The sequence below is a fragment of the Chlorocebus sabaeus genome, chromosome 15, assembly GCF_047675955.1.
Source record: "Chlorocebus sabaeus isolate Y175 chromosome 15, mChlSab1.0.hap1, whole genome shotgun sequence".
NCBI classification, from domain to species: domain Eukaryota; kingdom Metazoa; phylum Chordata; class Mammalia; order Primates; family Cercopithecidae; genus Chlorocebus; species Chlorocebus sabaeus.
In genome coordinates, this window is record NC_132918.1 from 85,383,064 (window position 1) to 85,527,242 (window position 144,179).

Sequence of the window (144,179 nt, forward strand, 5' to 3'; positions counted from 1 at the left end):
TTCTTTTGCTTCTTCATCTTCTTGACTTGAATAAGGTGATAAGAGTGAAAGTAGAGTAACCTTCCTAGAACCAAAATAACCATGAGAACGGAAGCCATACACTAAGAATGACAAAGAGAGAAGATGACTGAGCAATGATTTTACAAATTTATCAAATCATCTGTCTACTAGCTACCTTGGGACAACTTGGTCTGTGAGAAAACCAAAGCTCTATTGGCTAATTCTCTGTACTTTCATGTGACATTCAGGAGGTATGCTGCTCTTCAAGTAAGAATCTTTCATGGAGTGGGAATGGAGGGGGCGGGGTGGTGGGCAGTTTGCTAACAGCTTTTCGCTGCAGTGCTGTTGGCAGCTGCTACAACTTTCTAGTTAAAGTCACACTTTTAACAGCTCACAGATAATGAGTAAGTACAGTGGGGGTATTACGAAGTGACCATTGCTGCCCAATACAGGACTACCTTATGGACATCCTTTCAAGAACTCCTCATGGGCTGGCCACAAGGCTTTATAAGGACACTCAACAGCCTGAAGTTTTTCTGACACAATTATCCTGCTTTCCTATTATCCATTCACAGGTGTCAGACCAGGCTGTATTTGTTAACTATAGCCCATAGGCTAAATCTGGTCCACAGCCTTTTTTTTGTGTGTGTGGCCCACAAACTAAGAATTATTTACATATTTCAAAGAATGATACAAGTGGCAAAATATTAGGAATATATTATAGACAATTTATATGACCCACAAAGCCTGAAATATTTGCTATCTGGTCATTTACAGAAAAAAGTTGGCTCATCCCTCTGATCCCTGGCAAAGATTTTCCTATCTACTCCTGCTGTCTTTTCCTATCTTTTTTTTTTTCTCCACAGGCATTAGCCATCATGCTTTTGCAAGTCTAACTCTGACTTGGCATCCTCCTTCCCAGAACACTTAAACTGACACGTTTGGTTTCTATCACATTAAATTACAAAGATGCAATTATTAAAAGGGCAGATTCAGGATCAGAATCCAGGGCTGGTCTGTGACCCTAACACACCAGATTTCTTTGATGATACTCTCACAGAGAAAAAAAGAATGAAAAATTTGGGAGATAATAAAAGATGGATTCAGTAATGAGAAAAATAAATTTGGTTTCTCCCGTTATTAACCAGCTAGCCTAGTGATACGTAACAATCAATCTAAATATCCAAAGACTGGAGCATATTTTCAACTTGACTCAATCCTTTGAAACTGATGTTTTGTTACTCTCTTCTCTTGAAATCCTTTTCTCCATTCTAGTTCTTCACATGCCTCTGTTTTTCTACTGCTTACTGTACATCTTTACTTGGATGTGCAATAAGGCATGTTAAGATTATCATGTCCAGGTTGGGCGCGGCAACTCATGCCTGTAATCCCGGCACTTTGGGAGACTGAGGTGGACGGATCACCTGAGGTCAGGAGTTCGAGACCAGCCTGACCAACATGGTGAATCCCAGTCTCTACTAAAAATACAAAAATTAGCTGAGTGTGGTGGCTTGTACCTGTCGTCCCAGCTACTCCAGAGGCTGAGGTGGGAGAATCTCTTGAACCTGGGAGGTGGAGGTTGCAGTGAGCTGAGATCACACCACTGCACTCCAGCCTGGATGACAGAACGAGACTCTGTCTCAAAAAAAAAAAAAAAGAAGAAGAAGAAGGAAGAAGGAAAAAGAAGGAAGAAGAAGGAAGAAGGAAGAAGAAGAAGGAAGAGGAAGAAGAAGAAAGAAGAAGAAGACAGAAGAAGAAGGAAGAAGAAGACAGAAGAAGAAGAAGGAAGAAGGGGAGGAGGAGGAGGAAGAGGAAGAAGAGGAAGAAGAAGAGGAAGAGAAAGAAGGAGGAGGAGGAGGAGGAGGAGGAAGAAGAAGAAGAAGAAGAAGAAGGAGAAGGAGAAGGAGGAGGAGAAGAAGGAGGAGGAGGAGGAGGAAGAAGAAGAAAAAGAAGAAGGAAGAAGGAGGAAGAAGAAGAAAAAGAAGAAGGAAGAAGAAGAAAGAAGAAGAGGAGGAGGAGGAAGAGGAAGAAGAAGAGGAAGAAGAGGAAGAGGAAGAGGAAGAAGGAGGAGGAGGAAGAAGAAGGAAGAAGAAGAAGAAAGAAGAAGAAGGAGAAGAAGAAGAAGGCGAGGAAGAGGAAGAAGAAGGAGAAGGAGAAGAAGAAATTATTACCATGTCCAAAATGAAATTTCTGACTTTCTTTTTCAAACCTGCTCTCTCTCAGTCTTTCCACTTTTGGTTTACGTCTGCTCTATCCTTCAATTTCTTAGGCAAAAAGCTTTGCAATCATTTTTGACTAGTCTTTTACTTTCATACCTCACATTTAGTCAATCAGCAAAACCAGTTGGCTCTACTTTAAAATAATATCCAGATTCTAACCACTTCCTCCTATGACAGACTGCAATCACCAAGCCATCTCTTGCCTGGATTATTGTAATAACCTTCTATATGAACTCATTGCTTCTCTCCTTATCCACTTATGGTCTATTTTTCAATACAACAGGAAGAATAATCCTACTAAGTCTCAATTTAGATCTATGTTTCCTTTGATCAAAACTTAACAATATCTTTTGCTTTCATTCAAAGTAAAAGATAAAGTCTTTATAATGGTCTGTCATATCCTATACATTTTAAATCTCTTACCCTTTATGCTTTCATTTTAAAATACTCTCTTCCTAGCTTACTTCACTGCAGCTGCACTGGCCCCTTTGCTCTTTTTTGAACATTTTGTACGTGATTCTACCTTAGGGAACTTGCACGTGCTATTTCCGGAATACTTTCCTACCAGGTACCGCTTGATTTGCTTCATCTCTTAAATTATTTCTTAAACTTCACCTTCTCATTGAGGACTTCCATTGCCACATTATTTTAAACTGTTACCGTCCTCCAACCTTCTCAATATTTTTGACTATTTAGTTTAGGTTTATCACTGTTTAATAAGCTATATAATTAGTATATCCATTTTATTCTCTGCATTCCTTACCTATAATGTAACTTCCTGGATGAAAGGGATTTTTGTCTATTTTATTCGTGGCTCCTGGGTTGCACAACTCCAGAGGCACCATTTCCATTATTTCAGAAAACACATGGAAAATGTTAGATTCTTAAAAAATATTATGTGAGGCCAGTGTGGTGGCTCACACCTGTAATCCTGCACTTTGGGAGGCTGAGGTGGGTGATCACTTGAGCTCAAGAGTTTGAGACCAGCCTAGGAAATATGGAGAAACCCCATCTCTACGAAAAATACAAAAATTAGCTGGGCGTGGTGGCATGTGTGGGTAGTCACAGCTACTTGAGAAGCTTAGGCAGGAGAATTGCTTGTGCCTGGGAGGGGGAGGTTGCAGTGAAACGAAATGATGTCACTGCACTCCAGCCTGAGCAACAGGAGTGAAACCCTGTCTGGAAAAAAAAAAAAAGAAAAAAAAATATGTATATATATGTATGAATCAATCAGTCTGTGTTTAGAAAGTATATCTGGTGAGAGTATATTACCATATACTTAAATGGAAAATAAAGCACAAATCAAAATTATTTTTACATGATGCTATGTAAAATAATAAAAAATAAGAATAAACCCCAAATCCTGTCTCTGGGAAAGGAAAAAGGGCTAGAGAAATTACATCAAATTCTTAGAAAGTTCTACCTTTGGGTAATATGACTATTATATTATTTAAAATAATTATTTCCAATTTTCTGTATTTTTCTGCTCTCTTCATTAATAAGTTTTAATTTTATTATCAAATAAATAAATATTGTGGTAAAAATTATCACAAAAAATCATTTTAAAACCACTGCCCTTGCTGTATTGAAGCTCATATCTCTTTGCTGTATTTCATTTTCATCTTCCAACAAGTATTCTCTGCTATTCCTCACCCTTGATCTAGATATCTGCTTGACTCAGATCACCTAGAGGCTGCTGGATTTTTTAAATAGAGTCAAGAAGCAGCAATAGACACTTAGAAAAAGCACAGCATTAATAGAAACAGGAAATTTAACTGACAAAAATTATTTCCAAAAACAAGTAAAAGCCTCTTCAGCATAGCAATGTATTCTATCCCAGGTCAGCTCAGTTAAGAGATCTGAGCAGTTTTCAAACTTTATCTTTCCTAAATTGGTGTGTGTGGGAGTGTGGGTGTGTGTTCACTTTTTTTTTTCTATCTTGGAAAAGGGGAACAAAGCAATAAATTACAAAAATAATGAAATAAGTGAACTAAAATCACAGAAATGCTATTCAATTAAAAACAAACGAAGCAAGCTTAAGGTTTAGCTAAGGACTCTCCTGAAAATTGCACATTAAAGAGAATAACTCAGGCTCCACTTTATAAGTAACCACTTATCCTCTTGAACTCACATTGTTTGTTAAAAAGAAGCCTGTTCTTTTAAACAGTATTTACTTTGTATTATTGACTATTCTTTGGAAGTAAATTAAAAATAGTAGAGAATGGCAAGAAAGAACATTATTTGCCAAAGAAACGTGACAAAAGCATCTAAAGGACCACCTGCTTTTAATTCCTCCTTTTCCCCACAAAACACAAACAAAAAACCCCAATCCTGAACCAGAAAATAAAGCAATAACATTAGAGAAAAGGTGAACTGACAGCAAATCTATTAAGTGCCTGGATGTGTGTTACTCAAAAGATGTTTGGGACAAGGTTGGTCCTGATGGATGACATAGGCCAGTGGTTTGCAATCCACACAGTATGTTGAAATCCTTTGGGAAGCTCCTGCTGGGACTGTCCTCTCAGAGGTTCTGATTCCTTTGATTTGGGTGGGGCCTTGGAATCGGGAAGTTTCAAAAGCTCCCAGGTGATTCTAACATGCTGTTATGGCTAAGAGCCACTGCACGGGTCTAACGCCTTCATTTTATGAATGAAGAATCAGTGGGTGGAGATCTCCATGGCTCACCTGGCTCATCAGTGGCAGAACCAGTGTTATGTTTCAAGCTTACTTCTCTTTCCACCCAATATCCTTTATACTGCTTCAGCCCAGGACAATGTCTTATTCATTTCATAGCTACTTTACCCTGCCTGCATTTAATGAGGCTGACCCTGTGATAGGTATTCAGTAAATATTAATTAAATAAATTCATATCTAGTTTTCAATTGCTGATAATGACCATATTGGAAAACTTATCAGTAGAAGTGGAGTGTGCAAACTGCCAAGCGATCTCCAGAGGTTCAGCATTGAGAAACTCTCTGATTGCCTATTTTTAGTACTCAACAAGCCATCCCCACATAACCCTAGAAGCTGCAATGACTTCTATCAAAGTTGCATGGTACCAATTAAATGAAGAGATTTTAGGGTAGGCTGGGGATCGTGGGGTTTGTGGGAAATAAGGAAAGAAGGAAATTCAGAGATGTTACTCCTGAGCCACATGTAAAATGAAGGAAATATACACAACCAGATCATACTAGAAATAATGACAGGCTGAAAAAGGTGGGAATATGGGGACAAAGTGAAGTTTTCCCTTGATCTGGGCAAATACAGAAAGTGCTAAACAAGAGGAAGAAAGGCTTGAAGAACAATGGCATTCAGATAAGGATGAGCGCACACAGACGTGATATCTACTTGGTGTGATTCGCAATCCAAGCTTTCCTTTAGTTCTTTTCAGGAGCACTAAGGTATTTTATTGCCTTTCAAACTTCTGCTGGCCTTGGCCTTATCTTCAGATATTTATTTATTTTATTTTATTTTATTTTATTTTTTGATACAGAGTCTCGCTCTGTCGCCCAGGCTGGAGTGCAGTGCCCGGATCTCAGTTCACTGCAAGCTCCGCCTCCCGGGTTCACGCCATTCTCCTGCCTCAGCCTCCTGAGTAGCTGGGACTACAGGCGTCCGCCACCTCGCCCGGCTGATTTTTTGTATTCTTAGTAGAGACGGGGTTTCACTGTGTTAACCAGGATGGTCTGGATCTCCTGACCTCGTGATCCACCCGTCTCGGCCTCCCAAAGTGCTGGGATTACAGGCTTGAGCCACTGCGCCAGGCCTATCTTCAGATATTTAAATTCTGTAGAAACAGAGTGAGAATTCTGATGCATCTGCTTAATTTAAGGAGAATTCAAGTCAAACTGACTGGCAATGATCTTTGCACCTCACCCATCATGCTGATGTCTAAGACTCCACATTAGAGCTGCAAGCCTTTACTTACAAGCCTGGTCTCAACATGAACATTGTCCAGGAACAGGCCACACATTAAGGTTGTGTCAGTTATTGATACTTTAAGATAATGAGTGAATGAGTTCCAGCATATCCTTAAGGGGTAGTTTTGATCATCATCATTACAGAGACAACAATGGGTTTCCAATGGCTGTCTTTCACTCTTCCACCTTTGTGAGGAACCAAGCCACTTCAGTTTGCACGGTGCTTTACAGTTCACAAAATATCTTCATATCTTATGATTTATCATTTATTATTGTATGTCCCCTTTTTATAGATGAGAAAAAGTATTAAGTAACATCTCCTGGCATCCTCGTCTATTACCACCCTTGGTGAGGAACTCAATTTGAGAGAAATAGGGCATTCTAGTGGGTGGAACCACTCAAATTTGATAGATGGGCCAGAGGCATCATAGTTCTTTCCCAGGAACATGGTGAGTCAGATCCTATCCCAAGCCACCTCCTCTACCAAGAATGGCAATCTTACAATAAATGATTAGAAAACAAGCCAATAATCCTTTTTTTAAATTAAAAAACAATTTATTGTAAAAGAGTAATGCTTTATACAAATTCCCATTATAAAACCCCAAAATATCTACTGGTCTGTTTCCAGGTGTGGTAGAAGAATATAAAAATATTGAAATTGGATGAATTCTATTATAACAATTTTTTTGGTCATTTTGGGCCATAAAATTTTTTTTGTAATGTTGAGTAATGGATATCCACATGGAATTACACTCACACATCATGAAGATCTATGTATGTGGCAAAGCCATTTAAATTTTAACTTCCAGAAGCATATATTCTCAGGTTTGGAAGGCACATTAAAATGTATTAGGTCCAATTCCTCGTAAGACACGGTGGCTGACTTCCCTTGTGTAGTTGATTGTGAAGTACCATCCTAGCAGCGCCAGCTGCCAGCTAACAGCAAGAGCTCTGAGGGCATCACTTAACAGATAGCACCTTAGGAGTTATTATGATTCAAAAATCTCCCTTGCTGTTGGATTTACCAACACTTAGGCTTTTATTTCTTCCCATTACATCTGCTTAGCCACAGAAAGCATTGGGCCATCCTCACTGTAGAAGATAAAACTTCCTTAGAATCTTATTGGCTTAGTGCACTCAATTTTACTTCACTGTCTCATCACTTGAGAGACTGGTTAAGGCAAGAAACCCATTTCTTATTTTTTTTTTTTTCTTTTCAAACATTTGAAAAGCAACACCAAAATATATCCAGTTAATTCCTCAATTCTTTCCCTTAGTGTAGCACTTTTTAAATTACAAAACCACACTTACATGTATTCTATCTCACTGGATCCCCACAATATCACTGTGAGGTGGGCAGATCGGGAATTACAAACCACCTCTTACAGATGAAGCAATAAGCGTACAGCAGCCAAATGCCTTGCTCAAACACAGACAGTGATTGATAGCACGAAGACTCAAATCCAGGTCTCCAGACACCAGTGCCAACACCCTTTCCATTACATCATCTTGCTCGAGTGAAATAGCATTCTGTACGGACTGGAAAAGTAAGAGCAGTTGTTAAAGTGGCACAGAGCACAAACAACATGTCAGACACAGCTGAAAGAATGGAAATAGACTGGTAGAGAGAGGAAGGTGCTGAACCACATGAAGGTGTGTGTGTAGGTTTTGTTCAGTGACTTCTACACAGCCAACTGAGCAAATAAAAACACAACATAGGCATAGTTCATGTTCAAAGAATGAGAGTAATATAAACTGATATTCACACTACCTCTTCTAACTGGTTAAATCATTCTCTCAATTTGGCAGATAGAAAAAAGAGGTAGAAAGATTAAGTGACTTGCTTACAGCTGCAGAGAGAATATTTGTCACCAGCTTATCACTCCAGAAAGTCTAGCATTTTGTTCAGACAAACAGACCACACCTTATTAGGAAGATATAAACTACATGATAATTACATGTGGGAAAACAATGCAATTAAGGAAGGGGAACAAAAAGGTAGTTTAGGTGGGATATATAAGTATGAATAAGTAGCTTCATAATTCAATCAATAAAATTGTGTTACAACACCTGGGTGAACAGCATGCAGCTACTCAGTTGGACAAATATTTTCAAAGCAAACAAGAATGCTATGGGTCAGAGTACGAGGACTGTGTGGGAAGGTCAACAGGAATTTATCACTTTGGTCATGCAGAAAGATTTGCCTCCAAAGTTCTGATTTGTAATAAATTCTTATTGGCTTTAGAAACTAAAATGTAGACTATGAAATGTGTTAGCTTCAGGAGATAGAGACCAATGAAACACAAAACAAATAAGGGCTTAATAACGATGCAAGTGCTATAAGATTATGGTAAAAAATAAGTATATGAAAAGGGCACGCATGAAGAATTGAAAGAATTCATTCTTGGTAGATTAGGCTAGGTCTTATGGCAAAGACACTAAAAGCTAATGAAGAAGAGTAAATGATATTTGACTACTATATATGTATACATAAACAAAAAAGAAAAATATACCAATAAACATTTTCATCAATTTGGAATTAAATACATTTACCTGTTTTTAGAGATATTTTAAGTATGCTAATATCAACATAATGAGAAGAGTATTTTACTGTCTATTTTTAATAGAAAAACATGTATATATACATATCTATATATATTTAAGGAGCACCCCCTTCCCCCATTTGAGTATGATTACTCAATGGGAAGCAGTAATACAAATGGAAAAATCTTCCCTCCTGTATTGAGGAAAGAAGATAAAATAAGACTAAGCCATGTTTGGCAATGGGTATTTTTAACACATGGGTTTCTTTGTTTGTTTGCTTGTTTTGTAATATCATACTTCAGATTGCAATACTCAAAAGTCTAAGGTCCTAATGTTAATGATAGTATCTCAATGTCCATTTTCAGTTTGTTCCAACATGATTGTCTCCTTTTGCCTCTGTGTCACACGTAGTCTTTCCCACTGGAAGGTGCAGGTTTTGGATACGGCCGTGGTGTGGGGTATGAGGTTGCTTTTCGGGGACAGGAACAGCAAAGTAGGGCACCTCCCAGAAGGCAGAGAGAAGCAGCAGCCCAGCCAGTGAAGAGAGCCTGACCAAATTCGTACCTAAAAGGAAAAACCCACGTGCTTGTTAATCAGTGAATTATTGGCAACTTTTCTAATACAATAAAGGAAAAAAATCAATACTCATTATATTTTTTTCATTGAAAATAAGCCCTCAATATCCCTTGGGAAGTACTTTAAGATTTGTGAACATATACACAAAAGAATGTTTACATTGCAATTGTTGACAATTTGCAATAGTAGGTCAGGAAATAACACATGTAATGCCAGTACACAAATAATTCCAAAGACTTTTCCATATGTAGGATACTTGTAAAGCATGTTTATGTGTTTCAGAAGTAGGGTTTGGATCATGGTTCCTAGGCTGAAACTTAGCAAAGGAAGCTATATCACTAAGTAGTAATCATATTCTATAAATAAACTGATAGAGCATAATGGAGATAATCAGAGTTTTGAACAGATGATCTGTTGATCCCAGGCACCTATGTAATCTAAAATCCAAATTTTATGGTTTTGTAAAGAAAAGTTCTAAGCAGCCCATGAACCATTCTGGATTAAGCTGATCCAGGCAGATGTATTAAAGCAGACATTTAGGGTGGGGTATCTGTGAGTGACTATGGACAGTATGGAAGAGTAGAGAAGGGTTGGTTCTATTAGTTATAAGGCCAAGTCTGAATCCTGATGCCAACTCTCAACTGCTGCAATTCGGGGAGAGCAACTTCACCTCTCAGCCTCAGTTTCTCCTCCTCTCAAAGCAGGATAATCCCACCTGCCTCAATAGACTGCTTTTAGGATCACATGTAGTCATGTAAATAATAATTGTAAAATGACTGGCAATTTATAAAGTGCTTTCCTGCGCATTACTGGTATTATGTGAAATTTTAGACTACTGACCTCTAGCAGTTTCTGTTCTTACATTGTAAATCTTATGGGATGGGCTCCAACACAATCATTGGAGTACGTGTTCTCCCATATGTGGGTGATTATATAAAAAGAAAAACACATCTTATCTCTCCAAACACTGAGGTTTTTCATCCATTCATCCAAGCACTCAACAAACAATAATTATATTTTAACATCCTGACTGAATGTAGTTATTAGGCATTAAAGATGTGAAGACAGTGAGATGAAGAGCCTCGTCTCTGATTAAAGAATGTTGTCACATGAGAGCTAAGAATCAGCTCGACTTGCACAACTTGCAGTATTAAGAAAGATGACCTTTGTAAAGCCAATTTTATAGTTGTGAAAGAACAAAAAATTTCAAGGTGGTGTCTGAACATACTAAAAACATATATCATAGCTTTACATGTAAAAATGAACTGTTGGGAATGAAGTATTATTCATTAAGCCCTAGAGTAGTACAATTTTTCTCAATCAATCATAAATTGTGCATTAGTTACAATGCACAATTGTAGGTGCTGTAAACATCAGAATACACTTCAAAAAGGAAATTTCAAATATATTAACATCTTTAGTAATACCTGAAAAAAAGGGGAAAAAAACAGAGTCCAGTATACAGTTGAAAAGTTTAAGACTTGAAACTGTTCTACTTTGGAAGGTATTTTGTCATCAATTCAGGCTGTTAAAGCAATTATCAAACTCATTTTAACATAAGTCACAGATCATTTAAATTGTTTGTAGGTTTGACATAAAATTCTTGAAAGCAAATCTGGGAAATGGCACTAGAAGGACTTTGTAGAACATAAAAAGGGTGTTTTCTCAGAAAACAAACTATTTTACGCATGACTAGCATTACCTGGCATTGACTGGGGTCATGGGGTCATAGAATTCTTGAACAATCCTATTGCCATACCATGCTGTGGCAACTAAAATAGCCAGACCTACAGAAATTCAGAACAAAAGACTGTTAATCACCATGGAACACTGAGCCTAAATACACAAGCTGTTAAACCAAAACATATTTTGCAAGAATTAAATCTCATCAACAGTGTTGACATTTTTATTTTGGTATTAGGGAGATTAGAAGTCCAGATATGATTTATTCCAAGTACCTATTAAAATATAAAAAATACTAGGTTGGAGTTAGACAAAATTTATACTTTTTATGACATCTTGGCACAAATAATGCTTTTTTGGAAACCATTAGTCAGGTGTATGCTGTACAAAATCTCTTTTGAATATACTGTTATACATTAGGGTACTAAACTACATTTGATAAAACTATTGTCATTATTAATACAGATGGAATTACTTGCAAAAGAGGAAGATGAAAACTCTTCTATGTTCTTGATCAAACTCAAAATTTACATTTCTCCAGAATCAAAAGGAATGCAAGCAGCTAGACAGCAGTGAGATTAGGACATGTCTCAGAATGGACCAGAATACCTGCATTACTACTGCCCCATTGGCCAAGGGAATACCTGGCATAGGTATAGATTGACCTGAGATTTGTTGAGGGTGCCACATTAGATCAATTTATGCAACCCAATCTCAATTTCCCATGGCATTTTATATTCAATGATAGCAGATAAATAATTTAGTCAAAATCATTCACTTAATCATTTATAAGATGTATAAAATACCTCATTTTTTCTTATCAAAAAAGTTAAATAACTTTTTTCTAGTAATTTTAAGCATTAATCAATATAGACAGATTAGACGTTTCTATGCTACTCTCTCTCCCCAACCAAAAACATAGTCCAGTGTAATTGCCTCTAGACATGACAGAAAACACTATTGCTTTTGGCTGCTCAAATAGGCCCTGTGAATGGTCTTGAACTTGTGACCCTTACTTCTAAGAGAAGTCCCTGAAACTGGAATAGGAGTGATGCAGTCACCTGTGGGAGTTACAAGAAGGCAAGCCAAAGAAGAATGCAGTGCACTCCATCCTCATCGTCTTCCAAGCACTTCATACACCTCATGCCAACGATGGCCACAAAGATGACTATTCACAGCCTTTGATATAAGATTAAATTATTGGGAATAAAACACTATCCATGCCTGTTCAGACAGGAGACAATTTCTATTTGGGTAAACTGAGAGACTGGTCGTTTTAAAATGACCATATCTTTAGCAAAGCCACAGATACTCTTCCTCAATTACTGGTTAAACTGATATATTATACTGGAGCAAAAGCCCCTACAAGTCTTCTGTCAAAAATAAAACAAGAAAATAAAGTCTATTCTAGTTTTTCCTATTAGTAGATTTATATCATTAATTATATCTGTTATTTAAAAAAATAATATACTACATATATAATATATGCATATAATACCTAATATAGAGAACATATAGTAATCTATGATAGCTGTATAATATATACAGAGATTATATATATAATACAGTGTACAGATATAAAAAACATACACACACAGAGATTATATATATGTATATATACACATACATAATATACATACACTATAATTTTTTAAATAAGCATTATTATAAAGCTTTGAAATAATGCTGTCCATGTTTTCTGACTTTGATTTTCTGAAATGACACATAATGTAACTTATCAATCAACACTTGATTTAAAAAACAGATATTTTCCTTCCTTTTTTTTTTTTTTGGAGACAGAGTCTTTTGTTGCTTAGGCTGGAGTGCAGTGGCGTGATCTTGGCTCCCTAGTTGAGGTGATTCTCATGCCTCAGCCTCTGGAGTATATGGAATTGCAGGCATGCAACACCACACCCAGCTAATTTTTGTATTTTTAGTAGAGATGGGGTTTCACCATGTTGGCCAGGCTGGTCTCAAACTTCCGACCTCAGGTGATACGCCCTCCTCAGCCTCCGAAAGTGCTGGGAGTACAGGCATGAACCACCATACCTGGCCTAAAAAACACGTGTTTATTTTCAATGGAAAATATAATATCATTATTTTACCAAAAAAATTTGAAAGTATTTCTGTATTTTTTTTTTTCCTGCCTTAAACTGACCATTCCAACAGGCCACCTCTACTTCAGTTGGTCTTTCTTTTCACTGGTCTATGGGTACATCCTGTTTATTCTCGAATTCGATCTGCCGAGCTGGAATGCTATCCTTATTTTTCTCCAACAAACTCAATCCTTCCATCCCTCACAGACCTGAAGGGTTCACATATTCTTGTGTTTTCTCTCACTATTCCCCATCTTTTCCACATAGTATCTGTGGAGACAACATAGGAATTTTCTGAATTACATGAACTGCCTCCTTAGCGTTTGCTAAATAGTGAACAACTTTCTTCACTGTAAGAGACTGGTTCTAACAAACCAGTTGCCACTTGAAACTTCAACCAACAGACCTGTCAGATGTGAGTAGAGCTCTCAAATTTTCATTTGGTTCGTGTTTGAGAACATGAAAGTCAACTGGACTTCAGGTCTATGTTTGCAGTTTGCCTTAGAGACTGAAATCAAGTGTAATGAATCCAACGTAATAGATTTCAAATCATACTAGGAACAGATTAGTAAGGTGAAAGCAAGGCACAGCCTCTATTACCTGCAAGAAGAAATATCACGCCCCCAATGACAGCCATCCTCATCTTCTGTACTTCATCGTCTTCCAAGCACTTCATACACTTCATGCCAACGGTGGCCACAAAGATTGCTATCACTCCCAGGAGGATGCCAACCACCATCAAGGCACGGGTTGCTTGCAATGTGCCTGGCAGAAAACATTTTAAAACATGTGAAATATGCTTGGACCAACAAGAGAAAAATGGAAGAAGACCAAGTATATGTCACTGTTGTATGGAAGAGAGAAAACTGGACTAGGAATCTAGAGATGCCAGTCATACTGGTATTTCCACTGGTAACCCAACATACACTATCTTCTCCAGAAAAACAAATGCTGGACTGGATGATGAAAAAGAGATCCCTCCACTCCAACATTTTATGTTTTCAACATTAAATTCAAAATCAACTGGAAAAATAATTAATGATCTAATTGAATAGGGTTAGCTGGACTAATACATACTTATTTTTTACTAAGGGATTTTAATCCTTGCTAAGATAATTTTAATTTTAAGTAGCAATCATATATACGATCCTGGATGTTAACTATTTGTAATCAAAATGGTTTTCAGTATATCTTTGATATTAGTTACCAGCTCTACACCCCAATCAGCAAGCTTCAGAAAAACTGGGTGAATTGGAGGATAAAAAATAAATGTTTTATAGATTATCATGACTGGATAAGCAATATTCATATCTCCAGTGATGTGAATAGGAGGAGTAGGGGAGAATATAGAAGTCATTTTCTTAAAACAAAACAAAATAATCTTTGAGATGTTACCTTGAAACATAGTAGTAGATTCTTATTCAGAGACATCACCAGTTTTTAAAGCTATTTAAGCTGTGATGTTGTAAAATAACACACGCAATAATTCAATGTAGTGTTTCTCAGGATTCCGTTTTTTTCTCATTCCCCATTATTATTTTTGGTGCACTAACTCATGAGCAAATAAACAGGGTCAAGTTTGCGAGATTATCAATATGTTTCTTAAAGAGGAAAAGCTTGATTCATTGTGTCATAAAGGCACGGGCTTTTAAATATGAACTGAAACTGTGCTGGTTAGAAGATGTTGTTTAAATTGTAGATTTATGTCCTCTTTTAATTAAAGATCACTATATCATTGACAGTGATAATATGTGACAAGTACTTTTTGCATATATAAGTATTTTTCAGCTTTAACGAACTATGCTATCTTGAGCAAGAAACTTAGTATTGTTTGGAATAATATTTCAATTATATAGTAAAATGTAAATTATATCTTTATCCAGTGGATTGGAACAATTGACTCCTTGATGGTCTTTAAAAGTGACTGAGATGTTGGAAAGGTTTTGTATCTCAATGTCTAATTAGGCCTAGGCTTAGCCTTAATATCATCAAGATTGAGAACTTAGGTTACCAATCATAACTGAAGCTAAATATTTCTAAAACTTCATTAAATCTTGATTTACTGATTATCCATCTTTGCTATAACCAGAAAATCTATGATAAAATTACAGTAATCTCTTTCTTTTTCTTTTTTTCCTTTTTTTTTGAGACAGGGTCTCACTCTGTTGCCCAGGCTGGAGTGCAGTGGTTCAATCTCAGCTCACTGCAAACTCCACCTCCGGGGCTCAAGCGATTCTCATCCCACAGCCTCCTGAGTAGCTGGGACTACAGGCAGGAGCCACCATGCCGGGCCAATTTTTTTTTTTTTTTTTTTTTTTTGGTATTTCAGTAGAGATGGGTTTCACCATGTTGCCCAGGATGGTCTCGAACTCCTGAGGTCAGGTGGTCCACCCACCTCGGCCTCCTAAAGTTCTGGGATGACCAGCATGAGCCACTGCGCCTGGCCAAAATCTCTTTCTAGAAGTATCAAAGGTATTGTTTACAGTATTTGAGAGATATTTTGGAAGCCAAGGTAAAGTTTTACTTGATTTCATTTAAAAATAAAAAAGAGACTTCCTGATTCCCCTCACACACTGACCTCCTCATAAGCATGTGTGGGCGCACATGCACACTGACCCACACACTTATATCAAGACTCCAGGTGGCAGAGGGACTGCTGGATCAAAACACATGTTCCATGGACCACAGATTTACCAGGAAGGAACTGAAGCTGCTTGTAAGGTTATTACACAACTGTTTGCTTGGAATCACAAGCCGTACTGTGGTATGAAGAGGAAAGTACCAAGGACTCCATGGTTGAGGTATTTCCTCTTTCTGAGGGATGGTTTTTGCAAAGGCTATCATTATTGGAAAATAACAAATAAAATAACTCAACCCATACATAACACAGATTCCAGATGTGATCCTAAGATTACACGTGGAAGGAAAATATTTCAGGCAGAGATATGCTGGAAGAAGAGATGCTGAAAGTAACAAAGATGATCCCTGTCTGGAGGATAGGGAAACCACATATCTCAGTTTGCCTGGAACAATCCTAGCTCTAAAGTTGAAAGTCTTACATCCTTAGAAGGTCCTCAGTCCTGGACAAATTGGGAGAGCTTGTCACCCTAATGTAGGATGATAGGATGTGTAAAGTAAAACGAAGTTTAGCAAGGTGGGCAGAAGGCATATGTCATGCAGAGCTTTGCAAATTAGGGTAAGAAGTTTGGATTCTATTCTAAGTGTAATCAGAAGTCATATGATTGTCTTGAGAAAGGGGCGACATGATTTTTACTGTCAGTATAGAGATCACACAATCAATAAATATTATTTCTATGATAGCCCTTCCAGCATCCAGCATCTTATATTTCACAGCCTCCTCCATTTTATTTTTTCATAAGTACTCTTTTTCAACCTTTTATTAATCATTTTCGGTGTTTTTTCTGATCTTGCTCCAAGTTTTTCTCTTTGTTCAGGTTGTGGGGCTGCAAACTGGACCCAGTTTATATAATAATCACACTGGTCTTTTCTTCAAGTAAAAACAGAAGGTCCCTCGTCCAGCAGGTCTGAGCACTTAGATCACAGGGTAGTCTTCAAGAGAAGTCTAACCGGGCATCAATCTCATGAGTCAGACTGTGTAAAACTACTGATCTCCCAGGCAAGGAACACATGTGCATAAACTACTCCAGGGCCCTTACTGCACCCACCTGGAATATCTAATATTCACAGTTTTAATCTCTAAGTTTTTGCCCATTAAGTTCTCAAAGAAAACACATTTGATGCATGTCAAATCTATCTTGCCACTTCATCTACAAACTGTTCTTTCCAAGGGGCTGGGGACTAATATTCTGTTCTGTGATTGCTAATAAACCTACCAGGTTTCCTTTCTCCATAGAATAATATCTTATTTGCATAATACACAAAAAGTAATGGAGAGAATGGAAAACACAGTATTTAAAAATTGCATAAACCATAGAAATGAGATCCTGTTTTGTTTTTTAAAATGTCATTTTGCAAAGTAATATTTTCACTTACATCCTGTCAACCATTGACTTATAAAATTTATTTGTATGTTCCAATACTAGATTTGCATCAAACCCAAAATCTTACTTTACTTCATTGGAGACATTTGGATAAATTCTTAAGTATAGTGATATGTGAGGAAAATGCAAAAATAATATACACATGCAGTCACGCACAAAAAGCTGAGAATTAAAACAGCACGAAAACTCACAAGCAAGGCATAGGTAATGATAGATTACAAGTCAAAGTGAAGCAACTATTGTGTTACAAGTTATAAGTGTTTTATGTGCAGATCAAATCTAAATTGCACAGTTTTAAGCTGGAACCAGATGAATACCTTCACATCACAGAAGTGTTTTAAATCAGAGTTGTAAAGTATGTAATTGTGAACTCCTGGATGATTTGAATCAGATATTTATTCCTATTTCCATCTAAAGCACCAAGCACAGTACTGGAAAAGTCACATGGATTTATCAAATTTCAATAAATTTAAATTAGAACATGTCTTTATGCTTTAAAAACTGTACCAATATGATAGGTAAAAATACTTATTCTCTTTTGTTTAGCTTAATTTTTGAAATAATGCTGAGAAACACCTCCCCTGAGAGCCTGGTATGCTAAAATCTTGCTACCAAAAGCCAGACTTAGCTTAGGTCACTAAAAACTAGAAACTCATGCAGATAATACAAATTGTACTTTTTGCTTAGTTTGATCTATTTTTTAAAGTATGTGTCTAACGAGCTTCAAAGCTGAAGTTTTGTTTTGTTTTTCCCTAATGGAATGATGAGTGGCAGAGCAGAGAAGTTAAGAGGGATGTTTGAAAGCTATAAAACAGCATTTTGGATGAGATAGATGCAGTATAGCCTTGCAATATTAACTTTGAATTGGTTTGATTAGAGCAAACCTGTGAACAAACATATTCCTTTTCTCACCTCTTAAATTTGCAGCTAACTCTGCAATATTATGACCAATGACTAAAGTTGTCTATGGAGAACTTGGTTAGCAAACATTAAAAAAATTACACTATTTTTTCTCATCATTATTCAGCAGTAAACAGAGAAGGCAGTCTTTTAATTATATTTAGCTAGACTGATAATCTTGAGATTAAAGACCCCCTAAGGAGTTCTCATCATTTTCAACCTGAAAGTATAATTAAAAGTAAATATGAAGATCTCTACTTACGAGACAAGAAGTGAGTTGGAAGTTACTGATCTGCTACAGTTAGGTTAATCAACAAATGTGTAGAAAGACATATATGGAATTTTTCTAAAGCTTTAAAGTCTTGCTATACAAGCAGTAGAATCTACTGTCAATACCGGACATTGTTTATGTTATTTTCTAGCCATATTACCTTAGGTTCTATATGTCATAAACAAAATACAGTCATCTCTTGGTATACAAGGATGATTGGTTCCAGGACCACCCACAGGTAACTAAGTCTGCACATGCTCGAGTCCTACAGTTGATCCTGTGGAAGTCTTGTATACAGAAAGTCAACCGTCCCTACATGCAGGCTTTGGACCCTCAGATACTGTATTCTTGATCGGTATTGGTTGAAAGAAATCCACCTATAAGTGAACCCTTGCCGTTCAAACCTGTGTTGTTCAAATGTTGACTGCAGATTCCAATTCTACCTCATTCCCACGTCGTCTCTCTTTGCATCTGTAGTTGCTTAATTAGTACTAAGTGAATAAATGAACTGATGATTGGGTGACTAGAACAAAAACACTGTACTTTCTTCTCCCCTGCAATTAAGTGAGCTCAACACAGACCGTCACAGAAGTGTACTCCCCTGGCTTTTTTCCACATTAAATCTTTTACTCTTACTGAAGTTCAACGTTTCATAAAAGTCCTAATCGTTAGCATTTCCTGCTTATTGGTGCGTGAGGTGGTGGTCACCAGATGTGGCCTCAGAACATCAGCAAAATCAGGGGTGAAAATGATCCTGGATGAGGCAGGATGTACCACTTTTCAGGATGTCCTCAGAAGTTTTGCTACCTTTCTCGTTTGTTTCTTCGAGAAATTTTCTCAGAATTAAGTTGATGCTTCTATATTACCTCCACTATACTTCCTTAATCACTCCAATTAAGGAAACCTAAGCTATGTGACTTGTCTCTTCCTCTTCAATCACTGAAGTAATAACAAAGAATGCTGGCACTGGAAGGCATCTTAGAACTCAGCTGCACCATCCTTAGCTGCAAGAATAGGGCCTGGCTTGCATCTGTTGAATGGATAAATGAATCATAGATTCATCTCCCCATTCCTCCCACTCTGCCCTATTTTATAAGTGGGGTAACTACTTGAAACCAGGGAGATCACGTGGTTCACCATTATACACCTGGCTACTTAGTGCCAAACCACAGTAAGAATAGAGGATTTCTGATCTCAAGCCTGGATTTTTGTTTCAACTTCCATTATTCTAAGAGTCAGAACTGATTTATGAAGTATATCTGAACACCAATGGTCCTTTGAGTACCCTCGGTTCAGCAGGCATAAAGCGTCTGGAGAAGCATAAATAGGTGCCCTCCTCTCCACTTAGGCTTCAAAGACTGTCCAAGTCAGTGATTTTGTTTCTCTGATTGAGCCTGACATCATGGTGAGAGTGCTGGGAAACCTCACAGCCACCAATACTCATTAAGCACACCTACACACATGTGGATTCATGCAAAGCAAGTTAAACAGGCTAGAGGAGCTTATAAACAAATTACAGAATCTCAGGGTTCGCTGAGATTGAGAGAGAGTCTAGCCTAACCTCCCATTTGTCTGGTGCTTGGATCTTCCCTACAACATTCCTTCAAAATGCTTATTTATTCTCTGCTTGCACACCTCCCACCGCACAGCCTCCTACAGCTACCCAGTCTTTGGACAGCTCTAGCTATTAAAGTCAACTAAGAAGAAACAATTAACCAAGCACATAAAATTGGTGCTAGCTTCCTAAAAGTTTGAGAATTAGATGAAAACAAGCAAGAGGTACAGGTGACTCAAGAAACGTCTACTGCAACTGTATCTGGCATTTTTTGTATATTCCAACTTTCAGCTACAAGAATGCCCAGGGTCAATAAAATCTCATACTTTGGATGAAATGGAAATTGTATCAGCCATTGTAAAACTACAATACACAACGTGACATTTGTTTCCCCCAGAAAGTTCCTCAGTTACATTTTCATAAACTGCGTGGCAAAAACTACCTAAAAGAAGAAGACTTGCTGTATCTCATTTTGTATTTACTGTATACACTATTAGCACACTGTATTCCTTCAGCTACTTTATGAAGGTCATATGCTTTTTACAACCTACCCTACATAAGCCAGGGAAACAAGAGATTTTAATACCTCCAGTGCTAAAGCCTTGGCAAAGCCGTGCATCTGGGCTCGAAGACAAGTGTTCTCTACTGGGAAAGACAGCAAGGTACAATTTCAGGAAACCCACAGCTAAACTTTTCACCTAAACACGCTTAATTAAATGCAGCTTTTTTATGAGGGATACTGCTTAAATATACACACATAACCCTTTTCATCTCTACATGTAACAAAACTATCCCAAAACCAGCCAATGAATCACCATCTCAGATCTCTACAGCTGGTGGGCGTAAACACCACTGCTCAGGCAGAGAAATGGAGTAAGGTTTCCTGGACTCCATCCAAAAGCATCCTGTGAGTCATGGCAGGTTAGAAGAGAAAACCTGTGAGTCCAGGGTCCCTCTTCTGAGAATGGGTTTTGAGAGAAAGGTGTAAGCCACACCTTGGATAAACTATGACTTTAAGTAAAACAAAAGTGGATTCTGATCTGGAGCTTAAAAAAAATCTAAGAAGACATCTCTAAAGTGTATGTGTGGGAATAGGTATTTAGTCCTTTCACCACAGTTTTAAAAACTGTAATAACTACATTAACCAAAAAATGAAAGTAAAACATTTTAACACATTATCATGTGTAAGGATGATCCCTTTGAGTTTTTACAACATGGATCAATCTGATTTCATTTGGTCATTTCAGGAAAGTTAAAAGAAAACCTATTTAAAGATGTTGAAAAGGAACTATTTTGATCAGAGGAACAAAACTGACAGTGAGGCCTCTCTGGAATTGTCCTTAGAAACCTCCGTCTGCCAATTCCTTAACGTGCTACCTAAAATGCCTGACACCGTTTCCTTAAATATATCTATCTTTCCATGGAGAAATTCAATAATTATTACCTAATTTTTCACCTTATAAGCACAAATATAACCCATGAGGGCAATGAGCAACACATAATTACTAAACTTAGAGATTGGTTTTGGTGTAAAGAAGTCCTAACATGGGAACCTTCAGAAGCTGAAATCATAACACTCAAAACGACCATGCACATTGACTGAGCCAATGCCACAGGTATTCAAGGTGTTTAAACAGATGTGGAACAGGTTTAATAGCTCTAAACTATATGGCTTTTGATATACACTATTAAAAGTTGTCCATTGATAGGAGGTAGACAAAACAAGTTAAGTAAACTTGAACAATGCCAACACTTTCCACCCTTAGCACACAATGGGGGCTAGTGGGCAGTCACGTTTATCTGGGCAAAGACTAAGGGACCTTTTCTTCAAGTGAGTTAAAGGGCATAACAGACACATGATATAAGACAAGTAATGTGATTTCTCAAGGAAGATACTCAGCCATGAATCATTATTACCTAAGTAAACGGGAATTTAATGATTTTTCTGACAAGGCACTCAAAACCTTTAATTTAAAAAAGAAATTATCCTATTATCCTTCTCCCCACCATCCTTCGAAATATGTCTCTCTATACAATCTTTTCCAACGTGACAAGGGGTCACTGAACATCCATTACACAGAAATTCCTTTGTGGAAGATGGAAACCTAAGGAAGACCCACCTCTTTCTCTCTCACTGCCTTCCACTCCCAGCTGACCTCTGATTTCATCAGCTATGACTAGTTTGCTGCATTTCCCTTCAGTGCCTTTACTTTTCCCTTTAATTATGTTGGGCAGGTTATTTAGAACCTTTGTTGTCAGCCTTCTCCCACCTGCCACCAACCTTCCCTTTCCAAGATAGAACTACACCATCAGCCTCCACGGAAGACCTTGGGTCTAAAACTTCAAACTTTGGGGGAATCTCAAGCAGCTTCTCCAAAGAGTCTTGCAAGGGGCCTCCCTGCACTAACTAGATCTTACACATTAAAAGAATCATCCTCAAGTATGAGCAGAAGACACTTGGGACATTTCAAGTAGGAATGTAAATTTTACTATGCAAAATCATAGTAAAGGTTACAAAAATTATATCTCATACTTGAGGATTATTTATTTAAGCTTGCATACTTGAGAAGTTACCAGGCTCCAAACTTTTTAAGCCATCCCATTTTCTTGTCTGAACCCTACCAATCCTCAATTTACCCCAGATCTCAGAATGCCTAGGAGAGGTCTCAGAGCTCAAGTTCAAGTTTAGCCTTCACTCCCTCAGTCTCGACCCCCCCGCATAGGAATTTAGGATGAAGCCACACCTAGAGTGGCAGAAAAGTGTCACCCAGGGAGTTTTAGGCAAAACTAGAGCTTACGCCTGGGCGTCCCTTTTCTCAAACCAGGATTCTCTTCATTTCCTTATGACAGAGCACATGATCAGAAGACTTGATCAACTGAAGCCTGATAACCATGGAATCACACGACAGAATGAGACGGTAAGGGGGCTACAGGGGAACTGGGGCCTCTGGATGGCGGCTGGGAGGTGGGGTGCACTCACTGCTCAGATTCAGCAAGGAGTCAAAGACTTTGCACTGGATCTGCCCGGTGCTCTGCGACACGCAGGACATCCACAGCCCCTCGTACATGGCCTGGGCGGTCACGATGTTGTCGCCGGCATAGGAGTAAATCCTCCACTGGGGCAGGGCAGTGCTGACGATGGCGCCGATCCATCCCAGGAAGGCGAGAATGAAGCCCAAAAGCTGCAGCCCCGCGTTGGCCATGGCTCGCTCGGCCGCCCGCGCTGGCTCAGGGGTGGCAGGTGCAGAAGGCGGAGAGTTTGCAGGTGCGCAACGCGGGCTCCCGAAGGTAGCTGGACCCCGCGGAGGAAGTTAAAGCGGGGAGCCCTGCTCGCTGCGCCGCCGCTGGTGAAGCTCTGGGTCCAGGTTGGGGTCCGGGGCCGGGGCGGCGCTGGAGTCTGGACACTAGAAACTGCGGTTGCTCCCAGGCTCAGGAACTGAGACGCCAAACCGCTGGGCGCCGCGATTTAAAGCAGCTCCGCCTGCCTCAGCCCCGGCAGCCGGGGAGCGCCCCCTGGCGGTTTCAGGGCGGCTCACCGAGAGGGCGCCGGGAGCGCCGGGTTCGGGGGACACGCGGCTGGCGGCGTGGGGACCACCCCGCAGGGCCAGGCACTAGAGCTGCGTCCCTGCTCGTTTTCTCTGGTGGATCTTCCCGCTCCTCTCAGGCGTTTCACGCTTTTCATCCATTTACTCCAATTATCCAAAAATTACTATGCACTGTACCTGTAAATTCTAAAAGCAAAGATGAAAAAATGAGCCCTCAAGAGCTGCAGTTTTAGGTTTAATACCTTTTTCCTAATATCTTATTAAAAGGCATTTCCACCCAACTCCGCATCTCCTCCCCCATCACACACATTTCTCTCTCCTTTACTTGGCTTCCTCCCCCTTCTCCTTTCATCTCTCTGCTCCCTTCTGTCAAGGTCGTTCCATCACTTGTCTCTGCAAGGGAGAGATCTTTACACTCTACAGACTGGGAAACAGACCCAGAGAGCAACATGATTCACACACACACACACACACACACATACACACACACACACACACACAGCATATCCAGTACTTGACTCCCCTCCTAATCTGCTTTCCACTACATATCAAGTTGACCCAAAAATATCCCCTTTGATCTATGATTGTCCTTTTTGATGTATTATTGTCCTTACGAAAATGCAGCCTAGCCCTCCCCCGCCAAACACCAACCTCCTCCCCACAGCAGTTAGGCAGCAATTCATTATCAGAGAGACCTGGTCGGTGCCCCGCTCTCCCTGAAAGGTGTTAATTTTGTGAGTTATCACATACTGTTCATCACAAGTGAGGGCATGTAAACAGCGTTTGCCCAGTGGAAAAAGGACTGGGCTGGAGTTGAGGAAGTCTGGGCTCTGGTTCCAGCTTTTCCTGTGACTGGCTATGTCACCCCTCTGGTTTCAGTCTCGCTGGGACTGTAGTTTCCCTCTATGCTTCTCTAAAGCTTCCTTCTTTGTAGTTAGTCAGAAGTGCTGTTGTGGTTAGGAATAATTTAAGTGTTTTCCCACTGCTTTTTGTGCGTGGTGCGAGTGTGGTGGGAGGGGAAGCTTCTATGGTTTTAGTAAAAACAGAAGCACCTTGGAAGCAGAAATAAACATATTAAGGAGAAAACAAGATATACCCTTATATACCATGGCAACTGCTAGTGGGCGACAGAGAAGGAAAGGTGCCAATGCTCAAGGTGGGAATGGGAGGAAAGGCCAAGCCCCACCACCTTCATTTCCACCTGGCTCTCCCTGGATGCCTTTCATGTAGGCTTACAACTAAAGGACTTGGCTGTGCTAGGATTTGGGGACACGCACCGAAGAATGTAAAACAGGAGTTAGATGAAGACATTTAATGTGGACTAAGATTAACACAGTGAATGCTGTCTTTCTCCTATCAGCTGTTTAGGGCAAGACCATGTCCCTGTTGTATCCCAGGGTTTGGCCTGCAGTCAGTACTTCTTGCTAGGTCTCGGTGGATGTTCTGTGGGTGCCTGTCAGTGTGGATGAAGATGCATCAATCACATTTGATTTTGTAAAAATTCCCTGATCAGAGAAGGCACTAGAATTTGCTGTAGGACTAGAGCAGTACCAGGTGAATCACGTAATCTCATTTTCCTTTTTTTGTTCCAAACATTTAAGAATTAAAACTGTTATTAAACAAAACCCAGGCACGGTGGCTCAGGCCAGGCGCAGTGGCTCACGCCTGTAATCCCAACACTTTGGGAGGCTGAGGCAAGCGAATCACTTGAGATCAGGAGTTCGAGATCAGCCTGGCCAACATGGTGAACCCCGTCTCTACTAACAATGTAAAAATTAGCCGGGCATCATGGTGGGCGCCTGTAATTCCAGCTACTTGGGAGGCTGAGGCAGGAGAATTGCTTGAACCCTGGAGGCGGGCGGAGGTGGCAGTGAGTCGAGATCGTGCCACTGCACTCCAGCCTGGGCAACAGACCAAGACCCCATCTTGATAAATAAATAAATAAACAAACAAATAAAGGACATTATCTGAGTCCAGTAAATATATTTGTGCACAGGCCCTTTTAATCTCCCTTAGGACTTGCTTCTATCAACCTACAATTAGCAGGGAATTGGAGGGATGAGTTCTGTGGTCAGCAGGGCCCTGTGTTTTTGTTTTGTATTTCGGGTCTGTGTGAGACGGATTATTTCACTGCCCTCAACCATGTTTGTGAGGCTGAGGTGAATCCTGTTTGCTTCACTGTGATTCAGGCCCATCTCTAGGCAGCCTTAATCCTGTCTAGTTTTCTGCTCCTGGCTTCAGTGTAGATGACAGGTGAGATAATGGCTCAGCATAAATCTATCAACTCAACAGGGAAACAGCTTACAAACACTAGCCTTTCGTGTATGCAACATAAACACTAAAGGCAGCACTGAGAGCCAGAAGGCTCTAGAAAGGCTGGCAATGGTATGGTAAGTGTCTTAGCCTGTTGAGTAGTAAAATCTGCTATGTACCCTCAGACAAATTACTTATTTTCTTCCTCAGTTTCCCTACCAATAAAAGTTATGGGGTTAATTTCTGAAAGTCACCCAGGTCTGAAGCTTTATGACTCTAAGTAATGACAGCTGGCACTTGTTGCTGTATATTTTCATCAGTGTTGAGGTCAGAGTTTTCTATGTTATCTCTACGTGCAGGTAACAGACACAGAGAGGTCAGGTTGCTTATCCAGAGTCATATTGACTATGACAGTGCTGGAATTCCAAACTGTATAATTCGACCCTGGTGCCCATGCCTTTAACTGCTCTCCTATAGTATTTATTTCTCTGTGTTCTGACCCTGGTGCCCATGCCTTTAACTGCTCTCCTATAGTATTTCTCTGTGTGACCCAAATCAATTGAGGACAATTTTTTTTTTCTTCTTTGGAAGAGCTTAGATATACTTATGTGTTTCTTGCTCCAGGCAGTGGCAAGATATTTTACTCGGTGACTGTTTCTTCTCAATTATCTGTTGCAGCCCACTGAGAATTTATACCCTGGGGATTTAGAATCATGTAGCAGAAAGTTGTTGCTGTTGAGGAGGAAGATATGTGTAAAAACAGCAAATAGCCTACTGGTTTATTCCATGTGCTTGTGATGCTTGGGCTTCGCCATGATCTCGAGAACCAGTAATAAGTAGAAGAGATACATGCAGAAAAGATAGAAGCAAAGGTAAGCCTACAAGTGTCAGAAGAGAGTGTAGACATAGAAGCAAGCCTCTAAGAGGCAGCATGGCAGACTCTCAGAAATGGTGGATGATGACAGTAAGAAAGACATTAGGATGTAAATTTTTTTGCTTAGTGTTATGTATATGTTAATGTTGACTTTTCAGAGCTTCGTAAGTGGTAAAAGCAGAACCAATGAACACATTACTAGGTGAGCAATCTGCTGTATAATTATTTAGGGCTTGAGAAAAGGCTCAGAGAACAAATATTGTAAAAATTTGACATGAATTTTGGTATTAAAACATACAGGTTACTAAATACACATTGCTGTGTGACTGACACAACCTTTTAAATGGCCCTTTGAAAGTCGTTGGAGTCTTTGAGAGGGTAGTGAGGCGTAGTGGTCAAAAGCACAAACCTTTTGAATCCTATTTCTGCCACTTAAAGTAACCTTGAGAAATTTGCATAACATTCTTCTTGTGACTCACAATGTTTCCTCTTTTGAATGGCTCAGACCCTAGTGCTGTTATGAACATTAAACAAGTTCATACATATACATTATTTAGAATAGTAGCTGGTATATAGCAAGCATACATGAAACAGTATTTATTATTTCAGGCAGATCAGATACATTTAGTTTCTAATCCTGCCATTTGCAAATGATCCTCATGTTTGTTCAGAAGGACTCTTTCATGCTTCAATGGTTACAATCTCACTTAATGTCATAGTTAAATCTAGCGAAAAGATATGCAGTTTCTCTAGAATGAAGACACAATGTTGTGTTCAGAAAAAGAAAAGGCAGCAATGGCATAGATATGAGCTTCCAATGAGATTTCTGGGTCCCCTCTCCAAGCCTGGCAACGTTTTCCCTCCGAGCCCTGGATGGTTTTCCTGGTTAGGACTAATGCCTGAAGGGTTCTCCTGAGGAGGGGTTGGTCAAGAGGAAGAATGGCGATGTGATGTCAAATGACTCTCACAGGCCTGCGAGAATCTTTAGAGGGTAATGAGAGAAAAACAAACAAAACCTCAGTTTGATATTTTTATCATCAAGTATCTCCCCTGTTTTCATGGAACATAAAACTTCTCCCATAGGTTCCCCCCTTAACTCCTAGCCTAGCAGGTCCATCTCTTCAGAGAATTTGGGAGGGGATGACATTTTAACCATCAAATCTTCTATTTCAGTCATAAAAGGTTACTTTGAAACAAGTTAGTGAAGAACTATTCCTTTTATTCCTTTACTTGTGCCATTTGGGGAAGATCTTTTTTATCTTAAAGATGCTAGAAACATTCAACTTATTTGAACAAGAGTCAAGGTCAAATTGGTAATATTTTACTTGAAATCTCTTTATTAGTGAGGGTTCTCCAACGAATAGACTATATATGTGTATTTGTGTGTTTGTGGAGAGAGAGGAGAGAGAGAGAGAGAGAGAAAGGGAGAGACAGAGATTTATTATAAGAAACTGGCTCATTCAATTGTGGGAGCTGCCAAATTCAACATTCATAGAGCGTTCCAGCAGGCTGAAGACTTGAATAGGAGTTGATTTCGCAGTCTAGAGTCTGAAATTTTTTAGTCTTCAGGAGAATTCCTGCTTTTCTGGGAAACCTCAGTATTTCCTTGATTGAATTAAGCCCATCAAATTACAGAGGGTAATCCATTTTATTCACAGTCTACTGATTTAAATGTTAATCACAACTAAAGAATACAGTCACATCTGGGCTGGTGTTAACCTAACATGTGGACGTCATAGCCAAGTGGACACATAAAATCAATCATCATACTCACTAACACTCACTGATCATTTAGATTCTAAGGGCTTGTATAAACTTACTTAGTGCTCAAAAAAGTCACTGAATTAGGTAACTATCAATACAGATGAGAGAAGTGGGGTGTGAGTAAGTAAAGTAGTTTATCCCAAGTTACACAGGTAGCAAAAAGCAGGCTTGGCCTCCAAACTCAGTTGTTCTGGCTCTTGATCCAGAAAGCTTATGCGGTGCACTGTCCTACACCCGAAGCAAATGTTTATCGTTTACCTCCTTTGTAACTCTCCAAGGTTACAACTGCCTAGTACAGTGATACCCAAAGACTGCATCCTCACCAAGCCTCCAAATCAGAGTCATATCAGAGTGAATAGGAAGCACTCAGTAAGTGAGGGGTAACTAATTGAATTAGTGAATAGATGGATGAACTGATAGAGGAAGAATCGCTCATCTTTATTATAATCCAAGGCGCTAGGAACACTGTAGTGAGTGAAAACAGTTTTGACTCTCAAGGAGATCTTCCTTGTTTTTTTTTGTGTGGAGAACATATCAAAGCAGAAATAAGTAGCAATACAATGAAGATCATAATTTTTTGGACAGGTGTGGTGGCTCATCCCTATAAACCCAACAGCTTGGGAGGCCGAGGTGAGAGAATTACTTGATCGCTGGAGCTCGAGACCAGCCTGGGCAACATAGTGAGATTCCATCTCTACCAAAAAAAAAAAAAAAAAAAAATAGCTAGACATGGGTGGCATGAACCTATAGTCCCAGCAACTCGGGAGGCTGAGGTGGGAAAATCACTTTGGCTCGAGAGATGGAGGCTGTAGTGAGCTGTGATCATGCCACCGCACTCCAGCCTGGGTGACAGAGTGAGACTTGCACACATGCAAAAATGATCTTAATTTTTAATACCTTGATCTTTGAGATAAGACAGAATCTAGGATATGATACTACTTTCTCTCTCTATTAGACATGATGTTAGACAAGTTAATCTTTCTATGCCTCATTTTCTCCATCTGTAAAAGAAAATAAATATGTGTATCTCACAGTGTTGTGAGAAGTAAATAAAATTGATTGAGGTAACTTATGGATAATGCTAAATCCTGTATCTGGAACTTGGAAAGTGTTTGATAAATGATAGCAGTACTTTGAGAACCTGGGTGAGGATTCCATTTCCAAGGAGTAGAATGTAGGTAAGCTGACTGTGACTTGATCATGCTGAGCAAAATATTTGAACTAAACTCCCAGCTACATAAGGGAGAGAACATTCTAGGTTAAAAAACACATGTATACATATAAATAGAGAGCAGTGTTACAAACCAGTGAAATGAATCTCAAGTTTGACCTGAATATGCATTTTGTTTGAAGTGCTCAGTAATTTTCCAAAAACTAAATTAGCTTTTAACTTTGAAAAATTGAAAGATTTCCCTAAAAATCTAGATTCTCTTTTGTTTAGAATAATCAAAAGAGATGGCAATACTATGCAGCTCTATGGTTTCTGATTTCTCCATAGTATCTGCTATTTCTACTTTGTTCATTTATGATACTTCTCTGGGCCCTGTAGGCATTTGGTGCAATATATGCATAGGTAGCGCACAACATAAATGGTTTAATTTACAGGATTAGCATGCCAAGCTAAGTGTGGACTTTATCACATTAGTGGTCAATAAGGAGCAATCACAGAATTTTCAGAAGACACTTGAGCAAATTTGTTATTTTTTTGGGAGGCAGAAGGAAGAGATAGAAGTGAATTTAATGAACAGGCTGAATAGTTTAGGGATGGGTTGGTGAGAGGCTTTGAACTATGCCAAAGGCGGGACATTGCAGATAGAGAGATGAGTGCACCTACCAGAGACGGGTGAAAGTGAATATTTATACCTTCATGTGATTTCATATTTATTCTGAGCTAAGAGCCATGACAATTTCAAAAGCTTCTGGGGATTTTAGCCAGTCAACACAGGACAAGACATTACTTGTGTTCCTAAACGAGAACAAACATTGGCTAGGAAGAATGACTCTTATTCCCTCTCTCAGTTTTAGCCATTTCAGAGATGAAGGAGAAGCTCGACCTTTTGGACTTATACAGTATGTCAATCTTTATTATGGCTCTTTCCTGAGGGATTTTCAAGAACAATGATATTATGCATGATTTTAGCCTGTAAGATGCAATTTGGCTGTATTGTCTTAGAAGGAATAATAAGACTTAGAACCAGAAAGATTGATGAGGAAGACTGGGTATTAGACATTAGTTTTAATTAATATGTTCATGCAAATGATTAACTTAACCTGTAGTCATTTAAATTTTTTCTCAAGAGAATAGAAAGACATTCAATGGCTTAAAGGAGGAACAATACCTGATAAGACTTGCATTTTAACATTACTCTGAAGAGAGAAGAATGGTTTGGCGAGAGGGATGGATCTTGGAGAGGTATAGCAGTATATTCCAGTTAGAAGGATGTTAGTATTATCTAGGTGAGGAATGGAGTTCGGGACTGAAGTCTGAATCGAAAGAAAAACAGGAAAAGAAACAGTTGAAAAAGTATGATGGGATTGGATTCTTAGTGTACGGAGACCAGTTAGCTGTCTAATTTGGGGACTGTTGAAATATTATAGAAGAAGTATCTCAACCTTTCCCCCCAGCATCACTTAATCATATACATGACCAAATACAAGATTATATGCAATTTCAAGTTCGCTAGCTAGAAATGTTTCCAAAATTGAGAATATAGTACCTAATATTTGCTGAGTTTCAACTGTGTGCTCACTGTTCTAAATGTGCTGCCTGAGATTTTAGAGACAGAAACTTGAATTACCTTTTGTATACTGGAAAACTATTGTTTCACTGTGAAATGTCGGTTCTAAGGAATAAACTATTAAAATACTAAATTATGCTGTTTTGTAATAATAGTAACTAATTGTAATCCATGTTCTAACTGAAGCTCCCTCTCTGTGTGTCATAATGAAGTTGTTTAAGTCAATATGGTAAAAATAGCAAGAAGCATGACTTGTAGCTTCAGACTGATGCATTCCAATCTTGGCTTTGCTGGTTGCTCGCTGTGTAATGTTAGGTAAGTTACTTATCCTCTGGATGCTTTGTTGTTGTTTTTTTTTTAATTTGCAAAATAAGAATACTAGTACTACTTTCATCACCTGGTGGTGGTAAAAGGTGGGTTATTACACATAACTTATTTAGCAAAAAAACCCAGCACATGTTAGCTGCTCAATAAATCTTATCTCTTATAATAACTGTTATAGGAGAACGATGTGAGAATCTGAACCAGTACATGACCGTAAGGATAGAGTATGGGATGAAGTGAGAGATTTTACAATGGAACAAGCTGCCTTATTGTGTCATAAGATGAATTATAAATAATTATAAATAACATGCCATAACCATTAGAAAAATAATCAAAAGTAAAATTAATTTTCCAAAGGCATGCATGTGTCTATGTAATTTTTAACCTTCAAATTTAAAACTAAAGTCTTAAAATAAAATCTGCTACTCTTTCAGCCCTGTACCTCATCCTGTTTTCTCTCCTCTAAGATAGCCTCAGAAACAACTGCTTATTCTGTGACAGTTGCACAAGGTAGAGGTTAAACCAGGTAGAACCAGAATCAATGAGTAAACGTGAGAAATAGAAAGAGGACAGAGTGCAACATTGCAAAAGTCCCACAGTTAAGAATGAATTTGAAACGGATTTGCTGTTACTCTGACCTTTGCTACCATACCTATGCGAGGTTAGGGTCAATAGATGAGCGTGATCTGCTGTCTGATTATGCCTGCCCTTCGTGCTGCAGAGACCATCCTGGCTGGAATTTGACTGCAAACAGTGGATGTCTTCTCCCAAGCAACTTTCTTCCTCTACCGTTGACGTTAATGGTGGCTGCTACCATATTCCCACAAGCTTTATCAAATATTTACTGAGTACACAGTTTACTAAACACAGCTCCAGGATTTAGAACAGCCAAAGGCTTATTTATTGTTTGCTATAGTAATCGTTTGTAAAAATTGTCTTTGGAATCCTAGGCAGGATATAAGAAGAAGCATTTAGTTATAATCTAGGCACTAACTGTGTTGTCCAACTTGATAGCCACTAGTCACACATAGCTATTTAAATTTTAATTAATGAAAATAAAAAATTCAGTTCCTCTGTAGTACTTGACAATTTCAAGTAACTACATACTGGCAATGCAGATATAGAGCATTCTGCCACCTCATATACTTATGTTGTTCATCACTACTAGAGTGCTCTTGTCACAGTCCTAAAATGGATTTGACTACACGGATAGTCTCTGTTGAAATTTTTAAAATATCTCTCTAAAAGTAGTCTATTAGTTTTCGGTGGTTACTGTAATGAATTACCACAAATTTAGTGGCTTAAAACAGCAAATGTATTATTTGCAGTTCCGTAGTTGAGAAAACTGAAAGGGATCTCACTGGACTGTAATTAAAGTGTTCACGAGCCTACGTACTTTTCTGGAGGCTCCACTCCTTGTCCCGATACGTTCTAGAGGGATCTATATCCCTTGGCTTATGGCCATCTTCCTCCATCTTCAAAGCCAGCAAGTATGGGCCAAATGCTTTTCACAAAGCCAGTTCTCTGGTTGACTCTCTTTACCTCCTTCTGACATTTTTAAGGACTCTTGTGATAACATTGTGCTCATTCAGATAATCTAAGATAATCCCCACATCTCAAGATCAATTGATGAGCAATCTTAATTCTCATCGTGCCACGTAATATAACCTATTTCTAAGTCTGAAGAATAAAGACATGGATATCTTTGGCAGAGGGAGGTTATTATTCTACCTCCCATGATGAGTAAATATTTTATAAAGTACATTGATTTTCCTTGTAGAAAGGGGCTATGTAAATATATTGCAGGTAATTATTCACATAATTCTGAATTTAACAAAAGTTCTGATTATATATAATGAAATCAATTGACAAAAATAAGATATTAATAGTTTACTTAATATGCACCAGACAGTAAGGGCTGAGATTTTAAGAGCTTATATGCATGAATTCATGATGAAGTAAAGAGAGACATTAATAACACCTTAAGTAGTAGTGTGGGATAAATGAAGACATGGAATCTTAATCGGGAAAATGGGGTTCTTTTCCTGGCATAGCCACTTACTCACCTGTGTAATTTCTATGGATTTAAATTTTTCAGGTAGATAAAAGGAGGAGAACAGATTAAAATGATCTCTAAGGTCTCATCCAACACTTAATTTTTCCACTATTAATTAAGTTAGCAGAAAGATAAGATTATGCAAAAGCACAATATTGAGTAATACAGAATTGCTGTGTATTAGTGGAAAATTAAACAAGATAATATGTCTTGGAAGATAAAGAAAGATTATTTAATCAGGTATAGCAGAGCATGATTTTATTTTTTTGGTTACAAGACACTTTGCTTTATTAAGAATTGAGATTGAAGGAGGAACACTAAGGGAACGTTGTATTCCCAGTTGGGCTAGACTGACATTAATTATTAGTCATATGCATGATTAAGCAACTTTTTATCCCCCTGCTTTATTGTAGCCAGGTGTTTAGGGAAAAAGGAGAATATTACTGCCATTAGAAGACCTACATCTCTGTCAAAAGCTATTGGCTCACATATAAATAAACCTTTACACCCAACAAGGTTGATAAACAACTGAGACTCTTTTTGTTGTAGACATTAGCATATGTGTTACGCAGTAAGTCAAAGAGTGAGACAAAGGCATTTTCTCCATAAAATTAGGCAAGTAGAAGCTTTCTAAATGAAACAGACCTCAGGTTTAGGAACTCTGAGGATCCACAACTTTCAGATCAAGGTGTGTTAAAACAATTTATTTTCCCTAAAAGGGTATTAATTATTCAGATTCTTAGAAATATCTGGGCCAATGGCACTCTAAGTATGTTAACAAATTACCCATGTTGACTGCCTTAAAGTACTTTAAGTATATACACTATTACTCAAAAACTATGGATAAAATTTTATATAATACCAGTAGGACATTTTCCCTTATAGGGATTGAACACTATGTAGCTAAAACAATTATCATCAATCTATCATCCATCTATCTATCTATCTATCTATCTATCTATCTATCTATCTATCATCTATCTATCATCTTTCTATAAATCTGCTGATCTTTCATCTTTCTATGATATTCTGCCTAATGTTCAGCAGCCCATTGTGCATGCCACACTTACTAAAATCTTATCATAATTTGGAGTGCTTTCTCTGATAATGAAAAAGAAAAGTATGCTGTCCCTCCTTGAAATTCTATGGTTTTTCACTCTCTATTACACACATTTACTCATTCAATCATTTATTAATCTTTCATATTCTTCAAAGATGTATTGTTTGCAAGGCACTGGAAATAGTGTGATAAAAGGCACATACTTCAGTGGGGTGAGGGGTAAAATGCAGCTGACAGAAGCACTGTCACAGAACCATGTAAATTTTATGAAAATTTTAGGTAAAGAGTATTATGGAATCAAGGTAGGGTGGCACCTAAAATTTGAGACAAGGAGGAGGGGCTAGAGTTGCCATTAAAAAGATGTTGCTTAAAATGGAATCTTGAAGGACATGAATGAATCATTCATTATTTCTTCCATTCATTCATTTATTGCTACTCTGCCAAAATGATGCAAAAACAAAGCCATTCCTGTGCTCAAGTAATTAAAAATCTATTTGAGAAATAACTTATAACAAACTAGAGTACACAGTGATTGCTGTAAGGATAAAACTATACGTGTGTGTTTGGCACAATGAGGGAAGTTGTAGTGGGCTAGCAGAAGGCTGTATTCAGATTAGGGAGAGGAATATCAGGTAAGAGGAAAAGTGAGAAGTAGAAGGATAAGAAATTTGACGGGAGTATATGCTATATCAGGTAGGGGGCCTGGAATTTGAAGCTGCAAAATGGAATAAAGAGACTGAGAAGGGCCCACTATGCTAAAGACTTTGTGCTTTCTCTCTTAGGTTATGTGCTAAGAATGATTGATTTATCATTGAATGATTTTCAATGATTTTCAATGATAAATGAATTGATTTATCATTGAATGAATTTATCATTGAATGATTTATATACAAGCAATGGGCAATTTTGTGTGTGTGCCCCTCTACGTCCATTCTGCAGTCTTTTCCACTCAGTCTGTTCCCAGCAAGTGAATCTTTCTACTTGCATTCATAGTCTCTCTTGCTCTCTGACTTTGGCCAAAGAGAAGCACCTTTAGAAAGTCAGAGCACAGGAGAAAAGTGAAGCTAGAATGGTAGATTTTGTTGGTAACCACCACTTCATCTTCTTTGTTAGGAGGATAACCCATCTCCCAGGTGCTACAGGTATTGGCTACTAACAAATTACATTATTAGCAGCAATGAGGAAAGCCCTTCGCTAGTGAGAGCCATCTCACTTAGAGATGCCTGGGAAGATATGCAGCTCTCCTCTTCACCAGTGGCTGGTAACCAGTGGTTGACCTATGCGATGGTGTAACGGCCTTGTCCCCTTGCATCTAGGGGGTACAACCTCTGTAAACAATTTACACTCCAGAGCTCTTGGCGGGTTCAGTCTAAAGATGAATTCTTTTCTTTTTCTGTTTTTCTTTCTTTTTTTTTTTTTTCTTCTCTTTTCTTTCTTTCTTTTTTTTTTTTTTTGAGATGGAATTTTGCTCTGTTGCCCAGGCTGGAGTGCAGTGGCACTATCTTGGCTCACTGTAACCTCTGGCTCGCAGGTTCAAGCGATTCTCCTGCCACAGCCTCCCTAGTAGCTGGGATTACAGGCGCCCACCACCATGCCCGGCTAATTTTTGTATTTTTAGTGGAGACGGGGTTTCACCATGTTGGTCAGGCTGCTGCTCTCAAACTCTTGACCTCAGGTGATCCTCGTGCCTCAGCCTCCCAAAGTGCTAGGATTACAGGTGTGAGTCACTGCGCCCGGCCCTGAGGATGAATTCTTCTGAAATCACATCTTTATCTAGCTTCTTTCTTTGTACTCTTCTGCTTTTCTTGCCTCTTTAAAGGTTTATCTTGGTTGGGCACGGCGGCTCACACCTATAATCCCAGCACTTTGGGAGACCGAAGCAGGCGGATCACGAGGTCAGGAGATCAAGACCATCCTAGCCAACATGTGAAACCCTATCTCTACTAAAATACAAAAGATTATTTGGGCATGGTGGTGAATGTCTGTAGCCCCAGCTACTGGGAGGCTGAGGCAGGGGAATCGCTTGAACCTGGGAGGCAGAGGTTGCAGTGAGCCGAGATCGTGCCACTGCACTCCAGCCTGGTGACAGAGCAAGACTCCACCAAGAGAAAAAAGAAAAAAAGAAAAAAAAAAAGGTTTATCCTAAGGGCATGTCCTGAATAAATGACTTATATAAAATTATCTGTCTCAGACACTGATTCTAGAGAGCACAGCTTCTAGGGAGCTCAATATAAATGATAGTTATTGCCAGAAATTGTCCCATAAAGCAGACTTTAAAGATTTAATTCTGGAGTTGAATCAGATCCCAGCTGGGTAGTATTGACGACCCCAAACCTAGTGGTAAGTAGAATATTTACAGTTTCTTGAATGTTCTAACAGTACAGTTGCTAAAGTGTTGGAGATGCCTTAGCTTTTACAGTGTCTGGCATTTGAGAGAAGTAGGGTAAATAACAAGATTAAGGAATGTGGCATTTGGTGTTAGTTGTTGTGTGCCTTTGGTTACTTGGGAGAAAAAAAAAATGACTAATCATTAATTTAAAACTAAGTGCAAAAGTCTGAGGTTATTTTTGGGAAGTCTTTAAAGAGACCCTTCTCACTTGAAGCTTGGGAGCATGTTGAGCTGGCAAACCATCGGCCTTAGTTGTGACAACAGCAGAACTTCAGAAAAGCCTAAATTCATGCCTAGGTAAGACTCTGGATGCCATAATAAGTCAGATGTGCTTCAGAGAGTGGGAGTTAAGCATACAAAGATTCAGTGGCTTGCCACATATATGATGCTTTTAGGGATCCAGTGGTCTGTTGCATACTGAGACATCCCTTCCAAGGTAAAGGGCAAAGTTATAGCATCTTTTGTATCCTACCATTAGAAAAGAAGTAAAGCACAGCAAATACAACACCTGGGAATACTGCACTGAATGATTTAGCAAGTGCTGTGGAAAGCTCCCAGTTTTCAGTGAGGCCCTGAACAAGAAGGGGCATGTCCAGGCCATATAGTACAAGCTGTCCTACCACATGGCTTATGTGGCCCAACAGATCCTACAGTGGCTTAAAAATTATCTCTAGGAGATAAAGATTTTGTGTGGAGTCTCTGACAAGCCCCAGCAGAAGGGTTTCATAACAGACTGCTGAGATTCTGGAGCAAGGCCATGCCATCTGCAGCAGAGCATATGATTTAAAATGCAGTTGCATCCAGACATGAGACAAAAGCTGTTCACCATGAACTGAGGGTTGGCAGACTAAGTAATAAACTATAAACTACAGCAGCCCCAGCAGCAACTATTTATAAAATAGAAGTGTTACAGAATGGATCACCCTTAAAATGTCCAAAGGGCATATGTAAGGTGGATGAACAAATATTCCAGATTTCTTTGTCACCTGCACAGTCTCACCTGACACCACTCAATCAGCTCACACCTGTAACCTCATGGGAGAATCCTTATGAGCAGCTAATAGAGGAAGAAAACAACACAGGCGTGGTCCATGTATTGTTCAGCTCAGTATGTTGGTGTGGACAATGGACTGCTGTTTTAATGTAGCCCCATTTGGGAAGTCCTAGAAGACAGTATTCATGGGAAAATAGGAATAGGAGGCAGGATTTGGGTTAGTGTTACTTGTAATCCGATTTTGTTGAGAGACAAATGGCTTAAAAGAAGGCTATTCACAAATGGATGGCATTGGTGGATGGCTTGGCCTGAACAAAGCAATGTTTTCGTATTAGGGACAAGAAGTTTCAGGAAAGAAGCATGTGGATGAACATATGGAAATGGGTAGAAAGTAAGAAGAACTTGTCATTACGTGTTAAGCCTCATCAGGTTAGAGACACAAAGCAACCAAGTGTGGAGAATGGCCCGATAGATTAGAAGCCAACTTAGCTAGCTGAAAGGCCTCATGAATGTAGAAGTCATGGCGGCGTAGATGGAGACAATATATGGATCTATAAGAATGCGTTCTCCTCTCACCAAAGCTGATATACCCGATGCCATGTCCAACCTATCAACCAACACATTTCTGCACTGAGCTCCTTATATGATAATGTTCTTTGACAAAACCAGCCAGACATTTTGTTGGCAAGTTGATAAAACTGGACTTCTCTCATCCTGACAAAAGCAACAATTAATCCTAAGTAGTAGTGACACATATTCCAAGGATGTGTTTGCCTTTTCTACCAGTAGTATTTCAGTCAGCATTATATGGAAAGGCTCATGGAGAGATATGTTGGATAGCATCTCATACAACATCACTTCAGATCAAGAGAACCCCTTTATGGTAAAGGAAGCATGGTAGTGGGAACATGGCAAAGATATCCTCTGATCCTATGATACATTGAATCAATTAGTGGCGGCTGACCCTATAGAGCATAGGCCCCTTTTAAAGTATAGCTGTAGTACCACCTTGGAGGTGATGCCCATAGATGGGGACACTGTACTTCAGAAATATGTACATTCATCCTAAACCAACAGCCATTACGTGGTACCAGGGTCCCCAGTAGGTAGAGTACATGAGTTCAGTAACCAAGAGATGGAGCAAATAGTAGCCCTACTTCACTACACTCCAAGAATTGACTAGGAGACATTGTGTTGCCTGTCTACTCAACTTTAGAGCCTGTGGATCCAGAGGTTCCAGAGAAGATGTGCTTTCACTCAGGGACACAGCAAGAGTGTCACAAAACTTAAAGATACAGCTGATACATGATCACTTCTAGTTCTTCAAGTGGACCAACAAGCAAGAAAAGGAATTATCATACTGCCAAGATTGTGTACACTAGGGCATCTGAATGTGTACTGGGGTATTTTAGCCCGATTACCTAAGGAAAAGGGCTGCCGTTACTTAATAGGGGCATGGAGAAATGCTTTTCATACTCAAGTGAGCTGCAGGTTATCTCTTGGTACCCTCATGCCCAAATTTAATTATAAATTAAAAAGTATAGCAAGTATTGCCTGGCAAGTGCATGGTAACTAGGGAATCAAGGCTCTCAGGGATGAGTGTCTGAGACATCCTACCAGACAAGCCATCTAGATTATCTGAAGTCCTAGCTGAGTGTAAAAGGAATCTATAATTGTAGCTGACAAGGATAATGTGTATTGTTGACAGCCTTGAGATCAGTTGCAGCAAAGAAGACTGTAATTCATACTACAAATGCTCCTCTTACAAGTTTTCCTAGAAATTGAGACCAACTCAAATTCTGAAGAAGCTAAGACCAGATGGGAAGAACTTACTGTGAGAAGTCAATGGATTTGAGAAGTACGAGTGGCAGACTTGGAAGTGGCTCTTGGCACTTCTCCAGATCTCTTTGACTGGGCTGGTACACCTATGCCCCTGCAGGTTTTGGCTGATAACTGCTCAAGTTGGCAGGGTTGTCAACTGTAGGGTTGTCCTTAGCTGATTGAAGGTACCTCACCCAGAGATGCCTGAGAAGTTACACTGTTCTGTCTCCAAAGACTGACCAGTGCAGGGATAAGACAGTGCAGCTCTCTTTTCTCTGGCCAAGAAAATATCTGATTTTAATCTATGTTCTAGAGAGCTACCTATGGGATTAGATTGAGCCTAAACTTCTCCTGAAATCATATTCTTGCCTAACTCCATCCATCCTTCATCTTTTCCTGCTCTTCTTGCTTCCTTAAAGACTTCTAAGAGTATTCCTTCAAGAAATCACCTGCACAAGACTCTCTGTCTCATACTCTGCTTCTAGGCTTCTGGGCCTAACTCAATTATATGTGGCAATGGCTGTGTTTCTTTATGGAGAACCACAGTCTCACCTAGTGGTCATTTCCTGTATATACATTATTCTTCATTTGTGTGTGACATCAGTTTCCTGTCACAATCCTGACTAATGAAGCAGAAGCAAGCAGGGAGTGATATGATTAGATTAACATTTAGAAAGTTCAATCTGGCAGCAGTGTTGAGGATAGAATGGATGAAAGGCAAGTCTAGCTGCAAAAATATAATTTCATAGATTATGGTAATAATCTAGAAAATAATTGAAAAGGGCTGAATGTGTAATAATCATTGGAGGTAGCATACATTAGGTAAATTTGTAAAATTGATTTAAGGATCAGTACTTCTTAACCTCCTACGAGAATTGAAACCACATGTATTGCCTTATAAACTTATTAAACAATTATTATTTTACTACATATGTAAAAAAATATTACTACTACTCTTGAGGAGCTTGTAGTCTTAATAGTGAATCATGACTATCTTGATAGTTGTTATAAAAGTAAAAAAATAAATTTTATACTAGAATTACAAACAAAAGGGTGTGAAAGCAAGACAAACTACAGGATAATCTTTCCAATGAACATTGATGCAAAAGTCAACAGTTAAATATTAGTAAATCAAATTCAACAGCATATCAAAAATATTAAACATCATAATCAGGTGGGATTTATCCCTGGAATAAAAGGTTGGTTTAATATAAGCAAATCAGTTGATGATATATCATATTAACAGACATAAAGTCAAAAAGCCACATGATCATATCTATTGACACAGAAAAAGTATTTGACAAAGCTTAACATCCTTTCTTGACAAAAACTTCCAACACTTTAGGTATAGAAGGAAAGTTCCTCAACTTAATAAGGGCTATTTATGGAAAACCCACAGCTAGCATAAACAATGAGAAGAAACTGACAGCATTTCCTCTGAGATCTGGTATAAGACAAGGATGCCTACTGTATTAGTCTGTTTTCATCCTACTGTTGAAAACATACCTGAGACCAGGCAATTTACAAAAGAAAGAGGGTTATTGGACTTACAGTTCCATGTGGTAGGGAGGCCTCACAATCGCCATCATGGCAGAGATGAAAGGAATGTCTCACATGGTGGCAGACAAGAGCTTGTGCAGGGGAACTCCCATTTTTAAAACCATCAGATCTCATGAGACTCACTATCATGAGAGGGTAGAACAGGAAAGACCTCCCACCCATGATTCAATTACTTCCCACCAGGTCTGTCCTACAACATGTGGGAATCATGGGAGTTACAAATCAAGATGAATTTGGGTAGGGGCACAACCAAACCATATCATTCTCCCCCTGGCCACTCCCAGTCTTAGCCTAACATTTTAAAACCAATCTTGCCTTCCCAACAGTCCCCCAAAATATTAACTCATTTCAGCATTAACTCAAAAGTCCAAAGTCTCATCTGAGACAAGGCAAGCTTCTACTATGAGCCTGTGTAAAATCAAAATCAAGTTAGTTACTTCCTAGCTACAGTGGGGGTGCAGGCATTGGGTAAAAACAGCCATTCCAAATGGGAGAAATTGGCCAAAACAAAGGGGTTACAGGCCCCATGTAAGTCGGAAATCCAGCAGGGCAGTCAAATCTTAAAGCTCCAAAATGATCTTTGACTCCAAGTCTCACAACCAGGTCATGCTGATGCAAGAGGTGGGCTCCCATGGTCTTGGGCAGCTCTGCCTCTGTGGCTTTGCAGGGTAGAGCCTCTCCTCCAGCTGCTTTCATGGCTGGCATTGAGTGTCTGCAGCTTTTCCAGTTCCACGGTGCAAGCTGTCAGTGGATCTACCATTATGGGGTCTAGAGGATGATGGCCCTCTTTTCACAGCTCAACTCGGTGGTGCCCCAGTAGGGACTCTATGTGGGGGCTCCAACCCCACATTTCTCATTTGCACTGCCCTAGCAGAGGTTCTCTATGAGGACCCCACCCCTGTAGCAAACTTCTGCCAGGATATCCAGATGTTTCCATACATCCTCTGAAATCTGGGCAGAGGTTCCCAAAACCCAAGTCTTGACTTCTGTGCACTTGCAGGCTCAACACCAGGTGGAAGCTGCCAAGGTTTGGGGCTTGCACCCTCTGAAGTCATGGCCTGAGCTCTATATTGGCCCCTTTCAGCCATGGTTGGAGCAGCTGGGATGCAGGGTACCAAGTCCCTAGGATTCACACAGCAGAGGAACCCTGGGCCTGGCCCACTAAGCAATTTTTTCCTCCTAGACCTCCAGGTCTGTGATGGCAGGGGCTGCCACAAAGGTCTCTCACATGCCCTGGAGACATTTTTTTTCCATTGACTTGGTGATTAATATTTGGCTCCTCATTAGTTATGCAAATTTCTACAGCCAGTTTGGATTTCTCCCACCAGAATGAGATTTTCTTTTCTATCACATTGTCCGCTGCCGATTTTCTGAACTTTGATGCTCTGCTTCCCTTTTAAAACTGAATGCATTTAACAACACTCAAGTTAGGTCTTGAATGCTTTGCTGCTTAAAAATTTCTTTCACCAGATACCCCAAATCATCTCTCTCAAGTTCAAAGATTCACAAGTCTCTAGGGCAGGGACAAAATGCTGCCAGTCTCTTTGCTAAAACATAACAAAAATCACCTTTGCTCTAGTTCCCAACGAGGTCCTCATTTCCATCTGAAACCACCTCAGCCTGGACTTTATTTTCCATATCACTATCAGCATTTTTGGCAAAACCATTCAACAATTCTCTAGGAAGTTCCAAACTTTCCCACATCTTCCTATCTTCTTCTGAGCCCTCCAAACTGTTCCAAACTCTGCCTGTTACCCAGTTCCAAAGTCGCTTCCACATTTTCAGGTATCTTTTCAGCAGCGCCCCACTCTACTGGTACCAATTCACTGTATTAGTTCATTTTCATGCTGCTGATAAGGACATACCTGAGACTGGGCAATTGACAAAAGAAGGAGGTTTATTGGACTTACAGTTCCACATGGCTGGGGAGGCATCACAATCACGGCAGAAGGTGAAAAGCACGTCTCACATGGTGGTAGAATTTGGTAAAGTTGCAGGATATAAAATTGACATACAAAAATCTGTGGGATTTATATATGCAAATAATGACCTAGGTTAAACAGAAAGCAAAAAGACAATCTGATTTACAATAGCATAAACAATTGAAATTTTTAGGAATAAATTTAACCAAGGAGGTGAAAGATCTGTCCACTGAAATTTGTAAGACATTAATGAAAGAAATTGAAAAGAATGCAAAGCTGTAATAAACAAAACAGCATGGTACTGGCACAAAAGAGGCAAGTAGACCAGTGGAACAGAATGGAGAGTGCCAAAATAAATCCAAACATTTACAGTTAACTAATTTTTACCATAAATATCAACATGATGCAATGGGAAAAAGATAGTCTTTTCAATAAATGGTGCTCAGAAAACTGGATTTCCACATGCAAAAGAAAGAAATTGGACCCTTACAGCACACACAAAGATTAATTTAGAATGGATTAAAGGCTTAAACATAAGAAATGAAGCCATAAAACTCCTGGAATAAAACATAGGGGAAAAACTCCTTGACATTGGCCTTGGCAATGATTTCTTGAATATCACACAAAAAGTTTAAGATACAAAAGCAAAAGTAAATAAATATGACTACATCAAATCAAAAAGCTTTTGCATAGCAAAGAAAATAATCAGTACAATGAAAAGACAACCTACAAATTGGAAAAATATTTGCAAATCATGTATCAGAGAAAGGGTTAATATAAAAGATTTATAAAGATCTCATACTACTCAATAGTGAGAAAATTTATAACCCACTTACAACTGGGTGAGGAACGAAATAGGCATTTCTCCAAAGATGACATAAAAGTTGCCAACAAGTGTATGAAAAAGAGCTCAACATTATTAATAATCAGGAAAATACGTCATAAGCTACTATACCACTTCACGCCTGTTAGGATAACTCGTATCAAAAAGACAAGAGATAAGACGCGTTGGCCAGGGTGTGGAAGAAAGGGAAGCCTTGTATACTTTTGGAAGTGTAGGTTAGTACAGCCATTATAAAAAACAGTATAGAAGTTCCTAAAGAAATTAAAATTATAGCTACTATATGATCCAGCAGTATCTCTTTTGGGTATATACTCAAAGGAGATAAAATCACCACCTCATAAAGATATCTGCACTCTCATATTCATTGCAGCATTGTTCATACAGTACCTAAGATAGATACAGAAACAACCTAAATGTACATCAGTGGATGAATTGATAAAAAAAAACTATAGTGTATATATACAAAGAAGTATTATTCAGCCTTAAGTACAAACAGATTCTGCCATTTGCCACAACGTATGTGAATCTGAAAGGCATTATGCTAAGTGAAATAAGACAGACACAGAAAGAAAAATATCACATGACTTCACTTATATATGGAATCTTAAAAAAAAATGGCAGGGGAGTCAAATCAATAAAAAGAGATATAAAATAAGACAGTGGTTATCAGAGTTGAGGTTTGGGGGAGAAAATGGGAAGATACAGGCCAGAGGATACAAAGTAGAAATGTAGGGTGAACAAGTTGAAAGATCTAATGTACAAATAGAGACTACAGTAAATAATAGTGTATTGTAGTCAAGATTTTTGCTAAATGAGATTATACCTTCACATACAATAGGGCGAAAAATGAGTAACTAGTAAGATGATGGATATGCTATTTTGTTTCACTGCAGTAACCATTTTACTATATACATTTATCATAACATCATGTTGTATAACTTAAGTGTGCACAATACATTTTTTAACAAAATGAAATATAAAAAATAATTTTGAAAAAGCCTTTGAAAGTACATATAAAGAATAGCCATCAGTCTACCATTATAAAATAGAGTTGCCAAATTTCTGTAACTAAATAATGTCGTCAAAGAAATTGCTTATATTACCTAAACATCTCTGAATAACTTCTTAAAATTCCCAGAAAAGCCACGTGTGGATTTTTATTCATGCATCTTCCAGAAGCTTTAATTATCTTAATCATATTCAATACTGGTATTAAAAGTACTACAGATAAATTGCTATTAAATATTATTTAAACAGTCATTAATATTTGATAGATTTAATGTGCATATAAATTGTTCTTAATTTTCATATAAGTATTATAGAGTAGTGAATAATATATGTTATATATAATTCATAATTATACATAGTGCATACTATATTATATACTATGTATTCTGTAAATGCATTTTTATAAATGTGAAAATATATTAAATATTAAAATTATATATATGTATAATTTTAGCCGACATTTTTATTTTGGCAAAACATTATGAATTAAATCACTAAATTTTCCTTGTCTTCCAGAAATAAGTGGCATAAGGAAAGTTGTGGAAACGTAAAAAAATCACTAAGGACTCCAGAGAATCATGTGATTAGGTTATAGAATAAAGGAAGATAAATGTCTGGAGAGAGAGTTGCAAAAATTAACTTAGGCCAAGGTGTAAAGGGGGTCTTCTTGTTCATGCTAGGAATTTGGTTGGGATTTAGGGACACATTGAATATTGGCAGAGAAGGGTTAGGTAGTTGTATTTTCAGACAGATCGATTCAGAGGAAATAATTCTATTTACCCAGAAGTGTAAATAAATGAATAAGAAGATTGGACTTTTACTTAGAAGAGTATGGCGAAAATAGACAAAATTCAGAGACAGAGGAAGAGTTAAGCTAATACCAGTGTTAACACTGAAATTTGTAGATTTAAAGGGTAAAGTAATTTGACTAAAGACACCCCCTCCACCTGACGCACGCAGTCCTGACACACGCATTCCTGACACACGCGGTCCTGACACACGCGGTCCTGACACACGCATTCCTGACACACGCATTCCTGACACACGCAGTCCTGACACACGCATTCCTGACACACGCGGTCCTGACACACGCATTCCTGACACACGCGGTCCTGACACACGCAGTCCTGACACACGCAGTCCTGACACACGCATTCCTGACACACGCATTCCTGACACACGCGGTCCTGACACACGCATTCCTGACACACGCGGTCCTGACACACGCGGTCCTGACACACGCATTCCTGACACACGCATTCCTGACACACGCAGTCCTGACACACGCATTCCTGACACACGCGGTCCTGACACACGCAGTCCTGACACACGCGGTCCTGACACACGCAGTCCTGACACACGCAGTCCTGACACACGCATTCCTGACACACGCATTCCTGACACACGCGGTCCTGACACACGCATTCCTGACACACGCATTCCTGACACACGCGGTCCTGACACACGCAGTCCTGACACACGCGGTCCTGACACACGCGGTCCTGACACACGCGGTCCTGACACACGCATTCCTGACACACGCGGTCCTGACACACGCGGTCCTGACACACGCATTCCTGACACACGCATTCCTGACACACGCAGTCCTGACACACGCATTCCTGACACACGCGGTCCTGACACACGCAGTCCTGACACACGCGGTCCTGACACACGCAGTCCTGACACACGCAGTCCTGACACACGCATTCCTGACACACGCATTCCTGACACACGCGGTCCTGACACACGCATTCCTGACACACGCATTCCTGACACACGCGGTCCTGACACACGCAGTCCTGACACACGCGGTCCTGACACACGCGGTCCTGACACACGCGGTCCTGACACACGCATTCCTGACACACGCGGTCCTGACACACGCGGTCCTGACACACGCATTCCTGACACACGCATTCCTGACACACGCAGTCCTGACACACGCATTCCTGACACACGCGGTCCTGACACACGCAGTCCTGACACACGCGGTCCTGACACACGCAGTCCTGACACACGCGGTCCTGACACACGCATTCCTGACACACGCATTCCTGACACACGCGGTCCTGACACACGCATTCCTGACACACGCATTCCTGACACACGCGGTCCTGACACACGCAGTCCTGACACACGCGGTCCTGACACACGCGGTCCTGACACACGCATTCCTGACACACGCATTCCTGACACACGCGGTCCTGACACACGCGGTCCTGACACACGCAGTCCTGATAGCTGAATCTGTATTCAGCTACATTTTAAGTCCTGGTTCTTGTTGTCTTACCAGCTTTGATAGTAACCAGGGAGAGAGCTGGCAAGAGCTTCTAGGGGCAGGCAGGCAGGATTTTGGCTCGGATGGATACTACCAGATAAAAGGGCTTTCACAGCCTCTTTGTTCATTTTGTGATATTTCTCAGTTTAGGGACTTTCTCTTCCCCTCTTCATATCACACACTCAGTGCACCTCAGGAATTTGACTTCTCCTCCCTTAGTTACACATTGTCTCACTGCACTTATGGAATTTGAGTTACTTCCTATCAGGTTTGAATCACCCTATTTGGCAATCCTGGAATTATTTGAAAATGCTCTCATCTGATCTCTGTTATTTTTCCTCTGTAAACAAGCCCGGTGTTTTTCCTGAGCCCCTTCTTTCAGTTGTGTTAGCTCATATTTACTTTCTACAGGCCTAGCTCTGTCTCTATCAGAAGCAGTGTAATGCTATCTAGAAAGACTCTTTGGTGAGGAAAAGGAATTCTGGTTCTAGTTTTGCCATTGATAGGTGTTCAGCTTTGTTGAAATGCTTTACCCCACTGGGCTTCCAGTTATTCATTCATGAAATACAGGAAGAGGCTAAAATAAACACACTTTGGCAGCTTTCCTTCCTTCTCATAAAATTCTGACTTTTAGTTTGTCCCGGGTAATCTGCCAATCTATCCGTCTGTCCTCTCCCTTAAAGTAACAACTGTGTGTTTCTTACTGTATTGATTACATTGTACTGAAATAATCTTATTCATTTATTTATGTAATATACATAATATTTATTGAGGTAGTGCTGAGTATATGCCAGGGACTGGACTAAATACAAATAACAAGACTCTTCTAGCCAGTCCTTTTGCATCTTGCAATGTAAGTGACAATACACATGAGCATTCAGAAGTGTGATGGAAATAGCCAAGGACAGAACTGAAGGGTCCTATGGCACGTAAGCCAGAGGGATCTTTAACCAGGAAGGAACTCCCTTAAGGAAGGAATTTACGCAGAGACTGAAGGAAAGAAACAGAAAAGAAAGTGTTTTATACAGAGGGAACCACATGTTAGAACACCTGGAGGTGAGAGAGAATAACAATTCAAAAAAAGTTCTGTTTGGTTAGGGAAGGAAAATAAAAATGAAGGAAAAAGAAGTACCATGTAGAGAGGTGGGTGTGTGATCAGATTTTGCTACAGGGAATTTTGAACTGTTTTAAAGTTTTGGTCTCTATTCTATGAACAATTCGTGACCTGGTCATATTTGCGTTTTAACAGTTTTGATCTAGATTCATAATGATACTGAAATTAAAATAATAACTACATTTTATTTTATGCCTACTAGAGCCAAAACTGTACATTCTTTATGTAAGTTGTCCTAGTTATTATTTACAACAACTGTACTAGTTTCTTGGGGTGTGGCAACAAATTAACACAAACTAGGTGGCTTAAAAAAATTTATTCTCTCATTGTTCTGGAGCCCAGAAGTCTGAGATCAAGATCCCAGTAAGGTCACATGCTTAGTCCACCCTCTTGGTCCCTCTCTTGCCATATAGGTAAGTTTGTTCATTTTCACCATCCACCTCGATTGGAAGCTTCCTGAGGCCCTCACCAGAAGTAGATGCTGTCACCATGCTTTCTGGACAGGCTGCAGAACCATGAGCCAAAAAACCTCTTTTCTTTATAAATTACTTAGTGTCAGGTGTTCCTTTATAGCAATGCAAAAGGGCCTGAAACAGTCTGTTTTTTTCCCAGCCTTCTCCAGCTCTCTTTCTATTTTCTTCTGCATAAGTGTTTCCTTTACTTAAATTTACACATTTAATCCCATCTTGAGAGCTGCTTCTTGAGAACCCAGATTAACACACTAGCCTCTCTGAGTCTCAGTTTTTTCATGTGTAAAATGTAACCTAGTCCATAGGATTGTAGTAATATTTAAACAAACCAGTGAATTTAAAGCAAAATTGTACAGTGATTTCCACTTAGTAACACTGAATTAATTAATAGAACATTTTATTATTGTTGTTATTATTACTTCTTAAGATTTTTATTTTTTTAAGTCAAAATCATGAAACATAGTAGCAGATATTGGGCCAAAGATTGTCTGTTGCTGGGGAGAAACAGAGGTAAACAGATGGAAAACAAAATAACTAACAAACAAACTATGTAAATAATTAATACAAATGTTGGAGTCAAAAATCACAAAAATTTAAGGTTATTTTGTCTATCAGCATTCTAAAAGGAAAGGTAATATTGAGTATAGGGCCATTGGGAAATATTCTCTTTTAATTGTGGAAACATTCAAGAGTATTCAAGTTAAACTGGGCCATTTTCTCCCAAATATAAATCAGAATATCAGGGAGAGCTCTAGCAAGTACAGCAACATGTTTTTCCCGGCTTGAATTATCAAAGTAATTGCATATATTCTGCATTTTGCTTAGGTTGAGAACACACAGGTAATTAATGGTCTTAATTTGGTAGTGATTATAAGTTTGGGATCATGCTTTTCTAAATATTATTTGTCCGAAACTAGAGGGCAATTGAAGGAGTGAGTTCTTTCTTTCTTTTTTTTTGACAATTAAGTTTGTAAAACAATAAAAAAAAGGAAGGGAGTTCAGGATAGCTTCTTTCCAACTTCAAACAAAATTAAAAATGTTAAAGGGTAAGAAAAGACTGCCAATTGAATTTAGTTTTTCTTTTTCTAGATATTGTGCCTGGTACATATAAATTCTCAGTAAATATTTGTTGTATTTAATTATATTGGAATAGCTCAGAAATAGAATATGTGATTGGAATCATCTTTATTTACATCTGCCCTAAGGTAGAAGGATAAACAAGATTAACATGCCAGGTCATTTCCAGCTTTAGGAATATTTATGACACTGTTTTGAAATGTTTATTCTAACAGTAAATTCCACTTTCTGTAGCAAAGTGCTATTTGAATTTTGTATCCCAGGCAGAGCTAATCAGGTTAGCTACTAATCATGTAATTAGAAATCAAAGTAGCTATGGTTGAGAAAAGTCGCACAGCAAACTGCTGTATTTTACTGTGACAATTTTCTTTTTATCCATGTCTCATTAGTGTAAGCAAAAGCCACTATTCTAGAACATCAAAAAGTCCTTGAAATATTGCAGTTGCTTTCAGAATAGTTCAGGGCCTCCAATGAGAATCTCATAGAATTTATCGGGGCTCTGTTGTTTTCTCAGAAAAAAAAAAAGAAATAAAAAAACCTCTTTTCTTACATCAACTATATAAGCAGTGAGTAGACGATTGGTTTTAAACAATTATGATAGTGCTAAATTATTTCATATTTCCCTTTCCTCATTCTTCTACCCTCCATAAATAGGTGTCAAACAGACTTGAATGTAATCCCAGCTCAGTATCTAGAAGCTTTATGGCCCTTAACTACAATTTAATTTCCTCCTCAGCTCTTAATAAAATACTCACCCAATAGTAAGTGTTCATTAATATTTGCTGAGTAAGTGATTTTGTAAAATGGGATAAACATCATACCTACTCCAAAGAGTTATCATGAGCATTAGTACAAAGTTACAGAGACTGCCACCTAGTCAGCAATCCTGTAAGTTGCTTATTATTATATTATTAACTGTGAGACTATGCCACCTTCATCCAAAATTCAGAGTGACCTGCTGTGAGTAATTTACTTTAACAACCCCTTAACTGATCCCTTTGCTTTCAGTTTCTTCTCTTCAACCTACTTTCCACACCATACCAAAGTTATTCTGTCTAAAATACAAATTTTATCATGATGCGTGCACCCAGCTTCCAATAGCTTCCCATTGTTTATGGCAATGGCTTTCAAAGTCATTTGGTCACCCAATCCTAATGAAAACATAAATAAATGAGTAAAGCGTGTACCCCAGGAATATGTATATTTAATTATTTAGTTATGTCTATGGACCACAAATTTGTTTTATTAAACCTTAAATGAAGTTGTGATCAAGATGAAATAAACACTACTTTAAAGGTTTTCTTCATGGCTTTATTATTCATGGCACAATACACGCTTAAGAGTCATTCAAACAATTGAGATATTAAATCATCCTCTTTATATTTAATTCATTTATTTATTGATAGTTGACGTTACCAGACCTTTCTGTGTCATCATTTTTATTGATAAGTTGCTGACACAGAGCGGTTCTGGTAGTAAAAGTGATAGCCCTCCTTGCCTCATAGAGTTTGCCTGTTTTTAACATTATTCATCTTCCCTTCAACTCATGGTTTCTGTACTAGTTTCCTGTGGCTGTTGTAACAAGTTACCACTAACTTGGTGGTTTAAAGGAATGGAAATTTGTTCGCTCACAATTCTGAAGGCCATAAGTCAAATCAGTTTCACTGGATTGAAATCAACGTGTTTGAGGACTGCACTTTCTCTAGAGGGTCTAAGGAATCCTTTCTTTGCCTCTTCTAGCTTCTGCTTGCTGCCAGCATTCCTTGGCTTTTGACTACATCACTCCAGTCTCTGCTGGTAATAGTTATGTTGCCTTTTCTTATGTCTATATTGAATCAATCTCTCTCTCTCTCTCTCTCTCTCTCTCTCTCTCTCTCTCTCTCTCTCTCTCTCATAAAGATACTAGTGACTGCATTTAAGTCTCATCTTGATAATCAAAGTTGCAGAGTCTTTTTTTGTCGTATAATAATAACACTCAGAGGCTTCAGGAGTAAGGATGCAAATATCTTTTAGGGAACTATTATTTTGTCAACCACAGTTTCTTTGCAGGAATGTTTAATAAAAGTATGATAGGTAAAATTCAGAAATGATTCCCAAGATTTCACTTCCTGGTGGCCCCACCTTGTATATTAATTTCCCCTTGTATGGGAGTGGAACTGTCATATGATGGATTTCATTTTGAATTATTTTATATTAAATGGGATTTTGAAGATGCACTGTTTTCTTTATGACACTCTTGTGTTGTCTTCATGTTCTCTTGATGGCAAGACAGGTGAACCAATCATCATTTTCTGATACCTGGACCACAGTTTTTGTGGTGGCACGTGATCCAGTCTGGCCAAGAAGATACATTTCTACTTTTTAAAAGTGGTGCAAATTGGGTAAAATTTTGTTCTTATTGGTTGTGAGATTATGGGGAATATTTCACAAGAAGAGATTCAGAGCCAAGCCTAGGACTACTTGAAACCCTATAGTTTCAGGCTTTGTGGTATTTCTGCCATTAAAGAATGAAGCAGCTAGCGAGAAGCAGAGAGAAGAGATGGGAAACCCTAAAGGGTTGAATACCCTGAACTTGGATGTCCCTGAGATTAGATCTATTCCTGCACTTTCTGATATCTCTGCTTTTTAATGTGATCTCATAACATCTTTCCTTTTGCTCAGAGTAACTGTGTTTTTATACATTTTAAAGAGCTCTGCTTACCATGTCAAGTGCCTAACAAGTGGTTTGGCTCACAGAAAAGGTCAAAGTATTAGTTCAATAAATCAACATTATCCTGATGGTCTTTTCTTGGCACTGTTATATTCATCTGAAGAAAAGTAACTAAAAAATGTCTAACACACAAAAAGGATTTCAAAGTTACTTTTAGAGTTCCTTTGTGTTCAAATTACACTTACACACAACAAACCCTCCTGGTAATCTGGTCTCTCTTTCTCACACCATTATTATATACTTTTAGAGATAATTAAATGTCTGTGATAAACAGGGTTTGTCGTGGCTGGACTAAGAATCATTTGTTTTTTGGTTGTTGATGTCTTTAACTTTGTTTTTTTAAATATATTCTAATTCCCACCAAAATACTGATTTCTGTGACTTTTCTTTACCTCCACCTTAGCCAAATACTTAACAATTATTGGCCTGTTAAAAATCCTCAAGTTCTTTTCTTTTCTCCTCAGACTTTTGATTTTGGACTGCAAAAGCCAGATTCTATGGACTCTATTTTTCTTTATTGAAAACTTTCTAATAAAAACTACTTGAGAAATACTTTTGTAGAAAGACCCACCTTTTCTCTAGGATAATTTAAACTTCATAAGAATTTAAAACAAAACATCAGATCTCCGATTATTAGAAAAATGTGTGATTTATGGACTTTACATGTCATTCTCTAGTAATTGTAGTAATAAACATTTACGTTGTTAACAATGTTTTTAGAAGAAAAATTTCTTTGCAATCTTGTGAGAACCAGTATAGGACATTTTAATGGAATGTTCACTTGCATTGAGATTCTAGTGGTGTGCACACAGCCAATGCCAGATTACCCATATAAAAGAAAAATAGCAGTACAATTAATTATTGATATAGCTTAGATCAGGAAAAAAGTGAAGCTTTTTTTAGGTCCATATTTTGATTTCTCATTTCTGTGGGGTTTTTTATTTGTTGGTTGGTTGTTTTATTTTTTTAACTTCCTGTGAAATATACCTGGATTGGTCAATTTTTACTTTTTAGAGTCTTTAACATGAAGAAAGTCAGGGTCACTAAAAACTGAACTGAGCCTAAAATTACTTTAGATGCAGTTCAGATTTAGTGACTCTTAATTTCCTCTTGAAATTTCCTCTTGAAATTCAGGGTGAAGAGGAAATACAGGAAAATCAATATGATTTTTGCTGAAAGAAAGAAAAGCCATCATTTTGGTAGGCTAAGCATATACACTCTTTGTTTTCAGGTTCTTATACCAAGAAAGTGTAAGTAATATATAAGTAATGACATCTTTAGATTATTTTTATCCTGCATTTTACGGAGTTAACAAAAAACAAGCTTGAATATGTCTCTTCATTTTTTTTTCAGACTATCCTATTAATTTCTGAAAAAATACTGCTATAATAAGATGAGATCTGAAAGTCATAACTTTCAAATTTAGATGATTCTTGTTTGTAACAAAATGTTGTATACATGAAGCATACATACTCATGTCTGGACAAATCTGTAGATTTTCAGACTAATGTGCATGTTGATGGAAAATTTTTGAACTGCTAGACCCAAATACCACTGTGGCAAATTACCTGTCTGTGGTAAACCAAAGGCATGTTTATCTAAAATGATTAGATAGCCCTTCCTCAATCTGATTTAAAACTCAATGGTATTCATACTAAAACATATAAAATAATTTACTTTATGATAAAGCTGGCATTTAAAAGCAGTAGGGATATAATATTCAATGGGTGATATTGAGGTAACTCTCTATTTTGAAGAAATAAGGTTTTATCTTTCCCTTATACCATAACGTCTTACTGAAATAAATATTCCATGCTATAACAGAAAGAATTATTATTGCAACTATCGATAAGTTATATAATTTTGAGGCATAATGATTGCAGATATCGTATTTATTATTTAGGTTGAAAATATTTTATTATTCGATTATTAAAAGTTGTGTAATATTGCCTTCAAATTGCAAAATTATCCCATGTGAATTAATATACAAAGATTCTAATGTAGTTGGCATATAATTCACTATGTAGAGTATACACAGCCTTGCATTTTATATTCTCAAAAGATGAAAATTAATGTTCACTGTTAAAACTATGGATTATTACCAATATATTCAAAGTAGATGTCATTATATACACTTTAAAGGTCTAAAGGTACTCAAATTAATCACAGTCCTTATTTTTGGAACTCAAAAAGAAGTTGTTTTCATTTTTACAGGGAATGTTCATACAGAATTAATATCCTGCTATGAGTGTGTCCTAATACAGAATTTTGGCAGAATTCTGTAGATGTGCTTCTAAAATATAAAACTTCTCTAAAACTATGCAGATCTAGGATTAGAAAAACATAACCTTGAATCTGTCATTAAGGCAGACCCTTCTCTAACTGAGAACTTGTAATTTTGATTTGAAAATTTTCTCATATTCGTTGTGTCCTCTCTCCTTAGAGCCAATACTTTAGTTCAAGCACTCTATCTTTGCCTGGATTAACATAACAACTCTTTAACTCTTCTTTCATCTCCCTTCATTTTCCTCTCCTCGTTCTAGTTCCTCTTCGGTGCTTCACCTCTGCTCTTGAGGGATCTTTCTAAACTTCAAAAATGACCTCTAAGGAATTCCAATTTTCCAAAGACTAAAGTCCAGTTCCTCAGCATGATGCTCAAAGTTCTTCCCAAAATAATTTAAACTTACTTTTCCTACTCCTACACCACACCCTGCATACTTGGTATGTTGACTGTGTTTTTCTCTTTCACACGTTGGTGCTTTACTCATGATTTCCCATCAGCCCAGATTGCAAATGTACCTCTTTCTTGCTGTTCCTGAATCTTTCTATGCTTGTAAAATCAAACCACAGCCTGCCTAAAGCCATCTTTGAGTCTGTATCAGTTACATTTTCTTCTCCACAATCCCCCAGCACTTCAGACTAGTCTCATGGTCCTTGTTACATGTTAATTTATATTGGATAAGTGTCTTTCTGCCACAATTTGTAAATTCCTTCACGGGAGAGATTGTTTGTTTTACTTTCATATTTTTGTATGAAAGTCATGGGAACTAGCACAGAGGTCTGGTAGTAGGACTTCAATACGTGTATATAGAATAGGATTCTAAACATGACATGTATTGGTGGATAAGCAGCATTACAAAAAGAAAAAAAAGAAAGAATCCAGATCTTAAACTCTGGTCTCTTTCCTCTTTATGTTTCTTCCACAAATAAGAATAAATATAATTTGCTTTGTGATTTAGGAGACATGCTTTTTTTTTTCTCTTTTTGCCTCAAATTTCTGTAAGCCCAGAGTATGACTCTGAATTTTATGTCATAATAAGGGCTGCTGAGAGTTACTATAAGGATACCAGAAATAAAGCATGCATTATAAAGCATGTCTTCTCTAATAATGTAAAAAGAATATCTAATCATGAGTGCATTCATTTCCCCAATTCAACAACTTTCAAGGAGGCATGCCACATAGGACTGAATACTTCAAGTGGAATAAAAATCAGACTCGTCTCTTCTGAGTACAAACACATGGATCAGTCAGACAGAAAGATTCACTCTGCGAATTCTCTACCACACACAGAGGGTAGACTGGAAAGCAAAAGCATCACTAGGGATAACAGCAATTGTAGGATGATTGCAAATTGTGTAGGATTTTGCAATAAGAGCTGGCTGTTTCTTCCCAAGATTTCATAATTAATCTCCACAGTAAACTTTTCCTGCAAAATTAAAAAAAAAAAAAAGTTTATTGCTCAGCACTTCAACAAGCTAATATTGTATTAGACAACAAATGATGACCTGACGTTCATTGCTCAGGACTTCAACAAGCTAATATTGTGTTAGACAACTAATGATGACCTGGCCTATCATGCCAGCCTGCCTACATTGAAATTCAATGAACATAGTTTTTTCATTCAATCCAGTTCTGCTGCAGACCATGTTTCTTCCCACTGTTACCCTTAGAGGGACATCAGTAGTTACTGAAAGATATAATCCAATTATTGGGTAAATTTTCCTAAATGAGAGGCTTTATGACCTTTCCTTTGAAAAATATTCATAGTTCAGGACATTACTGAAACCTCATTTATTATTTTTGTTATTTATTATTATTTATTCTTTAGAATAAAATTTTTCAAATTGCAGAAGCCTTCATTCTGGGCTTTCTCACATGCTATTGTTTTGATATATATATTTACTCAAGTTAAAAAACTTTTCTTACAGTGTAGTATGATTTGTAATCGGGGCATTTGTTTTCTGTATATAAGTGAATGACTGGAAAATGCTACCATTTGGTCATTCAAGTGTTTTAAGCACCTCCTGCAATTGCAATCTTGTTTGCATTATAATTTGTCTTATTTGTGGCAAAAGTTTTGATGAATAAAAATTATCATCTCTTTTGCTTCTGGACAAATGACCTTAACATTTAAATTCAGACATTATACACCTTGCATGAAGGACTTCCAAATCTGACTCTCTTAAGGCCTATTGAGTATTGTCACTCAGTTTCTTCCACATATGTTTGAGTTCTAGCTGTATGTGGGTGTTTAGTAAACTCTAATTGAATTAAATCAGTCGAATCCACTGCAGCTTTGTTGCAATCCTACAGTTGTTTCTAAAGGTAAATGAATATAATGTTTCATTTTTTGATGTTTCTTATCCTACTTTGCAAAAAAACTGTATATTTAGTCAACTATCACTTAGTGAAAGGCTTTTAAATGTTAGCATTAGTACTAAATACAAAGAGGATATGCAATGTCAAATAAAATCCTGTTCCTTACAGTCCAGTGGTTGAGTCAGACAGGTAATATTTACAACAATGTGATCTGTGCTTGTTCAAAGTAGCATGGCAGCACTGAAGAAGAAAGGACAGACTAATTCTGCCTGGGAAACGTTTCACAGAGTATTTTAAAGACTTGAGCCAGGTCTTAGAGGATAAATTCCCAAAGCAGAGAAAATGGTTAGAATATTTCATAAAGAAGAAAGGTAGGTCTAAAGATGCAAACATATTAAAGAGAAAGAAATGTCCAGAAACTTCTGGAATTTGATATGACTAGAACTTATGTCCTGAAAGGAGCTGTGAGGCTCGATGTGAAGAAACATGGATCTCGAGTTTTGGCAATGAAAGGTATTTGAATGCTTCTCTTGGCCAAGATGACACTCTAGCTAGGGCTAGGATTCTTAACTGGGCTGGTTGAAGCTATGTGGGGTTGGGCTGAGCTGAGACTGAGGCTTGGCTGACCCTTGATCTTTAAACTGTAGAACAAAAAAGAAACTGACTATGTTATTTAGAGCAAAGTAGGCAGGAAACAAAGAAATTTTGCAAACCAAATATAGACACCCAAAGAAATACAACAAACAGTAGAAGTCTAGTTCAAGGCAGAAAATGTACAAAATTCTCTAAAATAGTATAAACTGTTTCCCAGGAGGAAAATAGAAACATTTCCTAAGGTTCCAAGTTCAGCCCCAGTCCTTCTTTTATTGAGAGGAGGCCTGAAACCTTACATGTAGGTGGGAGAGAAACTAGTAAAGCAATAAGGATTGCACGAGCCGAGTTCCATGTGAAGGTTTGGGTTTTAGAAAGATTTATCTGGTATGACATGTGAGGGAGTGGAGGCAGGAAGACCATTTTAGGAAGTCTTCTCAATCATCAAAATGAGAGATAATAAGAAACTCAGCTGGTGTAATAGCAGAGTTGAAGTAGGGAGGATGAGTGTGATAAGAACAAAATGTAGCTAGAGTTTTCAGTCCCTTCATATTATATTCCATTACATTATTAATTATAATTATAATTAATTATAATGTAATTGTTTGGTTGAACATCAGCCAACATCTTGGCATTCTTTTATTTTTTTTCCCATTCTATTCTTTGTTCTCTTTTTCCTCCTTTCCTGCTTTTCTTGGATTAGTTTCTTTTTTTTTCTCCATAGAGTTCGATTTAGTTTCCTCTATTGCCATTTTGTCTATTTCTTCTTGTTTCAACTTTTATTTTATTTTTATGTGGTTGCTCTAGTGACTATAATATGCATTCTTAAATTAGTATTGTCACCTTTGGAATAATGCTACAGTACTTCACTTACAAAGAACTTTACAAAAATATACACGTATTTACCCCCACTCTGCTATTATTAAATGTGATAAACCCCCAATACATTGTCACTATACTTGCTTTAAACCATAAAATTATTTTTTAAGAATTTAAGAAATTATGTTTAGTGTAGGTTTACTGGGAACTAATTCCTTCAATTTTATTGATGGTAAGATGTCTTTATTTTAGGTTTTTAAAATAAACAGCAAAGAAACTTGAACACTTCAATGTAATAAGATGATTTCATTCTTCCATTGAGTCAGTAATTACCCAGCACCCACTATGTGTTAGTCACTCAACAGGCACTGAGAGCTCACAGTCTTTATACTGTTTATAAAATGCCCATTAGTAATTGGGCATTTGACCATTCATTATCCCAGTTAGTCCTTAGTGAAAGTGCCTTTGCAAAAACTGTAACTGAGGAAATTATGACAGTGAAAGGGATGAGACCTAACCCAATCCATCTTGCTTCTAACCTGTAAGCCGTTCTTGTTCATTCCTGGGTGTAGCCTGAACTAACCAAAGAAAGGAATTTAGTTTATGGTTTGACTCTGAAACAAAATTGATAATAGCCCTTCCCTGAAAAGACTCCTTTCTTGACTTGGCATCAGTCAGCCTTTGTAGGACTAAGAAATTAGCTACAAGATTAGAAATTATGGTTTACAGGTCATGCTGCCTCTGGCTGCAAAAGTCTGCATACCCCCAAATTGCTCCTGGAGATAACATTGATACAAGAGGTAGAAAGAAATTATTTAGGCAGAGAGTGAGGGCAAAAGAGTCCTCGGCAGAGCTTCCCTTCCAACAAAAAGCAGCCCAAGAAATTATGTTTTTTCCTAACAAAGAGCAGCCTGAAAAATTGAGCTGTAAACATAGATGAGCAAGCTGGAAACTGGCACGGGGGAATCCCAGCAGCTGTGCTAACAGAAAAGGGCTATCTGGGGGCTAGATATGTCCAAATAGGGGCCCCATCTTTCCTTTTTTTGTTACCACGTGTACCGTCATAAAGAAATGGGCAACATGGCACAGCTCAGACAGAGAACCCACCTGCATAATAAAACATGAGGGTGGGGGCTACCAGGGATTTGGGCCCTATGCAAATGGCACACCTGGTCTAACCAGTCTTTCGCGCCCTATGTAAATCAGACAGCACCTCCTCACCAGCTCATCTATAAAACCCCTTGCATTTGACGACTCATTTTTCTGGGACTCCTCTTTTTCACCTATTAAACTTCTGCTCTCAACCTCACTCTGTGTGTGTCCATGTCCTTGTTCTCCATGGCCATGAAAGAACGAACTCTGGGTGTTACTCCAGACAATGAGGTCATTTCAACATCACTATTGTAAAACCTAAGCTCAGTGCTCGAGATATTTTGCAGACCCTCATTCCGTCAAACACCTGACACCACCCAAGCCAGTAATCTGACTCAATCAGTTCTGCAATCCCACCCAGGAACAGAAGACAGCAAGAAAACCTCACTTGGACCCCGTCTGATTCCATCTTCGACCTGACCAATCAGCACTCCCCACTTCCTGAGCCCTTACCTGCCAAACGATCTTGAAAAACTCCGATCCTCAAATGCTCAGGGAGACTGGTTTGAGTGATAATAAAACTCCAGTGTCCCTCATAGCCGACTCTGTGGGAATTACTCTTTCCCCATGGCAATTCCCGTGTCTTGATAAAATGGCTCTGTCTAGGCAGCAGGCAAGGTGAACCCGTTGGGCAGTTACACTAGTTCACCTTCATTTTTTGAAGAATATTTTCAGTAAATAAAAAATTGCAAGTTGACTTTTTGTTTTAATTAGCTTTATTTCAAAATGAATCTATTTTCAGACCACAGTTGACTGCAGATAACTGAAACCTCGAAAAGAAAAACTGTGAATAAGGGTAGGCTACTGTTTTTATGTCTCTGTCTCTCTATATATTATATGTTTTCCTTTTTTGTTGTCTTTATTTTTCCTTTGTCTGTGACCTCTTTTAAGATGCTTACTTTAGTTTTGATTTTGGGCAAGTAATTGAATATGTGTACTTTTCTTTGCATTTTTTCTGCTTGGGTTTATTGAACTTCTTACATATGTGCATTTTTTTAAAAATCGAATTGAAAATATTTTTCAAGCAATTATTTTTAAAATATATTTTTATCTTCCAATTTCTCCTTTCCTTCAGAGACTTTGATTATAACCATTTGATATTAATTCCCAGGGCACTAATTTTCTCCAGAATTTTTTTCTATTTTCCATTGTAGTTTAGGTGATTTTTATTACCCTGTTTTCTAGGTCATTATTTTTTTCTTTTTGACTGTTCAATTTGCCATTGACACCATTCAGTGAATTTTCTAATTTCAAGTATTGCGTCTTTTAGTTATAAGCATTCTAGTTGGTTGTTTTTCTACAACTCCCATTTATCTCTTTAAACTGGTCCATCTTTTCATTCATTCATTCCATCTTTACCTGTAAATGCTTTACCACATTTTTAACTGTTATTTTAAAGTCTTCGTCTTCCAATTCCAATAAATAGGTCTGGTTTATACGTAGGCCTGCTTCTCCAAACTGTTTTCTTTTGATTATTGGTCACATATTTCTGCTTCATTGACTGTATAATAATTTTTTATTAAATTCCAGTTGGTGTGTGTGTGTATATATACATATATATACATATATACACACATATATATATACACACTATATATGTATATATATACACACACTATATACACAGGCTATATATATGTGTATATATGTGTGTATATATATGTATATATATACACACACACACACACACACACATATATTCTTTCTCCTGTTTGGCAATTAGGGTAAGATATAGATCAATCAGTTACTTGCAAGAGTTGAGTTGAGCTGCAGCACTAACTGTAGATAAATTGTACTTACTGTTGATGTCAATGGCCTATTTGGTTGTTAAGTGCCTTTTACACAGTGGGTGTTCTCTGGTGGGCATTAACGTGTGATCCAAAGATCGTATTTTGCACCTATCCCCACAGATTCATCCACATGTCTCTCTCCCATTCTCTGTTTTCTCAAATCTAATCTTCCTCCAGAATCCTGATCATTTTCCACTATCCTCGAATCTGTGTATATTCTTACCAAGACATATTTCTCTTACCGCAGAAAGTGAAGTATCAATTGTATTGCCTGAAGAATTCTGCCTGCCTAATTGGAGGCTGTCTTCTCACTACCATCTTTTAGTGTTATCCTGAGTGAGGCTGTAGTGCAGAATGGTCCTTTTTATCTGTATTTTTGGATTGCACTATAAAGTAAGCCAAACCAATGCTTTTGTGAACCAAGCTTACCCTTTTTCGTCCTCCTTCAGCCAGATAATAGGACACCTACATGTGAATATAGTTCGGTTGAGGGAGACGTAGCAGTATTGCAGTGGTATATGGTTTGGGATTCTGGGCCACATGTTCATGTAGCTCTTGTCCTGTACATGGCATCTTGGATGTACCTCTTCTAACAATAAATTGCTATAGATCTGGCTGATCTTATGACTTTGTGGTTCTGACAGAACGTAGCTCATGATAGGTAGCTCTGGCCAAATGGTTCCTGTTGTCCCACGGGTAGATCCTCCATCTCTACCAGATCCCAGTTGCATAACAAGGACTGCTTTTCAAATGGTGTTTACTTCTCTGCTGCTGATGGTATGCCTGGCCTTGCTTTAGGGCCCTAGGGATTTCTATTGTGGTTCTCTAATTGCAACTTACACTTCTAGTAGCATTAGGATCTGGCTGGCTCAAGTGGTAAGGCTGCCTGCGCTGTGGTCTAGAACTTTTGAAGAGCCCTGCATCGTGCTGGGCCCACTCAGAGCTGGCAGTCTTGAATGTCACTTTGTAAATAAGTCAAAGACATATTCCCAAAAGTGGAATATGCTGTCTCAAAGAGGGGAGTTGAGTGTTGTCTTTTTTTTCCGAGGTGATTATATCGGCATGCCCCACATCACAGAGCCCCTCAAAACTTCACTGATATGGCAGACCCCTGAGTATTTTAGGGCTTCTCTTCACTGGGATCTATCTCTTCTTTTTTTTTCTTTCGTCAATGGATTCTCGTCTTGAGAACTGGCTTAGATCTGAAAACTAGAAATTTTACTGGGAATTTGCCCTCAGCCCCCTGTTTATTCATCCTTAACTTGTTTTGGTTATGTGCACTAAGTAACACTCTTTTTGGCTGTTTATCTCTTCCTAAGAACACTACGGTTTATTAACTATCTTCATCGGTCTGCATATCCTTCGTGTTTCCTGGCTGCCACTCTGAACTTTACAATCATTAGATGTCCTTGTGTCAGAAGATTGATCAGCACCACTGGCCTATGTTCTTTTGGGATTCTCCATTGTTACCAGAGAGCTCATTCTGCAACAGCCTTCCCTGCCATCAGTCCTGGCCTTCTAAGGATAGCCACCACTAATCTTTTCAGCTATTCTGATGTTCCATCCACCAGTGCACTCTTTATTGTATTGGCCAATGAAATGTCTTTTGGATTCTTCCATAGAATATAGGCAGATAGTGGGCTTCCAGCCTTAGGTGGTATAACCATTTTGCTATGCACACTTCTTTGAGCCTTTTTATATTTTTTTGGTCACTATCTCCCATGAAAGTTCTAGTATTTCTACTTCACCTAGTATGAGCCATCTTTTTTCCCAAACTTCTAAGAACCAGCCTCATGGCTCATTAATACTATTTTCCAGGATCCTTGACCAAGTATTAAGTCTTGTGTCACAGAAGAATGATCTGAAATTAAGCAACTCTCCGTTAGATATCTTTGTGTTTTACTAATCTCCTTTTATTTAGTAACCCTTAGAACTCTTAGGGTCCAGTACTATACATACTTTCCCGGATTCGCCAATCTATTTTGTCTAGGTCTGGCAATTTATTCACCATTGTGTCCCATTCCTCCCCTAGCAGACCCAGTTCTTTTCAGCCAGGTATGCTGTGACTTAACCCTGTTATTGGCCTGTAGGAGAAGTGTGGGTATATTCCAAGTTAGAGAGGGTATTTGTTGTCTTGCAAGGCACAGGCCTCTACATAATTCTTAAGCAAGGGGGAGCACTCGTCTTTAACTTGAAGAAATAGGCCACTGTTACAAGCAGAGAGGATTCATGTTCGGAAGGCAAGGTTTGTAAGTACATCAGCCCAGATATTACCTTCTCAAATTTAAAGATCCTACTTCTCAATCAATGCTTTCTGGAGCTCTTAAGTCCTGGGCCTGCTTTTATTGTCCCTGCAGCTGTGGGAAATGAGAGTATTTTATATGCTGCCTCTGACATTTACCTTAAATTGGTAATTTAAATTAGAATTCATAGCTTTTAGCCTTTCATTATCTTTCTTCCTCAAAATGTATGACATATTGCACCATCCATGTATTACTTTCCAACATTGTGCCAGCCAAGTTCATCACCAGTGAAACTTTTGACAATGTCACTGACACAGCATGCCAATGCTATGAGTCATCCATCTACGCCAGTGACAGGGTCTTCATTTCCAGCTGGGTAATAGGTGATCTAGCTTTTTAAAAAATCCCGTTTTAAAGATTGTATCTTCGGCCCACCCCTGACACCAGTGCTCTTAAGTCACATTCCTGGGGGAAACAGACTCTCAGCTGGAGACTTAGAAGCAGGAGATTTCCTAACCAGTGCTCGTCCAAACACGCCTGTAAGAGGGTGAGAGTCAGACTGGACAGAGGGAAAAGTTAAACTTTGATACAGTTACGAAAACACCTTGGCCAATCCACTATGGAGCTCCCTGTTTGGGATGAACCTTCAGAGTTGACCCAAACTGGGGGAAAGGGCCATGACTCTGTTTTCTACATCCTGCGATGTGGGTGCTTTCTAGGAGGGAGGTTATCCTTAGGAAAGAAGTTCCCAATAACAGCAGTCGCTAGAGAGGATCTCAGTTTTGAGCAATCATCATGTAAGTCTCCCAGCAGCTTTGGGGAGTATCTTGTTCCTGCACAGGGGTTTCAGAAACACACCATAGCTTCTGCTTTATTTGATATGAGTTGAAACCTCCAAAATTAAGAATGTCTGATGTACACAAAGGCCTTAAAATTGCCCCAAAGCAACATGTGGGAGTGTTCAAAGAACAAGATACGTAAAAACATTCAAGATTTTAATTTTAGCACAACACTTAAAACCACGGGTTATTTTGAAATACTTTTTATCTTTAGACTATTTTTCATGTCTTGTTCCCCTTTGATTAGGGACATTCATTTGTCATTCTGAAAGAAACAAATATTCTTTTCTTCTTTATTTTATGATAGGATAATACTATCTACTCTGATAACTCCGAAGGTTTGTATTTGACCATAGATATTAGAGTACATAGTGAAACTTTAAATGTGATAGAAAACAAGGTAATCTATATCATTACTTCATGAAACAATCTTTCTATCTTGTGACCTTTTAGATAATTGATACTTAATACTCGAAATTATAGGCATAAATTATCTTCTCCCTGGAATTTACTGACACACCATATGAAAGCCATCAAACAGAGAAATTTGGCCTGTGAACTAGTGACTCAATACTACTTCTCCAGGGTGAATTTCTTCCGTGGGGAAATTCAATATATACCTGTTGAATAAGCAAGGAATATATAATATATTAGGATTAGAGGGGAATCAATGTGAACATGTTGCCCAAATGTCCGATTAATTGTTTGTCAAAGAGTATTACACAGAACATAGAGTCTGCAAAATTCATTGTTTTGAAATGGTTTTATTATGAAAAATGAAACCTTTTCTGTTTTATTGCCTTAACTCTCTGGCCACAGAGCCTACTTTATTGTGGAACTCCATGTAATTTATTAGAATTAGTAGAATATGTTTTATGCACCTTTCATTCTTGAAAATTTTCAGTGGCAGCAATGTGGGGCTGGAAACAATCATATTAATTAATATGAAATATAAAGCTGTGGGCTGCAGTAGATACATTTTTCTTACATTCCCCTAATCTTTCCTCCCCCTTTCCTTCCCCAAAGTCTCTGCAATTTGCATTTTGATTATAGTCCCATAAACTTTCCTCCCTTTGTCCTTCCCAGAAGTCTCTGTAATCTGATTTATGTTGAGTTCTGATATGTTGGGGAAGCTGATACTGCTCCTGGCTGCAGAGTGGCATACCTGGCTGTGGTAGGCAGTCTTCAAGATAGCCCTCAATGATCTCTGTCCCTTTGGTCTTCATACTCTTTACAGTTCGATCCCACATCCTGGGATAGGCCTGTGTGATCAATAGAATTCAGCAGAATTGATGATCAGTTACTTCTGAGATTAGGTTATCAGAAGACTGTGGCTTTCATCTTGAAAGCTCACTCTGTCCCTCTGACCACTCTGTGGGAAGCCTGTGAAGGGACTCAAATAACAGGGATCTGATGATCAGACAATAACTGGTGAGGCACTGAGGCCTGTCAACAATGTTAGAGTAGAAGCAAATCTTTCCCCAGTTGTGCCTGAGATGCGACTATAGCCTTAGCCAACAGCTTGGCTGCAACCTCATGAGAGATCCTGAGTCAGAACCACACAACTAACACGATCCGTAGAAACTGCTAAGTTTTGGGGGTAATTTGTTACACAGTAGTAGATCTCTAATACAGTGATTTTGACTAAATCAATCAGTGTGCTTCATTCTTCTTGCAACAGTGATAGGAATAAAAGTGGACAGGTGACTTAAGTTCGTTAATTCAGAATGACTTTCAGGGCTTTTGAAGGAAATTCTTATACATGGATATTCTCCTATTTCTTGGATGGTTAAATGTGTGTATGTGGAGGCCAGAGCCATTCTGTCAGGATAAGGAAAGCCAGCATGAAGACAAAGTGTCATTCTGAAGAGGGTAGAGCATAAATAATTGGTTAAAAATGCTTACAATTCTACCTTTCCTTTATATCTTTCTCCTTTTCTAAGCTAGCCAAACCTTGTATTGTTTAGACTTGTTTGATTTCAGTTTTCTGTTGCTTGCTACCAAAGACCATCCCAGTATATACATAGACAGAGGCCCTGCCTTTAAATGCTAACAAGCATCTTAGTTTATAATGTGTTATTAGACCAAAAACGATAGTCTTGTAAAACCTCCTCCAGACTGTGATCTCAAACAGGTAGTCATAGATTTTAACCTGATTAGCCCTCCTTTCCATTGTTCTGTATTATGCAGTCTTGTGTCATGCTCCTTGAAAGACAGATTTTTTTTTTCAATATATCACTGTTACTCAACTTATTTAGGTTGTCTCTATTGACTATTAAATCCTGCTGCCATATGAACTCTAATTTAGACCCCTTGCTCAGAAAGTCACTGCCTCCGAGGAGCCAGAATAAAGCAAGGTAATTTTCACTGGCCGATTGTACCCAACCATGTCTTTTCTTTCCTCTGTAATGATTACCATTCATAAAGCTATTGTAGGGCTCAGATGAAATTGCTTATTGATCTGGTTTAGAGAAGCTGCTCATAAAAGAACATGCAGTGAGAAATTGCTCTAATTTGATTATCATGTCATTTTTATTACACAATGAATATTCATTATGGAGTAGAACATCTAGATAAGCAAACCACTCCACCAATGAAAATAATCTGAAATGTCTCCATAAATTTGATGTATGTTACCCTAGTCTTTTTCTAATAGAAATTGTAGGTATATCTTTTATGTCATTTAAAAGTGTGTTATGAACATCTTTCTATGTCAACAAACATAAATATGTTTATTTGTCTATTGAGTTTTGTGTCCTCATAACCATTTTCTCATGTATTTCTTTGTATCTGTCTTTAGGGAAAACAGTGACTCAGGTTGATGATCATAAACAAAAGCTTACGAAAGAATGGCTGAAAAACTGACTAAACCAGCCTTGGCTCTGTTTAGACTTGTTTGTTGCAGGGAGGAACTATATATTATTTTCCCTTGCTTGAGTAAAAGGTGTGAGTAGATGAAACCTGTGATGTTTTCATGAACTGAAAATTGGCAAAAAGCCTTAATGCGAATTTTGTATTCTGAGAAAGGCTGAGACATACAGAGGACATTTGTTTTTACCCTAAATAGCCGACATTCTTGTATATGATGGGTATGACAATGTAGTAGAAAGGCAAGAGCACTAGATGGGCCATTAGGAAACCTGGGCTCTGAAACTGGAATTGTCACTAGCATTTCTGGAACCTTAGGAGGGTCTCTTTCCTTTTAAGACATATCTTAGAAATATTCTAGCTCTGCTATTTTAAGTCTCTGAGACTGGATTGAAAGATGTGGTGTATCAGTTAGGTGTAGGTTTTGTTTCTTCAGCTATTTCCATTTAATCCTGAAAGTTCCTCCATTCTCTAGAAGAAAGACAGTAAATATTTCCTCAATTTATGTTGTATCTTTAGCTACCTACTTTATGAGCATACTCATTAATTTAAACTTAGTATTTTCCAAACAAATTTTAGTGAATGATTTTAATGTCATACATCTTGATTAACATCACTACCAAGTTAGCATCAGTCATTGCAGCTTGGTTGTAAAATTTCAGAGTTTCTAAATGTGGCCATGCTTGTTGTGCGTAACTTACCTGCAGGGGTGTAATTCACATGACTATGATCTGAATGATGAGCTAAACCTATGTCATGTGCAACCTGGAAAAAAAGTATGTTTTGATTTTAAGTGTATTCATGACAGTTGTGAGGGTTAATACTGAGTGTCAACTCGACTGGATTGAAGGATGCAAAGTATTGATTCCCAGTGTGTCTATGAGGCTGTTGCCAAAAGAGATTAACATTTGAGTCAGTGGGCTGGGGAAGGCAGACCCACCCTTAATCTGGGTGGGCACCATCCAATCAGCTGCCAGTGTGGCCAGAATATAAAGCAGGCAGAAAAATGTGAAAGGGCTAGACTGGCCTAGCCTCCCAGCCTACATATTTCTCCCGTGCTAGATAATTCCTGTGCTCAAACATCAGACTCCAAGTTCTTGAGTTTTGGGACTCAGACTGGCTTTCTTGCTCCTTAGCCTGCAGACGGACTACTGTGGGATCTTGTGATCATGTGAGTTAATACCCTTTATACATACATATGTGTGTATATATATGTATTTATATAAACATATATATATAAATTTATGTGTATATATACATAAATAGATATAGGGTATAATATGTATATATTTATCCTATTAGTTCTGTCCCTCTATAGACTATTCTATTAGTTCTGTCCCTCTATAGTCTATTCTATTAGTTCTGTCCTTTGCAGATGGCCTATTGTGGGATCTTGTGATAGTGTGAGTTAATACATACATATATATATATGGTATAATATATACATATTTATGCTATTAGTTCTGTCCCTTTAGAGAACCGTGACTAATACAACAGTTTAACGTCTCATATAGGCAATCAGATAGATATACATGAGTCATACATATGTGAGGGTTACGCTTGCTCATAATAATTTCTTTTTAGTTTCTGACTTTCCTGGTGTCTCATGCTTCCAAACCCTACACTTCGTAGGTTCACTGCCACTCCAGGGTATGGGAACAAATGCATCTCTATTAAGAAGGAGCTTAATAAGTCATAGACGTATTAAGGCAGAAGGAATCAAGTCAGACTCTGATGTTCTCAATTTTCCCACTAATGCCTGCTCTTGAAATTATGTTCCCAGCCTGTTCCTTGGTACCCAAATTATTTGCTGGTTTCCTTCAAACAAAAAGTCAGCTCTATGAAGTAGTGATTTTTGTCTATTTTTTCACTGATATAATCCCAGGCTGGAGGAAAGCCTTCAATTAGGAAGTGACCAATAAATATTTGTCGAAGCAGTTCGGTAATAAATATTCTGTTCAATTCAACTGGCCGCTGGTGATTTGCTCATTGCTGAACCCTAGTTCCAAGTCAGACGCTCAGTCTGCCAAAGTTTCTGCCATTTTCCTTGGTTACGTAAATTGAGAGACACCAGATTCCCTGACACTGAAGTCCACGTATCTGCAGTCCCGGGCATCCACCTGGCTGGGCTGTTGGCTGCCTTTGGCCACCATAAGATTTTGCTTGTGTGCTCTCTTTCTCGAGCTGTTTGCCCTCACATGTAAGGGTGTCTTAGTCTGGCTCTGAGCACCTGCTCCAATATAAAATGTATTTTATCTCAGGTCCCATGCCCTGTCCGACAGTCTTTCTCACTTCCCATTTAGGTCACATCCCAGCAGGATTAGCTGTACTTGAGATTGGCGAAGGATGAATCTTGCATTTGGACAGCATTTGGAAATTATTTTTTTTTTCAACCCAAGATTCGGAAAGCTTTGCAAACAGAGGGAGACACAGCTGTCGGCCTCATTACCAATACTTTCAGGATAGACACCCAGTTCCTTCATATCCCTGAGAGCAGGGAAATTTACTGATGCTCTCTGAACTTCAGTTTCCTCAAAAACAAACCAAAATTAGAGCTAGTATTGAGCCTGGCACAGTGGCTCTTACCTGTTTACCCAGATGCTCAAGAGGCTGATGCCGTAATATCTCTTGAGGTCAGGAGTTTGAGACAAGGCTGGGAAACATGTTGAGACCCCCCCAAAAAATTAAAAATAATTTAGTTGGGCTTTTCCCACACACCTGTAGTTCCAGCTACGTTGGAGGCTGAGGTGGGAGGATCAGTTGGGCCTAAGAGTTTGAGGCTGCAGTGAGCTGTGAATGTGCTACTACCCTCCAGCCTTGGTGACAGAGCAAGACTAGGCCTCTAACTAAAAATAAATAAATAAATGAATTAAAATTAAAATTAAACAAAAATGAGCTAGTGTTTGTGAACGTGTGTGATGTGGCTGTTGGTCCCTAGCAATTTCATTCAAATTAGCTTTCCTTCAATCCTTTCCTTAAAGGAAAACATACAAGCAGGCATTTGTCAAAGACCTTCTTTAAGTATCGAGGTCTTCCCAATGTGGGGGGCTTGTACCTGTATCTGATCTGCTTATCTGAGCCTGAATCTTTAGCTCCATGCAGCCCAGTTCCTGTTTCCTGACTATTGACCCCAGCCATTTAACCCCTCATCTTTCTCTTCCTTCTGGCATTTCTGCCTGTGTCGGAATCCTTACTGTGCATGCTGATAATCTGCCTGACTCTTCAAAGGGCAGCCCCTTTGTTTGTTCTGCCTTCCAATCCCTGACATAGCCAACCCGCTCTGTCTCTCAAGTGTTCTTTATCTGACATTTGTAGCATTTAGGAAATCCAATTTAGAATAAGAATTTTAACAGCTGAGAAGTCCCTTCCCTTTCTCCTTATACTTTGAAAATGAGGCTCGAGGCAGTGCTATGATTTTTTTAATATAATAAATATCTGTCTCAGTTGGTGTTGAAGCCAGGGTTTCCAGAGGCTTAGTCCATTGACTCACCCAATCTGCTCCTTATCCCTCATTCATCCTCAGGGAGTCACTAAGCCTATTAGCCAGCAAATTCTTACTTCACACCTATGACCACAGCAGCAATTTATTAACAGTTTCATTAATCATACAAGCTAAGAACATATAATTTTATGAGTAACTCATTTAGAACAAATAAATTTGTCCTCTGATTCTCAATCTTCTTGAAAATCTTCAAAGAAATTTTGACTTAATTTTTTTTTTCGCATAAAGGCTCTGAGAAAGACTATTCTTTACTAAACTTTTTAAGTATAGTTTGGGTGATTAGACCTCAAATATAGTTATAGTACATTGCATTTAACTAATGTATATTGCCTTAAATAATGCTATAGTGCTTAAGATAGATTATGAGCTCTTAGAGAACAGGTCTTAGTCATCACTGATTATCCAATAGCTAGTCCAGTGCTCAGGCAGCATTTTTATTGCATGAATAAATTCTTCAGATCCAGTCAATGATGTAGGAAATATAGATGGTAGTGGTACATATTTTATATTGTCTATAATGTGCCTATACTTAAAAAAAGAGAAAAGAGACCAGCATTGTTTTGGTAGTCTGGCAAGAAACCTGCGAGAGCGTTATACATTTCCCCTGCAAGTAGAAGACTCATCTTACTTCTTAGGAAACTTCTGAATTCCCCTTTTTCTCCATTTGGATGGAAGAAACTTCTCAGTGGCTGAAATTTAGCCCCAAATGCTTTTATTTTCTTCTGAATGATAAAACATGAGGAATTTTAAGCAGCAAAATTTTAACTTGTTAGGTTTTGTGTCATATAATCATAGAACTCAGTCATAGAAAGGTTTTGGAGATATTAAAATGCTGGTAAAAATCTCCAGATTCCAAGAATCCAGAATGGTCTACCATATAAGTAATGGAGTCATCAATCTGTGGAGGCATTAGGTTTCTCTATTTTCCTTCCAGCCCTGAAAAACATTGTGGGGTGTGTGTGTGTGTGTGTGTGTGCGTGCGCATATGGTTTTCCCTGAAACAGAGTCAGAGACCCTTAATTTGTACAGGGCCAAATGTGTAAGTTATCAACAAGTTCCATGAATTGCTTTTGACCAGAAGAAGTTCACAAACGATGCCAAAGTTCATAAAGGATGCCATTTAAGGGAGTGGCAAGCTAAGTGTTTGCTTCCCTTTCCTGCTCTAATACCCTTAAACAATCCATTCTTTATCATTCCGCAGGACTGAACTCGTTGTTGGCCACCTGTGTGGAAAACCATCCTCCTGTGGCTGGACCTAATGCATACAGCATGTGGAGGTCAGCATGCTAAGTTTTGAACTTTTCTCCCACATCTAGACATTAACTTTCTAGCTTGATCCAGGCATATCATTTATCAATCTTAATTCGTCAGTTTTCCATCATTTATTTTAAAAAAGAACAACAATACTTGTTTGTTAAAATAAACAAAAAAAGAAAGTTTGTTTTTAAAAAGATCAAGGCTACTAAACCTAAAACAAGATTTCAAAAATTCTACATGTATTGTGTGCTGATTTTTATTACTGTATTTGGTCTAGTGTTAAGTATTATTAATGAGAAATAAGCAGAGAGTAAATAGGACTTAACATCTTAAAAATAAAGGTAGAGAATAGGGAACAGTTAAATAAGTTTACATAGCATTAGATTTACGAGTATCTTGGATTTATATCTATACTGTATTTCCTTATAAAAAGAGGTGTATACTTATAAAACTTTCAAAGGTATTTTATGTGTTATTGCAAGGAATCCTCTATTTATCTCTTTCCTGCACTTCACCCTCTCATTTTTATTTATTCAGAAGGGATGTTTAAACTCCAGTTAGTGAGATACACTTTAGGAGAAGTGATAAGTAACCCCACGTTTTTCTTTCATATATAATTCCTTAAAGTCAAAGAAATAATCTTTGTTTAATAACTTACTGACAGCATTTTTGCAAATGTTAACTGATCAAGGGGATTTAGGCTGTTTCATTTTGTTTTGCAAACTTGGTATTTAATTCTGCTTCAGCCTCTAGGCTGTTTGGAATGCCAAGGTTGCAAGTGTAGAATGGCTACAGATCTAGAGAAAGCTATTGGCCATTACAGGAACTCAGATGAAAAAAGATCACATGCTGGAACTGAGAGGAAGTACCTCATACATAACCATGCGTCATGCAGGAAGAAACCAATTTGTTTTATGGTTGATCCTAGTTACAGCTGAGGGATTTAAACATTGGTACACAAAGCAGATAGCAGGGGGTTAAAAAACAGGTTGTTATGGTACTACTTGAAATTGTAGATATAAGTAAAACCAGGATATTCATTGATGCATTTGCTTGTTCTTCACTTATCTCTTTATTAAACATTTACAGTTGATCCCAGTTTATTTCCTTTGAGTCTTCCCTCTATCCAGCAAGGTTTTTGTGGGTTACTGCAAAATGAGTGCCTCACAGGTTTTTCATTTTTAGAAGATTTGGCTTCTCCAACTAAATTGTTGCTTTCCTCTGGTCATCTTCTTTTTCTGATTCTTGTTCATCTCTTCACCCTTGCCTCTCAGTTAAACATTTCCCCCTACCCCTTCCCACCCCCCCCCCCCAAAAAAAAACCCTGATTAGTCACCTGGCTTCAAATATATGTCTCTGCTGTGCCAGCATCTTGATCTCAGATCACATCTGGCACAATAAATCCAGCAACCCCCTTCACTTTTGCCAAGCATCACTATTATGCTCTTGTACTTTTTGTTTGTTTTAGTGGCAAGTACTACTATGTATAACTTGGAACTGGAAGAACAATAGGGTTGGATGTTTGAGGCAAATTCTCAAAGGAATCCACATCACTGACTTCAGAATAAGTTGTGCTGAAACTATCAATTACAGATTTATTACTAAGAATCCTGTACCTAATTTGAGCACGTAAGACTTTCCCTAGCACTTGTGCAGGGGAACCGCATTTCTGAGGAATATTAAATGGTCATAAGGATTTTATTCTGAGAATATCAATGATATGAAAGATTAGGAAACTAAAGAAATATACAATTTTGATGATTTAACAACAGAAATGAGAGGTATGTTGATGACTACTGAAGGAGTCACAAAATTGAAAAAAAAAAAAATCTTAGTCTCCGACTTCAGGAGCTGAGAACTCGGTAGGAGAAATGCACAAACACATAAATGTAAGTAAGACTATAAAGTGTTATGAGAGAAAAATCAACAAAAGTATCTGCCATGGGAATATACCGCAAGGAGAGAGTAATTTTAACCAACAGAGTCTGAAAAAGTTATGGGAAAATAAAGGAGTGTATATGGTCATATTGTAGGCAGAGGAAACAATTTGAGTAAATTAGCTAATGATTTGCCAACCTAATATATTCATTTAGGTATCCAAACTTAATCACTGATCTAATGCTGCCATTAGAGAAGTGTAACGCATTTCTCTACTCATAAAGAATTCCCAACCTGGTAGGGAGAAGAGACACAGAGAATTACAGTTTGATAAGTGATGTAACAGAAAGAGGTAGACTCAGAGGAGTTATCTCAGGCAATGCTTTCTCAGAATCTCCTGGTGATTCAATTTTAAGAAATGACAATGCCTGTAAATCACTATTTCTCTGGGCATCTGATGTTTAATAGCAACTCCCAGGTGACTCTGGTGATCAAACAGGCTTGAGAATCAACTACCTATTGGATGATGAAACCTGCGTCTAGAAGGAGGCAGAGGAGCTAGTTAAGTGCTGAAGGAGAGAGGAAAGGGGAAGGACAGAAATCTTCCAGGCAAAGGGAAGAGGCTTTTCTGGATGCCATTGAAAATGTTATTGGGTTTAAAGGAACTGTATGCATTTCAGAATAGCAAGAAAACAGGGTATATATTAGGATGCATGAGAAGTGAATCTAGAGAAGAAAAGAACCAGCTTGGGAAAGATCTTGCATGTCGTGTTAAATACTTTGCATTTTACTCTGCTATTGATGAGAATCTTTAAAAAGATAGGAATGTGGTAAAGGAAGCACCAATCAAATGCTGCTGCTAATGCATTTGATATCCAAATAACTTTTTTTTTCACTTCTGTTTAAATACTTGGGTTGAAACATTTTACTAAAAATGGAGGTCACATGGTCATTATCCTTCTATCATAAGAGTTTGTACTCTTGGGTTCCATCTGGGGCTCCGTTAGTTTCATCTCTGCAAATAAGTTTAGTTGAGCTTTGTCGCTGGCAAAACAAAACAAAACAAAACAACTCTATATTTTGAGATTCTGCATTTAAAGTCTCCTTAGATATGCAAATAAGTAACAGTTACTGGTTTGTACTCGATGTATGTTATTAATCACCATGATAACCTCTAAAATCTCTCTGTTTTCTGATTAGTGATCTTTGGTTGCCAAAAAATTCCGGTGAAATATAGTTCTTTAAGCCCTTGCTACAAGCAAGATGTGTGTGTAAATTCTGCGAGTGATAAGAGGGTGAGCAGGCGCCCTCTCTGCCCTTATGAATCTTAGAGGTAGAGCTAAAAGTGTAAAGTAAAGAAGGTTTGAGTCTTATGTGTCTCATTAACAGCTGTCATTCTGGGTAAAATACTTGCCTGCAACCTTCATTTATTCATCTGTAAAATGAATTGCTGAACAAGAGCATCTCCAAAGTCCTTTCCAGTTTTAACTAGGAGTTTCCACTAATCTAGTAGAGAAAGATATGGAGATAACAAGGCAGAAGTCTATATTGCATAGTGTTATTTAGGACCATGTTCTCTGGAGTCAAACCTGGGTTTAAATCCTGGCTCCATTATTTACTTATTGTAAAAACTGGGATAAGTTACCACCCCAAACATCTGTCTCTTCGTCCATTAAACACATGCTTATAATAGTGACTACCTCTTATATAATTATTATTCCAACAAGCAAAGAGCTAATAATAATTCAAAGAAAAGGTCACATGCAAATGAGGGCTCACAATGCACTTATAAGAAGACAGCAGTTGAGAAGATCCTTGAAGATGGAGGAAGGTCTCAGTAGGTAGAATCAGCAGACAAGAGAGAGAAGAGAAAAATGAGAGAAAGAAGAAGTTCTTTCTAAAGGAAGGTAAAACTCACAAGGTTTTCACACATGTATAGAACAGGATATACAGTACAATAGAACCTTCTACCTTTCATGAGTGATGCTTCCCTGAGGGCTGATCACTCATGATCACTCGTGATTGAAACTACTTCACTGATAAATTCAAGGGAATGAAGGGACTTGCTTCATCGTTTCAGCAGAGAGCTTTCATGAAACCAGGATTATATTCCAAATATCATGAGCGCCAGGCCCTGATTCCATTCTATTCAATGGTAGATGAGTTCTTACATATAAATCCTGCTGTAGGATCCTGATGAGTAAGGGTTTGGACAAATATAACATGTGAAATGGAAGCTTGTTCATGAATAAGTGCCAGTTTTGAGTAGGCCTCATTCTCCTTGGGAGGACTTCCATTTCCCTGACTCATCTACATTGACTTTCATAATTTCCACTGGACGTTTGCCTGTGTTCTACTTTGCTTGTCTTGGATCCAAACTCTAATTTTACCACTTTCTAGCTGTGGCAGGTTGAATAAGTCACTTAATATATAGTCTTCATTTTTGCCATCTATAAAATGGTGATATGATGCCTTTCCAATTATGTCTTGTAGTACGAAATAAAAATAAGTATAAATGTTTATATACTCCAATTGAGTATGACTAAAATGAGGAATAATGATAGTTATTTCCGTTAATTCTTCAAAAACTGGGCTATAGACCTTTGCTAATTTGAGGCATAAGCAAAGAAATATACTCGATTTGTTGTTGTTGAGCCTCAGTTACATAGACTGGCTTTCTATAATGGCCAGATTGACTGAACGATTGTCAAAGTTTCACCTCCTTCATTTCAATATAATATAAGCTAAAAAATTCTGAAGTGTACCTTGGACTGAAATCAGGTTTCTATAATTCCAGTCCATTTTTCTATTAAAATGATTAGCCTCTTGAATGTAAAATACATTCCAAAATAAACTACATTATTACAGGGTCACCTTAGAAGGATCTCTTTCGAATGCTCACAGTAAAAGATCTCATCTGCAGTATAAATCATTCTAATATAAGGACACATGCATGCATATGTTCACTGCAGCACTATTCACAATAGCAAAGACATAGAATCAACATAAATGCCCATCAATGATAGACTGGATAAAGAAAATGTGGTGCATATACACCATGGAATACTATGCAGCCATAAAAAGGGTGAGTTCATGTCCTTTGCAGGGTCATGGATGAAGCTGGAAAACATCATTCTCAGCAAACTAACACAAGAACAGAAAACCAAATGGTCTCGCGTATAAGTGGGAGCTAAATGATGACAGGACATGGACACATCAGGCAGAAAAACACACGCTGGGGATGGTCAGAGGACAGGGGGTGGGAGGAGGGAGAGCATCAGGAAGAATAGCCAACAAATGCTTAGCTTAATACCTGGGTGACGGGATGATATGTGCAGCAAACCACCATGGCACACGTTTGCCTATATAACAAACCTACATATCCTGCCTATGTACCCCTGAACTTAAAATTTGAAAACAAAAAAACAGAGTTGCTTCATATAATTTGCCCACTTTTATTATTGTTATGAAAAAGCTGTTGTCATACCTGTTACTTCACCATACGCAAAAGAAGCTCTGTAAGCTTTTCATTTTTCTTTTTGTCTCTAGTATTAAAAATTTCATAATATCCCTACATGATTACGGGTCATCTTAGAAGGATCTCTTTAGAATGCTCACAATAAAATATCTCATTTGATAGAAAGTTAGCAAAATCTACAGAGAGTCTAAATACTATTGGATACCCTCCCCCAACTAGCTGGGCATGGTGGCACTTGCCTGTAATCACAGCTACGCAGGAGACTGAGGCAGGAGAATTGCTTGAACCCACAAGGCGGAGGTTGAAGTGAGCTGAGATCACGCCATTGCACTACAGTCTGGGCGACAAGAGTAGAACTCCATCTCAAAATAAATAAATAAATAAATAAATAAATAAATAAATACAGGAAATAAATTAGTAGAATTTTTAGTTGTGTGTCAAGAAATCAGGGCAATGAAAGTCTGAAGTTGCTTCCCATTGTTGAGGAAAAGGAAATGGAAATAGTTCTATAAAATTAACTGATGCAAGATAGGGTTCCAGGTACCAGAGCTAAATAGGACAGGATGGAGGTTATTCAGATTAACAACGAGTGTGAGTACAAGTTGCACCCTAAGGAATACTAAGTGTGAAAGATAGGGAACCCAAAGTCAGTTCTCAAGCCAAAAGGTCAGCACTGGAATATAAATGACAAACTATAAAGGCTGCAAATTCAAGAAGCCATTAGAAGATAGGGAGGTGATGCAGGTGCAGTGCAAACAGCAAGAAAAAGAGTAAAGGGAGAGAACTCAAGGTAATTTCCTAAAATACAGTTGATTAGAACTTGTTTTTATTAGCTTCCCCATACCTGGTTGGTGGGAGTTCACTCTGGTTTAAAAGTGTAAATAGATAGAAGTTTAAGTTTACAGGTAGCAGTTAAAAAGGATGCTACCTAATCTGTCTGTAGCTTGATCACTGTTACTCTCTTGTCTAAAACCTTCAGTGACTCTCAAAGATAAGTTCAAATTTATTCATGCTCCTTCATCTGGAACTGAAGATCTGCCACAATGTTACCATAACCTGCCACTCCAGCTTCATTTTCTTATGCTGGCCTAAACATATGCTAAACTCTGGACATACCAAAGTACTCACTCACTGCTTCTTCATTTAGTACTTTGTCCTACTGCCTCGAGGCCCTTGATAACATTTCTGCCCCTGATGTGATTTAGCACCGGCGTATTGGAATAAAATAGAAAGTTAGTCATCTACTGTGATAGGTAGGGACTCCTTTTATGTATCTGTCACTCCAGAATGTTTAAGTGAGAACAGATGTGCTGAGTTAAGAACACACCAGTTAAGCTAACTGGACTGGGAAGCTTAGCATGAGTGCAGTAGTAAGGACTCAACCTCACAGTTTATATAGAGTATCCTACATTTCCTGGCAATGTCAGTGTTTCCTTGCCCAACTTGGATTAAATACACACTGAAATCTTACCATTTGCATAATATTTTTGATTCATAAAGAAGACCTGACATCGACCTCATGAGAGAATACTTAAATATTTGGAGACAAAACAAGAAGAAAGAAATACAAAATGATGAGAGAATATTAATAATGACCAATTGAAAGTGTTTGAGTCGAAAGAAAAAAAAAACCCTCAACTTGTGAGATTAAGCCCAATTCAGACAAATTCATTTTATGTCCCATTTCATAATGAACATAGGATATATGTGGAAGAGTGTAGGACATTCAAGAGAAAGGTTTTATGCCAGAATGACTTCATGAGTTGTCTACTAACTCAAAGGGAGTAAAATGTTAACCTTTCGCATTAGGTTTATTCTAACCTGGTTCACTCAAAACACCCCTCATTGCTTAATCATGCTGTACCATGATGAACGTCTTGTTTTTCCAGGTGAAATAAGTTACAGAATGAGTAATAACATACGCCTTGCTACTGAATTTGAGGTTGGTTTTTGATGAACGATTCACTGAGTAATTGCTGAGGTATGGCTTAAGTAAAACTCAAATTCTGTGTAAGAAAACAGATACATAAAGAGCATACAATTTTCAGGGCCCCTTGGTTGCCCAAGCAGTCTCCACATCGGAGATGTCAATTATTCCCATCATGAACTGATTCTTGAATTTTATAGGTAACATTTGTACCAATGGTGATCCTACTACTAGTTGAACCCCCACCAAACCAGACCATTTGCCTTTCAGTCAGTTCTAATTCTTGGAAAGTCCTTTCTTAATTGAGCATAATTCTGCTTCTCTGTGCTTTTATTTTCTAGTTATGTTCTCTGAAGCCTGCTAGAAAGATCATAATTCCTTTGGGCCATCCAACCATTATTAAAAACCCACTGTCATGTTTGCTCTGTTCCCTTTTTAAAAAAATTAAAATACTCTTTTTGTCCCAATTTCCTTCAGTCATGCCTCATGTGAGATAGTTGCCAATATCATGAATCTCACTAACTGGAAACTTCTCTAGTTGGGCTTTATCATAAATGGTGGCACCCAAGAGTAAACACAACAAATCCAGGTGTGGTCTGCCCAAAATGAACTCTAGACTTCCAGTGCAACATCACATAAGCCAGTGTAATAAGATTTTAAATTAGAATCATTTCTGACTCAGTTTTGACTGAGACCACTAGACAATAAAGACAAAATTCCAAAATGAAAGAAGAGACCCAGGCCGGAGTTGCAAAAATGGTGTCGAGAACCAGTTTTGGAGCCCCTAGTGGACCAGCTCTCTCTCTCCCCTTCAAAACAAACAAAAAGCAAATAAAATTAACCCCAAGAAAGGAGTTAGAGATTAGGAGGTAATTTTTGGAGGGAGCTATTGATATGCACTGAATACCACTTTTATGTCACCATTGAGGGGGCAGACACTGGGAGTTCTTGAATCTCACTTTAAGCCTAAGGAGTAAGACTTCAGTTCGTCTACTCTGAACACTTGGTATTTGCTCCCTGGATCTACAGAAACAAGGTAAACCTCTGCACATCTCCAGCTAAGAAATCTAAGGAACAAAAGTTGTAGCAGGCACATCGCCTGCGTGATGGAGGGTGACTGCATGATGGAGAAGTGGCTATAAAGAGATTGGCCTGTGTGCAGGGGTGCAGATATTCATATCACTGGAATGAAGCGGTGTCTTTGTGCTTTGAAATGACTACAATACATTATATTACCTGAAATATTACCTGAAAATGACATAGATGTCATAGAACTTGCCCTATATTTTATTCAAGGGTCAGGGGAAGAATAGGCCCAGACCAAATGGACTTGAAAACACCATAGGAGACAAGAATGAAGTTGTTTTATGATTATACTTTTACTTTCCTGTGTTTTCAACTTACCAAGTTGTTTTATATGTAGATATAGATGGATAGATAAATATAGATATACATACACACACACATATATGTACACAGAAACATACATACATATGTATATGCATGGCACATATGTAAAACAACAAACATAAAAATCATACTAGCTACAATTTGTTGCTTATTTATTGAGTTCTATGCACTGCATTAAGACCTTTACAAATGTTATTCATTTTTCACAGCCATTTTATGGGACAAAATTCATAATTCTCATTTTATTGACAAGAAGGCAGCCTCAGAAATGTTAAATAGCTTGCTCAAGATCTGTCATACATAAATGGGCTTAGCCTAAACTCAAGTCTGCCTGACTCTGAGGTCCAAGCTTTTAACCACCACTTTATTTTACATTAGTTATAGCTAGCATGGCCTTTGAGAACAGCAATTGATTTTATTGTTTAGATTTTTCCAATGTGCACTGGAAATTTCAAAGGGAGTAAGAAGACTATTTATAGGATATGGTATAAGTCAGTTTACTCCTTCTAAGAACACATATTATCCTAATAAATATAGAGGGAACATTTTGTGACATTAATGGAAACAACAGAATTAACACAAAAGCATGCTGTTCTTGACACAAGAACTTGCTATTCTGTTCAACTGAAAATGCAAGGCTGCCTCCACCTGCAGACCAAAAGGACAATTGCAATACCTAAAGTTCTACAATTACTTCTTTTAATAGACCAACAGCCAGGGTGCTAGATTAAGGATGTCATTTGACTGATCACCAGGTGGCTCCAAAGCCTCATCCAGGAGTAGTGCAAGCACTGGGTGAGTAGGAGCATGGTGCATAGTGAATTGACCAAAATGTTGGTCTTAGAGATCTTGCAGAATGAATAGCCCTGGAGCTGCAAAGATGACTAAGACACTCTTGCTAGCCTGGTATCCATCCTGAAGGACCCTGAATGTTTCAGAAGGGGAAAGTCCAATATTACTCCCTCTTTTGTAAAATGTGGGGGCTCTGAGAATTAAATTAGTACACATTTGTTGAGAGCCTATCATATGCCTGGTAGAATTTTAAGCATGTAGAATGCACTGGTGAACAAAAGATGTCTGTCTTCCCGGAACTTAGATGAGATAATGTATCTGAAAATATTTTGTAAACCTATTGAGCAACACACAGTGATAACTTTTCTTCATGTTTATAATAAATTAGAAAACACTAATTTTTAACTAATATGCCATGTACTCTTATTGGGAGTGGTATTATAACTTAAGACTGTTGTCAGAATTACCTGAATGGAGTTCTTTGCTTCCTGCTTCTGGTCCACTCACTGAAGAGTAAACGTCTCAAGGACTCAGATGAGTTCTTCCAATCGTTTATTTCCTCTGTGTCCCAAGAGAAAGTACTAGAGTCAGAGTACCCTGTTCATAAATGTATGCTGGATGGAATGGAATTAAACTATAAAAGAGTTGATAAACCAAAATGTTGAAACCTAGGGAGGGTCAGAATGAAAAAGAGATGTGTCTGTGTAGATTGGTGAGCAGTTTATTCTGCATCTGTGCCCTCCATCCTCACGACTCCCTACGCCTTTCTTAGAAGTGCACTCACATCCCATCCATGAAGTCCTTACTGCCCTGTCAGTCTGCGTGACTCTCCTTTTTGTATCTCCTGTTACATTATGGCCTCACTCACAGAAATCAACATGCAAGCCTGGCTGTTTTATGTTATTCTCTAAAAGTAGTAAACTTAAATTCAGGAACAATGCTATAGCTACCTGAATAATTCCCCACTCCCAATCACATACAATGTTCAGTGACCATTAGGAGCGAATGAATGTTACAGTCTAGATCTTTTTTGTGAAAGAATCTGATTTCCAGAGATATGTATGCGCATGTGTGTGTTTGCATATGGGAGTACATATGCTCAGCATTTTTGTTTGTTTGTTTTTATTTCTCTCCATTAAGTTCTGATATTTGGATTTGGGACCTACTGGTGCTAGTTAGGGAAGAGTTTGTAGCAAAGATGGAATTTGGATATCCTCTTTTCTAAAGGTTTGTCTGTGATTTGTAGTATATAACTCTAAAGAATTGATTTTCTTTTGTTGTTTTAAACTTATCTCTCAAAGTATGGCCATCTGTTTCAAAATCAGAATTTTTATACAAAACACATGTCAAATATGAATTCCTGGCTTCCACTTTCAATTTCCTGAATCCAAATCTCTGAGAGTGGAATTCCTGGGTCTGCATTTGTAACAAGTGTTCTTAGAGAGTCCAGTGTACACTCAGGTTGAAGAACTGCTGCCCTGGAGTGCACTGTTAGCAGGCAGAGTACATTGTGAAAGGCCCCTGCATGAAATGCCAGCAACAGGTCCAGGACTTTTCCTGCAAAGGGCATGTGCTTTTGGAATTAGTTTGCTCTCCTGGATCAACAGAGTAAATGTTCATAGCATTTTAGATTTTAGGGCATAGAAAAAGATTCTCTGTGATTCACCAAAGCAGCATGTGTGGGTGTGTGTATTCCATGGGCAATGACATTCTTTGAATGAGCCATTAAAAAACAGGTATTATTTTTACCCAACTGTTAAATAAAGTAAGTAAAATAAAAGCATCTGTGATGTACCTCACAGGCTAGTTATAACGATTGCTAATGTGTACAGTAATCCCCCCTTCTCCTTGAGGAATATGTTCAAAGACCCTCAGTGGATGTCAGAAACTAAGGACAGTGCTGGACCCTACACACTCTATACGCAACAGTAGGTCAGATCACTGAGGCAGCTATTAAGTGACTAAGGGGTGGGTAGTGCATACAGTGTGGAAACGCTGGCCAAAGGGATGATTGATGTCTCACGTGGAGTGGGATGGCTCGAGATTTCATCACGCTCTTCAGAACAGTGCTCAATTTACAACTGATGAATTGCTTATCCATGTAAGTTTCCATGTAATTTTTGCAGACCTTGATTGAACCACTGGTAACTGAAACCTCAAAAGGGAAACTCTGGATTGAGGGGTGGCACTGCAGACCCTGTATATAGAAATAATTAAGCTTATATTCCACCTATGGTTTTCCATGCAGCTTTTACGTTTAAATTTATATTTTATATACTTGAATAAAATGAATTAAAATTAGAAAAAAACAAAGTTTAGTCACAAAAGTTTATTATTGTAATAATGATTTATCAATACTGATTTTAGCCTTTTATGCTATATATTGTGATCAAATAATTTTCAAATGGAAAAAAGTAATCCTCTTACGAGCTGTCGGTAAAATAAATATCTTAGTAGCTGATTCATTCCAGAGTAATTACCTATTTCTCAACTTTTCTCTGCTCCTTTTTTTCTCTCCCTCCCAATTTCTTTCTCTCACTCTGTCTCCCCTTTGACATTCTCTCCTACATTAAGAATCATCAGTTTGTTTTCACTGTTCTCATTCAAAAATTTTATTTTAGTATCTAGAAGTCTACCTGGTGAAGAGAAAATGTGCTTTTTAAAGCATATTAAAGAGTATTGGTTACGGAATTTTTAGACCCATTAAGGATACCTATTCAGATACAGGTAAAATTTCAGTTGCCCCTGTTATATATTAAAAACTTTTTTTTTTACAAAAAAGAAACTTTCTTCTTAACATGTTTTTTTTTTTCTTCACTGGTCCATGTGGGAAAAGTAATAATATATGAAATTCTTAGTCTTGTTAATATTTTCCATTTAGCTATTATTGACAGACACTATTCTAAGTGACTTACAGACACAATATCTTTTATTCCTCATATGAAGAACAAACATTATATAAAGAAAATATGAATGCATGCATTTTCAGAAACTACAGCCCAAGAGCTCTCAGACCGTGAATTCAGAGCAAGGATTTCCACCCAGAGCTGTCTGCATTAAAATGCACACTTGTTCCCATTCTACGATGCTGAAAGGGTGGGAGCTGTGGCTGTCCCTGCTGCCCAGGTGCTACAAATCCTTCATGGGGCTGTTCTACACAACACTTTGGAATGCAAACTCCCTTGAGCAAGCACTTGTTTAGCATAGTTTTGCCAGTGGCCTGTCTGTCTAAGGTAGTCAGTGAATATTAAAATAGTCCTAACAATAAAATAACACTCAGTCAACCATGTAGACTTCTTCTGAGGGGGAGAATAGTTCACTTTCCCTAGAGGGCCTAAGACGGATCAGTTTACAGGTTCCAGCATGGGGTGGGACCCTTCCTCCTTCCCCCGTCTTGGCACTGGCGCTTGGTCTGGTGAGCACCACTAGCCCACAGCTGGGTCAGAAAACGTTACAGAACTCGTCTCTCCCCCACCCGAAACACACTCAGCCCTTGCACTGACCTGGCTTCTGATTGGAGGCTGGTTGCTTCGGATAATAACCTCCAGGACCCCACTGTTGGTTACAGCCTGTTTGTATTATTCTTACTGCAACTCAAGACACCTGCGGCAGGGTGTGAGAAAAAGTAAAAGACCAGCATTTTCACATCCCCAGGTACTAGAAACACAGAAGACTGACACTCGCCACCTAAGTGGGGTCAGGGCTGGTGTCTGCCCATGTTGCCAACTGGATGGGCTGCTTGCCACAATGAGGGATCTTCTTCCATATGTCGCTTGCTTCTTTGCCTTTTTCTCTACTGGGTTTTTGATTGTGGCCACCTGGACTGACTGTTGGATGGTGAATGCTGATGACTCTCTGGAGGTAAGAAGAGAGCAACTTCTTTTCGTGACCCAGGCCAGCCCAAATTCTCGCTCAGTCCACCTGCCCTATACAACATTCAGTATCTTTACTAAGGCTAATGATAGCAAAAATAGGCAACATGGACTGACTATTTGTTGAGTCTTTACATTGCCAGCTCATTTAATCCTCGTAGTTAATTTATGAGGTAGGTCTTGTTATCCCATTAAACAGATGAAGTTACTAAATAGTTCCTGTTTTTTTTTTTTTTTCATAAGGATAAATTTGCAGAAGGGTAATTAAATGATCTCTGCTACTGAGACCTCCAGAAATTCACATCTTCCATTGCTGCATATATCAAATTGAATAACATTTCGTTACCACCCTTTTTTCTGAGATAAATTTGTTACTCTTGATGACAGCATTAAGAATAGTGTGAAAGACTTTTTAAAGGAGTATTAATAATCTAAAACATTGAGGAAGAAAATGCAAGGCATGCAAAACCTACCCAATTAACATGCAATAGGAAAAAACATTATCTTAATGATTTCCAAGTAAAAGAAAATATTTTGAGGGAGAAAAGGTCTTTCCAGTGCATCCCAATGTACAGGGGACAGGCATGGACTTAAGTCCTCCCTTAAAATGAGTTGCTCCAGGGAACTGACTACTGTGCAAAAGATGAGTGAGTGGGTTCACGTTTGAGGATTTTATTTTTCTCATTGGAGAAGCTCAGAAAGAAGAAATTTTGAAGTTCAAAAGCATTACCTGTGGCCACAGGAATCTGAGAGAGGCAGAACTGAGTAAAAAATCAAATCGGGCTTAGGAAAATACAGGTAAGAAAAAGAAACAACATTTCAAGAGCTCAGAAAAAGGAGTATATAGCAAAACAATTTGCTTTTAACTGTGCATCCTGAAGGGAACAATTTACCCTAGCAAATGCTATAATGTCACCTCTGTAAAGTTTAGCAAAGATACTTGAGTGAGTTTATATATTTTTCTTCTAATTTTTTTTTATTAAACTCTCAAATTGGAGTTCCAAATGAAAAGTAATAATCATTCTATTTTGCTGTGCATTATTTTTGCTGCTCGCTTTTTCTTGCTTTTAATTTTCCTCTGACTTCAGCATGGCATTTCAAAACGAATGGAGTTATGAATACCTCTTTAATGCTAGAAAATTACATTTCCAAAAATTGTGATAGAATTGAACTACTGTAAAGGGGGTCTGCTATAAGTGAGCCCAGTGATGCATTTTATCTGGCCATGAATATATGCAGAGAATGAAATAAATGCCCTTTGAACAGTGCTCAGGGAAAAGTACAGATAAAACGTTCTGCTGTCATTAGTTTGCCATTATCTAGACGGCCAGTGGTAGCTGATGAATAAGAAATATGGTGAACTTGAGCATAATTATAATTATGTTTTTTAAAATGCAAAAAAAAGTAAAATCCCATTTAGAGGCATTGTTAAAATATTTTCTAAAACAATTTAAAAGTCTTTCTGCTTAAGCTGACATAATTGCTAACTTCATTTGATAGGAAATAGTTTTAGAAAGGGTCAAACCTTGCTGAGAGAGAGATTGAGAGTCCTGGAATTTAAAGTGTCTTCTCTCATTTTAGTACAACCAACCAATTTGCCATCTGTCCCATAAAATAATACTTCCAGTTAAAATGAATAGAAGGAGCAGTTCAGGTTACACACCTCAAGTAAACCCTTGCTAACCTTGAAAAATAGTTAATATTTCTTAGCTTCCTTCTTATTTCCCATACTTAAAATGTATTGCTATAATATTCTCAAGAAGCCTTCACATTTAAAGGAAGAGGCCGGGCGTGGTGGGTCACATCTGTGATCCCAATACTTTAGGAGGCCGAGGCGGGCAGATCACAAGGTCAAGAGATTGAGACCATCCTGGCCAACATAGTGAAACCCCATCTCTAACAAAAATACAAAAATTAGTTGGGCATGGTGGCATGCACCTGTAGTCCCAGCTACTCAGGAGGCTGAGGCAGGAGAATCGCTTGAACTAGGGAGGAGGGGGTTGCACTGAGCTGAGATTGTGCCACTGCACTCCAGCCCAGCGACAGAGCGAGACTCCATCTAAAAAACAAAGGACAGCACTTTGGGAGGCCGAGACGGGCGGATCACGAGGTCAGGAGATCGAGACCATCCTGGCTAACCCGGTGAAACCCCGTCTCTACTAAAAAAATACAAAAAACTAGCCGGGCGAGGTGGCGGGCGCCTGTAGTCCCAGCTACTCGGGAGGCTGAGGCAGGAGAATGGCGTGAACCCGGGAGGCGGAGCTTGCAGTGAGCAGAGATCCGGCCACTGCACTCCAGCCTGGGCGACAGAGCGAGACTCCGTCTCAAAAAAAAAAAAAAAAACAAAAAACAAAGGAAAACAAGAAGAAGAACCCTGTAACAAATCTCGCCTCCTCTTTCAACAGTCTCTTTAGTTGTCAATATTTTTAAAGAGACAAAAAATCTCTTATAATAATTGCTACTTCAACAGGCCAGGATAGAAAGTTATATTATCCACAAATTTGAAGGTTCTGATACTAGCTCAATTGCTCTTCTCTTTTCTTGCCCACCATCCTCATTTATGTATTACCTTTGGTCCATATAACAACTCACTTTATGTTTTTATTTTTATTTTTTTTATAGATGGGGTCTCACGCTGTCACCCAGGCTAGAGTGTACTGGTGTGATCATATCTCACTGCAGATTCAAGCTTCTAGGCTCCAGTGATCCTCCCACCTCAGCCTCCCTAGTAGCTAGGACTACAGGTGCATGCCACTACAACTGGCTAATTTTAAAATTTTTTTGTGAGAACAAGGACTTTCTCTGTTCTTTAGGCTGGCCTCCAACTCCAGTCTCAAGTGATCCTCTTGCCTCAGCCTCCTAAAGTACTGGGATTATAGGAGTGAACCACCACAACAGCTCACTTTAATCAATTATTGGACAAAAGTCAATGAAACAAGTGTTTTGTTTTGTTTTGATTTTTTGAGGAAAAAAAAGGAATACCAATAGATAATTTAAATAAGAAGCAGTATTATACTTTTCTAGGTTTTTTTTTTTTGTTTTTTTTTTTTTTAGTATTTTTGGATGATGTTGGCATGGGAGTTAGAAGAGTTTTGTGGTTCAATTCAATATAAAAAATATATGCAATTATAAATATAAAAGGAATGATGCTACTCCTACTAGAAGAGACAAAGATAAAGCAAAAATGGCTTCTGCCTTTCAGGAGTGCACATGTAATGAGGGGAAAACAAAGATACACATGAAACTATAATAAAAAGCATAAATAAATTCATATTTTGAGAAAGAAATAAGCGAGGTGTCATTGGGGAAGAAAATACACAATGATCACTTCCTGTCAGGGACATCGAAGCAGGTCTCATGAAAGAAAAGGCATTTGAGCAAAGCCTTGAAACAATGTAAAGCATTTCAAATTGTAGAAATGGCAGCAGGGGCCTTTCAGAAAAGGGGACAAAGTGGCAAAAGTGCAAAGTGAGGAAAAGCTCAGGGCTTGTTAGAGGAGTAAAGTGAGTAACACAAAGCAGGAGGCAGAAAAAGCTCAGATATTCTTTTTGCCTACCACACTCTACCTATCTCGAATGAAGTTGTTTGTATTGGGTAAAAGTGTTAGGAAAGAAAATAGCACACAGAATTGCGATGTGCACAACCCTAAATCAGTGACTAGAGGCCCTCAGCTGCCATCCTGCTCTTGTCATTATTGATTCATTTGTGTCTCTGAGAAGACGGATGGGGAGAAGAGAATTTGGGTTTTGAGATTTTTCAAGCGTGTGTTTGCATCTTAAGCCTTATTAACTGTCTTCTATTAAGCAAGTCACATTTCTTGTCTTTGGCTCAGGTTTTTTCAGTTATATAGTTGAACTCAGTTGTTTCTAAGGTCCTTTTCAGTCTTTTTTTTTTTTTTAACATCAGGTCTCCATGACTGTCTGAAACTCCAGAGCGCTGGACACTCGCTAACGGACTGGTGGTGTCTGGTGCTTCCCCAGGCATTTCCAGTGGGAATCTAGTGGGAGTATCCTCCTTTGTTCTGTAACTTCATACACTCTCCCTTCCTTCATTCCAACTTTTTTCTCTTTCTCCTTCATTTCCTCGTTCCTTTCTTCTTCTTCTTAATTTCCCCTCTCTCTTTTCCTCCCTCTTCTTACCTCCTTCTCTTTTCCTCCCTCTTCTTACCTCCTCCTCTTTTCCTCCTATATCCTTTTTCTTTCTTTCCCTTTCTCCTTCCTCTCTTTATCCCTGCATTTCTCTCTCTTTTCTTTCTACCTTTTGTCATTTCACAAATAATCTTTGACAGCTTCTGTATACGTGGAGCCATAGTGGGTACAGGATTATGAAGTAGGATGAGAGCTGGAGCCTCTCGAGGCTGCTCCCAGGGTAGTCAGTGGGACAAACAGGTGAACCAACAGTTATAGCATGATGTAGCAGATACTATGATAATGAAAACCCTAAGCGGGTGGCTCACTTGGTCTTGGATAACCAGTGAAAGCTACCCAAAAGAAGAGATATCTAAACTAGGACTTGAAGAACAGGTGAGTGAAGCAGGAGAAGTAGAGAGTATTCCAAGCTCAGGAAATGGCGGGAACTGAGATCAAGGTACAAGAGCACTGTATGTTTGTGGTATTTCATATATTTCATCATAGTAAGAATTTCCAGTTTAGAGAAAAGAGTACAGAGGTTGGGTCCTCAGAAGTTTTGCATAGCATGTAAAATATAGATCTTATGCCATAGGCAAGGGTTTGTCACTGTAAGCAATATGTACATGTATTTTAGAAAGATTAATCATTCTGGCTATCTGTGGGGAGAGATTGGAAGGGTAAAATGAGGTGTGGGGAGAACAACTAGGAGACTTTTGTTATAGACCAGAAGGGAAACAATAGTGTTTGAACTTGAGTGGCAGCAAGCGTGAAGAAATATGAAATATGGGAGACTCTAAAAATGTCAAATTGATGAGAGTGATAATTGACTGCAAGTGGAAAAGTAGGTGATGAGGAGAGAGAGTCAAAGTTGAAATCTGCCTTTCTGATCTGGGGCAATTGGAGGGCTGGTGATGTTATTCACCAAGAGCTTACATGAATGAAAAGTAATAGCTATACAGAAATCTTCATGGAGCAATGTCCCTGAACCATCCTACTATTTTTTTCTGCTTAGCTTATTATACAATACTTACAGGTAGGAACACAATTCTTTACAGTGGAGAAGTTTACAGATTTAACTGTGTATCAGAGGGAGCTGAGATTAAATCCCACCTTACCAGGCAGTGGCTATACGAATTTAGACAGACTCTTAAGTAGCCGTAAACCTCATTTCCTATTCAGTAATAAGAGAATAATAATACATACATCATAAATTTCTTGTGAGAATTAAATGAGCTTGTGTCTCTAAAGCATTTGCCACAGTAGCAGGCAGATATGAATCAGCCAATAAATATTAGATATATTATTGTCTATTTGCAGTTTATTGGTTTGTTTTTGTTCTGGAGAAGGAGATGACATTTTGCATAATGTTTGCTGAACAGAGAAATAGCAGATTTAAATTCTATTCCTATTTTTGGTATTGCTTCTCTTGGAGAAATTTTGTTTACTTCTCTAAAGCTGTCGTTTGGTTTTTTTTTTTTTTTTTTTTTTTTTTTTTTTTTTGAGTCTCTTTCTGTCGCCCAGGCTGGAGTGCAGTGGCATGATCTCAGCTCGCTGAAGCCTCCACCACCTGAATTCAAGTGATTCTCCTGCCTCAGCCTCCCTAGTAGCCGGGACTACAAGTGCCACTATGCCCGGCTAATTTTTTTGTATTTTTTCTTTCACCATAGAGTTTCACCATGTTGGCCAGGCTGGTCTCGAACTCCTGACCTCAGGTGATCCGCCTGCCTCGGCCTCCCAAAGTGCTGGGATTACAAGTGTGAGCCACCGCACCCGGCCGCCCATTTTTATATTTACATCTATTTCCTTTTTGTCTGACCAGGGAAATAAGACAGACAATAAGTGAAATAGTGAAGGTTATTTATCAAATACTCACATTTGACAAAAAAAAAAATTATGAAATAATAACATTGTTAATATGTTAACTACAAGATATGTAATTCTTAATTATTTACACTGAAATAGTTTCCTCACACAGCAGTTACTGATCTCTCAGTTATAAAAAGGAAAAAGTGTTTTCACAAGATTTCATTTTCAGCCCATCTTTGTTAATTATTTATTGAGAATCTGCTATATACTGAGCACTAGTATAATTAAAATTTTATTACCTCAAAACAAAGTTGCTCACATTAATATTTATTTTATCTCTATAATCAGATTATCTTCTGGGATTTCTATTTGCATAATAATATTACAATTCTTTTAAACATAAAGTAAATGATAAAATTATATCCAGCTTGCCCTTTGATTATATACTTGTTTTAACTTTCCAATTGATTTCAAACTCTTTCAGCAGATGTTTGAGGCAACAAATATTCTCATATTCATCTCATGATTTCCTAAGCACCTAGCACTGATGTACATTAATGTGAACTCATGATGCGTTTGCTCACATGAGTTGATAGAGCACCCAGGAACATACTTATCCTACTTGTTGAAAGAATGAATACATTAATAATAAAATATGAGGTGATTATTGAAAATCTCACATTGAACCTCAAGTAAGAAGTATGTCTGTAATGAAATGACTACTTTTTTAAAAAGCAGGATTTTATATCTTGCTATAATTTAAATATTTTCAGGATATGTATTTGGCTCATTTTTAAAAATAAAATTGGAATAAAAATCTGATTCTTGGGATATCTAATAAGGCTGATGAAGAGTATATTCTGGGCTAGAGAATGTGGCTTTTTGCTTGGTGCTTTGAAGAGAGAAATAAAAAAAGAGAGAGAAAAAAGAAATTGATAATTTGTAGTAATTCATTCAACATAAATTGTGATCCTTATCACTGGGCAATAATCATTGCAAAGTTGTAATGCCATACTTTTAAAAGGAAAACATTTTAATGTATGTAAACATTTAAAAATGTTAAAATGAAAATATTTAGAAAGTTTTGATGCATAACTTAGGTGATATACCTGTGAAGAACACAAAATTTTACTTTTCTACTCAGTTGGCATTATCCCATTTCTTATGATCTATACCTTTAGCCAGTGCTCCACAAATAACCAGAGCTAAAACAAATTTTAGCAAATAAAGTCATGTTTTTCTTTCATATCTTATAAATATAGGATATAAAGTAAAAAGAAAAGGCAACATTGATTATGATTATTTTAGTCTTGCTCCCTCATCTTTATTAAGGCCTGTAGTGACTCTATTTAGGCCCTGGGATAGTAAAAAATATAAAATAAAATGTAAAAGTAAAATGTTCAGAATCTTAATTGAAAAATTCAAATGCATTTTATGTTAAAATTGAAAATGTTTCCAGTTTTAGTGGTCAAACATTATTTACTACATTATTATTAAAACTTTTGCATCTTAATAAATATAAGTAAGTACTAAGTAGGTATCTAAGTAGGAAAGTTACATCTTCAGTGTTAAAATATATTAGCACATGGATGGCAAAGTGGTGTGAAAATTATAAATTCTTATAATTTGTATATGTAAGGTGGTTTTTTAAAATTATATATCTTAGTAGCTTATTTTACTTTTAGTTGTCTGTGCATTTATAATTGTAATGAATATTGACAAAGAAAAATCTTGTTTGATAGTGGTTAACAACAATAAACATTTACAAAATCTACTCTGTATATTTACTGTCTCTCTCTGCAGATAGATAGATAGATAGATAGATAGATAGATAGATAGATAGATAGATAGATACACACGGAGACATGATTTCCTATGTTACTAGAGAAGAGATAAATACTGAACATTGTTCAATGTCTCTAATTCTCAAGTATTTCTGAGTGTTTCTAATTCTCAAAAGATATATAAAAAGATAAGGCAGGCAAAATTATTGCTGCTTATATTTCAAGACTGATAAAAAAGAGAAACTGGGAAAGACTAGGATAGAGAAGTCTTAATGGGAAACTGCTACAGAGTCCAGAATAAGAAATCCCAGGATTAAGGAACTAATTTATGCCACTATAACTCAACCGGGAAGAGTCGTCATCTCTATGGTTTCCTGACACTTTTAAGTGACATTACTCATATTTAGTGCTGTAGTAAACACTTTCCAGAGCCAGTTGAGTAAACAAGGTCCAGAATGACACCAAATCAATGTAAGCTCTTCAGTCTAAATCATAATTCTTCAGCTTCTGGATTTAGCTGTTTTTGTTTATGTAGTCAAGTAGAAATTGCATATGTTAAGTATCAACTGTACATATAATAACCATTTTCTATTCAAACTTCCAATGAGAGTTAATATGAATTGATTGAAAAATTGAGATTTTCTTATCCTCAATAAATATTTATTTAAGCACCTATTATGTACCAAGAGTAAGAGACTGTATACTCCTTGAAGCCAGCTGCCATGTTTGTCTTTATCTTCACTGTATCTCCAGCATTAATATAGTCAGCATGTTGACTAGTAAATAACAGGCGTCTAATAAATATAGTTTGAAGAATGACAGATGGCCTATAATTGCACATACAAAAGATAATGCAATGTTTTAAATGCTATAATCATATGGAAAACTTCCTGTCAGATTTCAGGGTAGAAAATGATAAATGCCAGCTAGGGAAACTTGGGTGGTGGGTAGGCTAGTGAAAACACAGAAGTCTTTAAAATGAGGCTTAAATAATAAGTAGAAGTTTGACAGGTTTAGAGCAAGGGGAGTTATTCTCATTAGCATAATTAGTATATACCAGGAGGAGAAAACTCCAATGCCTTAAGGAACCAAGTAGCCAGCATTCATGAGAGAGGCAGGTTGGGCAGGATCTGTGGGGAACGTGGTGAGCCCAAGCTCCATCTAAATGGGAGCAGCCACTCCTTTCTTGCTAGTTGTTGCTTCGTGAGACTGGTGAGTTCAGGTACCCAGACAGACCAAGTTTCTAATGGAATCATGAAATCTGAACTGTTCTGTAAAATCTCTATACTTTATTGGCAACTAATTAAGAGATTTGTTTGCTTTCCTCATGCTTGTGACTTCTACTTTATTGTCATACCTTAAATAAACCTACTTCTCTCCATTTAGGAGATAACCCACGCTTCACTTTTGGGAACAATAGATATTCATTGAAATAATATACAAATTAGCATTGTTTTAATGTTATTTATTAATATATAAGTTGCATATTAGAAGGATAAATTTTAAATTTAGACAACTCTATTTCAGACAACTCTGTCAGATTAAAAGTTATTACTTAACATTTGTATTTTTTACCCTTTAAGAAAGGTTAAGTATAATATTTTAAACATCAGTCTGCTTTTTAAGAACCCTGTCTTAAAATTTTCAAGAACTTAGATTTGCTTGCTTTTTAGTTTCTAATAAGCCATTTTACAACAGAGGAATAAGTAAATGAAGACTATAAATGATACCAGAGAGCATTCCTAAATATAATAAAAAACATGATAATTTTTAACCTTGTCTTTTGTACACAAAGGCACCTTTAAGGGTGTCTCCCGTAAGTGCTATATTAACACAGAAGTTTAGTTAATTACAGCCACTATTCTCACGTACCTTAACTGAGTGTGAATACCAAGCCACCTAATAGTGTGCCCCTGAGCATTAATACCTAATGAAATTGGAGTCCTTGTTTTCTCTAATGAGCTCATTGCTTTTCTAAATATGGTCATTGCAGGTAAATGATCAATAGCCTTGAAACTGATACCACTACTGAATTATTCTGGCAAGACAGAAATACTCTTATTAATGTAAAATAAGAATTTTTGAATATGCATTTCAGATCACTTTCTAAATAATGTCACATGTAACAGGAATGACCATAGTAGGCTAGTTTGTTTCAGTGGCTGGCTTAGTAAGAAATTGTGGACAGTCGCTGTCTGATTTACAGCACCGTGGCTTCAAACTCGTATTTACCTAGCTTGAGCTAAAGTGAACTAGATGCAGTGTGTTCCTGTTAATTAAGAGACTGAGGGGTAGTCAGCTTTGAGAAAGTTTTCTGTTCCGTTTTCTGTTATGATATAGCAGTTCTGTACAAGCCGTCTCCAATACACTAGTTTCCTACAGCTGCCATAACAAATGACCATAAACTCGGTGGCCTAACAAAAGATAACTTTATTCTCTCACAGTTCTGGAGGCTGGAAGCTTACAATCAAGAAGTTGGCAAGGCTGTGCTGCCCCTGAAAGTTCTGGAAGAATCCGTTCTTAGCCTCTTCCAGCTTCTAGTGGCTGTAGGCATCCTTGACTTGTGGCTGTATCCCTCCAATCTCTGCCTCAGCAGTCACATTGCATCCTTCTTTTCTGTCTGTTTCTCTCCTGCCGTGTGTCTCTTCTAATGAAACTTGTCAGCCCACCTGGATAACCCAATATGATCTCAAGGTCCTCAGTTACATTTTTAAAGATCCTTTTTCCAAATAAGGTCATATACTGGTGGTAAGAATGTGGACATATCTTTCTGAGGGCCACCCTCTTTCTCCACCTTCACTGTGGTTAGTTAGTAAAGCCTAACACAGCAACTACTCAAGTCATTATGATGTTTAAGCACGTTACTACCACTATTTTTATGTATCGAGCATATTATTTATATTGTGTATATATTTGTAATTTTTAATTCGTATAACCATCCTATATACAGATAAGGAGATTGAGGGACAAAAAAGGTAAGATCTTCCTCAAGGTTACAGCATACATAGTAAGAGTGTCAATCTATATTTAATATTTAATGCATATGTAAATTTAATTTCTATGTAATGCACATATACATTTAGATGTTCACATTATTTAGAAATTTATGTGTTGAATTTAACAAGATAGCTGTTTATCATTAGATTTTTTGGTCTCTGTGTTACACAGGGTCAGATAATCCTTCAGAAAGTCCATGACATTGTTTCCAACTTAAACCTAAAGAAGAACATGCCAAGGTGAAGTTTGCAGAATAACAGCCTTGGGATGAGATTCAAGTTAGGGCTTACTTCACCCAAAGCTATCACCAATACCCAATTCTGGATTACTTTATCTTAAAATGGATTTGGAATTCTTTTTAAAAACTTGTTTTTAGGCTAGGCATGATGGCTCACGCTTGTAATCCCAGCACTTTGGGAGGCCGAGGTGGGCGGATCACCTGAGGTCAGGAGTTCGAGACCAGCCTGACCAACATGGAGAAACCCCGTCTCTACTAAAAATACTAAAAAAAAAAAAAGCCTGGCGTGGTGGCCCATGCCTGTTATCCCAGCTACGCGGGAGGCTGAGGCAGGAGAATCACTTGAACCTGGAAGGTGGAGGTTGCGGTGAGCTGAGATCGCGCCATTGCACTCCAGCCCGGGGAACAAGAGCAAGATTCTGCCTCAAAAATAAAAAAGTTTTTAAACACTTTTAACTGTTTAAACAATTTTTTTTTTTTTTAGCACATATGCATCTTTTTAATGGGGTACATAGTAACGTTTTGATATACATAATGTGTAGTGATCAGATTAGGGTAATTAGCATAGCCATCATCTCAAACATTTATTTTTTTTTTTTGTTGGAAACATTAAATATCCTTTTTCTACCTATTTGAAATTATACCATTATTAACAAGAGCCATCCTAGAGTGCGGTCCACACCTCTCAGGCCACACACCAGTACCAGTCCGTGGCCTCTTAGGAACTGGGCTGCGCAGCAGGAGGTGAGCAGTCGGCAAGAGAGTATTACCACCTAAGCTCCACCTTCTGTCAGATCAGCGGCGGTATTCGATTCTCACAGGAGTGCAAACCCTGTTGTGAACTGCACGTGCCAGGGATCTAGGTTGCATACTCCCTATGAGCACCTAATGCCTGATGATCTGAACTGGAACAGTTTCATCCCAAACCATCCCCAACCCTCTAGCCACTGGTTCCATGGAAAAATTGCCTGCATGAAACCGGTCCCTGGTGCCAAAAGGGTTGAGGACCACTGGTATAGTACACTAGAATTTATTCCTTTTATCTAGCTGCAATTTTGTATCTCTTAGCAAATCTCTCCTTATTCCCTGACCCCTACCCTTCCCAGCCTTCAGCATCCTCTGTCTTGCTTTTTACCGCGTGTTTTTGTTTGTTGTTGTTGTTGTTGTTGTTGTTGAGACGGAGTCTCGCTCTGTCACCCAGGCTGGAGTGCAGTGGCGCGATCTCGGCTCACTGCAACCTCCGACTCCCTGGTTCAAGCGATGCTCCTGCCTCAGCCTCCCGAGTGGCTGGGACTACAGGCACGCACCACCACGCCCAGCTAATTTTTGTATTTTTAGTAAAGACGTGTTTCATCGTGTTAGCCAGGATGATCCCGATCTCCTGACCTCGTGATCCGCCCGCCTCAGCCTCCCGAAGTGCTGGGATGACAGGCTTGAGCCACCGCGCCCGGCCGAGATCCACTTTTTATAGCTTCCACATATGAATAAAAATACGCAATGTTTAATTTTCTATTCCTGGCTTATTTCATTTAACATTATGTCCTTCAGTTCCATCCATGCTGACTTGAATAAAAGAATTTCATATTTTTAAATTGCTAAATAGTATTCCATTGTGTATATATACCACATCGTATTTATCCATTCCTCTGTTGTTGGGTATCTAGGCTGATTCCATATCTTGGCTATTGTGAATAGTGCCACAAAGAGCATGGAGGTTCGGATATACTGATTTCCTTTCCTGTGAATAAATGCCCAATAGTGAGATGTGTTGGATCATAAAGAATGGCTTTTAAATACACTGCAAAGCTTAGGAGCACACCCACGCACTGCTGTGTTTGAGCCCTATCTCCTCCACTAACTCTGCTTTCGTGGGGTTATCACTTAACTTTCATGTGCCCCAATTTCCTCATTTGTAAAATGGATGATAAATAATATCTCTTGAGGTCCCTTAAGAAATAAGAAAAATAATCATATGCTAAATAGTAACTGCTTCATGATATACACTCTGTATCGAATAATTATCACCAATGTTAAGTATTTTACATATCAAGTAGTATTAGAGGTACAACATTCAGAATCACAATGAAGTTGCAAGCAGTAGAATTTTATTTGGCACATAACATGCTTCAAAAAACAGCATGGGGCAGAGAGTTTCATAGTGCATGTATTCCTGAATATTATTTTATTTTCAAAAGTAAAGTGTTTTTATGTTTTTTTCCTCCCACAGCAATTTAACCCCCTTCCTTTACATTCCTCTTCTCACCCTGCTCTGTTATTTTATTCTTTCTTGGGGGAAAGAATTAAGTTTTTGTTTTCCAAGATAACTCATAAACTACTAAACTATCCGCAGATACACAAGGTAATTTGAATCCGTAACCAAGTCAGAGGAAACAGTTGTGTTAGCTCTGTTCCATATGCGTGAGCTCTATCATGCACACCTGAAACTATTTTCTGTGGCATGTTTACGATTCTAAGAAATCTACTGTGACTTACGGTTTGTGGATAAAGTGTGAGAAGGTTCAGGGCACTGGTACCTTTTAGCTCTAAGTGGATGCTTAGAGTCATCTGCACATCATTTCCAAGTAAAAATGGTTCACAGTTGTCAAGTGGTACGAAATTAATGCTCAATTTGCTTACATCCATTACATAGCTTAAGCATTTATAATATATCATTGGAGCAAGAAATAAAACTTGGGGCCTTTATATATTTTATTTATTGGCATCTTTTCATTTATTGGTTTTCTTTGCTAATTATTTTACATTTATAAACTTCATATATAAGGATAATATTTTTCTTCATGGAACTCAGTATTCATGATAAAGAAGCAATATATATTTCTAATAGACTCAAGGTGTCAACAGTTATCATCTCTTGTCGTATGGTTTTTTGTGTGTGTGTGAGTAAATGTCAGCACAGAGACATGAAATGATGTTTTTCCATAACCATAACTCAATGGTGGAAGCTGACATAGATATTTAAATATATTTAGTTCTGTTTTTATCTCTTCTGGACATGACTTATTTCTCTACCCCCACCCTACCTGAGGAAGTGGATTCATTTCCTGACCCAGAAAGGCTTCAATTGTTAGTGCTTAAGGGAAAAAATTCTAAAATGCATTGTTTGTTGTAAATGAAACTCTGATCACGCATGTAACCACTTACTTTACTATCAAACACAATAGCCAACTTCTCCCTTTGATCAAGGAGGACTGAAGTGTGCCTGCATGAGTTGTTTCACATGGTGTCTTCTCTGACATCTAGGTGAGCACAAAATGCCGAGGCCTCTGGTGGGAATGCGTCACCAATGCTTTTGATGGAATTCGCACCTGCGATGAGTACGATTCCATACTTGCGGAACATCCCTGTACGTATGACTTAGATCTCGCTGCTTGCCAGGAATGGAAAGGGACAGAAAACTGAGTTCGGGTTTCCATTTTGTGCTTTGTTTTCTATTGTACATTGTTAAGGCTTGGTCCAGTTTGAAATGGTTAGAAATTGAGCTTGTCTGGGAAATGTGAATTTAAATATATACTTTAGCACATTTTCTCTTTTCTCATATATTTGTAAATTCCTTGAGGGAAAAATAAAGGGCCAGGCATAGTGCCTCATACACAGTAGGCTTACAGTAAATGGCTTTTTAATCAAGATGAATTCTTTAGGGTGCTGTAATTTCATGATTAGACTGGATAGATTAAGTGGAAAGCATTTCAGAGACGTTTTAAGCTATGACTTAGTTCAAATAGAAAGTTTACAGTTATTTCAATTGAAGGTTTGCTAAGAAAGACAGGTGAAGATACAGTGGCAGAGGCAGAAAGAGGTAGACAGCCAGAGACAAAGATGTAGACTGTGGGGATCAGTGTAAGAAAAAACCAACACATGTAACACACTGTTACAGGCAATATTAAAGCTGGCTCCCTTAGCTTCCCTACTTTTAGCTTTAAGTTATAGTTAAGGCCAGATGCAGTGGCTCACACCTGTAATCCTAGCACTTTGGGAGGCCAAGGCAAGGGATCACTTGAGGTTAGGAGTTCTAAAGCAGCCTGGCCAACATGGTGAAACCCCATCCCTACTAAAAATACCAAAAAAGAAAAAAAAAGAAAAAACAATTAACTGGTCATGGTGGTAGGAGCCTGTAGTTCCAGCTACTCAGAAGGCTGAGGTAGGAGAATCACTTGGACCCGGAAGGCAGTGGTTGCAGTGAGCTACGATTGCACCACTGCACTCCAGCCTGGGAGACACAGCAAGACTCCATCTCAAAAATAAAATAATAAATAAATAAACAAACAAACAAATAGTTACATGTTAGCAGAGCCCATGTTGCTATGAATAAAGAAATCTCTTAAATTTAAAAATCTTACTGTTGATTCTCTCAGTCCTCTCCATGGTGTTTATTTATTTATAAGAACATTAAACTCATCTAAGAAATACCTGTTCTGTTACAAAAGCAACGTGGTTTTAGTCTCTTTCAAAGCAAATGATGGGTGATGGCACCATAAAGCAACTTCTCTTCTCGAGATAAATAAAAAGTTAAACCCTTGGAATGTGACTTTGCCCCTGAACTGCTATTTCAGTCCAGAGGAAAGCACTTAAAAGGAGCAGTGCTCTAAAATTCTTCATCTGCTATTTAAAAGTTGGGTGCCTTGAACATTTTTTAAAACATAGTTCATAAGGCCTTTGTTTTATTTTTGTTAAAAAAGATTCTCTTAATTCCTTTTCTTTTCCCCTCTGTGTGAACCTAGTTCTACCTACAAAGAAACACTATTTGCTGAATAGAAATGAACATTTAGCCTATTCTAAAAATTCATTAAAGTGGATTTTAATTCATAAGCTGAGAAGAAAATGAAAGATTAAGTATTTCAAACTTTTAAATACTGTTATATGCATTTGTACAAGAAGAAAATATAATCACTCCTAAGCTCACTACACAGAGAAAATCACCATTTATATTTTAATATGTTCCTTTTTCATCTTTGACCTATGCCGTCACATTTTTCCCTTTTTTAACCTATTACTTTCAAATAAGACACTAAAGGCCCATTACCTTTCTTTAAAAAATTCCATCTTCTTTAAAGACAGCAGAGATGAAAATGGACTCTAGGAAAATGACATATCTATGCCCTCTTGGTTAGGATGTTACATATAAGGAAGTAGGATTTTATTTTTATTTTTTGCTATCTTTCATACAACTACAATTAGATAACTCTTTCCACTGTCCTGGATACTTAGGGTGTTTAATCCAGACAAATATGTTTGTCATGGCTCCAGTTGATACGGATAATTTGAGTCCCCACAAATCAGCATATTAACAGCATTCTGACAGTCAAATCTCACATGATTCCAGAAAAAGAAATTTCTTACTGGCCAGCATGACCTATCTGCTTTCAGGAATCCCCTCCTGGATCCAGGCTGGCCATGGGGCCCTTGGTCCACCCCATCGGCTCTTCAGAGACCCTACATGTAGGATAGGAGTTGGAGTGTTCCGAAGGGAAGAAGATCTAGGCCCATGAGAGTTTGGATGAGTTCAGACCACCCTGTCCTGATGGTATAGCTGGCCCCAGGTAGTCCCAGGTTTCCAAAGAGTACTTGGAAAATTTCAAGGGAGGCCATCCAAAGGACGAGAACCTTTTGTTTAGAGCCCTGGGTAGGAGGCCTGCTTGTATATGCTATTTAGTGATCAAGAAGATATGTTGAAATAGTGGTATTATCTAATAGGTTACATATTTTTCTCTTTCCTCAATTTTGAGAAAAATGAGTCTTAGATTTGAAACATTTAAATTTTCTGAAATAATGTTAAATTTTGAGATCTTATGAATTCTGTGTTAGAGACAAATATTCATATATATTAAGATAATTATAAATAGTATGTTTACCTATTAATGAGGTTGGGACTGATTTTATGCATTGATTTTCTCTCTCAGATGAGTCATAATTTTTTTATTTTAAGTTCAGGAATATTGTCTGCATATTTGCAAGCAACATGTTTCCAAATAAACCCTAAGGTTACCTACCATTGGGTAAAAATTATTTAAAATACAAGGAAACCCCAGATCAATATGAAAATAAAACATAATTGCTGTACTATAAAAGGAATACATTTCATTACTCTTATCCATCAGCCAGCTAGAATAGTAGTAGTTCTGATTTCAGTTGATTAACCTTCTATTTGAGATATGATTTCCGTAAGTTGAGCTCAGCATAACAATAACTCAGAGTTCTGGAGGCTTTCACAGTCGAAGATGCTTCTGCTACAGAAGATGATTGCTACTATTCCACTTTCATCTTCCTGATCTTTTCTTTCCTGGACTGTCTACCATATATTCTTATTCTTATTGTCTGTAGCTTTAAAATATGGTCATTTGACAGTGCAAGGTTGAAGGCTTAATAGGTAATATTGGCCAAGAAGAGTCATGATTTAAATAGCTGAAAGAGAAAATGATCTAATTTCCAGAAATTATCTTCTACTTAATAGCACCAACTAACTCTCCTTCTTCTAAAGATCTCCTGATGGCTTCTTCTGTCCTGAATTGACACAAAGAGGTCTTGAAATATTTTATTCTGCTTCCTGGGTCAAATTTTAACCAATTATTATTTTTAAATAAAATTTTAAACAATTATAGTGATTATTTATTTATTCAATATTTATTAAGAAATTTTTGTAGAACAGATATGCTACCCTCGATTCAGCAATTGGCTACAATATTTGTGAATGAGACATTTTCCAGGGCAGGAGGCAAAAAGGAAAACATTTCTTTAGTCCCCACTGTCTACCAGGATGCTATCTGCTAGTATACCAACAAAACTAAGTAGTAAACTGTGGTAAAACAATTAATGATGTCAATAATCTCATTTTTTTAGTTTTAAACATTAGGAGTACTCATGTTTAAGTTCATACGAAGTCTGACTTTTGCCAGTGGGGTGTGTTAATGTTACCTACTTGTCTGGTTTTCTTGCTATATCTCTGTGAGTTAATATAGTTCCTTCCTCTGACTCTGCTTTAACCATATGCCCTGGTCTTCCAGTGAAGCTGGTGGTAACTCGAGCGCTGATGATTACTGCAGATATTCTAGCTGGGTTTGGATTTCTCACCCTGCTCCTTGGTCTTGACTGCGTGAAATTCCTCCCTGATGAGCCGTACATTAAAGTCCGCATCTGCTTTGTTGCTGGAACCACATTACTAATAGCAGGTACTGGTCTGGCTGGACTAGCAACTGGGGTAGGGAGACTCTGCTAAGGACTTGAGGTGAAGGAGAGTATTGTGGTGAAGCTGCTTATTTTCGGATTATATGTGGCTTCCTTTTCTAGATTGAAAAACTAAAGATCACATCTACCAGTCCTGCTTACTTTAGCTTTGAAGTCAGGTAATTAGTCTTTTGTTAATATCTCAGAACAAAATATGAAGCTCTCAGGCCGGGTGTTATAGCTCATGCCTGTAATCCCACCACTTTGGGAGGCCAAGGCAAATAGATCACTTGAGGCCAGGAGTTCGAAACCAACTGGCCAACATGGTCAAACCCCATCTCCACTAAAAATACAAATCTAGGCATGGTGGTGCACGCCTGTAGTCCCACCTACTCGGAGGACTGAGGCAGGAGAATTGCTTGAACCCAGGAGGTGGAGGTTGCAGTGAGCAGAGATCGCGCCACTGCACTCCAGCCTGGGTAACAGAGCAAGACTTCATCTCAGGGGTAAAAAGAAAGAAAGAAAGAAAAAAGAAAGCTCTAAAAGTATGTTTTAGCCATTTAAAAAGTTACATAACTTCAAGTTTTAAAATAATTTATCTTGTGATTATTACTAAAGTTAAAATCCCAAAGTAAACCCCAAACTTCTACCTCCTTACTGTACCCACCTCCACCAACTCCACCAACTCTTTTTAACAATAAACTAACAATTGTGCCAAGTCCTATGTTGTCCCATGTGCTAACCCATTTGTTCATAAATGTAACAATAAACAGATCATATTGTTACCCCACTTATGACACAGCTAAAGAATTGAAGTTCTGAAGACTACCCAAGCATATTTATTAGTCACGCTTGACTAATAAACAACACATCAAAAAGCACTTTAAATAGTATTTATTAGGGAAACAGCAAAATCATACTTTATTCAGGTCTGTCTTCAACTTCAAAGCTTAGTCCTCTTCTTTTTTTTTAGACAGAGTTTCACTCTAGTTGCCCAGGCTGGAGGGCAATGGCACAATCATGGCTCACTGCAACCTCCGCCTCCCAGGTTCAAGCGATTCTCCTGCCTCAGCCTCCCTAGTAGCTGGAATTATAGGCATGTGCCACCATGCCTGGACAATTTTGTATTTTTAGTAGAGATAGGGTTTCTCCATGTTGGTCAGGCTGGTCTCGAACTCCCGACCTCAGGTGATCCATCCACCTCGGCCTCCCAAAGTGCTGGGATTACAGGCGTGAGCCACCGCGCCCAGCCAGTCCTCTTCTTTTACAACATAGTGTCTTTCTTGTCTGTTAGCAGGAAAAATCTTCTCTGCTAACAAAGCGAATATAAGTGGGAGCCTGACCGGGCAGTGTGGGGTAGTAAATCGATACGGAGTTTGGAACTAAAAACACTTGGAGATATGTATGTGTGGTATCTTCACCCATGTCTCTGTTTCCTAATCTGCAAAGGAGCATGAAGCTAAGGTAGTAACATGTACCCTGAATTGCTATGTGAAGATGCAATGTGGGCACAGCAAACTCTTAGCTGACTGCCTAACCCTTTATATGCTTAAAACTTGGGCCTCCCTGATTTTTGACACAGAAATGTTAAGTCAACATCCTAATAATCCTCAGATTGTATTATAAAAAGTTACAAAAATTTAGAATTCTTCCCTTCTGTAAGTCATTTATTTCAATATCCCACTTACTGACAGCATTGAACTTTTTAATATACAATGTATTTCATTTAAGATTTAAATATTATTTAATTATTTACAGCTATGCAATTTTGTTCCAGAATATTTTTGAGGTATCATCAGTAAATAACCCATCTTATGCAAAACAACAAAACAAGTAACTTTTAAAAAATAAGTCATTGAAGAAAATCCTGATAGGAATGACTGAAGAAATAACTAAATTGAAAGACAAAGCATGTCCTAAGCTTTGGAAACATTATTTAGAATTAGTGTGCTATAAAATTTATTTTTTAAAGTCTATACTCTCTTTTGAAGTTTTAGAAAAAGAATTTCTACCTGAAAACTGCAGACGATGGTATTATAGAAACGCTATTGCAATATATACTGCATTTTCTAAAGGTTATGTGTTTATTATCTGTCTTTTTTTTTTTTTTTTTTGAGACGGAGTGTCACTCTGTCACCCAGGCTGGAGTGCAGTGGCGTGATCTCGGCTCACTACAAGCTCCGCCTCCCGAGTTCACGCCATTCTTCTGCCTCAGCCTCCCGAGTAGCTGGGACTACAGGCGCCCGCCACCTTGCCCGGCTACTTTTTGTATTTATAGTAGACACGGGGTTTCACTCTGTTGGCCAGGATGGTCTCTATTTCTTGTCCTCATGATCCACCCGCCTCGGCCTCCCAAAGTGCTAGGATTACAGGCGTAAGCCACCGCGCCCGGCCTATCTGATCTTTCTTAAAGTTCTTACGTTAAACAATTAAGAGAAGAATACAGTTAAATAGTGATTTAAATAGATATCACAGACTCTCTAGGGGAAAAAAAATGTAAAATTTTTTGGAGACTACATATTTTATTTTTTAGATTTGGGAAAAACAAATATTTATTTCATTAGACAGTAAAACAACTCTGGAAAGTAATCTGAAGAGATTCTTTGTGAAGACATGCATCTGATTTAGCACAGAGTAGCAGAACTTTGAAATGAAGGAAAAGCAGGATCCAGTTATTTGGGTATTGGTGGGCAAGATCTTGATCTTAACACTAATGTTGATATAGCTTCAGGATATCAGTATAAGCACACATTTAGAAGTAAATAACTGAAAATCCAACTCAAGCAGACTTAGACAATCTATAAATTACTGATTTCTTCTAATTGCCTTCTGCTAGACATTGAGCGTGTGGGACTACATATTTCAAAAACACTCTTTTAATACAGTGTTTTGTCCTCCAGCTCACCACATTTCTTTATTGCATCCAGGCTTCGACATGCAATTTATACCTTTAAAATACCAGGACTCTAGTGGCGTCATTTCAAACCAGTTAATTGTTAGAGAGGCTAATCTGTGGAGATGTATTCAAAGGGAATAACATTTCTTGATCCATTCTTATATGGTGTGGGGGTATTAGATAAAGGTTTATTTGAAAATAAAAACAATTTTTACTTCAATTATTTGTTTTTGACTTAAAGACACTGAAATCAGTGACTTTAAAAACAGTTTTCACGTGGGTGCTGATTACGTAGCTGGCATAGCTTCAAAAGTGGGTAGAGGGAGCATTAAATACTCAATGGTATTTACTGACAATTAAAAAATCAGTATGGAATGAACATATGCTCTATGTTGTTTTTGTTAGACTATATTCTTTTTCTGTTTTGTTTGGTTTTGTTTCTAATATTTTCATTTATACAATACTAACATGGCATTGGAAAGACAGGAAAATCAAAGAAAACCATAACGACGAATTTCCGTTTACACAAACCGATGAGCACTGCGTTATTTCGTTTTTGTATTTTCTTTATGTATAAACTGAGATTAAATTTTAAAAAGATACAAGATGGAAAGCAAAAGGAAGAGACAGAAGAAGTGTCCAAACTTTGGTTCGCCCATGAATCCCTGTTTCTGTTTTTACCTCTCTGAATGATGCCAGCCATTTTGGGTAGTAAACAGGTATTTTGGGATTTAAATTCAGAAAATGTCCCCTATTATTTGTAGCATCCTCCCTTTCTTTCAGGCACCCCAGGAATCATTGGCTCTGTGTGGTATGCTGTTGATGTCTATGTGGAACGTTCTACTCTGATTTTGCACAATATATTTCTTGGTATCCAATATAAATTTGGTTGGTCCTGTTGGCTAGGAATGGCTGGGTCTCTGGGTTGCTTTTTGGCTGGAGCCGTTCTCACCTGCTGCTTATACCTTTTTAAAGGTAAGAATAAAATAAAATAGCAAACTTCCTTGCCTCCACTATCATTTTTCGCAATCCAGTGGAAACACATTTCACAAGAAAAAAAAAATGCTATTTATTTGAATTCCTACGTATTACCTTAAAAATTCCAATTGTTCAAGGACAACTGAATTGTAATACTCAAACTTTATTACCCAGTTAGTGCTATATTAATTGAAAAATGTATGTTTTACCCAGTTAGTGCTATATTAATTGAAAAATATATTACCCAGTTAGTGTTATATTAATTGAAAAATAAAATCCACAACTACAAGCATGTCCAATATTCAAATGTCTAATAGTTATCTTATGTATTATGATTATACATATATACATATATACACATATATACACGTATATGCATATATGTATACATATTACAATTATACTTATATACATATATGTATACATATTACAATTATACTTATACACATATATGTATATATGTATACATATTGCAATTATATACATATTTGTATATGTATACATATATGTATACATACACATATAGTATATATACATATACATATACATATATACTATATGTATAATTGTAATACATCAAAATATTATACATTTGAATATTAGATATGGTCATAATTGTGGATTTTATTTTTCAATTAATATAACACTAACAGGGTAATAATGTTTGAGTATTACAATTCAGTTGCCCTTGAACAATTGGAATTTTTAATAATTGGAATTTTTAATGGTAACAGGTAGGAATACATATAAGTATGTATTCATACATATATATGAATATATATTGTATATATATGTATATACACATATATGTATATTAGAATTATACATATATGTGTATATACATATATACAATTATACCTTTATAATTGCATATATAGGTATATATACATCTAATTGTAATACATTAAAATAACTATTATGCATTTGAATATTGGACATGGTTGTAGTTGTGAATTTTATATATAAACATGTATATATATGTATATATATTTTGCTGTATTACAGTTATACATACATATATATCTTCACCCACTCAACCTAAGGTATGTTTAGTGTTAAACGGAGAAGTGGACTAAGATCCAGCCAAATATTTCTTTTTAAAAAATTTAACGTGTTATGTTGGGTTTCTAAAAATATCACCTAAAAAACTAAGGGAATACCTCTCCTGATGAAGAAAAAAATAAAAGAAAATCTACTTGGCTGAATTTTAAACCTAAAAGTAACTTTCAGAATGAAAATCTTAAATTGTTTCCTAGGATTCTTCTCAGAGTTCCAAAATGATACCTTCTTTGACTATCTATATTCTTGCTCCTTTTGAGGAAAAACATATACAATGGTGTTTTATAATTTTCCCAAGTTCACTGAGTCCTACTTATTTTTATATCTCTTTCAAACAGGTGTTGGACCTGGGAGAAACTATTCTTATTCCTTGAGGAAAGCCTATTCAGTTGCAGGTGTTTCCATGACCAAGTCATACTCAGCCGCTCGAACTGAGACTGCCAAAATGTATGCTGTAGACACAAGGGTGTAAAATGCACATCTCAGTCTGTGCTTACATATGATTTAATTAATCAGTATGGTTACATTGATAAAATAGTAAGTCAATCCAGAAACAGTTATTTAGAATTCGTATTGAACTAAATTAATTGCTAGCTTAATCAAAATGTTTGACTCTCCTATACTTTTCCTTTCTATTACTGTCATATTTTTCCCTCGTTCTCTCTACTAACCTTCTTCCTTACGCACACACTTTCCCTATATTTTAAGATAAGTCTTCTAGAATGTAGAAATGTTTGTTTGTGATTTCTATATAGCTATTAGAGATTATGACATGGTACTATTAAATGAAATAATGCTTAAATAGAAAGCAATCTTAAAAGAGGCCAGGAACCCTAACCTTTGAAAAGATGGACAAACTTGCTTTTCTCCCTAGCTTTTGGTTCACTTTTTGTACTTTTAACAAGTGGGTGAATTATTTGATAACTTTGAGGAAGATTATTCTTTTATATTCATATTAGTATATCAATGCCTACCATTACTCTGATTGTATTAAAACAGAAAAAGAAAATAACAACTTGGCATAGCAGCCACTGGTGAGAGTTAAAGACAAGATCTGCCCCACCGCCTCCAAATGTCAAAGGCAAATGCTGAATTGATACTGGAGCTCGTGGTGACTTTCCACCTCACTAACAGCATAAGGGATCTGTGTATTATTTCACTGCTATTCTAGCTTTGCTGATATATTGCCAAATTATTAGACTGCAGAAGTAATAGCTCAACCAGAGAATTTACTCATTTATTGATTAAACATCCAAATACTATTGTAATGTACTATGTTAGAATTCACCAATTCAAGTGCCCACACACCACTGAATCATCAGCACCAAGCAACGTATTAGACATATGGCAAAATTCAACAAATATATGTTGATTTAAATAAATAAAGGTTCACGACTCTACTAAAAAAAAATCAATGTTCTGGTGGGGCACTGTAATTCACGCCTGTAATCTCCGCACTTCGGGAGGCCGAGGCGGGTGGATCACGATGTCAAGAGACCGAGACCATCCTGGCTAACACGGTGAAACCCCGTCTCTACTAAAAAAATACAAAAAATTAGCCAGGCGTGGTGCGGTCACCTGTAGTCCCAGCTACTCGGGAGGCTGAGGCAGGAGAATGGCGGGAACCCGGGACGCAGAGCTTGTAGTGAGCCGAGATCGCGCCACTACACTCCAGCCTGGGCGACAGAGCGAGACTCCATCTAAAAAAATAAAAATAAAAATAAAAATAAAAAAATAAATAAATATTCCTCATAAAATGTGGGTTTTGGGGAAAATATAGAATTACGTATACATTTAAAGAAGTCGCTAATGAAATTTCATTCACATTCGTAATGTAATCATGTTGAATTTTTTTAATTGTAGCATTTTTTAAAATGTTTGTAAAATTTAATCTCCAGTTTTCTAATTACTTGTCATTCACATTAATAACATTAGTACCCTTAAGGTACCCTTGCAATGCCTGAAAAGAATATCAACTCACCCACCCAGAAATTAGTTCTCTGAAAAAAAAGAAATTAAGTTGTGAATTTATAAAGACCTTGAAATAAGTGTTTCAAATTTAAAGAACAAAGAATGATGTGAAAATGAGATTATGATTCTTACTACATGGATTAGCATTCCAAGATTGTTGTTTATTGCTTCCCACAGTGTCTTTAACAGTATTCTCCAAAGCAGTTCCAATCTAGTTGGAGAATTAACAGCAATTGATTTAACTTTATCTCATTTTTATTATTAACTGTGTAATTGACATTAAAAATATTTGTAAATCATACTCACTAGTTATTTGATCATTATTCTATGCATTTTAAAATTAATTTTTGCATTTTTCCCTCAATATTTGTTTTTAACATTTATTCCCATTTTTATTTTATACTCTATTGTCTGTCATGCTTTATATATTCCAATAAGTCTTTTGAAATCCTTGTGGGGAAAGGCAGGACAAAAATAATTAGTTAATTAGATTTTTAAAATGTAATTTTTTTCATTTTAAATATTTCATTTGTATAAGAAAATATTTCAGAAAACCATGATGATAATTGATATGTGTGACTGTTTTGAATTTTTTCTCAATTAAAACATTTTGTATGTAAGGGGAGGAATGTCAAGATTTTTTTTTAATTCATTTGAAACATTCATTTCTAATTCATTGTAATTTAATGACATATCCCAAAATAAAGCATAAAGAAGACTATGCTTTGTATGGCAACTAGTGAACAACAAAGCAAATACTAACTGATGAAGCTGTAATAATTGACAGGTTGTGACGTAACATGGCAAGAAAGAAAAAAGTGATATAATCCAAAAGCAATGCAAGTAAGATTATTAGACTGAAATATTAAAATAGCTCACTAAATACTGGGTACTACAAGTTAGGCATGCCTATTAATTGCAATACAAGAAAGGAAAAAAAATTTAAAAATTGGACAATGCTACTTATCCACCCCTTTATTAACTACTTTCTTTCTAAGATCAACTTTTTAAATTAAAATTAGCTTTTCCTTATGGTAAAATCAATATATGTGCATTGTAAAATCTTTGTGTAAAGCACACAAAGATTCAAAAATATATCTTATTTAAATACCAAGGCAAAATTATCACCATATTCTCTCTACCTGGGACATCACTACTCCTAAAATTTATTGAATCTCTACACAGCTTCCCAGATATTCTCCATTTATGCACATACCCATAAAGACATTCATATAAATATGTATCTCTTTTTGAAGAGATCATTTCATATGTTGCTTTATATTTACTTTTTTTCTTATTTAACTACCTGTGATTTATGATAACAATACATTTCATATCTAATACCTAGTCTATGTTTAAATTTCCTCAAACACTTAAAAATATTCTACACAGCTACTTTGTCCAAATAAGGATTTGCCTTTCATTTTGTTATGTCCCTTAAGTCTGTCTTAATCAAGTTACATTTTTTTCCCACTGACTTTGACTTGTTAAAACAATAGGACCAGTTTTTGTACACTTTGTTCCACCTTCTGGATTTGACTGGGGATGTCATTTAGCTTAATTTTTCAATGCCTTCTATTTTCAGTAATTGGAGTTTAAATCTAAAGACTAGAAGGAATCAAGCTAAATAGTTTGTAGAATACACCATAGATGACATGACAGTATACCTGGAGACCTAATACATGGTTGGTTTATTCTTAGTTTAAATGCCAACATTGTTTACTGGATTAGCAAGTTGGTTAGCTGACCCCTCAATTTTTCTGTGCGTGTATGTATGTATATATACACACACAGAGAATATACATATATATATGGAATCTATATAAATACATATATATAAATATATGGATATATAATATATGGATTTAATATGGATTAAAAAGTGGAGTTTATATATCCAGGGTAGCACTGAGGGTCTGCAGCTTTTCTAGATGCATGGATGCAGGCTGTCAGTGGGTCTGCCATTCCAAATGGCAGTATTTTATATATTCATACATTAATCCATAGTGAAGAAATACATATATGTATTTCATTAATAAAAACAAGTAATTAGTGTAGTGTTATTGTGAAACTATGGGAATACCATATTACTCATCAACCATATACATGATAGTTTTAACAACTGATAATTCTTAACTGAGCTAATGCTTTCATAAAGTTTTGTAGAAAAAGAACTTATTGCATCTGCATCTTTCATAGAAATTCTTCTGTAAAATAAGCCTTTGCCCCTTCATTGGAGTCTGTTCAAGTTAGCCTGAAAGGGTAGGATGAATACCCAGTTCTTCCCCTGTATTCACCAATTTACTAATACAAACTGAGAAGCTTGTTTGTTAGTGATATGATATATAATTTATTTTCCAAATTGGTAGACTTTTGAGAACAAAAGTGAGTGCCATTCATCATGAAGTCAGGATGTTCCTCAGAAAGCAAGGCCATATGGTCACTCTCTTAAAGAGTTATGTGTACAATTTTTTAGTAGTTTTCCATTTCTGAGTATGATTATAGAATTATAGTTTTCTTTAATTCAATGTTTCCTCCACTCTAATCATTATTGTTTTGATACTCAAATTATTAAATTTTTGATCAATAGAGACTTCTTAAGCTAATTTCTATATGTTCTTGACACAGGTCTATTAATATTTTTTTCAATAATGTTAATGTTGAAGTGTATGTAGAAAATTACAAGTTTATAGCTAGATAGATTATTACAATGTGAATATACCTATACAATCATTATTATGTTAAGAAATAGTGTTGCAGTTTTTGAAGTTTGGTGAGCAAGAGGCAATGGCACCTGGCAGCTTTTTTTCTCCCCCATTGCTTGGCAAGCAGGAAGGAGGGTTGCTGTGTTAGAGGATTCCTCCAGTGCTGCTTCTCCAGCTTGAAATCTCTGGCTGCCATGACCTCTGCCTGGGGCTGTGCTCCAGCCTGCTAGGCTCACTCTGTCCACTCAGCTCAGCAGACTGAACTCAACTCATGCCCTGGCCTGGATCCCACACCCACCACAGGATCTACACCCAGCCTGTGGCTGGACCAGGCATGCCACAAGCAGCTTCCACATTGGGCATTGGTGTCTAGACAAGGGTAATGTGGTGGCATCTGAAAACTTGGAGATGCCAACAACTGTGGAGCCCCAAGGAGTGTTACAGCTCTCACACAGGGTGTCCTGAGATCTGAGTATCAACAAATGTTACACCTCTCTCTTGCTCCTGCCACACACAGCTTGGCGAGTTCCCATGGCCAAAAAGAATAAGGCACACAGACACTGGATAGTGAGTAGGGCAAAGAAAAATTTTATTGAGTGACAGAGAAAAGCTCTCAGAGGAGAGGGGACCAAAGAACAGGTAGCTCAGTTTGTGACTGGGGACCTGAAGGTAGGTAGGCCTCTGTGAGACTGAGTCCTGGGATTTTATGGGTTTTGAATGAGGGAGTGCATGCTGATTGGTCCATGGGTGAATTGGGAAAAGCACCAACTGCTTGGTTAAAAGATATTGAGGAAGTTCTCACTTCCATCATGGACTCTACCCAGAACTGACAGCTCAGTTTTCAGGCTTTAAACTGCCTTTGACTTGAAGGTCAGTTTTCACCAGGGACCTGTCCCTGCCTGCCTAGGAATTTGTATGTCTCCTGTTGCTATCAATAGCGATTACTACCAACTCTCCCCGACAAGTCCACTGTGCAAGAAGTTCTGGACCCAGTCATTATTCTCACAATCCAGTGGGTAACCCCTATCCTGATTTCAAACATCATAGATTAGTTTTTCCTGTTTCTGAACTGTTATGTATTTAACTCTTTTTGTCTGGCTTCTTTCACTTACTGTTATGTTGTGAGGGTCAACATTCCTTCATATTGTTGCATGTGATTTAGTTTGTTGATCTTCATTGCTGTAGAATATTATCTTGCGTAAATATAACACAAATGTTTCATCCATTTTAATGGAGATAAATATTTAATTTGTTCCTGATTTTGGCAATTGCAAAGAGTGCTGCTATGAGCACTGTTGGACACAATTCTGAGAGATATGTGCACTCCTTTGTCTTAGAAATATACACAGGATGAGGATTGCTCCATCACAGGTTGTATTAGTCTATTCTCACACTGCTATAAAGAACTGCCCAAGGCTGGGTAATTTATGAAGGAAAGAGATTTAATTGACTCACAATTCTGCATGGCTTGGGAAGCCTCAAAAACTTACAATCATTGTGGAAGGGAAAGCAGGCACATCTTACATGGAAGCAGGTGAGAGAGAGCAAGTATTTGAAGGAGGAACTGTCAAAGGCTTATAAAACCATCAGATCTCATAACAACTCACTCTCTATCACAAGAACAGCATGAGGAAATCTGCCTCCATGATCCAATCACTTCCTGTTCTCAACACATGGGGAATACAGATCACTTCCTTGACACATTGAGATTACAATTTGAGATGATATTTGGGCAGGGACGCAGAGCCAAACCATATCATTCTGCTCCTGGTCCCTCCCAAATCTAATGTCTTTCACATTCAAAACCAATCATGCCTCCCCAGCAGTCCCCAGAGACTTAACTCATTTCAGCACTAATCTAAAAGTATAAGTCCAAAGTTTCATGTGAGACAAGGCAAGTCCCTACCACTTAGAAGCCTGTAAAATCAAAAGCAAGTTAGTTACTTCCAAGATACAATGGGGTTACAGACATTGGATAAATGTTCTCATTCCAAATGGGAGAAATTGACCAAAACAAAGGGACCACAGACCCCATGCAAGTCCAAGATCCAGTGGGGCAATCATTACATTTTAAAGCCCCCAAATGATCTCTTTTTACTCCATGTCTCACATCCAGGTCACGCTGATGCAAAAACTGGGTTCCCATGGCATTGGGCAGGTCCACTCCTGTGGCTTTGCAGAGTACCACCCGCCTCCTGGTGGCTTTCATGGGCTAACATTGAGTGTCTGCAGCTTTTCCAGGCACATGGTGCAAGCTGTCAGTGGATCTACCATTCTGGGGTCTGGAGGATGTTGGCTGTCTTCTCACAGCTCCACTAGGCAGTGCCACAGTGGGGATCTGTGTGTGGGCTCCAACCCCACATTTCCCTTCCATCCTGCCCTAGCAGCGGTTCTCCAGGAAGGCTCTACCCCTGCAGCAGACTTCTACCTGGACATCCGGGCATTTTCATACATCCTCTGAACTCTAGGTTTAGGTTCTCAAACCTTAATTCTTGAATTCTATGTACCCACAGGCCCAATACCATGTGAAAGCTACCAAGGATTGGCAGCTTCTAAAACTATGGCCCGAGCTGTTCCTTGGCCCCTTTTAGTGCCAACTGGAGCTGGAGCTGCTGGGATGCAGGGCACCAAATTCCAAGGCTGCACAAAGCAGCAGAGCCAGGGGCCTGGCCCACGAAACCGTTTTTTCCTCCTAGGCTTCCAGGTCTGTGATGGGAGGGTCTGCCTCAAAGGTCTCTGACACGCCCTGGAGATATTTTCCCAATTGTCTTGGCTATTAATGTTTGGCTTCTCATTACTCATGCAAATTTCTATAGCCAGCTTAAATTTCTCCCCAGAAAATGGGTTTTTCTTTTCTATCACATCATCAGGCTACAAATTTTCCAAACTTTTATGCTCTACTTCCCTTTTAAACGTAAGATCCAATTTCAGATAATCCCTTTCAAGTTCAAAGTTCCACAGATACCTAGGGCAGAGGCAAAAATGCCACTAGTCTCTTTACTAAAGCATAGAAAGAGTAATCTTCATTCCAGCTCCCACTAAGTTCCTCATCTCCATTTGAGACCACCTCAGCTTGAACTTCAGTGTCCACATCACTATCAGCATTTTGGTCCAAACCATTTAACAAGTCTTTAGGAGGTTCCAAACTTTTCCATATCTTCCTGTCTTCTTCTCAGGCCTCCAAACTGTTCCAATCTCTGCCTGTTACCCAGTTCCAAAGTTGCTTCCATATTTTCTGTATCTTTATAGCAGTATCCCACTACCTTGATACAAATTAACTATATTAGTTCATTCTCACACTGCTGTAAAGAATTGCCCAAGAATGTTAATTTATAAAGAAAAGAGGATTAATTGACTCATGGTTCTGAATTGCTGGAGATGCCTCAGGAAACTTACAATCATGAGAATGGGAAGTAGGCACATTTTACATGGCGGCCAGCAAGAGAGAATGAATGTTTGAAGAAGGAACTGTCAAACACTTATACAACCATCAGATCTCATGAGAACTTGCTCTCTATCACGAGAGCAGCATGAGGGAAACTGTCCTCATGATCCAATCACCTCCCTCCCTTAACACTTGGGGATTACAGGTCCCTCCCTCAACACATGGGGATTACAAATTGAGATGAAATTTAGGTGGCGACACAGAGCCAAACCATGTAACAGGTATAGAAACGTTCATATATAGTGGATATTACCAAACAATTTTACAAAGCATTTGTACCAATTTACCCTTGCACAGTAGTATATGAGAGTTCAATGCTACACATATTTGCCCAACACCTAGTATAATCTATCTTTTTTTTTTTCATTTTAGCCATTCTAGTGTCTGTATGTACTGCTATCCACAAATAAAAATTTGTAGCTTTAGCTTTCATCCTTCTGATAAGTAATGAAGTCCTGTACATATTAATATGTTTATGGTCTATTTGGATATCATATTTACTGAATTTCATGGTCAATTTATTTTCTAATTTTTCTATTGGGTTGTATGTATTTTTCTTATTGATTTGTAGATAATCTTTATATATGTTTGATATGAGTTGTTTATCAGAGATACATATTGCAAATATCTTCTAGCTTATGCATCACATTCTTATTTTATTAATATTTTCTGATAAAGAGAAGTTATTTTTAATGTAGTCCAGTTTATTATTTTCTTCCTTTATGGCTGTCAGATTTTGTGTTCTGATAAAAAATCTTTACCTACCAAAAGTCATGATGATAATATTCTTTTGTTTCCTTCTAAATTATGTGTTTAAGTATTTACTTGTATTTTATTTTGTGCAAACTTTATTCAAGTATAACATACCTACAGAAAAGTACATGAATCATAAGTGTATAATTTGATGAATTTTTCACACTGAAAACACTATTAACATCAAGATCAAGAACTAATATTATACCAGAACTCCAGAAGTTATTTATTATACACTCCCTACATGATTCCTCTGCAGCTTGCATAGTCTCAGTTAACTGACTCAAGTTTAAAAATTACTTTAAGAAAAAGATCTGAGTTAAAGTTATTTCCATATAAGGAAACTGAATAGTACAACTATTCAGCTTTCAAATTATGTTTTTCATCAAGTAATTTTATTTTATTAGTTTTTGATACAGAGTCTCACACTGTTACCAGGTTGGCATGCAGTGGCACGATCTCGGCTCACTGCAACTTCCGCCTCTCAGGTTTAAGCTATTATCCTGCCTCAGCCTCCTGAGTAGCTGGGATTACAAGCACGTGCCACCATGCCCAGCTAATTTTTGTGGTTTTAGTAGAGATAGTGTTTCACCATGTTGGCCAGGATGGCCTCAATCTCTTGACCTCATGATCCACCCTCCTTGCCCTCCCAACATGCTGGGATTACAGGTGTGAGCCACCACGCCTAGTCAATTTTCTGGTTTATAGTACTGGAAGCTTTAAACTTATTAAATATATTGAATTAAAACATAATGATCAATATTAGCTTACATACAGATATATTACTGAAAATAATTGACTATACATACACGTCCAAAGGTATACACACACACGATCCTTATTGGGATTAAAATCAAGTAGTCTATTTAGACTATAGAGTCCAGGAGTATTTCTTTGATTTCCTCTAAACATAGGTTTTATTTTACAAATGCTTGAGATGTCAAAAATGCTCAAAATTGAATTTGCTTGAAAGCATGAACAACTGTTTCTTTTTAAATACAGTAGAAATCTCTACCACTTACTCACTTTAGAAATTGACTTGCTGCTCAATTTAAATATGAATCTAAATATTTTTGAAGAATTATATTTTAAGAAATAAAATGAATGATTGCCATAGCCATCATTTTATTTGCCAATAACAGGGTCATTAAAAAATAACTTACACATGCCTCCTATAAGAAGATGTATTGGCTTTAACATACTTCTTATAAAAGTAGTTTATTTAGTAATTTTTTTCACAGAAAACTCAACTGGAGTCCTGAAAAAGTAGTTTTAATTTGACAACTACTCCAACCACTAAATGTTAAGATAACTAACTTCTTTTCAATGCCTCTTATTGAAAGTTAGATACTATATAAAAATATAAAATATAGAAAGAAATAAAGAAGATGATGATAAAGACATTCTAGAAAATTTTCTAAAAATACAAAACATGTTTAAAACAGTATAGAGAGAGATAATTTTATCTAGATTATTGCTGTATTTGCAAAGCAGTCTTCTATATTGACATCTACTGGTTTAATTATCTGAATCAATTTGCTTTCATTTAAATCTAACTTTAGAAAGAGGTAAATACAGAAATGGGACTCTAATTGCCACAGAATATCTTAGCTAATTCTTCATAGAACTAGAAATTTATACACACATACTGTGACATTAATGAACGTAGATATTTTCTTTCAAAAATTTTTAAATGTAACAGAAAAAATTTAAAGCTAGGAGAGAATTACTATATAAGTGATTTAGATGTATATAATAATACTGATTTATCCCTAGAACAAGTTTTTGAGGTCATGTTTAACTATTTCTTTCTACAAAGATGCTTGCTTTCCATTATTTTTTATAATAACATAATAAAAATATAGAGACTTTAAAAATAATGGCATCACATGCAATAATGTTATGTCTAAGTCCATAAAAATCTAACACAATAAATACTATTCAGCCATAAAAAAAAAAAAGGAAATTCTGTCATTTATGACAATACGGATGAACCTGGAGGACATTACATTAAGTGAAATAAACCAGGCACAGAAAGACACATACCACATGGTCTCACTTATGTGGAGTCAGAAATCGTGCACTTTGGGAGGCCGAGGCGGGCAGATTACCTGAGGTCAGGAGTTCAAGACCAGCCTGACCAACATGGAGAAACCCCATCTCTACTAAAAATACAAAAATGACTGGGGCGTGGTGACACATACCTGTGATTCCAGCTACTTGGGAGGCTGAGGCAGGAGAATCACTTGAACCTGAGAGGTGGAGGTTGTGGTGAGCTGTGATTGCCCCACTGCACTCCAGCCTTGGCAACAAGAGTGAAACTCCATCCAAAAATAAATAAATAAATAAATAAATAAAGAGTGGAGTGGTGGTCACGAGAGCCTGGATCCTTGGTTAGTTGGAAGAGGGGTAGGGAGATATTGGTCAAATGATGCATAATTACATTTAGATAGAAAGAATAAGAGATCTACTAATTATTCATGGATATTTGTTCTATATGACCTTCTTCTTTTTAATAGCTACATAGTTCATTGTGCCAATATACCAATATTTGTCTAAAATGTCCCTTAAACATCATCACTGTTGATAGATTTTGCTACCATAAACAATGTTGCAATGAATATACTTTTAGAAATATCTTTGCCTTCCTGTAGCATTATAGCTGTAGAATTAATATCTAACTGTGTCCAAAAGTAGAAATGTTGACAGCATGTTAATATCCATCAAAATTTTAGATACACATAGCCAAATTGGCCTTCAAAAAAGTCTGCACTATATTATACATCCACTAACACTGTATAAAAGTGCTTGTTTCCCCATACTCTTGCCAAAACAAGATATTAACCATCTTTAATATTGCCAATCTTATGGATAAACAGTAGTATTATATTGTTGTTTTGATATGCATTTATTTAATTAAATTGAGCACAATGGAGCCAATTGAGCAACTTTTTCTATTTTCACTAATTGTTTGGACGTGTATTTCTGAAAATGGGGAATTATAAAGATATTATTCTTGTTCCTAGTTCATCCTATGTTGTGTCTCCAATTTGGTAGCATATATATGAATGAATTTCTCAAAGGGTGACATACTTACTACAAATGGCATTTGAAACGTATTTAGGTGGTACATGGAATATTTTTATTTTATAGCCATTATTTATATTTATGTAGACTTGGGAAAAAGTCACTTTCGATTTGTAATATAATTCAAAGATTCAATTTAAAAAACATTTCAGTTTGAAACTAATTTGACTTTAAAATACATTAAATCATATAAGTAGAAATACTTTTCAGTCTGTATGTGAGTAACTGAATTTTGGTGCATACTGGGTTAATCCATGTATTATTCTCACCATTAAATATACTCTAAGCAAGAGGAAAGATAGTTTATTAAGTTTCATTGCTTATGCAAAGCATAGCCATAATAGTATCAGAGTTAGCAAGTATAAATAGAATAGTATAGTATCAGAGTTAGCAAGTACAAATTGACAGATGTTTACATTCAATGTATAGGCTTTATCCACAACCAAAATATAAGAAAGTAAAAATATTTGTTTATTTAAAACATCTTAGAAGTCATATAATTCCACTCATAAGAACTTCATTGTAGTTATATAATAAAGACTTTATCAACATAGCCACAATACAATATCACATTCAACAATACTAACAATTCCTTAATGTAAATTTTCTCCATGTTTCTTTTGTTGCAGTAGTCTGTAAGATCTACGTTTCAGTTGGATCCAAAATTCAACAACGAAAATGGTTCACACTTTGGGGTTGATGTCATGCCTGAGTACTGTAATTTTAATTTCTGTAGTTTTTATTTGCCGCAGGGCTTGGGAGATTTTTGGAAGATGTGTAATACTATAAGATTACTTTTGCAGAAATTAGCCTACCTTCACAAAACTGGCAGGTTAAATATTTGTTGATGATAATTGGGGAAAAAAACAAAATTGGAGTTGAAAAGAAAAATAGAAGCAAAAATCAAGTAAAGGGGATGCTTTTGTAAGGAAGACTTTATATTTAATAAAGTACAGATAAAGTAAGACAAAGCAAAGTACCTTAACCCCTTTAACTGTCAACCTAAATTAGCTGCAAAACATATATGGAAAATAGTTGTTAAAATCATCAAATTTTTCTGCTGTTTTCTAAATTAGGTTATTGTATGCAAAGCTAAGCCCATGTAACTAAGCGAATTGGGAAAAGGGATTGAGAAATCCCTTAGTTTCAAATGGTAGTTTTCCTTTTTCTTAATTAAAATAAATATTATACTGTCTGTGTGTGTTTTTTTCTTTATAAAGCTATTGAATGGGAAGTATTGATTAGAGGAGGGTGTTAGAGGGGATCTCTATAGCAGAAAGAGAAATCTTCAAATTTTGTAAATAGGAACCATATAAGTTAATTTAGTTAATATAGCAGAAACTGAAGCAGTCAATAAACCTTGCTAAAAGCAGAAAAAATAAAGATGGAAGAAATTTTGCATTATTGGGGATACTTAACATTCTAGCAATGCCTTGCCACTCTTAAGAGACTGGCATTACATCTCTTACTCCAACTCTCTTCATATAGCATCAATATAGTTTTTGACCATGTCACAGGTGGCAAAGCAGTCCACAGAATATTAGATAAGCATGAAATTGTACACTGATTATTTCTAATAAATATTTAGGCTTTTAAAAAATTATTTTTCACCTCTCAATACTCTTCAAAATAAGATAATAGCTCTAGCCCTTCTAAATGTAGAAGACAATTAGTAGTACCCAAGATTATTCCAACATTATAAATTTACCTAGGTGTAGGTATATAAAAGAGAGAATAATCTAAATTGATATGACTTCATTTTGTATGGCCAGCTTTTCTATATTATGGGAAAAGTTGGCTATTAAACATAAAGAGACACATTATTACATTAATTATTAGAAAAAGGGAACTCGTATGACTTTTGTTTATCATGTCTCAAAACAGATTTTCCAAAGAGGAAACCCTCCCCAACAAACAAAATAGTAAAATTAAGCAACCTGCGTTCATCAACAGTGCGAGTAATTCTGAGCAATGCCATTTTTATCTTAATAACATAAAAATCTAGCATTTTGATTGATACAGATTATTTTCTTCATGAGTTAGATCACAGGCATAAATTGGCATAATTTCAGAGAAAAAAATAACTATTTTCCAAATGCACAAATACAAATTTCATTTCGTTTATTATCCTATTCCATTTTGTAATGGGGCATTACATTTATTTCATTTTCACAGAACTGTAGCTAGTTCTGTTAATAACAAAAATGGTACTGTTTATCATCATCTAATACTAATCAATCATTCAAAAATGCCTGCATAGGATTATTTTGTACAAAATCACAAAGCAAAATGAATTTGAAAGTAAAAGATTCCCTTGGAATGTATAGTATATTTCTTTCTTCTTTTTTTTAATCACTCTCAACAGAGTGGTTTTATAGTCAACACATTTTCATTATTTCATTTTCTCTTATGCAATTCTGAAGAATTTCACATTTTGCCTTAAATATAATATTCTGAGTGAGTTTCATTTTATTGTCCACATGAATGCTATTTTAACTCTATCCCAGCTCTATTTCATTTTTGTGAAAGATACTGAATTTTAAAGTTGTCTCTTATAAAGTTGTGGTCTTAACGTAAATGAAACAAATTGGGAACTACGAAACTGAAAATTAAAAAGTAACTTGCAGTCAGGTAAAAATGATATAGGCTAGACCTATAAGGCTTGTGTCGTAGATATTGCATACCATGTGGGCATTATATGCACAAATTAGCCTACCTTTGTAGACACCTGAAACTCATAGGCCTCATCCTTAGAAAGATGGTTTCTGTTTCAAATTTTCTACATTCTGATGCCAGGCATCTCACCTGATGCTCAGCTATCTTGTGAAAGAAACCAGATACCTTTTTGCAAATGTGAACCTCATTATTATTCCATTCTGCTAGGGTCTGTCAAAAATTTGATATCAGTAGTAACTCAGCTTCATAGTTTCATCTAGCCATTAAGTCAAATCTAGCTAATGGGCTGGAATCATAGATTGGCTTTCATGCCCTCTGGTGGATGCTCAAAGAAACTGCTACACTCATTCGTAAAAATGAAAAAAAAAAAAAAAAAAAAAAAAACCACCTCATTTTAGAAAAATGAACATTCTTGGCCTGGCGCTGTGGCTCCGCCTGTAATAACAGGAGGCCGATGTGGGCGGATGACCTGAGGTCAGGAGTTCGAGACCAGCCTGGCCAACATGGCAAAACCCTGTCTCCTCTAAAAATACAAAAAAAAAAAAAAAAGTTAGCCATCCACTGTGGGGGGCACCTGTAATCCCTGCTACTCGGGAGGCTGAGGGAGGAGAATTGCTTGAACCTGGAAGGCGGAAGTTGCAGTGAGCCGAGATCACACTACTGCACCGCAGCCTGGGTGACAGTGAGACTCTGTCTCCAAAAATAGATAAATAACTGTCTTTAACATGGGAAGAAAAAAATTTCAGTCCTAATACAAACACAGAAATAAACCAATCAACCAACCAACACCAAACAGGTACTTTTGTTTGAAGTGCACTGACCCATAAATACAAGTAACTTTAAAATAAATTCCGATTACTTCAACTCTGACTTTCACTACTGTCTTAGGCAAATTAGCTGCTAAATCATTAGCCCTGTTTCTAGATGTGCTTACACTTTTCTAAGGGTTAATTATAACCACTGCCTGCTTTGTAAACGGAATGGGATGTAACATATGTAGCTCATAGGATACAAACAAAAACTTTTTCTTAGAGTCAGTCATTTGAGGTCAATGTAGTTATATTGATCATTTTCTGATGTTTACTTATTATAGTCACTTTTAAAGTTAGAAGATCATAGTGGAAAAATATCTGAAATAGGAACTGGAAGATGACAATACCTAGTCTCTAGTTTTGCTTCTTACACTAATTAGCTATACAACTTGGGCAAGTCAAATCCTCTTCCAGGGTCCACACTTTCTCATCTGTTAAATGAAAGCAGACACACATGCATAGATAGATAGATAGATGGATAGATAGGGGGAGAGAGAGAGAGAGAGAGATATATATATCTTTTGTGTCTATTTTTTATAACAATCTGTGAGCTTTTCAACTATAAAAGTATATATATACATTATTGAAAAATTTAAAAATCGAGAAACATAAAAAATGAAATCACCTGTAGCCCCATTATCTGAAGATATGTTTTACATTTTTTACTTCTTTATAGTATGACTTCCTTTGTTGGCTTGGAATCACAAGCTATAACACTGCCAAATCATGTACTTGTTTAATTTTATATTTCTTTCTATTTAAGAAATAAATGAACTTCATTTTAAAAGTCAAGTAGTACTATAGAATCCTAATAGAAATCAGAACTTTCCTGCCATACCTAATCCCACACATTATCTCTGAGTCCAACTTCTTGAGATGACAATTTTCAACTGTTTTAGTATTTTGTTACAAATATTCATGATCTAATTCTAAAATGATGCGCTTTTAGCACCATTTGGTTTTTCCTTTAATTAATTAAATTTCCACCATCTGAGATTAGCATTTATGTTTCTTACTGTATCCTGCCACCTTCCTTCGCAAACCTTTTCCCTTTGCCTATCTTGTTAATATAAATAATACATATTTTAAAATATTAATTTAAAAATTTTAATTAATTTAAATATTACTTACATTATTCATCACTTAACCATTTTTAACAGTACTAATTATTTGTAATTTTCATAGCTTAACCATTTTATAGTTAATCTAATTTTTGTTTTTCATGGATTTAATAAATGCCTTTTTTCACTTCCTCTGTTTTCTACTTACTACTAATTTAACATTGAAGTTATGTGTATATTTTTCTTTAATCATTCCTCTTATTTTCTGTAGCTCATTGCTGTTATGTTCTGATTGGAATTGGCTCTTCTTTGGGCTGCTGCAATACTGTCTTCCTATAGGTTAACTTCATTATCATTTTCAGAATTCTCTTCACTTCTTTTGCCTCTAATTCTTGGACATTTCTGGATTGCCATAGCAAATATTAGCTTAATCATTCTATTTCTTCCATGACACTTAGCAAAGCAGAGAAACTCAAAGTCTCAGTCGATCATGACAACCATCTGTGTCCATCTCATTCATCTTTCCAAGTACTAAAATCTTATGATTAACTTTCTTCTTACTGTCATCTTCTTATCTCTGTCTCTGTGAATTAAAAACATTTTAATTTCTTTTCTATAATCTTAGTAGGTTTCTGAAGAGAGTAGACGTCTTCATTCTACCATGTTTAACTTGAAGTTAGGAATAGCCAGGTCATAAAATTGTCATTAGAATAAAATCTGATAGCATATATGAAAGCAGTTTGTTCACCATATAGCCCTACACACACACCAGGGACTATTGCAGTACATAAACACAAGCTTCTTTAGATCTTTTTCATCAGCAGATACAAGTGAGATTATGTTAACAGCACTAAGTCAGCTGTCTCTGGCTTTTACTCACCCTCACTTTCATAAGGCCTTACCCCCATTAAATCCTCTTCCAGTTTTTCGGGGATTTCCAGAACTAGGAAACATTACTTTAAAACTTAGTTTTAGTACAGGCAATGATTTCCTTGAAGATTTACATTCTAGCCCTGGAAGAAACATACCAGACTACCAGTAGAAAAGTACATGATGCTCCTTATATTATAAAAAGATTACTCCACATATTAAAAGTTTCTTTACATCATGTGTCATTAGGGAATTGCAAATTAGAACAACAATGGAATACTACTGCATACCTATTAGAATGGCCAACATTCAGAAGACTGACAACATCAAATGCTGGTGAGGATGTGGAGCAATGGGAACTCTCATTCATTGCCACTAGAATTTCAAAATGGTACAGACACTTTGAAAGGTAGGTTAGTGGTTTTGTTGCAAAACTAAACATACGATCCAACAAACATGCTCTTAGTATTTACCCAAAGGAGTTAAAAACTTATATCTCCACAAAATCTTGCATATGGATATTGACAGTAGCTTTATGCATAATTGCCAAAACTTGGAAGCAACCAAGATATCCTTCAGCAGGTGAAGGCATACATAAACTTTAGTAAAGCAGACAATGGATTTTATTTAACCCTGAAAAGAAATGAGCTATCAAGCCATGAAAAGACATAGAGGAAACTTACGTGCATATTACTAGGTTAAAGAAGCTAACCTGAAAAGGCTACATACTGTATGATTCCAACTATAGGGCATTCTAAAAATGTAACGCTATGGAGAAAATAAAAAGATCAGTGGTTGTTTGGATTTAGAAGGGAGGGAAGAAAGGATAGATAGGCAGAGCACAGAGGACTTTCAGGGGCAGTGAAATTACTTTGTGGGACACTGTAATGGTAGGTACATGTCATTCTAAATTTGCCAGACCTAGAGAATGTACAACACCAAGAGTAAGTCATAATATAAACTATGGACTTTGGATGATAATGATGTCAGTATAGGCACGTCAATTGTAAGAAGTGTATCACTCTGGCAAGAGATGTTGGTAATGGGGGAGGTTATGTAAGTGTCAAAGCAGGGTGTATATAAGAAATCTCTCTACCTTCTGCTCAATATTCCTGTGGACCTAAAACTGCTCTTAAGATAGTTTATTACAAAGGATTACCCTAGCTTCTATGGCTCCAAGTATTTTTTGGCCTGAGCAACAGTTGCAGTTAACTGAGATGGGGAAGGTTTGGATAAAACAGATTTGGAAAAAGAAGATAAGGAAATAAGTTTGGTCAAGTTAAATTTTAGATATCTATTGATGTTTATTGTTTTGTTCGACAAATTTGTCAGCTGAAGATCATATGGCATCTGCAATGGATGTTTTTTTCTGTCCCCCTGCTGATGGCCACTGCCAAAATGCCACTTGAAGATATCTCATTGCTACTTCTGCAGTCCTCATGAGAACAGATATCTCTGCCGAAGGTTCTTAGCATGGTGCTGCAATAAATGCCAAGCCTTGAGGCTCCAGGGAAACACTGTGGACTATGGAGTCCACATTCTTTCCTGTAAAAGGGGAACTTTTCTTTTCTCCCCGATTGGCATTAAAAGTGCTCCAAGTCTTCAGCAATCTCCTTCACCTTCTATCTACAATTTCTTCCTCCTCAGGCTGAGGCATAAAACCTCTTAGACTGAGACTTGTAATCTTTTGCTTTTCCTCTTCATTTATCCTTTACCCTTCAACTCCAAACGTTTCTTTTTCCTACTCTGTCCCCTCACCTTCACTCAAATATTATCTTTCTGGTTCTGGTTCTGGTTCCGGACATGTTGGATTCTTGGCTTGGGCTATTGTTAAATTATAATAATTTTTATGGACTCCACACTAGGAAAGAGTTTAAAGCAGAAAATGGTGTGATGTATACTGCAGTGGAGTCCTAAATGTGATGGAAACAACTTTCAGCACCTAATCGTTGCCTATTTGGGTATGAGTGGAAAAGCATTAATTTGGTTGTGTAGCATAAAAGTATGACACAGCAGTGACACATCAAGAGCCCACTAATTTACTATTTAAACATCTCCATGACCCAAATTTTTTCCAACATCCATTCTTTTGTTGAATTGTCCTTCCTCAGACTACATGAATAGATCTCTGGACATATCCAATAATTGAAATAACTATTCCTAAATTTGGTGTTTTGGAATTACAGATGTCGTTAATGCTTTAAATTGATAATCCACACCTAAAATCAGCTTGTTTTTAGAATTTCTTCATATGGAGGTGGGGAGCCTAACGTGCCAAAACATGGAGCAGGAACACGATATAGGTCAGGGGCTTGAGTTTGAAGGTGAATTCCAACAGGTGGACTCACAGCTGCTTCTGTCCCTGGAAAGAGAAAGATGAAGACTTGTAATCTTTCTAGTGAGCATAAAACATAGGTACAGGAACTGCCCAATAAAAGCTGGCATTTCTGAAGCAACAGGAAATTATTTGTATCTATGAGAAAAAATTACAACTATGTTGCTCTTTGCAGGGAAGGTTTAGTCACCATAGCAAAAAAAAAAATCGCTTACCTGAACCGATGAAATCATCATTGTGTAATCCATCAAGAAGCATTTACAATTTAGCAGCTGAAACTAGAAGGAATATCCTCTTTTGTACATCACAAAACAGGATTCCTCAACACTAATAGCATTTCAGCTAATGCTCCCAACATGGGAAATGTAAGTTGCATTAGAAAAATTAAAATATCACTTTCGAAATTGTATTATTTTACATTTATGGTTGCAAACTTCAACTAATACAAGTAATTAATTATTCCTCTTTAGTAAATAGTAAAAATGTTAAGCTCAGTGATGAAAAGCATGTATTTAAAGTATACACACACAATAAAGGAATATATTCTAAAATTTTAAAAAATACTTTGAAATCAAAGCTCGTGACTTCTAGATTAGGCATAATACAGGACATTAACTATTACAAACTGGCCTTTTCTTTCACTAACTGGTAACTTTGAAAGAAAGACAATATGCTTACTCTAATGGCTCTTTTGGAAATTGCCTGTTAGTATTTCTTTGAAAGATTGTGTTTGGGTAACACACACAAAAAAGTGCTATTTTATAATCATCTTTATATTAATATATGGCTGTATATATAAAGATGGTTTTTATATATATATATAAAGATGGTTTTTATATATATACACACACACACACACACGCACACATACATACACACATATATATAAATGCTTAAGAATATGTATTCACCTGGATATATTCTGGATCTTTACCCACCTTTAAATAATTTTGACTGCCTTTTGCCAAAACAATAGCAACCACCAAAAATTCATCTTTAAAAAGAAACTAGTCCCTTGAACTGAATCTGGCCTCTGTCTTTTTGTATATTGAATTTACAAAACATAATCTTATTCATACATTTACATATTGTCTATGGCTGCTGTTGTACTACCATGGCAGCCATAAGTCGTCCCCACCTAGACCATATATTTTGCAAAGCCAAAAATAATTTCTATCTGTCTGTTAATGGAAAAAGTTTGCTGACCTTCCTTAAAGGAGTAAGATTTGATGCCATTAGGAATATTCCAAACAACATGCCACAACGATCAAAAGAATTCAAAGAGTAGTTGCATATTAGACATTAGCTGCTTCACTAGGATCCATATGGAGATTACTCAAAATGATTACTTTGAAGCAGATAATGTTAATTTAGAATGATGGATTTTCATACAGTGGCGTTTGTCTTATTTCTTATCTCACAGGTACCAGAGCAAAGACTAATAATTCAAGTATGTAAAGGGTGGGGTGTATTTAGAATATATGTCTCACCTTCTGGTTTAACACTTTTCTTAGAGTTATCTATTTGATTAAATAGTCTACTTTTGGGTTATTACATAATATTTTTTTACCTCAGTTTTCTCTTAGGCAATAAAGGTATAATACTAGTGTCTACCTCTATAAAAGCAAGGCTAAATGAGCATAAAGTACTTAAAATAAGGTCTGGCACAGAATTATGCGTCAGGGTTTACTATTATTATTATAATCTGTCAAGAACTGTACTAATGCTAGGAACGTGCATGCATCTTCTTTTATTTACAATATTATTTTTCAATCCATCCTCTTTTCATAGTTAAATAATGATTTAGACATTATCATTATTAATTATAATATAGAAGTTATTAAATGAAAAGTATTATGGAGTTAGAGCCCTTTGCAGTTTGTAAGTTTGGGTTGATGTCAGATAAGTCTGTGGGACTTGATCAGAGTTAACACTGGTAAAATACAGTTGTCCCAGTAATTTCCTCCATTGTGAATACTTGCAATGAATGATGGCTATTTCCTTGGTGAACTGCACCTAGTGTATTCAGTACAAAGCCAAAGGTAACTCTCTTTCTGCCTAGAAATGGTCAACCAAACTACTTGACACATCTATTATTTGTACTAGCTCCAATTTATGTCTACGATTGCCACTGTCAATATTGTGCTCCCAGTGATAGAGTCTTCATCGTTGCTTTCGTAGAAAATTTTCATTATCTTCTTACTACAAATTTTGCTGTTGATCTTAAACTTGTTATTAAAACCACAAGGCATTGGGTAAACATAATTGAGCCAATGTGCTCAGGAAGTTTTGAAAACCAAATATAGGTTATATCAGTTTTCAATTTTTTTTCAAAGCATGTTTACATATAATATCAAGTGATTGGATACTGGGGAGAGCAGGCATTTCTATCTTTTGACAAATTAAGAAACTGAGAGAACTGAATAAAAAATGCCAGCAAAAATCCTATAGTTTTTACAGAACTGCTGTCTAAGATATCAGAGTTTATTGTTTAATTTTGTAAAACCAATACACTTACGGCTTAGTTTTTATAGCCAGATTTGACATTTCCTATGTTTTTAAGAATCACTCAAATAGACTTCACCTCTTTCTACATGTTCTTTCTACCTATTTCTTCTCTTTCCTTTGCCTCATTCCTTTCTCTGCTATGGGAGTGGCCAGAAGGACTGAATTTGAGTCACAGTTCTGCCATCTACTTACTACGTTGCTTAATCTCTAAGTGCCTTTGTTCCCTCACTCGTAGAGTGGTCAGAATGATAGTGAACTTGCATAGAGTGGTAAGGAAGAATAAATGAGATTCGGAATGTCAAGTGTTAGCACAGGGCATGGCTCCTGGGAAATGCTCAATGAATGAGTCATTACTATTGCCATGTCTTTCCATGAAAATCTGTGAATGAAATACTTCCTTTTTTATTACTGAAAATAAGTCACAGAATATTTATACATACAACATGAAACATAGGGAAATGACATTTCTGAAAAATCATAAAATAAAAGAATCCTGGGAGACTTGGAGGGAGAAGAGAGCAGAGCCTGTAAGACCTTGCTTCTTGTTCACCTCTCTGGAGCCCTCTTTTTTCTCCCCAGCTCAGAGCACTCATATATAATCACTGCTGGAATGCTGGTATTTCTATTTTCCCAGAAATAAGAAAGAGGGAAGATTATCCCTGAAACTGCAGAAGAAATGGGGTCAGAGAGATTGTATAGTTGCATTATCAAGCAGTCTGCCCCAATGAGAAGCTAAGCCAAGATAAGTGTCCCTAGGACGGGTGTCCCCTTGGGCTTCATCTTGCAATCAGCTCAGGAAAGGCAGGGAACCTCATCGGGAAGCCTTGTCAAGCCTGAGGGAACCCAGCTCCAATCCACAGACCTCATGGCATAGAGGCAAAAGGACCCTTATTTAAATGTTATGTGATTGATTATGTTTTATTAAAAACATGGACAAACAGTTGTGGAGGTCCCTCTCCTATGCTCTCCAATTCTCTCTTTTCTAATACATAGTCAATTGTTTTTCTGCCTTAAGCTCTATTTGTCCTTTTCTCACCTCCAAAGCTCCAAATATTTTCCATTATCTTTAAATGTCTTGCTTCCTCATTAATATGGGTTTTTATTCAGCATCACAACTTTATTTTTAATAAAACATTATTGTCATCCTTGTTTTTAGTAATTAAAATAAAAATAACCTTTCATTTTTAATAAATTCCAAAATTCCTTTGACATTGCCTACTTTTAATATACAAATTTAAGAAACAAAACAATTAACCTAATCAATAAAATCAAACTCCTTATCTTTCTTTAAAAACTATTTTTAATATCTGTTTTACCCTATCATAATTATAGTCCTTGGATTTATGAACTGCTGAGCAATGATTACAAACAATAGAGATTTGGGATACAGACGGTCATGTGAGAATTTTAATGATTTTTCTCTTTTTTTCCCTCAATCTTTACTAAAAAAATTGCATACATTCCTTTTAAAAAATCACTGTCTGTGACTCAATGTGTGTTTTCACTTCCCATTTCCACATTTTAGAGAGGGGGGGAAAACTGGTTGTAGATTGATATGATTTGGATCTGTGTCCCCACCCAAATCCAGTGTTGAATTGTAATCCCTAATGTTGTAGGTGGGGCCCGGTGGGAGTTGACTGGGTCATGGGAATGATTTCTCATGAATGATTTAGCACCATACCCTTGGTGCTGTTCTCGTGATAGTGAGTTCCCATGAGATCTGGTTGTTTAAAAGTATGTAACACCTCCCCCCTCCCTCTCTCTTCCTCCTGGCCCAGACTTGTGAAGTGCTTACTCCCTCTTTGCCTTCTGCCATGATTTAAGTTTCCTGGGGCCTCCCCAGAAGTCAAGCAGATGCCAGCATCGTGCTTCCTGTACAGCCTGCAGAACCATGAGCCAATTTTAAACTTTTTTTTTCATAAATTACCCAGTCTCAGGTATTTATTTATAGTAATGTGAGAATGGACTAATACAGGAAGTCTTCTGTGTTTTCAGTTGTATTATCACTTAGGAGATATTCTGAAGGCATTATTAAATTAGATAAGATAGTAAGTGATATGGTTTGGCTGTGTCCCCACCCAAATCTCATCTTGATTGTACTCCCATAATGGGAGGGATTTGGCGGAAGACAATTGAATGGCAGAGTGGCTTCCCCCATACTGTTCTTGTGGTAGTGAATAGGTCTCATAAGATCTGATGGTTTTATCAGGGGTTTCCACTTTTGCATTTTTCCTTACTCTCTCTTTGTCTGCTGCCATCCATGTAAGATGTGACTTGCTCCTCCTTGCTTTCTACCATGATTGTGAGGATTCCCCAGCCACATGAAACTGTAAGTCCAATTAAACCTATTTATTTTGTAAATTGCTCAGTCTCGGGTATGTCTTTATCAGCAGCATGAAAATGGACTGATACACTAAGATAAGAAAACATTGAAATGAATGAAAAAAAATTACCTAAACATGGATGCTGAACAAAACACACCCATGTAATACTAGAATTATTCATCTTTGATGGTTCAGAGAAGGAACTAAGAAGGTCTCAGAAGCTACGGCATGGATGATGCCATTTGAGAAGACATGAGGGCATTGAGTGGATGCTCTCTGGGTTATAGCAGAGATGGTGAAGGAGAACCAGATCCAGAAGATGAGTTAAGTTCAGGGGAGCATAACAAGGGGAGAAGAAAGAGGAGGAGATTCTAGAGCTGTGACCAGGAAGAGGAAGTGGGGCTGAAGAAAAAAATAAGAATTTAGAGTCTGTATAAAATAAGTAGGTTTGAATTTTAGTCCTTAAAATATCTCTGATTTTAAACTGTTTCTTCTCTTCTTCCTCTTTCTCTTGCTCTGCATCTTCTCCTTCTCTGCCTTCTTGACTTTCTTTCGATCTTTTCTTCTTCTTTCTCTGACAGCCCCTCTTCTTCCTCCTCACTCCCCAAGAGAGGAGTTGTATTAGTTTACTAGGGCTGTCATAACAAAGTACCACAGACTGGATCACTCAAATAACAGAGATTTATTTTCTCACAGTTTTGGAGTCTAGACGTCCATGACCAAGGTGTCAGCAGGGTAGGTTTCTTCTGAGGCCTGTCTCCTTGGATTGCAGATGGCCACCTTTCTCCTTGTGTCTCTACATGGTCTTTACTTTGTGCCTGTCTGTCTGTGTGCTAATATCTTCTTATAAGAATGCTAGCCATATTGAATTAAGGTTCATCCCAATTACCTCATTTTAATTTCATTGTCTTTGTCTTTTTAAAGGCCCTGTCTTCAAATGTAGTCATATTCTGAGAAACTGGGGTTAGAATTTGAACGTATGAAATTGGGTGGGGGACAGCTCAGCCCACAACAGGGGGCATCAGAGGGAATATTTTTCCCTTTCTGAAGGGTAAAGAGCTTCCTGACATATTGTGGACACGGAGAGTGTTCACTGAGCACAGTAAGTGCCAGGATCTTTTCTACTGAATCCGAAGACTTTTGAGAAGCCCCTGAGTCTAAGGACCCACACTTCAGGGGTATAGATCCTATGAAGAGGAAGGAAGACCAGTTATCTAAAGACCAAATCAGCAGAGCACTGTGAAAAGACAAGAACATTAGTCCAGGAAATGCTACTGGGGTCTGTGGTGTTTGGGTGAGATCCCACAGACCTCTCCCAGACAGGAAATCTCACCAGACATTGGGATGGGCTGTGTTGGCAACACCTTCCGTAAATACCTCTTTAAGGATCCAAGCCAAGTGTTTTCTTTTTTCTGTTTAGTATTTCTAATCAGAGTAACTGGCAACCTGTGCCATGTAATAGTGTCAGTAGTTCTGATTGAAAGAAATGTTCTATTTTATGTATTTTAACATTAGCACAATTTGACCACCTCAGTTTCTCAGTCAAAAGTTTCCTCTGAGTTCTGCTTAGTTGAGGGCAGCTTCCAGGAGATCCTGAGGGTCAAACCTTTGCTCAGAAGAGCTGAGCTATTTCAATTAATGTATTCAATAAATGGTGATAATTAAGTAAAATAAGTTTGGATAAAAATTTTAAAAATTAAGTTCTGGGAGGAACCTAACATTAATATATCAAATCTAGTCTCTCCATTAAAATGTTTCAAATGATGCATTTCCCACATTCTGTATTCAGTGGGGGAACATCCCATCTTCTCCTTTGTGCTCAAGAAATGGCAGGGAGTTCAGAAACCTTATTTTATATTCTAACATGTCACCTGTGTATTCCAGAGATTTCTCATTTTTCTCTTTCTCTTCTGAACAGGGACTGTGAGGGAAATTCAGAAGCACAGTCCCATAACCTCAGTGTGGGTGTATGAATCCTGAGGCAGCTGGACTCAATTCTTAGCTGTGAGCACATACTCTGTGGGAGCTGCGGAGGTAGATGCTGCGGTTTTGACCCTCACCTCCTTCTGTAGCCACAAAAGCAAATGGTTCTCTAACTTCCCTTTTGGAAAGCAGCTTCTTTTTCCAGAAATATTAGGTAGGAAGAATCATTTGTATGGAGAAGTGAAGGTATCATGAAGATCCAGTGAGGAACGTAAATTTAGCGTGGGTCCAGGTTTCCAATTGTCTTAAAATATTGACTGCCTGAAATTTACTTCCAGAAACTACTAGGTAAGGAGTCGCTAGAGATGGGAGATCACCACTTCCTAAATTACTCTTTTGTATTTTGTTTTGGAGAAGAGAAACAGGAATGCCACAAAGCTCAGCTCTGGGCACCATATCCACATCAAAGACTGTATGAATGGCTGTTCCCTGCCTGTCCTGCCATCCTGAGCATCCCTGGGACACGATGGAACATGGGCAGTGGGTGGAACAACCTAACAATCAATTCAGCGTAGGCACAAAAAAAGATAAATAGGACAGAGTAAGTAATGGGAATCAATAGTAGAGAGATTTGCAGTGCATCTCAGGATGGAAGAGTTTAAATGTTTCTTGAGCAAAATGAGATCCAGAAGTTAAACCAGTGGAACTGGGAGGAAAGAACAGAGTGAGAATGGGCATGAAGATCCTGGAGCACAAGCCCTACCACTGAAAAGCTGCTCTGTCGCAAAGTGTATGTGTTCAAATAGTGAGGCTGTACTTAGTGTCCAGGGATGGGCTGGGCTGTCAGTGACCAGCCTACATTTTCATAGGTTCCCTATCCCCAATTCTGGACAGTTTAAGCTCGATTCGTGGACTTGCAGTAAACATCTATGCATGCATGCTGCCCCTTGAGAGTGAGAGAAGTAAATAACATCCTCTAAGATAAATAATAGTCACTTTTCCAAGTTGATATTTAGGAGTTAGAGATAATATCTGAAAATCCTCAAATTACTGCTTAGCATTTGACAGACGTAAAAAAATTGTGACCATATTTTTTTAAAAAAGCAATTTACCCCCAAAGTTTTTTTTTTGTTTGTTTTTTGTTTTGTTGTTTTTTTTTTTTGGTGCCTGTTCTGAATGATTTCAGAGTAATATAGAGAATGCGAGTCTATTGTCCATCACGCAGTGCTAGCACATGCAGTGTGCTAAAGCAGTACATCAGCCTCGACACCTTCTCTCACACTCATGACTGTTCAGCCATGTTCAAGAGCATATACGGAAACTGCCATGCAAGAAATAGAAAATCATTAGATAAAGAGGTATATAACCATGGCACATAAACCACTTTAAAAATTTTAACAGTATAACTGTTAGCTTAATAATACACTTAAAATTAAAAACAAAATTATTTTAAGATTCAAGATACTTGAGGAAAAGGTCTTTCTCAAAGTGAGAGAAGAGCTGAAAATACTAGGCTGCATTTTTCTTTTTAGAAACTTAAGCTCAGATAAAAGAAGCATGATTGCATTGACTTATTAAATACCTCTAGGTAAATAAAGAAAAATAGTCCAATGTTATCATGTTGACTCCTTTGACTAACATATTTTGTTAAAAGATCAGTAACCCTATTTCCCTCTATGCCCCGTGGAAGGTGCTTTTGATTGTAGGAGGAAGAACTATTGTTTTGGAGACTTTAATTATCCTTCCTAAAATAACCATTTCCCAAACTGATAATGTGTTGCCTCTGTTAAATAATAACTTTTGAAGGAAAAAAAAAGCTGGAGGTGAATATAATCATTATCTTAGAAAACTAAGTTTGATGTCAACACATTTTTGTTTATTTTTACCCCACTTTTCATCTTGCTGTTAGTTTTCCTCAGGGAACACCCTTCTCCATCTGTTGCAAATTTCATGGTGGCCCAAGTTTCTGAAAGATGGCTTTGGCTATTATCTCTGTTAAACACTCTCGAGGTAACTGTGGTGTGTAAGGCAGCACCTTAGAATAAAGTCTCACAACAGTCCTGGTTGAGACAATACTTAAGATGAGGAAATAGCTATCAATTACGGCCTCCCAGAAATCAGTAAGTTGTTTTTTTTTTCTGCTCACAGTTAAGGCTGGCAGCTACAAATAACTCTAAGCCTTTAATTTCCTGCAGTCTTTACTTCCTTATGTAAACTGGAAAATGAAGGGAAGGGCATGGTTTTGGCAGGGGCTCGGAAGCTAACAGGATCAGGATGCTGAGATGAAAGGGGATGAAAATTGACACTCCCCTGACCATTTCACGGAATTTCAGATTCTGCCTTGACCGCAGACAATCTGAAAAATGTTGTTCAATGTTACTTCAGATGAGTTCAGTAAAGCATAGAAAGCTCAGTAAATGAGATTATAAATACAAGTTAAGACAGGTTGATAATAAAAGCTCAGAGATGCTTTTCGGTACCCTAAACCCTACCATTCACCTGGACTGCCCAGCCCTGCCTACTTCTTCTCTTCCGCTTGCTGAACAACAAACTATTTAGTTGCTTTCCTTATACTTAACTGTGGGTCAGTTCCCCAGACACATTTTCTTTCTTCTGGGATTGCCTTTCTTATGACATTTTCTCCTTTAAAATCTCCTCAGTGCAGTCGTTGGTGTCTCCAATCAGCCACATCTTTTTCTAAGTTCACACATCTGCTTTTGGGAGAACAGTTTTTCAATTCACCACAAAACCGCAAAGGATCAAAAAAGAGTCCAGAAGTGTATAGACAACGCACCATAAATGGAGTCCAAGTCTCCAACAGCAAAAACGGCCATGGTGCGCCTGTGAGAATCAATTCGGGGTCTCCTCAGCCAGCACTGGAGGCAGAGAACCACTGCTCCACAGAGAAGAGCTGCCACCAAAACCAGCAGCAGGATCCTGACTCCAAATGTAACCGAGAAAAGAATGAGGTAGAGCATGTGGGGAAGTTAAGAGCTTCCATTACTACCTAGAAGTGGGGTGAGGACTCAGCTAGACTGGCCACAAGCAATGTGGGACACCGAATTCCTTAAACAATTTCCTACCACCCGCCATACATTTCCACTGAACTGGAAATATTCTTTGGCCTCAGAGAGGGTGGATCTTTCCAGGTGGTAATAATCATTTTCTCCTTGGAAATTGGAAGCTTATTCTAAAAGGCAGTGTCTTAATTCATTCATCCATTCTTCCTTTCAGACATCCATCCATCCATTCATCTATCCGTGCATCCATTAATTCATCCACTCATCCCTTCATCCATCCATCCATTCATCCATCCATGCATCCGTCCATTCATTCATTCATCCCTTCATTCATCCATCCATTCATCCATCCATCCATGTATCCGTCCATCTATTCATCCATCCATCCATCCATCCATCCATCCATCCATTCATCCATCCAGTTAGTATTTAAGCAACTGCACACCCTTTAGATATTGGGGTTAGGAATTCAAAAGTAGGCAGAGAGGGTCTTTGCCTTTAAGGAGATAACCAGCTAATTGAGTGAACTGACAATGTTAAGTTTAGAATATACAAATGTCAAGATTTAAGAGGTTAAAATTTCTGAAGGGGCCGGGTGCAGTGGCTCATGCCTGTAATCCCAACACTTTGGGAGTCTGAGGTGGGCAGATCATGAGGTCAGGAGATCGAGACCATCCTGGCCAACATGGTAAAACCCTGTCTCTACTAAAATACAAAAAATTAGCTGGATGTGGTGGTGCACGCCTGTAGTCCCAGCTACTTGGGAGACTGAGGCAGAAGAATTGCTTGAACCCAGGAGGCGGAGGTTGCAGGGAGCCAAGATCATGCCACTGAACTGCAGCCTGGTGACAGAGCAAAACTCTGTCTCAAAAAAAAAAAAAAAAAATCTGTAGGATTATCTCATAGAAGAGATAGTGGTCATTTGGAATGGCTTTTAAGGCTAGAACTAGTATCAGTGGAGGGTAATTTAAGGAGATTTCAATAACGATGTTTTTTTCTACTATATTTTCAAAAATAACAATTATTTTGCTGTTAAAGATTTTCAACTCTAGAATAAACTTATTTTTAAAAATAGTGAGTCCCTTTGTCACAAGAAGTGTTTAAGGAAACATTGGCCAACAATCTGAAAGTGATATTTCTATATTCATTTGCATGACCCCTAATCTTTCTTTAAGCTGTATGATTTCATGTACCATCTTGAATTATTTAGGAGAAAGAGTATGTATATACCACCAACTGTCATGTAAAACTAATGGAAGATATCCTTACCAGATATACCAGCCTTTAGGGTGTTGATCATTATAATTTACACACCTGGTGATAAAGGAAGAAGGTTAGTCCTGGAACTTTGGATAGCCAAAGCCTATTTCTTTCACCCAATAAAACTGGTATTGATCACACTTGTTTCTCCAGAACAATCACCTACCTATTCCCATACCAGCCCACACCTCCCGGCACCCAGCACAATTATGCAAATGTTTATGCCCACTCAATTCAAGGCACTGAGAATACAAGTAAATGTGAAATTATCAGACTGATATATAAACAGATAATTGCATTATAATGGGTTTGATTCTAGAGTTACAAATACTGTTATGCATTGAGAAGGCAGTGACTAACTCTTCAGGGACAACAAATCATAGGTGTCGGGTGTTAGGCAGATAACCATTATAGCTATATACTGTTCATCTAGAAACCCACAGTCACGTAAAACTCAAATTCTCCAGGGAAGAACATTTTGGTAGAGAATAGGAGGCATCGGACAACTGTTTGCACTCTTGTTATACAATCGGTGAGGAAAGAAATTAGGCTAGGAGGAAACTGAATGAATGTGGCCATCCCTACCATTTACCAAGGAGTTACAAGTCGATTCCTTCAGTCAGGAAGTTGACCCTCCTGTGTGTGTCTAGCCACAACTCAATCATTCTTGAGACAAGTTTTAAAAGGTCACAGACAGACAAAGTTCACAGAATGATTTTTGGGAGGTATAACTTGGCAGGCATAGAGTCCTTCACTATGCCTAACATGGCACACTAAATGTAAGTGGGCTGATGGACTTTTTTCATACCTCAATATACGAACTACTTTTAAGGTATTCTGTGCTTCAGCAGTGGAAATCTGTTATTCACAGTCAGATACGCTTCTGAGAAGACACTATACTTAATCATATCTTCTTCAGCCGTTGTTAAAATAACTCAGTTCATTTCAGTTTGAAGACATTCATAAATGTCAGTTAATGTATTGCGTCTAGCTTCCCTGAGGAGGCAGTGTGTCATCCCATCATCATATCAGTCAGAAATGACTTTTAACATATGTGAAGTGTCCATTTAAAAATTTTATCACAAACGTTTAAGACAGAAACCAATCACCCAGCCTACAGATGATTTCATCCCCCTCCACGTATAAATCTCTGCTTTTTTTTTTCTACCTGTTTTTTGTTTGTTTGCTCTTTGTTCTGCGCACACAGAGTGTTTAGCAAAATTCACAGGTATGCCTGTAGTCTCAGCTACTCAGGAGGCTGAGGCAGGAGAATGGTGTGAACCTGGGAAGCAGAGCTTGCAGTGAGCCGAGATAGCACCACCACATTCCAGCCTAGGCGACAGAGCGAGACTCCATCTCAAAAAAAAGAAAAAAATTCACAGGTATGGCTGGAAAAAAAAAATAGCGACTGAAGTAAGACTTTAAAAAGCATTCTAAGACAAATGACCATCATAAAAGATGTGAAAAATAATTAATGGGATATACTTACAAAGGAATATTATTAATCATCAAAAATAATGTAGACATGCTTATAAATAAGTCTTGCTAAGTAGTATAGAGACTTCAATCTTACTTTGTATATATTGTTTTTCACAAGTAGAATGATTTCACCAAAATTACTACCAGACATAAATATACACCAAACTACTAAAGTGCCTACTTCTCTTGAAGATGGCATTATGAAGAACTCTATCCCTTTACTATTGTTTGAATTATTGTAATGTACATGAATCACTTTGTAGTAAAAAGAACTTTAAAATATTACATTAAAAAATTAAAACATTAAAAATACAGATTTTTTAAGAGGCAGAAGTGGGGAAATTCTCTTGGTGCCCTGATTCAGTGAATAAAGCAGAAGGGTTTGTTTTGTTTTGTTTTGTTTTGTTTTGAATTGTGACATCTAAGCTCATGACCAGGAGTACGGATTATTCCATCTCCCTCCTCTTCCTTTTCTTTTTTTCTATTTTAAAATAGCCCCTTTACTTATAGTTGAACTCAATTCTAAATATTAACCACCTCATTTTGTTTCTTAAATCTAATTGTTAAGGCCCTCTGTTTTTTTTCTTTCTGGGCTAACAATTTTCCAGACCGACTTGTTTCACTTTTTCTTTCTGAGCTGGTGCACCCTCTGGTGGAGCTTCTAATAAGCAATAACATGGCTAGGAAGCAGTTAGCTGGAGAAATGCAGTAATCATGTAAGTTCTAAATTGCAGGCACCTTTGAGATCTCTTATTCACCTTTAGGATTTTGCACAGTGTAACACTAAGACTTAAGGTGGAGAAAGGAAGTGGGGAGGTCACTACCTAGTCAGAGAACTACACGTGTCTTCTGGCTCCGTATGCTCCCCTCCCTAAACATTATTTCCATTTCTCTCTTAAATTCAAGTTTTAAACAGATACTTTTTGAGTTCCTAAAAAAGTAAGAGTATTCTAATTACTCAAATATTACTTCCAAGATAGTCAGTATGGGAAACGTTATATTTTTGAAAATGAAATTATTCCTCAGAGATTGGTCAAATCGGTATGATTATGCTAAAAAGAAATATAATCATCCGGGGGCGGTGAGAGCTGACTACAATGTGTGAGAAAGACATTTGGAATAAGAATTATCTAGAATTAGTTGTTGAAGGAGATAATTTCTGTCCTTATCAGAACGATTTCCTTTTGTTACTTTGATGTCATGGAGATGATTTCTGTGCTACACGGATGGTTAGATGAGTTGATCTTTATTCTTCTTCTTGGTGCTGAGAATCTGTGGACCTTAGATTAACTATACATTTATGAATTTGATAAATTCAGGAAGAAATATGCAGAGTTGTTCCATTGGTTTCTCTGTCATATCACTCAGCATTTTCTAGGGCAGACACTCTTCTAAAATCAGATGTGTAACTATATGTGAAATAACGGACTCTCAAACTTCCATCACTATACGTTTGGGTCATACTGTTATAATTCTCCTTTTACAACTGAGAAAACTCAGTCACAGAGACATTAAGTAACTTGCCCAAGTTAGCATAGCTGGAAGTGGTAGAACTAGGTTTTAAACTCAAATGTTCTGGCTGCAGAGTCCATGTCTCTTAGCACCATGTAGTGGTGCAACTGGGAACAGTAACAGCCAGTTCTAACCTCATATTACTGTGTGGAGTATTGCCTGAGTGAATCCAATATCCTGTGTTCCAAATGCTTTAAGGAAATACTGAAAATTAAAAAAAAAAAAAAAAATGGAAATGAGAGCCTGGTGAGAATCAGACAAAGAGAATAGGCCAATAGTGAGATCAGTTTGTAAACCGAATATAGTAAATACCATATATAAAATTTGAATTGAACTGTAGATCTGACTTAAGCTTCCTAGCAGCTAACATAATGAGAGAGAATATTGGTTATGTAGTGTCCTCTAAAATTAACAAAATGAACAGCATTACTCACCAGATGTACAACTATTCCTGGCATAGAACCGAGCGAAAAATTCAAGCTATGAGGCCTCACAAAGAAAGCACTGTTAACATAAGAACAATGTTTTCCATAGTATTCTCAGAATAAATTCAAGAACAAATTTCATGATTTTTTTTTTGTTATTTTTAAAAAGTCATTTCTCAACATAGGCCAAAGTGCAATTCAGCTACAGTAATTTGAGGGACGGATGAGTCACAAATCCTATCACCCAGAAACTGGTAGTAAATTGTACAGTATCTCAAAGAATGAATGGACTGTGTATCTCTCAGGTATTTCACCAGATGTGTAATTGATTAAATGTTGGATATACAATATAACTTTGTGGTTGAAATTCTGGGCTCAGGAGTCAGTCCCAGGTCCAAGTCCAAGCTCTGCTTTTTAACTTGCTTTCCTACTCCTGAGTAAACTATTTCTCTTTATCGAAGCCAAGCAAGATGTGGTATGTCGTTAGAAAATCTATCAATGCAATTAATTTACAGAATCTTTTATATGTATAGTCATATTTATGTTTCATAAATCAATCTGTTTTTGTAGATTCATGCACATCAGTGTCCTTGGCTATTTATCAGAAGAAGACTAAGTCAGAAGTATGATAAGAGGGGCTCTGTCATGTTTTATTTCATAAAATAAATTACTGATAGCATTTAAATTTTATACAAAGACAGCACAGCAATGCTTTGTTCATGTTAAAAATAGAGTTATAAAAGTAAAATAATTGGATTGGATCAGAAAAACATACCCTGGTGTTTGAAAACAAATTTAAATAGGTAATAATAAAATAGACCAGTTTTTTTGTTGTTGTTGTTATCTGAGACGGAGTCTCGCTCTGTTACCCAGGCTGGAGTGCAGTGGTGCGATCTTGGCTCACTACAAGCTCCACCTCCCAGGTTCAAGTGATACTCCTGCCTCAGCCTCTTGATCAGCTGGGATTACAGGTGTGTGACACCACACCTGGCTAATTTTTGTATTTTCGGTAGAGACGGTGTTTCACCATGTTGGCCAGGCTGGTCTCGAACTCCCCACCTCAGGTGATCCACCCACCTTGGCCTCCCAAAGTGCTAGGATTACAGGGTTAGCCACTGCACCCGGTCGATCGACTAGTTTGTTTTTTTTTTTTAATGGAAAATATATGCAAATTGTTTTGCACAATTCTTGGCACATGGAAGTTGATTAATACAAATGATTTTATTTCTAGCTAATCAGCGCCTCCTCCACCATGGCCTCTACCTAGGCGACCTGTGTTTCGTGTTTTTACTTTGATACCCCCTTGCCTTCCAATCCAAGTCTCCCTTTCCGGTGTCC

General features: G+C 37.4%; 3 protein-coding genes across 4 annotated transcripts in view; 1 reads left to right on the forward strand and 2 right to left on the reverse strand.

The window, feature by feature from the left end:
• Positions 1 to 6,672: 6,672 nt before the first annotated feature.
• Positions 6,673 to 23,511, reverse strand: CLDN1 (claudin 1). Its single transcript, XM_008009518.3, has 4 exons — positions 22,767 to 23,511; positions 13,639 to 13,803; positions 10,962 to 11,046; positions 6,673 to 9,247 (listed from the first exon to the last, which is right to left on the reverse strand). The coding sequence occupies exons 1-4, from the start codon at positions 22,987 to 22,989 to the stop codon at positions 9,085 to 9,087; spliced, it is 636 nt and encodes a 211-aa protein (XP_008007709.1). The 5' UTR covers positions 22,990 to 23,511; the 3' UTR covers positions 6,673 to 9,084.
• On the forward strand, positions 21,949 to 111,264 carry CLDN16 (claudin 16). Of its 2 annotated transcripts, XM_008009517.3 has the most exons (6): positions 21,949 to 22,257; positions 22,637 to 22,704; positions 99,825 to 99,927; positions 103,583 to 103,747; positions 107,422 to 107,613; positions 109,014 to 111,264. In XM_008009517.3, the coding sequence occupies exons 2-6, from the start codon at positions 22,642 to 22,644 to the stop codon at positions 109,145 to 109,147; spliced, it is 657 nt and encodes a 218-aa protein (XP_008007708.1). In that variant the 5' UTR covers positions 21,949 to 22,257; positions 22,637 to 22,641; the 3' UTR covers positions 109,148 to 111,264. The 2 variants fall into 2 exon arrangements, with proteins under 2 accessions (XP_008007708.1, XP_008007706.1); XM_008009515.3 differs by having other exon boundaries at positions 21,949 to 22,704.
• Positions 111,265 to 126,835: 15,571 nt separating this feature from the next.
• TMEM207 (transmembrane protein 207) overlaps positions 126,836 to 144,179 on the reverse strand; it is a 21,115-nt gene continuing 3,771 nt past the window's right edge. The window contains exons 3-5 of the mRNA XM_008009521.3: positions 139,435 to 139,479; positions 137,940 to 138,082; positions 126,836 to 128,417 (exon numbers count right to left, since the gene is read on the reverse strand). Of these exons, the coding sequence (XP_008007712.1) occupies positions 128,281 to 128,417; positions 137,940 to 138,082; positions 139,435 to 139,479 (325 nt within the window). The 3' untranslated portion in view covers positions 126,836 to 128,280. The remainder of the gene's footprint in view (positions 128,418 to 137,939; positions 138,083 to 139,434; positions 139,480 to 144,179) is intronic.

Coding starts and splice junctions, on each gene's coding strand:
- CLDN16 (XM_008009515.3), top strand. CDS start 22,519: ATGAAGCCACACCTAGAGTGGCAGAAAAGTGTCACCCAGGGAGTTTTA. Junction 22,705..99,824: donor TCACACGACAGAATGAGACG/GTAAGGGGGCTA, acceptor TCTGACATCTAG/GTGAGCACAAAATGCCGAGG. Junction 99,928..103,582: donor CATACTTGCGGAACATCCCT/GTACGTATGACT, acceptor CTGGTCTTCCAG/TGAAGCTGGTGGTAACTCGA.
- CLDN1 (XM_008009518.3), bottom strand. CDS start 22,989: ATGGCCAACGCGGGGCTGCAGCTTTTGGGCTTCATTCTCGCCTTCCTG. Junction 13,804..22,766: donor CTCCTTGCTGAATCTGAGCA/GTGAGTGCACCC, acceptor GTTTTCTGCCAG/GCACATTGCAAGCAACCCGT. Junction 9,248..10,961: donor ATGACCCCAGTCAATGCCAG/GTAATGCTAGTC, acceptor TTTTCCTTTTAG/GTACGAATTTGGTCAGGCTC.